This window comes from Geotrypetes seraphini, chromosome 3 (genome assembly GCF_902459505.1).
Source record: "Geotrypetes seraphini chromosome 3, aGeoSer1.1, whole genome shotgun sequence".
Lineage (NCBI taxonomy): Eukaryota > Metazoa > Chordata > Amphibia > Gymnophiona > Dermophiidae > Geotrypetes > Geotrypetes seraphini.
The window spans coordinates 114,412,255-114,556,433 of record NC_047086.1 but is presented as its reverse complement, the minus strand read 5'-3'; positions in this window follow the sequence as shown (position 1 = coordinate 114,556,433).

Below are 144,179 nucleotides of genomic sequence, written 5' to 3'. Positions count from 1 at the left end.
AGAAGTATAGTGAGCTCACTCACACTGTATTGTTTCCACTTATCTTCCACTGATCGGTACACCGATCAGCAGAAGATAAGTGGAAAAGTTTTTCTTCTATCTTTTGTTTTCGCTAGCAAAGCACAGCATAAAGCTTTTATTTCATAGAAGGTTTTTTTTGCCAATGAGGCAACCGCTCAACCACCTTTAGCAAACCACTTCGGTGGAGGTGGGAGGGCCTTTGTCTGAGGCTTTTTCATAGTTAATAGCCTATGCTGTTCTTATATCATATCATTGGACATTTCAGCATCAATTGAAACTGAAAGTGTTTTTGTTTTTTCATGATATCTGAGTTATCTCTGTGTTTGTATCATTTATACATTCAAATTGTAACACTATATTGTCTTCTCTCTTAGCCCCCCTATTTCATCTGACAAAACAGATGATGTTTCAACAAACGTTTAAATGAAGTGAGGTTCCCTTGCTGCCGTATGTAACCCGGGAGTTTATTCCACTCTACCGGGCGCCGCGCATGAAAATGTCACAGCCCTCATGGTTTGCAACCGCAACTCCTTTCTAGATGGTATCGCCAAATCACCGTTTCCAGCAGAACGAAACTTTAAGAGCGAAGTCGGGTATGCGATTCCCTCTGACAGGCACCGCGGTGATAATCTTTGTATTGCTAAATAGGTTAGCAACAACAATTTATACCTCGCTCTGGGGTCCTTTTACTAAGGTGCGCTAGCCCTTTTAGCGTGTGCTAAATATTAGCACGCGCTAAACGCTAACACATCCATTATAGTCTATGGACGTGTTAACATTTTGTGCGCGCTAAAATGACTAGCGCACCTTAGTAAAAGGACCCCACGGTGCTCTACCTTAAGCCAGTACAGCTTAATGTAAAACTCTGATACGTGATAACCTAAATAATGTGCGGATGACAGACTTCTGTGCAATCTGTAGTGCTGTTAATACAAATGATAATGACGGTGAAGAGCAGCATTCTCTGCTATATGGAGGACCAGTGATTCCCTTGATCAGCACCTGCAAGCAGTGGCGTAACGAGGGAGGTTGGCACCCAGGGCGGTGGCACCTGGCGTTGCTGTTCTGTGTTCCCCTACTACCACTCATCATAAGGCGTATGGGGACAGACTTAAAGATCTCAATCTGTAAACTTTGGAGGAAAGGCTGGAGAGGGGAGATATGACAGAGACGTTTAAATACCTATGTAATGTAAATGCGCATGAGTCAAGCCTCTTTCATTTGAAAGGAAACTTTGCAATGAGAAGGGCATAGGATGATGTTAAGAGGTGATAGGCTCCGGAGTAATCTAAGGAAATACTTTTTTACAGAAAGGGTGGTAGATGCATGGAACAGTCTCCCAGAAGAGGTGGTGGAGACAGAGACTGTTTCTGAATTCAAAAGGGCCTGGAATAGGCATGTGGGATCTCTCAGAGAGAGAAAGAGATAATGGTTACTGTGGATGGGCAGGCTAGATGGGCCATTTGGCCTTTATCTCCCATCAAGTTTCTATGTTTCAAGTTTCACTTTTCCCGTGTTTCGACATGAAAGTCTTCCTCAGGGGTCCCTGCTAGTCCTAGGGTGGAAGATGCGTGGTAAAGCTAAACAATCTAAAAGTACTGATGTGTAGACACGCTGCAAAAAGCAAGTCAGTATTGTCTTTCTAGAAATGTGAGATGATGCAGACTATAAAATTTTAAATAAAATAAGCAAATCATAAAAATATTGTGAGACAATTGATTTACTAAAAGCAAGTGGGAAAATGGGCACAAATAGGAATGAAAAGATCACATACCTGCATGTTGGAACACCTGCAAAAGAAATACTGTATCTTAAATTGGACCCTAGATGCCACTAGAAAGCAATGAGGGTTTTTTAAAACTGGAATAACGTGATCATAAATACCTATGAGTGTTAAAATTTATGCTGCAGTGTTCTGCACAAGCTGTAATTTATGAACTAAGGCATAGGTCAGGCAATAATACAAGGAACTATAATAATCAACATGACTCAGAATGAATACAAATGCCAAAATTTAAGGTCATCACACAGAACACAAATGTCGAATCACAAAATAAGATTTAACCACTGCAGAAATCTGTGAAGCAAAAGTTAAGAAAGAATCAAATTTGCAGCCCAAAATGGTAACAACAGTCAGGAACACTGAGGATGCGTGGAAGATGTCACGCGACCCACGTTGCCCTGGACTTAGTGTCTTGAAGAGCAAGCCAAGAGGCAATGGAATCAAGGACTTTGTTCAAACCTGTAAGATCAGGAGTCAAAAAAATTGAAATAATAAATAATTTGAACATCATCCACACAAATATAGCAACTTATATCACAATTGGTGACCCGTCAAATGCGCGCAGGACATTGGCGCGCCGACAATTCCACCCTGACATTTACGTGCAGGACAAATGCACACGCTGCCCTATGCCTTCCCATTTGTACTCTGAGAGGAGGTGTGTGTGTGTGGGGAACACCCCCACTACACTCATGTTCTCATTCAGAGGGGAACCCCCACCACTACACTTACAACTCGCGCTCTGACCACTTACAACTCGCTCCGGGGGGGGGGGGGGAGGAGACTCCACCTCAACAATTCCCCTCCCTTCATGCATGCACTTGTCGCTGCACACATTTGACAGAGCGGAATTGTTGGCGCACCAATGTCCTGCACGTTATTGACGTTGTACCACCACACTTATATACCAGTGTAGGCAAAGCTGTCAAAGAGAACATGGAAAAGAGTCAGAGCCAGTATTTTACCTTAAGGACCTCAATTAGCAATAAACAAGATTAATATGTTAAAGAAGAAATACAAACAAAATAAAAATGATTCTGAATGTAGGAAGAGAACCACTGCAGGACCATACACAGTGGTGCAGTAAGGGGGGGAGGGCGCCATCTTGGTGAGGGCACCAGCACCCCTCCTCCTCTCCGACCTCACTCCTCCCCCAGACATGTGCATGTGTGTGTCTTCACTTCCCCCTACCCCACTGTACTTCTATCTCATTGCCAGAGCAAGCAGCAACTCCAACCTGCTGCTTATGCCAGCATCAACTCTTCCTCTGAGGTCACTTCTGGTTCTGGGTCCTGCGCCTAGGAAGTGACATCAGAGGGGGAGCTGAACCGATGTAGGCTGCAGGTTGGTGATGCTGCTTGCGCTGGAGAAGTTAAAGAGGTTAGAGATAAGGAAAGGGTGTGCGCGTACGACAGGGGAGGCGGGAAACGGGTGGGGTGGAGGTGATGAGGGTGGGGGAGAGGTACCACTCACCCTCGCTATGCCACTGACCAAACCTGTCATACCCAAATGATCTAAGACCATCTGAAGGCCAACTAAATCAAAAGCCATACTAAGGGCTCCTTTTACTAAGGTGCGCTAGTGGTTTTAGCGCGCGCTTAGCGTGCACTACAATGCCATATACGCTAAATGCTAATGCCTTCAAAGAGCTTACGTTAATATTTTTCATTTAGCGCGTGGTTAGCATGCACTAAAAATGCTAGCGCACCTTAGTAAAAAGAGCACTAAGATCTGAAGAAATAATGGGGTGCTTTTACTAAGGCACACTAATCGTTTTAGCGCACGCTAAATATTAGCGAGCGCTAAACGCTAACGCATCCATAGACTATAATGGACGCGTTAGCATTTAGCGCACACTAAAATGACTAGTGCACCTTTGTAAAAGGACCCCTATATTGGCTGCTTTGTGATGCTGTATTCCACATATCAAATCATTATGAAAATGCAATAAAAATGAATCTGTAGATGTTTCCATAAGATTTCTAATCAAGATCTGTTATAACCATATTGCCCTCCTGGCAGCTTCTCAAAACTCTAACAGTTCTTTACATCCTTATTAAAATCTGTAGCAGCATTGTTTTTATTAAGCTCTTACTTCAATTAAGAGTCTAACCACTGAGTTTAAATATCCACATAAGAACATAAGATTTGCCGCTGCTGGGTCAGACCAATGGTCCATCGTGCCCAGCAGTCCGCTCATGCAGCGGCCCTTAGGTCAAAGACCAGTGCCCTATTTGAGTCTAGCCTTACCTGCGTATGTTCTGTTCCAGCAGGAATTTATCCAACCTTTTCTTGAACCCCTGAAGGGTGCTTTTCCCCTATAACAGCCTCTGGAAGAGCGTTCCAGATTTCTTCCACTCTCTGGGTGAAGAAGAACTTCTTTATGTTTGTACGGAATCTCTCCCCTTTCAACTTTAGCGAGTGCCCTATCGTTCTCTTCACCTTGGAGAGGGTGAACAATCTCTCTTTCTCTACTAAGTCTATTCCCTTCAGTATCTTGAATGTCTTGATCAAGTTCTCTCTCAGTCTCATCTTTTCAAGGGAGAAGAGGCCCAGTTTCTCTAGCCAGTCCCTTAACCATTTTTGTCGCTCTTCTCTGGACCCTTTCGAGTAGTACTATGTCCTTTTTCATATTCCTCTGTGTTCCGCCTGTCCATCCTTCTACTACAAAGTATGGCTTTTTAGGAGTTTTCCAGATTAACTCCAGGTACTCAACTACCTTCAGTTGTGTTCTGAACCTTAATCACTTCCTCTCTACAGTACATCACCCAGACTGCTTTTCTTTACTTCCTGTTTGATCAGAACTCTTGTGAGCCATGTCTCACCGAACTACCATGAGCTTATTTCCTTTCAGAGCTTTCATATGCTCTCTTTACTTCCTTCTGGTAGTAAACTGCTATATACTACTACTACTGATCATTTCTATAGCACTACCAGGTTTGTCGCTGTCCCTGCTGCATTCCTGTAAGCTCTGTCTTAACCGCACAAGCCTTGAACACTTAAACTGTTTGAGGCTTGTGCAGATGAGGACAGAGCTTGCAGGAATGGGACAGGGGCAAGAAAAGAACTCACTGGGACAGGAAAATTAGTTCCTGCGAGGATGGGAAAAAATTTGTCCTCATGTCATTCTCTATTTTCATGTTTTATTCCTTCTATCTCTCTTTTGTCTTTTTTTGTATCACAGTCTTACCCCATCTATCATACAGCTCGTTCTTAGAGCCACATGATTTCCATTTTTTCCCATCAACTTGAATGAAGAGGCAGAATATCCTTTTTCCCAGAAAATAAGCCCTATCCCAAAAATAAGCCCTAGCATAATTTTTAAAGATGGTCTGTATATAAGCCCAACCCCAAAAATAAGCGCTAGTTAAGATAGACCCCTGAAGCCTCCCCTCCCCCCACCCAAATGTCCCCAACTCCATCCCTGACACTAGTGCTGCCTGATATGCTGAAAAAATTGGACTCATCCATTCAGCAACCTGCTGCTGCTTTAGGAGGCCTCGGAGCAGAGGTATGTCAGTCTCACGGTGGGAAGTTTGATGGGGTTCTGCTGCACAGGGGGATGGGAGGGAGGGAAAGAAAAATGCTGCACAAGGGGATGGGTGAGAGAGGAGGAAAGATGCTGCACATGGGGGGTGGGGAGAGAAAGGAAAGAGGAAGAAATGGGGTGGAGGAGAGGAAGGGAGAGATGATTGTTGTACATGAAAAAAATAAGACATCCCTCGAAAATAAGCCCCCAAAAATATGATCACGTTACGCCCCTAATGATTGATTCCCACTGGCTGTCAATCAGCCACCGCATCACCTTTAAGTTACTACTTTTAGTTTATAAAATGTTAATTTTTAACGAACCCCAATTCTTATCCAGAATGCTCACTCCTCATAATACTTCACGGTCTTTGCGATCCACTTCTCAAAATCTCCTAACTATTCCATCCCTGAAAATTGTAGGCACTAGAAGACACAATATGTTTTCTGTAATGGCTTCTCAATTGTGGAACTCATTACCTCAATATATTAGAGAAGAAAAGGATCTTACTTTTTTTAATAAATCCTTATCTTTTTAAAGACGCTTTTAACAGTTAAACTTTAGTTATACAACATAACATTTTAACCCTTTAACTCTTTACCCTCCCTTTTGTTTTTCCCCTTTGTATTTATTCTCTCTATGAAATAATTGTAACTTTTCCCTTCTCTCCTCCCTGACTCATGTTGGTTTAACCTGTAAGTCTTTTGTTATTTTATTGGATGTTATAACTTTGTTTTTTTAGAAAATTGTACATCGCTTAGCAAATTGAATAAGCGATTCATCAAATACCAATAAAAACTTGAAACTTGAAAAACTTTTTTGACCCCATATTAATACAGTGGTACCTCAGTTTACGAGTGCACCGGTTTACAAGTGTTTTGCAAGACGAGCAAAACATTCGCAAAATCAGTGCCTCGGAAACCGAGCTTGCCTCGATTTGCGAGCGGCGCCCCCCGCGATCCGGCACCCTCCCCCCCACGATCCGGCACCCCCTCACTCACGTCGCACCCCTCCCCTGCCGCAATCTGAAATCCCTTACATGCTTCTTACTTCCATCTGGCCACCGGCACCGGCATCGGCATGTCCTGTACGTTGGTGCTGGTGCCCGAAGATCTGCCTCCTCTTCTTTGCTGGGCCTTGAGCATCTGCGCAAGCTCAAGGCCTGCGAGTTCACGCTCTCTCCGAGATTCTCGGAAATCTTCAGATGGAAGTAAGAGGTGCATTCGGATGGGTAGGGGGGATTTCAGATCGCAGCGGAGTGGGTGCCAGATCGCGGTGGAGGTGCCGGATCGTGGGGGGGGGGGGCCTTAGGGGGGAACAATGCCGATTCTCGGGGGGGGGGGTACAGCAACGCCGCTGGCCTCGGGGGATGGGGTGGGTGGGAATGTATCAAGCAAGTTTCCCTTAGTTCCTATGGGGAAACTCGCTTTGATATACGAGCATGCTTCTGGAACGAATTATGCTTGTAAACTAAGGTACCACTGTATATGACACTGTCTTATTTTCAGGGGGAAACACAGTAGTTGGTAAGAGACAATGGTGGTGACTATGTAGAAAAATAAATACATTTAATAAAAGAGCAAGTTTCAAACATTATTTTCATTTTTTATTCATTACAATATCTTCATTTAAATGAAAGCTATGGAGGTGGAAGCATAACTTTTCATGTAACCCTCATAGAAACACATAAGCCCCTTTTATTTAAATTCAGCTTTAGATACTTCCTCCCTAACTAATCTACAACCTTAGATAAGCATTTATTTATCTTGTCTATGGCAGTGGGCTGCTCAGAGGTCATAGAAATGAGGGAAAGACTCAGAGGTCATAGAAATGATAGGTACCTATTGTATTAGAGAGAGCCAGGGAGGATATTGGAGGGTGGGGGTGGGGTGGGGTGGGAGAAAGAAGAGAATAGCATGCAAGGGATTGGCTAGAAATGATAGAATAATTGTGGAGCATGATGGGACAATTGTAGGGGGGCGGACATCAGAATGGTGGGAGCGATTCAGATTGGAAGTTAGGGGAGACATGCGAGGGAGGCTAGACCAGCTGACATTCTAAAGCACTAATGTACCAATAAGTGAACTGATACAGTGCTTCAAATACCTTCCCTAAGTGAACGGTTTTCATAGTGTTATATATTGGTGCCATAGATTAATTGCAAAGCTGTCACAGTATATTTGTAATGAGACTGCTGTAGCATAACATGATCTGACATGTTCAGAAGTCCTAGTTCTGTACAAAAGCCATTCTTATTTTTTTAAATTCAATTTAACATTATGTTATAGAACATTAGACAGGATGCTACATTAACCCTGTTGCCACTGGACTGTAGCACTGTATTGTCTGAAGAACAGTATATACAGAGTGAGGCATAAAAAGTAACCTTCTAGAGTTTTGTTTGCTTTTTCAAGTTCAACGTGAAATTTTACAGTTTTGTATGTTGTTAATATCTACATTTATGAGCCAAGTGAAATGAATTTATCTTTAAATAGGGCAAAGTTATAGACTTTACCGTGACTACCCACGGATTTTCATGCGTTAGAAAAATTGGGGTACCAGCCTACTGTTAATGATGCCACCGTGATGTAAATTTTGGTAAACAATAATTTGCGTTTAAATAATATGTATTTGATAATATGATCATTTACTGATAATTTTTTTTTTTTAAAGGATTGTGGGTCAGCAGACGATCTGGGACAGCTGCCACAGGGCCTGATCGACAAGGCTGTTAAGAATTTCCCAAAACAACAAAAGGCCTGGGAATGGACATTTTGCTGATTCTATAAAGGGCACCATAATGAGGTGCCTCTTAGGCACCTCATTTACCGCCCCCAGCCCTCTCCTTTTACAAAGCCACATTAGGCTTTTTTTATCACCAGCATTGACACTGACCAAGTCAATGAATATTACTGGCTGCAGATATAAGATCTTTTTGGACAGGGCTCCTGCATTTCAAGCAAGTAAGCAGCAGCCCTGGTGGGGTAATTATATTGGTGGAGTTGTGTTGTCTTATGATGCATTTCGAAAAGTAATCAAGTCAAAGTTGTTTGACAAATTTATTACCTAGATGAGGACATTACTCTTAACTAAAATTTTATACTGAATTTTTTTGGGAAAATTGCTGTATTTCAACTAATTGTATTTCGCTGATTGTCCAGCCCTCTTCTGTGTAAACCACCTAAAAATTGTTTGATTATGGCGGTATAGAAGAATAAAGTTATGTTATGCTATGTTATGTTATATTAATCAGGGCAAAAATGTTGAATGAGACACATGAAATGTCAGTAATACATGAAAAATAGCATGTGCTCTAATAGTTCTCCTATAGGGCTTGAAGAAGGACACGGTACTACTCGAAAGGGTCCAGAGAAGAGCGACTAAGATGGTTAAAGGGTTGGAGGAGTTACCGTACAACGAAAGATTAGAGAAACTGGGCCTCTTCTCCCTCAAACAGAGGAGATTGAGAGGGGACATGATCGAAACATTCAAGATAATGAAGGGAATAGACTTAGTAGATAAAGACAGGTTGTTCACCCTCTCCAAGGCAGGGAGAACGAGAGGGCACTCGCTAAAGTTAAAAGGGGATAGATTCCGTACAAACGTAAGAAAGTTCTTCTTCACCCAGAGAGTGGTAGAGAACTGGAATGCTCTTCCAGAGTCTGTTATAGGGGAAAACACCCTCCAGAGATTCAAGACAAAGTTAGACAAGTTCTTACTGAACCGGAACGTACGCAGGTAGGGCTAGTGTCAGTTAGGGCACTGGTCTTAGGCCAGAGGGCCGCCACATGAGCGGACTGCTGGGCACGATGGACCACTGGTCTGACCCAGCAGTGACAATTCTTATGTTCATATGTCCCTGGGAGGGCTACACTCTTCTCAGCATATGTAAGATTGAAAACCGTTTTTGGTGTAATTAATAGTCACGTTGAACTATTAGAGCACATGCTATTATTCATGTATGTCTGTGATTTAAAAAAAAAAAAAAAAAAAAAGCCTAATGCGGCTTTGTAAAAGGGGGGTTAAGTGGCAAAATACCCTTAACAGCCTCAATAATTGTGAAAAAATAATAATTGGATGATAGGTGCCTATCTGATTCTATAAAAGATGGGTACCTATTGTATAGTGCTTAGTGGCGCCTAATGCCTAAATGAGCATTTCTATGGGCAGATTATGACGTAGGCACTGCTTGGAAAAGAGACGGCTGAGGGGAGATATGATTGAAGTCTACAAAATCCTGAGTGGAGTAGAACAGGTACAAATGGATCGATTTTTCACTCCGTCAAAAATGACAAAGACTAGGGGACATTCGATGACGTTACAGAGAAATACTTTTAAAACCAAATGGAGGAAATTTTTTTTCACTCAGAGAATAGTTAAGCTCTGGAACGCGTTGCCAGAGGATGTGGTAAGAGCGGATAGCGTAGCTAGTTTTAAGAAAGGTTTGGGCAAGTTCCTGGAGGAAAAGTCCATAGTTTGTTATTGAGAAAGACATGGGGGAAGCCACTGCTTGCCCTGTATCGGTAACATGTTATGGCCAGGTACTGGTGACCTGGATTGGCCACTGTGAGAACGGTCTACTGGACTTGATGGACCATTGGTCTGACCCAGTAAACAATGTTCTCTCTAAGCTGTGCGCTTGTGCGTGCGCACACAACTTGCCGAACCCGCGCACACAAATTAAAATAGCATGCACAAAAAAATAAATTTTTGCCTAAAATGATTTTCACTGCTAAAATGAAATGTTGCAGAAGACCAGCTGTTCCAATTTCCCATTTATCACATTTATTGAAGCGCTATAATATAAATTTTAAGTCATTCACGTGATTCCGTTATCTTTGGCAGTTGAATTTGACACGTCACGTGCCCCATAGGGCCATAGCCTATGGTCCATAGGATTTGAAAAACTTACGATTCTTTGACTTCCTGAAGTTCCACCATATTGTTTATTTCGTGGAATCGTAGTGTGCAGTGTGGTACTGCAGTTCTATAACTGTATTCGTTTATTAAATTGCAACCAGATATAACTCTTAAAATGTCTAAACTGCGAATGATGAAAAGTGTAAAACGCAAGAGAGCTGCAACAGCTTTTAGGTCTGATTGGCTTGAAGAAATTGTTGAAACGGAGACACTGGAATCTCGAAATACAATGCGTGTTCGACTGTGTGAAATATTTACCTATGACGAAGACCATGGAGTTGTGTGTTGTTATTGTCAAGATGCCAAAACAATTGGAAAATTCTCTACTGGAAAAATATGGGATGATGTTTGGAAACTGGACTTTCTGAAACGCCATCTATCAAGTAAATCTCATACCGACAGTATTAGGAAACTCAGAAGTAAAAATCTGAATTTAAGAGGGGGACTGGTTAATATGTTGTTTGAAAGCCCAGCCAAAAAAAGAAAACAGGCAAATTAGTAATGAACGGAAGCGTTCCAGTCCTGATGATATTAAGGTTCTTGTCGACAGTGTTGTGCTGGCCATTAAGATGAATATCTCAATGCTCTCTGTTCAAGATATCAATGAGCATATGGCGAAGTATGTTAGTATATCTGATAGCTGGAGAAGTAAAAACTATGCGTTTGAATTTCTTGGAATTATCAATGGCATCGTGCAAGATGATCGTATTGCAGACATTAAATTAGCAACGTATCATAAGTTAACTGTTGATGAAAGCACAGACATTTCTGTCAACAAGTACTTAATACTCTACTTTAAGTATCGGCCAGTCAATTCAAATGAGTATAGGACATCATTTGGTGGGATGCTACAGTTGGAAGCATGTGATGCTACATCAATAGTAACAGCAATTAGGGAATTCTATAGGAAACATGAACTTGACCTGAATAAAATGGTTATGTTCACCTCTGATGGTGCCTCTGTTATGTTGGGCAAATAGATGGTGTTGCAGCACAGCTGAGAAAAGACATTCCACATTTAGTGCAGCAACATTGTGTTGCACATTGGGAGGATTTGGGACTTTTTGATCCATGGAAAGAAGTAAAATTAATGAAAGAAGTAGAAACTGTAATGAGAACTGTGTACACGCTGTTCTGTCGGTCTTTTACTAAACGATGCAAATTTCAAGAAATAGCAGATTGCTTTCAGACCTCTGAATGAAGTGCGCTGGTTATCTAGACACTTTGCACTTAAAGCAATTATTCAAAATTATGATCCCCTGTTAAAATATTTTGAAGAAGACAAAGATAGAAACATAGAAACATAGAAAATGACGGCCCATCTAGTCTGCCCACACTAATGGGCCACCCCCTAACTACCTCCATGAAGAGATCCCACATGCCAATCCCATCTTTTCTTAAAATCTGGCACGCTGCTGGCCTCAATTACCTGTTGTGGAAGATTATTCCAGTGGTCAACCACCCTTTCGGTGAAGAAATATTTTCTGGTGTCGCCATGAAATTTCCCACCCCTGATTTTCAACGGATGCCCTCTTGTTGCCATGGGTCCTTTAAGGAAAAAGAGATCCTCTTCCACCTCGATACGGCCCGTGACATATTTGAACGTCTCGATCATGTCTCCCCTCTCTCTGCGTTCCTCAAGTGAGTACAGCTGCAACTTACCCAGTCGTTCCTCATACGTGAGATCCTTGAGTCCTGAGACCATCCTGGTGGCCATTCGCCGAACCGACTCAACTCTCCGCACATCTTTTTGATAATGTGGCCTCCAGAATTGTACACAGTATTCCAGATGGGGGTCTCATCATGGATCTGTACAACGGTATTATGACCTCGGGCTTACGGCTAACGAAACTTCTACGGATACAGCCCATGATTTGTCTAGCCCTGGATGAAGCTTTCTCCGCTTGATTGGCAGTCTTCATGTCTTCGCTAATAATCACCCCCAAGTCACGTTCTGCTACAGTCCTTGCTAGGATCTCACCATTTAGGGTGTAAGTCCTGCATGGATTTTTGCCGCCAAGGTGCATGACCTTGTATTTTTTGGCATTGAAACTTAGTTGCCAAGTCTTTGACCAATGCTCCAGCAGGAGTAGGTCCTGCGTCATACTGTCAGGCATTGAGCTTTTGTCGGGCACTGTGCTTTCATCTGTTGTGCGGTTGCCTACTATGTTGCATAGTTTGGCATCATCGGCGAATAATGTAATTTTACCTCGAAGCCCCTCAGCCAAGTCTCTTACGAAGATGTTAAATAGGATCGGGCCCAAGACCAAGCCCTGCGGCACTCCGCTGATCACCTCCGTCGTATCAGAGAGGGTACCGTTTACCACTACCCTCTGAAGTCTATCTCTAAGCCAGTCCCTAACCCATGCGGTTAATGTTTCACCCAGTCCCATCAAACCCATCTTGCTCAATAACCTGCGGTGTGGAACGCTATCAAATGCTTTGCTAAAGTCCAAGTACACGACATCCAGGGACTCCCCTATATCCAACTTTCTTGTTACCCAGTCAAAGAAGCTGATCAGATTTGACTGGCAGGACCTTCCCTTTGTAAAACCATGTTGATGGGGATCTCGTAGATTCTCCTCGTTCAGGATCGTATCCAATTGGCGTTTGATTAGTGTTTCCATAAGTTTACTCACTATCGATGTGAGACTCACCGGTCTATAATTCTCAGCCTCCGTCCTGCATCCCTTTTTGTGGAGTGGAATGACGTTAGCCATTTTCCAATCCAACAGGACTCTTCCTGTACTTAGGGAAAGATTGAAGAGCGGGGATAAAGGTTCCGCCAGGACGTCACTCAACTCCCTGAGCACCCTGAAGTGACGTCCTGGCGGAACCGTTATCCGCGCTCTTCAATCTTTCCCTAAGTACAGGAAGAGTCCTGTTGGATTGGAAAATGGCTAACATCATTCCACTCCACAATGACTGCAAAGTTCTGACAAATTGGGTTCCTTTTATTAAGGCACACTAACCGTTTTAGTGTACGCTAAACGCTAATGCGTCCATTATAGTCTATGGACGCATTAGCGTTTAGCGTGCACTAAAATGGCTAGCGTGCCTTAGTAAAAGGACCCTATTGTTAATTGTATCATTTGAATAATGTTATTTTATGATGTTTTAGCTTGAACATTTTTAACATACAAAAATCGCTAGGTAGTAACGCTAAAATGTCAGTAACATCAACATAGCTTAAGATAATTAAATGTTGTTTAATAATAATATGTACATATGATGATTAAATAAGTACAGGCAGCTCCCGGTTTATGAACATCTGACTTATGTCAGACTTGTACTTATGTACTCTCCCTCCCTCCCAAGTCCCAATGTGCCCTTCTCCCTCCACACCCCAACATACCCCTCTCTCTCCCTCTGTCCCTCCCTCTGTTCTGCGCCCCAAGTACGCGTCTCCTTATGGCTGGTGTTTACCTTCTTCTGGCCATCTCCTTTCTCCTTCCAACCGCAGTCATTTCTCTGCACAAAGCCATGGGCAGCAGCTCCTATGCGTGTCCCACGGCTAAGCCGGAAGCCTTCCCTCTGATGTCAGAGGAGCTTCCTCTGATGTCTGATGAAAGGCTTCTGACTCAGCCCCTGGATGCTTCCTCCGACATCATAAGGAAGGCTTCCAGATCAGCCACGGGACATGCATAGGAGCCGCTGCCCACGGCTTTGTGCAGAATAATGACTGCGGCTGGAAAGAGGAGGGAGCTGGCCAGAAGCCTCCTTGCTTCTCTGGATCTCACGGAAGCCTACTTGCACATTCCGATTTTTCCAGCCCACCACAAATTCTTGTGGTTTCATGTCCTGGAACAGCATTACCAGTTCTTGGCTCTGCCCTTTGGGCTGGCAATGGCTCCCTGTACCTTCACCAAGATGATTGTGGTTGTAGCAGCTTGCATGGTCTAAGATCAAAACAGCAAAAACAATTACATTAAAGAACATCCACTTAACATCCCCCATAGTGACTTATGATCTTAAAGCAGCTTTTCCCCTATACAGCTAAGCGGTGTTGAACTAGCCTTATTTAATAAACGTATCTCTTCTTCTCAACATCAGGATCAGGGTGACCCGTAAGACTGCAAGGTCCAGCAGCATCCTATTTGAATCGGTGATATGTATATATGAGTTCACAGATATTATTGCTCTCAAAATCCCCTTATTCCCTATATCTAAGTGCATGTCTAGGATCCCCACACTCCAAGTTTCTGCCCCCCAACAAAGCTGCAACTGACACAATCCCAAACCATCCTACTATAGAAGAAGAATAAAAACTCTTGTCTACCATAAAACCCAACCAAAGAACAAAGCCATTTTCCCCAACCCCTGCAACACCAATACAGCACACCAACCCTAGGGAGAGGAAGGGTGTGAAACTTTCACTGGTGCCTCCTCCCTGCCAGCCTCCTGCCCATCGAGAATGACAAAAAAGAACTAAGCTCCATTTCCTCAAACCCTCCCACCCTCCAATCCTGATTTGCCTATTCCAATCAATCCACTGCCTCTTCCACTGACTGACATGCCTCACTATTTTTGCATACCTTATAAGAACATAGCCCTATTGGGTCAGACCAATGGCTCATCTAGCCCAGTGTCCTGTTTCCACAGTGGCTGATCCAGGTGACAAGTACCTGGCATAAACCCAACTAGTAGCAACATTCCATGCTACCGAACCCAGGGCAACAGTGGCTTCCCCCATGTCTGTCCCATATCCTGACATCCATCCCCACCCATACTCCCCTTCCATGCATTCCTTCCTGCCTTGTTTTCTCTCTGACACTGTTAAAACTAAGGGCACCCATTTGTGTAGAAGATGCCTATTTGAATCTGTGCATCTTGCAGCATTTACATGTGTACATAGGGGCATTGTAAAAACTAGCATTTACATGTGTGTGTCATCTACATGAATAAATACCACTATTTACATACAGTATGCAGATGCCATACAAAGCTTCTAAAATGTCTTCCAAACAATATTGTTAGTGCAATGAAAAACTATCTCATTCGTGGGTTTAAAAAAAAAAAATTTATTAACCTTTATTTGTATTGAAACAAAACTGAATGAAGACAGTATTCTTCAACTGTACTGAGCTCTTCATTTGATGTTTCATTTAAGATACATCAACATCAGCTTATAGAACTAAAAATATTTACAGAATCCTTCAAAAGAATAATAAGGTGATATAGTGTGACCAGTAGAAAATAGGGCTTAGTTTTGATTTTGACGTTAACTTAGCTTGATCTACAATAATATTTTCACACTGATTAAGCAAACAAATCCTTCTATGTGTGCCTTTCGAACTAATATTCAAGGATCATAAATCACAAATGTTACACCCCCTCCAGCTGAAGGTCACATAATTTAAGGATGGAATGTGTAAACATTTGGTGAAGATACAGAAAACACAAACAAAGTGCCTGTTTGTTTGTCTAGCTGCCTACTTGTTGGAGAGGGACAGGGAAACATGGAAAGCCCTGTGAGAGCTTTTTGGAGTTCATGTTTGCAATTAAGATCCAGAGGACATAGAACAAAGGCTTTTCTATTTATAGCTAAAACTAGAAATATATTTTATCATGAACTTTTTAAATAATAATATCAGTGCCTAGCTTGTCCCCATTTCTTTCTGGAAGGTAAAATAAAAATGTCCTATTCTTCCATCCCTCAAAAGCAAGAATAACAGGCCTTTACCCTGAGAGGAGACTAGGGGCACACACCAGGAGCTTCAACTCATTCAGCACTGGAGCCCACAGCCACTGGGTATCAGCTAGCTACCTTTCGGAGGCTATTGGCCTAGAGACCACTCACTCTCCCTAGTCTCCATTCTATTGGAGTGGAGAGTAGGGAGAGTGAATGGTCTCTAGGCCAATAGCCTCCGAAAGGTAGCTAGCTGATACACAAAGAACTGTGATGCCCAGTGGCTGTGGGCTCCAATGTTGAATGAGTTGAAGCCCCTGGTGTGTGCCCCTAGTCTCCTCTCAGGGTAAAGGCCTGTTATTCTTGCTTTTGAGGGATGTTCTAAACCATATGTATTTACTGAAAGCTTATTAAATAATTGGACAGGGTTCAAAAGTAGTACAAGATACACAGTACAGATTATTACATGCCACTATCTCTATTACTAAGGCAAAGATGTGGAATATTTAGGAGCAACAAAAAAAGAAAAAAGTTAAAATAAACCCCACGTTAAAGAACCAGGAGTAATGGAGTGGGGCTGGACCAACACATTTCCTGTATGTAATGACTAAAATACTTTTCTTAGGATAACCAAACACCCCTCAATAATTGTTGAGCAATATGGGGCAGATTCTATAAACGACACCTAGTGGCACCTACACTGTAAGTGCTGTTTACAGAATCACACCTAACGACACATAAGCAAACTTAGGCATTGCTAGGCATTCTAGACATAGACATTGCTTCATTAGACCAGGTCTTCATTTTCCTAATTTGATGGAGCCTGTCAGATGCATAATGACGCCCAACTCAACCATGCCCGTTGTCTGCCCATAAACATGTCTACTGTTTAAGACAAGTGTCAGTGGTAGGGTACCTTCACTTAGGCGTTGCTAGGCATCCTAAGAGTTCAACGCTGACCTTTTAAATTAATTAATGTTTTTATATTGATTGGCTGAAAACCAGGGTGGTCAATTACCACACCATTTAAGCCAATTAAAAAAATAAAATTTAGGCGCGGATCCCAAACTTAGGTGTCACTAGGCGGCTGCAACTAGGGCACCTAGCAGCGCCTAATGTAGGTGCTGTTTATAGAATATGGCCCTAACTGTCCAAAGATACCAATATTCTTTGACTTACTTGATAGAATAATTTTGATCCCTGAGGCAGGCATTTTCTTCTGCTGAAACTCAGCCCCGTTTGGGCTTTTGGACAGTTATTCCTTGATTATTAAAGTCGGTGTTTGTTTATCCTAAGAAGAGTCTTTTAATCTTTACATACTGGATATTCATTGGTTATTCCTCATTCCGTTGTTCCTGAACATCCAGGGGTCCCAGCCTTCTCCAGATTTCAAAAGGAGGCTTTCTAACTACTCTGAACATTCCCAAGGGTTTTCCCCAGAACTCTTTCCAATCAATCTTTCCAATCAATTTTCAAAAATCTGGGAAATGACTAATTATTTTGGCAAAAAAAAGTTGCAAAAATAAGCTGGTATTTTTAGTATGTCCTTTCCTGCTTGATTCACATCTCTTTCCTTTGGCCTCTTGCTGAATATTCTTCCTTTTCTGAAATCACAGTAGAGGAAATTGCCCATCATCTCTCCTTCTAAAAAATTATTGTTATTCCTTTCACCCTATTTCCACCCAGCTCTTTAGATCCCTGCAATTATCTCTTTCATCTTTTGCATCCTTAACTGATCATTTGCCACTATCATTGTTCTCGTCATACTTATTCTGATGACACAACTCCTCCACAAATCTTCACCAGTCCTTGTATGCCAGTGGTCTCAAACTTGCGGCCCGGGGGCCACATGCGGCCCGCCAAGTACTCTTTTGAGGCCCTCGGTACGTTTATCATAATCACAAAAATATAATAAAAGTTTTTGGATCATATATCTCTTTAGCTATAAATGACAATATTATTAAGACTTAGCCAAAAAGAAAGATTTATAAACTATAAAGAGTTTTACCTCATGCAAAATTGTCATTGCTTTAATAAGATATTAACTATTTTTTCTGAGGCACTCCAAGTACCTACAAATCCCAAATGTGGCCCTGCAAAGGGTTTGAGATCACTGTTGTATGCCCTATTTACCATTGTCATATCCCCTCTTCCCTTTTGTATTCATACTGCTGGAACACACCATTCATGTCTACTGTCCTGATTTTCATTCATCTCCACCTTAGATTTGCTTCAGTTTGGCTTCTACACTCTATATTCCACAGAACTTCTCTTGCCAAAGTCTCTAGTGGCCTCTTCATTGCCTAGACCAAATGACTTAACTCAATCCTCAACTTCCTTGATCTATCCTTTGTGTTTGTGTCAGGTTGGAGACTTCTGCTTTAATCAACCACTCAAGAGTTATATTTAAATCTTGGTTCATTCATGGAGAAGCTGGACATAAATGGAATAAGAGGAACCTGATTTACAATTACTGCTGGTAAAAGTGACTAGTCAACTTAGAACAAGACCACAAACATTTACAGTTGAGGCAAGGCTTAAATTCAGTTCATTTATTCAGCCCATGGTCCATATTACCAGTGAATAGACAAGTAGACAGTACTTCATAACAAGATTTCAATAACAACTCACATTTAATTCAACTTCAAGCTAACTTATCAATATAAGATTTTTATTTATTTATTTTAGTTGTTTATATAGCATTTATTAATTGTCTAAGTAGTTTACGTTCAGGAGTCACAAAGAGCAGCACAGGGCTTGAACCCAGAACCTCAGGGTGTTGAGGCTTTAGCTCTAATAATAGGTATGCACAAAGATTCATTCAACTGTATGATCTCATAGCCATGTAAATGCTGGGAACACCTTCTTAATATTTATTTTTAGTATTTATATACCACTTATATCCTAAGGGGAACATTCTGTATAGGATGCCAGTTTCTGCAGCCACCTAAGAGGCAGCTGATAATCGCATACCAGTGTCCTATACAGAATCGCGTCTGCCTCAAAGGACAGACGCCTCACCCCCACCTAACTACCGTATTTTCTCGCATATAACGCGCGCGTTATATGTGGTTTTTACGTACCGCGCATACCCTTGCACGTTATACGCGTGAGCGCGTTGTACAAAATTTTTTTTACATAGTTCCCCCCCGACATCCGATTCACCCCCCGCAGGACCGCTCGCACCCCCACCCCGAAGGACCGCTCGCACGCACTCCTACACGCACCCGCACCCCCACAGCCTCCCGACCCCCCCCATCATGTAGAAGCTCCTACCGGTGTCCTGCTGCTTCCTCTTGGCGGTCCCGACACCCGACACGATCGGGGCAAGAGGGAACTCAAGCCCTCTTGCCCCAGCCAACCGCGGCACCCCTGACACGATCGGGGCAAGAGGGAGCTCAAGCCCTCTTGCCCCCCCGACTCCCCGACACGATCGGGGCAAAAGAGAGCCCAAGCCCTCTTGCCCCGCCGACTCCCCAACTCCCCGACAATATCGGGCCAGGAGGGAGCCCAAGTCCTCCTGGCCCTGGCAACCCCCCCCCCGCTAGTTGTTCGGGCCAGGAGGGAGCCCAAACCCTCCTGGCCACGGCGACCCCCTACCCCCACCCCGCACTACATTACGGGCAGGAGGGATCCCAGGCCCTCCTGCCCTCGATGCAAACCCCCTCCCCCCAACGACCGCCCCCCCAAGAACCTCCAACCGCCCCCCCCAGCTGACCCGCGACCCCCCTGGCCGACCCCCACGAAACCCCCACCCCCCTTCCCCGTACCTTTGTGTAGTTGGCCGGACAGACGGGAGTCAAACTCGCCTGTCCGGCAGGCAGCCAACGACGGAATGAGGCCGGATTGGCCCATCCGTCCCAAAGCTCCACCTACAGGTGGGACCTAAGGCGCCTGGGCCAATCAGAATTGGCCCGGGAGCCTTAGGTCCCACCTGGGGGCGGGTCCTGAGGCACTTGGGCCCAACCCGACCATGTGCCCAAGGCCCCGCCCCCAGGAGGGACCTAAGGCTCCCGGGCCTATTCTGATTGGCCCAGGCGCCTTAGGCCCCACCAGTAGGCGGAGCTTTGGGACGGATGGGCCAATCCGGCCTCATTCCGTCGTTGGCTGCCTGCAGGACAGGCGGGTTTGGCTCCCGTCTGTCCGGCCAACTACACAAAGGTACGGGGAAGGGGGGTGGGGGTGTCGTGGGGGTCGGCTGGGGGGGCGGTTGGAGGTTCTTGGGGGGGCGGTCGTTGGTAGGGGGGTTTGCGTTGAGGGCAGGAGGGCCTGGGATCCCTCCTGCCCGTAATGTAGTGCGGGGTGGGAGTAGGGGGTCGCATGGCCAGGAGGGTTTGGGCTCCCTCCTGTCCCGAACAACTAGCGGGGGGGGTCGCCAGGGCCAGGAGGACTTGGGCTCCCTCCTGGCCCGATATTGTCGGGGAGTTGGGGAGTCGGCGGGGCAAGAGGGCTTGGGCTCCCTTTTGCCCCGATCGTGTCGGGGAGTCGGGGGGGGGCAAGAGGGCTTGAGCTCCCTTTTGCCCCGATCGTGTTGGGGAGTCGGGACCGCCAAGAGGAAGCAGCAGGACACCGGTAGGAGCTTCTACATGATGGGGGGGGGGTCGAGAGCCTGTGGGGGTGCGAGCGGTCCTTCAGGGTGGGGGTGCGGGTGCGGGTGGGAGTGCGTGCGAGCGGTCCTTCGGGGTGTGGGTGTGTGTGAACGGTCCTTCGCGGTGGGGGTGTGAACGGTCCTGCGGGGGGGGGTGAATTGGACATTGGGGGGGCATCAGGCTTTCAGGGTGGGGACAGGACTTCAAGGGGGAGAGGAGAGTCGGGGCGGGCGAAAGGAGAGTCGGGGTGGCCAGAGGAGAGTCGGGGCGGGCGAAAGGAGAGTCGGGCGGTGACCGGAGAGTCGGGCAGCATGCGCGGTATACGGGTGTGCGCGGTATATAAAAATATCTGTACATAGATTTGTGTTTTTCATGCGCTATACCCGTGTGCACGTTTTACACGGGTGCGCGTTATCTACGTGAAAATACAGTACTCTGATTTTCTAACTGGTACCCATGTCACAGGTGCTGCTTAAAGAATTGCATTGCCACTGAGCTGATCATGGCAAGGAATCTCCCTCCAGTAATCAACTCAGTGGCAGTGGCAACCCCCCCCCCCCCGACACTGTCCGCAGCAGGAAGGATGCCGAATTCCTCCTGCCACCACCCCTAAACCCCTACCCAACACTTTCCACTGCAGGAGGGATGCCCAATTACTCCTGCCACCACCCCTAAACCCCCACCCAACACTTTCCACTGCAGGAGGGATGCCCAATTACTCCTGCTGCTACCCCTAAACCCCCTTCGAAGTCCCCTAACAGGAGGGACGCCCACTCCCTCCTGCTGGAACCCCCAAAACAACCTCCCTAACCACAATAGGCAGGAGGGATACCCACTCCCTCCTGCCAGCAGACCCTCCCTGAACCCATGATTCCCCTAATCTATGACCCCCCCTACTTGAACCCCCCACCCTGGCACCCCAGAACCCACCCACCCCCTGTATCTTTTGTAGTATGGCAGACTGAAGTCTTCATAATGGCCCGTGTCTTCACAATGGCAGACATCCTTCCTGCCTATTGCAGTTGGGGAGGTTGTTTCGGGAGTTCCTGCAGGAGGAATTGGTCATCCTTTCTGCCACAGACCATGTTGGGTGGGTGTTTTGGGGTAGCAGCAGGAGGAAGTGGGCATCCCTCCTGCCAGTTGACTTGCATTGGGATTCAGGGGTTCCCTGCCACGGCCAATCAGCTGATCACTGAAGCGATCAGCTCAGCAGCAGCATCTATTTGAAATGTAGGCCAGCATTTTAAAGGCCTACATTTCAGATGTCTGTCGCAGCTCTAGGGAGATGCCTAATGCTGCTTAAACTCATGCAAGGTCACTTCAGGGTGAAACCATGCCCATGTCCAGCCTCGGGCGAGCTTAGATATTCTTATGCATCTCCCTAGACCCGCAAAAATGCCTACAGTATAGGCCGACTGCCTTGTGTAGGTGTTTTCTAAAAACATGCATCCTGATTGGCTGGTTAGACAGTGGTAGGATGCCTTTTATAGAATTTGCCCCAAACTGGTTTACATTCAGATACTCAATCATTTTTCTCTATCTATCCCGGTGGGTTCACACTCTACCTCATGTACTTAGGGCAATGTGGGATTAAGTGAATTGCCCAGGATCACAAGGAACAGCATGGGATGTGAACCCACAACCTCAGGATGTAGAGGCTGTAATGTAATGTAATGTAATTTATTTCTTATATACCGCTACATCCGTTAGGTTCTAAGCGGTAGTTCAAACCACTGCACCATACTCCCCAAATATCAAAAATAGTTCAATAGTTTTGAAAGGATTATCAGGTAATATTAGATCCAATCATAATAGCTTCTGGATCTTACACACATTGTCATTTGTCCCAATTAACTTTCCTACATATAATGATTAAATACTAGTGATGTCACTGCTATGTTTAAACATATATTTTAACAAATATAAGTCCACATATTCATTAACGCTTCACTTAATATAGTTCTTATCTTATTTCCGATGAAGATGTTAGTGTATTGAAGACAGGCAATAAGCCAACATTGGTAAATTCATATTCAGAAGGCACCCTTTTGATTTGTTGATTTGTTTTTTGGTTTTTTTAATCACCCAATGACCAATCCTCAGAGGCAGAGCTTATGCTAGGTTTTAACTTTTTTTTTCTGAGTATAAATTTCCAGGCTTAAATATCTGTAGTGCTGAACTGAATATAGCACTTTTATCCTTATATTTTCACAATGTTGATCACCATCTACCCTTTGATACACTTCACTCAGTTGGATTTCAGGACTTTGTATTATTGTGGTTTCCTTTTTACCTCTCCTCGAATAGTCTTAATTGTATATTCTGCTAATTATTCCACTATATTCTTCTACTTACTATTGAAGAAGGTATGGCTCTGACCTCAGTATTCTTCCTTTTTCTCTGGACACTTGTTCTTTTGGCATGCTGAACTCCTCCCAAGGCTTTCAGTACTATATGTGTGCTGATAACTGTACCTCATCCTGAAATTCTATCAAAATTCCATTCCCAAAACTCAGAAATGCCTTGCAAAGCGGGTGCAGGAACATAGAAAGCGTACCCTGGAGGTGAGTCAAGGGTAAGCTTTGGTGAACCTTGCAGGATGGGGGAGGGTATGTGTGAAAGGGTAACCAAAGCAGAGAGTATAAACCCTCCTTTTTAAAGCTTCCTAAGGACGCACCCAGACTGCTTTGAGAAGCATTATGAGGTACTGTTATATTCCTTCCAGATTCATAAAACTTCAGTTCTTTTATTCTCTCAAAATCTTTCCGGGATATTCTATCCCAACACTTGGTTGCTGCATACTTCAGCAAACTCTTTGTTAAACTGAAATTAAAAAGATTGAAAACAAATTTTCAGACATAATTTACTGTCTTCAAAACATTTTGTTGTTTATAGTTTTATTTCTATAGTGGCATGTTTATGATGGCCTGGACATTTCTATTTTCCAGTTATGCAATTTTTAGACTAACTTTTCTTCATGGAATCTAAAATTTTGCACACAATAAGCCAGCATTTTCTTCAATTTATTTTGACTCATCTTTACCTAATTCCCTGTTACTAGTTGTACTGCATCACACTTTTCTAAATTAGTACCACAAAAATTTCCTGAACAGTCCTGTGAAATGATTCTGTTCCTGAAAGAAGTTCAAATGGGAATCAATGACAAAAATGTCACTCAAATGGAGCATGAGAGGTACAAAGTCTAGCATTCTGTTTGTTTAACACTATCTGCCAAAAAAACCCTGCTGATAAATCCACCTTTCAAAAGTATTTGACTTCAATCATTTCAAAAAGTTTCCACTCCTATTGAGACTGGGTCATGTTCTGCCTTTCTATTTACAGGACAGTATTCAAATGTCATCATCAGTTTTTTTTAATGATATATAATTAGTATATTCAGGGCCAATATCTGCATAGTGGGTGTGACTGAATATATATGTGTGTGTATACAATATATATAACATATAGATAGATATATAGATATTTATTTATTTATTTTTGAGAGTAGTAGCCATGCTGGTGCTCCAGATAGGGGTGATATTCAGCTTTTTTGTGCTGTTCTATATTAAACCCCATAGCTACTGTATATGGATAGCAGCTCGATATCAATGATATTCATAAAATTAGATTGACTCATAGGTGCCAATATTGGGGGACGCCAAACGCAATACAATTTACCCCTTCAGTTTCTTAAAATTTTGTTATACTGCCAAATAAGATTTCAAGGCAGTGTACATCAAAAAATTAAAAAGTACATATATATATTTTTTTTTTTTTTTTAAATTCTTTATTCATTTTCAAACTTACAATAAGTGTGATAAAATGTCCAAACAAATTAACAATATCTATATCACTTAATAATCATCAATGGTAACAGTGATAAATACTTAACCCCCACCCTTTCCCCCTTACCTATCAAATAATCAATACTTATATGACCAATTATCATGCCACCAATAACCAGCATGGAGCAGATTCAGAAAATGGGGATCTGAATTCAAGTGTTGGGAGCAGTGATGGTTCTTGGGATAAAGAAAAACATTAGTCTACCCCCACCCAAGGATCACAGGCCTCAATTAACCATCCCAGCTTATCTAGACAGCATAACCTACCAGTTAGTCATCCTCTCAACCCTCTTCAACAGAACCATCTTCTACCAAATGGATTGGAACTTCCGTTTATGATGATGCCCCATCCTCTTATTCCTGTCAGCCTACCTCCATCATCTGTTACCATGGCAATGAACCAGATGAACCACCTCACTACCATTGCAAACATGGCAGCAGCAGCACAAGTACAAAGTCCTCCATCCCGAGTGGAAACATCTGTTATTAAAAATACAAAATACAAGTGAAGGTTTGTCATACATAGACTTGTCAAAACAAACAGACAAACTGGAACAAGAGGGAAATTTGCTGAACTACATTATTTAAAATGGAAAGCACAAGTGGAAAGAACACTAGGAGAGGGAGCTGGTGACAGGCAATTCAATAAAGTTCAAAAAGATCACGTTCTTAGCAGGACGGTTAAACATTAAGGGCTCCTTTTACTAAGCTGCGTTAGGGCATTAACGCGCAGAATAGTGCACAATGAATTGCCGCGCATGCTAGACCTTAATGCCAGCATTGAGCTGGCATTAGTTCTAGCCATGTAGCGCGCGGTGTAGCACGCGGTAATATCCTGCGTGCACTAAAAATGCTAGCGCACCTTAGTAAAAGCGCACGCAGCAGATTAGCGCGTGCTAACCCCGTGCTACGTGGCTAGAACTAGCGCCAGCATTGTAGCGCACGCTATTCACGCAGCTTAGTAAAAGGAACCTTAAAAGCGTCTTTAAACGGGTAAGTTTTTAATTTGGTCTTAAGGTCAGATACTGACATGTCTTCTCTTAGGTAATTCGGAGTGGCGTACCTGGATACAGGGAAGGAGTTTGCTGAATATGGGGAATTCTCTGCACCCATCAGCACCAAATAGATGACTCCAAAGGGTGCAATTTAGATAATGTTGGGATGGTCTGCAAAAATTTTCAGTGGGCTCTGCATAATTGGTAGTGCTATACTTCTTTATACATTGCCTGTTAATCTCGTGTTAGGTTATATTTTGGATCTCAGTGAGGACTTGAGCTGAAATTTAAGCATATTTGTTTTTTGGTTATATGTTTCTTAAATTGATACAATAAGTTTTTGGCTTGGATTTTGCTTTTTGTACAAGTTTATGCTTGATATGTATTTTAAAATGATAAATAAATAATAATAAAAAAAATTTTCAGTGGCTCCATATGGATAGCGTTGTCGAAAATTGACTTATCAGTATAGTAGCTGCTGCCCTACTGACAAGTACTTTTGACCAGAATCATTGAACAATTAGAGCATTTCGTATGAAGAAATTTGAATCTGTATGAAGTTCAATCTAGGGTGTTTCGCATAATTAGATCTCAATCAGGACAGGTTGAGAAACAAATCTCAGAAACCTGAGAAAGTCACAGCTCAGCTAGGATAAATATGATTACTTAGCAGTTATTCAGTTCTTGACTGTATCTTTTTGACCAATTCACATAAGAATGTTCAAAAATGTTTACTTATTCTGACAAATATAATATTTATATTAACTGTGACCATCTGTATAATGACAGGATTTAAAATATTCCATCAAGATTTGAATTGAGGTAAGAATGGGCTGTATTTATTCAATCACATTTGTGTCAGATATTTTCAGTTCTGAATGTAGATTATAACTAGTTCAGAAGTTCATCCATCCCCAGTCATAGTATAGTTTCCTATTATGACTAAATTGCAATCCAATTTTGCCACGTTAACCTATCTTTCCAAATCACTAGAAGTTCTCTTATAGGGGGTAATGTCTGTAAAGGGGTTAGTTTTTTTTCATTCCATGACAGGAATGAACCTGCCTTCTAGGCCAGGGTATATGAGTATGATTTCAGTTTCTCAAAGTTACTGCTAGTGTTCATCATAGAACTTGTATCATACCAGAAAGTTCTTCCCTCTTGAGTTTGTAAGATATAAAGGGCTCCTTTTACAAAGCTGCGCTAGCGGTTTTAGCGCGCGCTTAGTGCACGCTAAATTGCCGTGCGTGGCTAGACGCTAACGCCAGCATTGAACTGGCGTTAGTTCTAGCTGCGTAGCATGGGTTTAGCGTGCGCTAAAATTCTGCGTGCGCTTAAAACGCTATCACAGCTTTGTAAAAGGAGCCCAAAATGTATAGGCAGCCTATCAAGGTGGGTTTGGAAATTCTATTTGATCAAGACTGTGGCACCCAAAATAATGGGAAATGTTTCAGAGTCTTTATTTTTGGTCTCAGACTGCATTTCTTTCATAACTGAGGATCTTCTCTCTCTTCGTGCAATTCATATAGTAATCACTTGGGACTGAAACTTCTAAAATGAATGCAGTTTTGTGATTTTCTCTTATTTTCTCTTACTGCAGGTCCCACAGCATGTTGTGTATAAGATTCTATATTGCATCCAAGGTAATTTCCTCATCCAAAATACAGCATAATATTATTGTTTTGTTTGTGCAATTTCCATATTTATCAGGTAGGATAAGGGACATGAGTCAAGAAACCTCTTGACTGATACCACTTCACAAACTCCTCTGTGATGTAGGTAGAATGGAAAGTCCCACAGAATCATCTGCTGGAGATGGAAATCCAGTGAAAAAGAGATCTGTTTTGCAAGATGAAGTATGATAGTTGATGTTTTTTTAAATGGTCTGGCAATTTTGATGTTTTTTGACATGTTTGTTTAAAAATGATCCCTTTTCGTTTGAAATTGTATCTTAATTTCAGTATTGTAAACCAACAGATACTTGCTGATGGTTGGCATATCAAATATAGAATAAACTTGGAAACTTGAAAATTTATTATTTTAATTGAGACTGTTTGGATGTAATCTACCTTGTTTAAAGATAGAATAGAAATAATAAACTATAAACTCCTTTCTGGTCAGGGAGTCTATCTTTATAAGAGTAGATTTAGGAGTTGGACTAGAGAGCAATAAGACAATTCAGTTTCTACCCAGATCCACAACTGAAAGAGAAACAATGTACTGTATATTAGGACTATGGAACCATAAAGAGAAAAATTTCCCGGCCCATTGAGGACAAACAACTTGACTAGAAAGAATAATACAAGAGACAGCTGCCTTTTTTTTCTGAATGGCATAGGGCAGGGGTAGGCAATTCCGGTCTTCGAGAGCCGGAGCCAGGTCAGGTTAAGAAAGACACAGGGGCAGGGAGAGGGACAGAAAGACAGACAGAGAAAGGGGGCCAGAGAGAGAGTCAGTGGGAGAGGGAAAGGGGGCTGCTTTGGGGGGAGGGGTGTGCTTGGGGCAAACAGCTTTGCTCTGGGGAGGAAGACAGAAGGGGCCATGGAGAGACAGGGAGAGGGATAGGGGGCTGCTTTGGGGGGAGGGGTGTGCTGGGGGAGACAGAAGGGGCCATGGAGAGATAGGGAAAGGAGGCTGCTTTGGGGGGAGGTGTGCTGGGGATAGACAGCTTTGCTCTGGGGGGAAGACAGAAGAGGGCCATGGAGAGACATTTGGGGGGGAGGTGGGCGCTGGGGGCAGACAGCTTTGCTCGGGGGGGGGGAGGGGGAGACAGAAGGATACAAACAGCGGCCAAGGACAGAGATAAAGAAACACAGACAGACAGACACATGGTACCTGGAGGACAAAGGGATTCAGATAGGAGTAGAGGTAGGTTATAGGGATAGGATTAGAGGTAATTTATAAAATTAGTCAGAGACCACTGTTCAGGCAATAGGCCTGATGGGCTACCGCGGGAGCGGACCGCTGGGCAAAATGGACCTCTGGTCTGCCTCAGCGGAGGCAACTTCTTATGTTCTTATGAGATAGATTTGCATGCACTGCCTCCTTGAGATGAAAATCTATCTCATGCATATTTCATGTGGATATCCTGAAAACCTGACCTGGCTCCGGCTCTATCCCTGGCATAGGGGAAATGGGTCATGCAAGGAACTTCAGTGCATGACTAAACAGCTAAAGAAGAGTGTTAAGGATTTCTTTGGGACCAAGTTTCGAGTTAGAAGAGGAAAAAGACAACAGCTTTTCTCTAGAAGAACCATAAACTAAACTAAACTAAACTAAGCCTTAAGTTTATATACCGCATCATCTCCACGGAAGCGGAGCTCGACACGGTTTACAAAGCTTAAAAATACAAGAAGAGGGGAGAGAGAGTTTACAAGGGCATATGAAAAGGGGGAAGTAGGAAGGAGATGTTATATATTAGAGAAAAGCCAGGTTTTCAGTTGTTTCCGGAACAGCTGGAGGGAGCCCAGGTTTCGCAGCGGGATAGTGAGATCGTTCCAAAGGCCCGTGATTTTGGAGAGGAGGGATCTTCCCAGTTTGCCTGCGTGGGGGATGCCACGTAGAGAGGGGAAGGATAGTTTATGTCTGTGGGCGGATCTGGTGGTAGCAGGCGTTTGGGCGAGGAAGGATAGAGGGATTAGTGGCGGAAGGATGCCATGAATTATCTTGAAAGCTAGACAGGAGCATTTGAAGTGAATTCTGGAAAGTACAGGGAGCCAGTGAAGCTTGGTAAGTAAGGGGGAGACGTGATCAAATTTGCGTTTAGCAAAAATCAATTTGGCCGCAGTATTCTGGATGAGCTGGAGTCTGTGAAGACTTTTTTTTGTTAGGCACAGGTAAATGGCATTACAGTAATCGAGTTTGGATAAGATGATGGATTGTACCAGGACGGTAAAGTGTTTTTGGTGGAAATAGGATCTAACTTTCCTAAGCATGTGGAGGCTGAAAAAACATGATTTTGCCAAGGAGTTCAGGTGATCGTTTAGGGAGAGGGAAGAATCGATAATGATGCCAAGGACCTTGCTTGAGAACTCAAGGCGAAGAGCGGGACCTGTGGGTAGAGTGAAGAGGGTGGGCAGGTGTGCTAACTTTGGGCCGAGCCAGAGTAGTTTTGTCTTTGATTCATTTAATTTCATCTGAACAGAGAGGGACCAGGCATGAAGTCTCATTATGCATGAGGTGATGTTCTCTTGGAGGTTTGTAAGGTTCTGGTCTGTTTCGAGGAGGATAAGGATATCGTCTGCATATGTGTAAATTGTTTCAAGGGGGGATAGTTTGAGAAGCTTCAGGGAGGTCATATACATGTTGAAGAGGATAGGGGATAGGGGAGAGCCCTGTGGGACCCCGCAGGATGGTGTCCACGAGGTGGATTTGGAGCCGTTTGTGTTGACAGTGTAGGAGCGTGCGCGAAGGAAGTTTGAGAACCACTTTAGGACAAAGGAGTCTATTCCTATCTCGGAAAGTTGGTAGATTAGTATGTCGTGGTGCACGACGTCGAAAGCTGCGGAGAGATCGAACTGTAGGAGAACAGCAAATTTGTTTCGGGCGTGTAGTTGTTGCACCTTTGAGATTAGGGAAACTAGGAGGGACTCGGTGCTGAAGTTGGGCCTAAATCCGAATTGGTAGTGTTGGAGGATGGAGAATCTCTCTAGGTAGGAGGAGAACTGGGTAGCGACTATGGTCTCCAGAAGTTTTGTTAAAAGAGGGATGTTGGCTATGGGGCGGTAGTTCGATGGTAAGGAAGGGTCAAGATCGGCTTTTTTCAGAAGAGGGGACAAGGCAATGTGGCCCATTTCTGAGGAGAACAGGCCCGATAGTAAAGCTTTGTTTATAAGGTTTGTAAGGGAAGAGATGGCCTGCGCTGGGATGTTTTCGTAGAGGTAGGATGGGAAAGGATCTAGGATGCACTTGCAGGATTTAAGTTTCAGGCAGAGTTTAGAGATCTGGGGCTCGGATACAGGTTCGAAAGTAGTCCATGATCTGTCAGCAGGGATAGGGTCGGAGTCTTTCAGAGGAAGAGAGTTGTAAGAGATAGCTGGGGGGAACGAACTCTTTATGGTAGAGATCTTCTCGTTGAAAAAATTGGCTAAGTCATTTGGAGATGGGAGGGTGGGGGAGGGGGAGGAGTCGTTTTTAGAAGTTAGGTTTCGCCAGATGTGGAAGAGTGTACTGTTTTGGTTTTTTGATCTGGAGATTTTATCTCCATAGAAGATCTTCCTAGCTTTTTTTAGTATGGAGTTGTAGGATTTGATGTTTTCTCTCCAGGATTGCCTATCTGAAGGGGATTTCGATTTTTTCCATCTTCGCTCGAGGGCTCGGCATTTCTGTTTTAATTCCCTGTGGTATGGGAGATACCAGGGGGCCTTGTGAGAGTAGGAGATGGATTTAGTGGCTAGAGGGGCAAGAGCACGGTACGTGGTTTCCGAAAGAGTCACCCAGTTGTGCCAGAATGCGTCTGGGTCCATGAGAGTGGGAAGAGGAGGGAATTTGTTGAGGAACTGGGACCAGAATAGTTCACTAGTGATTTTTTTTGCGGTAGGTGATGGAGTTTGAGGCTCGGGTAGGGGTACCAAGGACTGACATGAAGACAGGGAGGCAAAAATGGCCTAGGAGGTGATCAGACCAGGGAACAGATTCCCAACGGGTCTCAACAGTGGAGGTTTTGTGCTCAGTCAGGTCAAGAAAGCTGATGATGTCGATGGAGTGCCCCTTTTCGTGGGTAGGGGTGGGTGGTGGGGCGGTGAAGCCTAAAGAAATGAGGAAGTCTTTGAAATCAGTTGTGTCCTTGTTGGTGTTGTCCTCTAGGTGAAGGTTTATGTCGCCAATGATCAGTAGTCTTTGGAATTTTAGATAGGCCCTTGTTATGGTCTCAAGAACAATTTCAGAGGATTTGTTCCAGGGGGTAGGAGGGCGGTAAAGTAACAGGATGCCTAATGGGTGGGGATGAAGTTCGTCATTTATTGAAGCTAACATGAATTCTAAGGAGGGATGGCTGCCCTTTTCAAGAAGTTCAACAATTAAAGAATGATTTGTAGAGAAGGGCAAGACCTCCTCCTTTCCGGTTTATTCTAGGGGAGAAAAGACCATGGTAGCCTGGGGGACAGAGTTCATTTTGAGTGAGTAAGTCGTCTTTTTCGATCCATGATTCAGAGATGCACAGAAAACCCGGATCACGATCCTCGAGTAAATCTCTTATTATTTGGGTCTTATTTCTGACGGATCTGGCGTTACAATAGAGGGTAGGGACTGGGGTGAGAGAGTCTGAGGTAAGGTTGGGTAGGTTTGCTGGGGGAACAGGTTTCAAGGAGGTGAGGTTAACTCCTCGGTATTTTTTGAAGTGATGGGGTCTGGTGGGTATTAGCGTGGGGATTCTGAGGCCAGGACAGGTGTTGTTGATGAATGTGGTGTCGGGAGAGTTTGGGGGGAGAGGTTTTTGAGAGTGGGAAGTGTTTGTGAGGGAGAGAAGAAGGAGGATAAGGGGCCAGAGTGAAGGCTTCATGGTTGGGGTCAGGTGGGCCAATATGAAGGGGTTAGATAGAAAATTTGCCAGGAGGAGGGGAAGGGGAAGAGAGAGTTGAAAGAAACAGGCAGTGCAATTAAAGATAAGACAAGGAGTATATCCAGGGGTCGGTTATAAATAGTTTGTGGGTTTTTTTTTGTTGTTGTTGTTTTTGTTTATTTTTTTTTTTTTTGTATATAATTTATTTTTTGTATTTTTTGTATAATTTTTTTTTTTTTTTTGTTTATTTTTTTGGGGAGGGATTTGCCGACCAGGGGGTCAGGTTAAATGTACACGTTGCCAGTTAGAAAGTTGGGTACGGGCAGCTGCCTGAAGTTGCCTGGCTGGGAAGTGAGGAGCAGCACCCGATGGCAGAGGGCTGCTCCTGAAGAAATCCGGTGAAGTCAGCAGGAGATTCGGGGGCGGAGCAGGGCTCCCACGCGGCCCGAGTCTCAGGTTGAAGTGAGGAGCAGCACCCGATGGCAGAGGGCTGCTCCTGAAGAGAAAAAACGATGAAATTCGCAGGAGATTCGGGGGCGGAGCAGGGCTCCCACGCGGCCCGGAGTTGCTGGGCTGAGAGTGAGGAGCAGCACCCGAAGGCAGGGGAGCTGCTCCCGAGGAGGTCAGGTGAAACTGTAGGGTTTCGGGGGCGGAGCAGGGCTCCCACGCGGCCCGAGTCTCAGGTTGAAGTGAGGAGCAGCACCCGATGGCAGAGGGCTGCTCCTGAAGAGAAAAAAACGATGAAATTCGCAGGAGATTCGGGGGCGGAGCAGGGCTCCCACGCGGCCCGGAGTTGCTGGGCTGAGAGTGAGGAGCAGCACCCGAAGGCAGGGGAGCTGCTCCCGAGGAGGTCAGGCGAAACTGTAGGGTTTCGGGGGCGGAGCAGGGCTCCCACGCGGCCCGAGTCTCAGGTTGAAGTGAGGAGCAGCACCCGATGGCAGAGGGCTGCTCCTGAAGAGAAAAAAACGATGAAATTCGCAGGAGATTCGGGGGCGGAGCAGGGCTCCCACGCGGCCCGGAGTTGCTGGGCTGAGAGTGAGGAGCAGCACCCGAAGTGTATAGGCAAAGGTATTTCCAGCATAAAGAAACAGAATTAAGGACAGTTGTTTAGGATGGACTGAAGAGGGCTTTGAGAGCAACTCTAGTAGTTGGAATGTGAGGACAGTGCTGGGTGGACTTCTACAATCTGTATCCCTTATAAGACAAGACAGATCGGGATAGGCTGGAGGGGACTTTGACAGCAACCCCAGTAGTTGGAATATAAGAACTTCTATGGTCTATGAACTAGAAATCTAATCTAATCTAATCTAATCTAATCCTTAGGTTTGTATACCGCATCATCTCCACATTCGTAGAGCTCGACGTGGTTTACAGTAGGAGAAATAGGAAGGAACTACAACAGAGGGTTAGAGGTAGAAGTGTGAAGAAAATTTACAGGACTTGGGATGCCAAGATATAAGAGTTTCCTTGATTCCTAAATTGGAGGGAGACTTACATTTTTTGAGAAAAGCCAGGTTTTCAGATGTTTGCGGAAAACTTGGAGAGAGCTCAAGTTCCGAAGAGGGGAGGTAAGGTTGTTCCAGAGCTCAGTGATTTTGAAGTGGAGGGAGGTCCCTAGCTTTCCTGTGTGGGAAATGCCTTTTAGCGAGAGGAAGGATAGTTTTAATTTGTGGGAGGATCTGGTGGTATTAGGGTTTGAGGAATTCCAAGAAAGAGGGATAAAGGGAGGGAGGATACCATATAGGATTTTGAAAGTTAAATAGGCGCATTTATAGTGGACCCTGGCGATTATCGGAAGCCGGTGGAGCTTGGCCAGGAGCGGGGAGACATGGTCAAATTTACTTTTAGCGAAGATGAGCTTGGCCGCGGCATTCTGAATCTGTTGGAGTCTGTGGAGGTTTTTTTTAGTTAGGCTTAAGTAGATAGAGTTGCAATAGTCCAATCTGGAGAGGATGATGAATTGGACAAGGAGGGTAAAATGTTTTTGATGGAAGCAGGATCTAACTTTCCTCAGCATGTGAAGGCTGAAAAAGCATTTTTTTTACCAAGGATTGGAGGTGGTCATTGAAGGACAATGTGGAATCAATGATGATGCCCAAGACCTTGCTCGAGAACTCAAGCTGCAGAGAAATGGCAAAGAAAGATGAGGATCAAGTATTTTATACCACATTCATTGTTGGTTTAATCATGTATTGATACTGGATAGACTGTTCAGGTCTTTATCAGTCATCATCTACTATGTTACTAAGGTGCTCATATTTACAGCAAATTTGAAAATGCCTTAAAAATCTCCATCTGCTAAAAACATTCAAATCCTGTTTTTGGAAAGTCAGAATTTGGACATTTCACACTATAGTTTGTCCACATATCAAGGAGGAGTATTTTGGGAAGGACTAGAGAGGGCCCAAAAGAAGACATCCGACTGGAATTTTCTGAATGGAAAGAAATCCCCGTGTCTAAAAAGAAGGACATTTTTATCTTGACATGTTTCAATTATTTCCAAGTTACAAAACATTGATCTAATTCAGCAGCTGACCACTGGAGGGATTAAAGTTTTGATCTCATTTCCCTTTTTATTTGGTCTTGGGTCCACTTCTCAGAGGCAGTTGGGTTATAGCACAATAAGACTACAGACAGGTGTGACATGGGAAAAGAAATTTTATATAGAAATATGTTTATTACAAATGTACAGCACTTAGAACAGAAATCTGTTACAAGAGTTGATTCTGAATGTAAGAACATAAGAATTTGCCTCCGCTGGGTCAGACCAGAGGGCCATCGCGCCCAGCAGTCCGCACCCGCGGCGGTCCATCAGGTCCATGACCTGTCATGTTTATTTGATTTAGCCCTATAGCCCCTTGTTTTTATCTTTACTCTTTCCATACTCTTATCTACCCTTATCTGTATCCCTCAATCCCCCTATCCTTCAGGAATCCATCCAATCCCTCTTTGAATCCCCGTAGCGTACTCTGCCCGACCACTTCCTCCGGGAGCGCGTTCCATGTGTCCACAACCCTCTGTGTGAAGAAGAACCTCCTTGCATTGGTTCTAAACTTGTCCCCTTCCAGTTTCTCCGAGTGCCCTCTTGTGCCTGTGGTTCCCCGTAGTTTGAAGAATCTATCCCTGTCTACGTTCTGTATATGTGTGTGTGTGTGTCACAGTGTCTTTCTATTCTGTTTTTTGACCCAAGTAACTGCTAGAGACTATATTGGTAGCTCTGGAGAACCAGACTGGAGACGAGTACAGTGTACTGCCATGCTGAGAGACAGTAATGTGCACTGTAGTCCACCGGAGAACCTTGTTGCATCAAAGAACATTCTTATTTTTATTTTTTTCTCCCCCACCTGTGAATGGAATTGGATTCCTACCCAATACTGTACTTATAGTAAATAGCATTTTTCTTCACCTGCACCCTTTGGGTGGTTCCCGTTTGTTCTGCTTCCAGGCCCACCCTTGCTCATATAACCAGAGAAGGGTAATATACCAAAGTAATGTAATGTAATTTATTTCTTATATACCGCTAATCCGTTAGGTTCTAAGCGGTTTACAGAAAATATACATTAGGGTGCATTAAAATTATAAGTAAGATAGGTACTTAGAAATTCCCTTACTGTCCCGAAGGCTCACAATCTAACTAAAGTACCTTGAGAGTAATAAAGAAGTGAAAAATAGAGATAGAGGAAAAGATAAGAAAATAAACATTCTGACAAGACTACGATCTAAAGGACTTTGGAAGGTTGAAGAGAGGAGAGATAGGAATAGATGCAGAAGGGAGGAACCGTTGAACAATAGAATTCTGGGGAAAATTTAAATGATAAAGATAAAACAAAACAAGTGGCAAAACAATAAATGAGATTAAAATAATTCATAAACTGGAAAGAAAAATAAAAATAAAATCAAAACATAGTCTTCAATCCATGGTTTCAGCGTCAGTGATGGAGTGGAGCAAGTAAGTTTTTGGAGGAGCGATGACGTTCCCAGAAAAAGGGCTTCTTCAGGGGAGAGATTTGGTTGATAGTCCCAGGGATGTCCATGTTTCCTGCTATGCAATGGTCTCTTCCATGCATTCCTCCCCACGACATATTGCCTGTGCTCCAGCCGCTACCCTGATGGCTGCTCCAAGGAGACTGCTTCAGAAGAGGTTGATGGTGATTGTAGGAATTTCTCTGCTGCGGAAAAGCCGCCTGGTGCTGGTGTTGGTGCTGTTGGGGGCTGACAGGGGACCCCTGTTTTGCTGCTGCTGCTGAGGTAACGAGATCTGAGTCGAAAAGGGGCTACTGAAGCCGGGCATAATACCCAAGAAGCAAACATTTTTCAATTGAGTGGATGTTATATAATAGGAGTTAGATGAAAATATTTCTTCACAGAAAGAATAGTAGATGCACTCTTCCCAGAAACTGTAGATGCAAAACAGTAACAGAATTCAAGAAATCCAGGGATTAGCCTTAGATTCAAGGATGTCAGGTTAAAGCCTGAGATCAGGTATAGACTGGCATCAGGAATGTGCAAGCTTGTGGTCCTTATCTGCTGTCATTGTCTTTGTTTCTTTTCCTTTATGTATCTACAATTTCCCCTGCGCTTTGCATATTTCCATATTCTCCTTTTTTTTTCTTTAGATTTTATGTCTGAAAATTCTTTTTCTGAATGGCAATAAGTAGTCATGGTCTTTTATCTTGCTTCATGGACTTTATCTGTGCCTAAGTAGTGTCAGCTGGCTGGTGAATTTGAATAGCTTTCTCTCGCATGGGTTTCATTTCCCACCCCCAAAGTCATTTTCTAAACATATGAGCTCTGATCTCAATCAGTTATCTGTCTCTAATTATATAGTCAGCCGTTCCTACACAGTTTCACAGCTTGTTCTTTAAGTATAAAATCTGCATAAACATTTCTATTGATTCTCCTTTAGGTTCCACTCAAAGATCTAATATTTATTTGAAAAAAAGATTCTCATTTCAGAGCTGGAAACTTACCCTCTTTCAAGAGAGAAGGGGGTATATTAGGTTACAACTATATTTCAGGTAATCCAGTCCTGATATGTTATTTATAAAGCTTAAATGTACACTTCTCCCTCCGTATTCACTTGTGATAGGGGATTAACAGACCCGCAAATAACTTTTTCATATGTTATTTGCTGTTTTCTATTAAAAACCATCGTGAATATGGTAAAACCGCAAATAACATGATGGGAGACCTGGCCTCTTCCTGAAGGAGAGGCAAAACACGATGAAGAAAGTGCTGGGAATCAGCAATTTCTCTGTGTAAGCTGATGTAATATGGGGGGAGGAGCAAAAAAGCTAAAAATCACAAATAATCGAAACTGCAATTGCTGAAACCGCGAATACGGAGGGAGAAGTGTACCACCAAATTTGGCCACAGCATTCAAGGAGATCTACAATAAAATACATTTAGCCTGGGATCCTACATATGGCACTTTGAGTTGCATGCTCAAATTAAAGTACAAATTAAAGTCATGAACCTAGATGACAATATTTCAATTTCCAAGTTCAAAAGGGGTGCAATATAGAACAGTGTTGGTTCCTTACCAACAAAATATTAGAATACTTTGCTGGAAGAGATTAACACCCTCACTTTCGAAACTGTGATAGCAGTTTCTAGTGCGGGGAGCCATGCTGAATGGCCTGCGCTGCTCCTGATGCTCATAGGAACTCAATGAGCATCGGGAGCAGCACGGGCCATTCAGCACAGCTCCCCGCGCTAGACACTGCTATCGCAGTTTCGTAAAAGGAGGCCTAAATGTATAAATAACTGCAAAATATTTTGGAAGTCTTTAAAACCTATTTTTAGAGAAGCTGGTTCTTTGTAAGCACTGAATATTGTGTTGAAAAATCACCCGGATGCAGTGGCATAGTAAGGAAGGGGGTGGTCTGCCCGGGCATCATCTTGGATGAGGGCACAGGCACCCGTCCTCCTCTCTGTCTCCCACTCCTTCCCTGACCCCCCACTGCTGCATGTGTGCATCACTTCCCTTCCCCTGTGCCTCTGCAACGTTGATGCGAGCAGCAACCCCCAACCTGCTGTCACGCCAGCGCTGGCTCTTCCTCTGATGTCACTTCCTGGACCTGCGCCTAGGAAGTGACATCAGAGAAAGAGCCGATGCTGGTGCGACAGCAGTTTAGGGGTTGCTACTCGCACCAGGAATGCTACAGAGGTACGGGGGAAGGGAAGTGGTGTGCACACGCGGTAGGAGGGGTTGGGGAAGGAGTGTGTAGAAGTGGAGGTGGGCAGAGAAGAGGGCAGGGGAGGGGCGTTACAGCCCCGGGTGCCTCTCACTCTTGCTACGCCACTGCAAGGATGTACTAATTCTTAGGTATACCTCGTTAGTAATATTGTAAAACCACATTGAACTGTTAAAGGTTTATGCAGTATATACTTCAAGTAATGTCATGCAGGGCAATGTAATGTAATAGTAACAATAATCAGAGGGATTGTAAACACCACCATAATACAAATAATATATCCAGAGTGCTTGAAAAAGGCAGAGCTCTTCTCAAAACCCTGGCATTTGATTTTGCAATGTTAAACAACTATCGGCTAGTCTTCAGTCCACCTATTTTATTTTTAGGTAAATCTTAGTTGTAAGACATTTGGAGATGAATAGAGTGCTACAGACATATCAGTCTGGTTTTTGGAAAAATTGCAGTACTGAAACACTGTTAATCTCCCTTTGGATGAGATTTATAGCAAAGCAGGTAAAGGACTGAATGTAGGTCTGGTTTGTTTGAAACTGACAACGACATTTGACCTGTACATCATTACTTGTCAAAATCCTTTCTTGAGGCCACATTGTTTAAGCAGAGTGAAGGAATATCCTTGTGGCTGAAGGAGCAGACTTAGAACCAGGGAAGCCAGGGATCAAATCCTACTTCTCCCCCTAATATGTCCTTGGGCAAGTCAATTCACTCTACTCTCTATCACTTCAGGAACATTTTAGGATTGTAAGAGACAGGGAAATAACTTGTACACCTGTTAAGAAATCACCCTGAACTTGGGTTTAGAAAAGGCAAGTAATCAAAACTAAAATCCAATTAATTTGTGGGCCAGTAGGTAAGGGGGAGCCAAATTCTGATTAATGGTCTATGTAATTATTGGAAGCAGAAGGAGTTATGAATCTGGTAGTTTGCACAGATTTTTCTCTATAGTTTGATATGGCACCTTATTTGAACCAGATTAGAAACTGTAGTTCAAGGGGGTAGTCAGGTGACCTGTTACCAGATGGATGCCTGAACAAGTTTATTTCATTGGCCTTTGTAGCTATAGTTTCTTTTCGCAGCCTAAATTTGGTGTTTACCATATGTTTTCTCAGTCTGAAGATCTCCACTTGAAATGGCTTCAAAACCTTCAAAAGCCAACTTAGCTTTCTTGATTCATTCAGCGTCAAAACATTCTAAACAGCTGACACCTGAAAAGACTGTTTCTCCTGTGAACAAAGACCACACCATTTCTGATGATCTGTAGGCTTTCCGCAAATTGATGCAGCAGAATTTAGCTGCCACAGCCGATATTAATATGACGATCCAGTTAAGTCAGTATAATACTTGACTGGAACTACTCGAATAACAGATTTCAGCACATGATGATCAGTTTATATAGAAACATAGAAACATGATGGCAGATAAAGGCCAAATGGTCCATCTAGTCTGCCTTTCCGCAGTAACCATTATCTCGTTCTCTCTCCAAGAGATCCCACATGCCTATCCTAGGCCCTTTTGAATTCAGACACAGTCTGAATGGTTCAATATCAATTAAACAAAATTGATATTTTACAGAGAGATTTGGAAGACATCTCAAATAGAATGAGGAGAACAATGTTAGGATCATTGGATTGCCTGAAAATTATGAAAGAGCTAACATAACATTATTACAATCTTTCATACCGAGCATTCTGAAAATCCAATTTGTGCAGGTGCTAGAAATTGAGAGAGCTTAAATAGTCCCATTGGGAGCTCCGACTAAAAGCTAACAATTTCCCAGACCAATTGTGCATAAGCTTTTTCAATATTCCCATACTTTGCAAATTTTGCAGTCAGCTAAACGGAAATCACTAAAAGTCAGTGGGAAGAAAAATTTTTAGTACCTGATTTGTCAAAGACAACTGTGCAAAATAGGAAACTCTTTTTATCTATGTCACCAATTACAAAACATTGGTGCAAAGTACTATGCATGTTAGTTACTGTAACACTACAAAAAACTTTAACAACCCTGCTGAGCTGCAAAAATTTCTTGGTGAAAACACCTGTGAGATGGCATAAAACCAGGCTGTCACAATACTTAATTGTGAAGTTTTATGGCTGATGTGCTCGTTTTTATTGATCTTGTTATCATGTAACTGTATTTGAGTCTTTTTATATTTTGTTCATTCATGGTACTATGGAATCCTTCCTAGATTTTCAGTATATCTCTCATTTAATGGATAAGATGCACTTCATAATTGCTTATGTACTGGTATATGCATTGGAGAACTTTAATGTTATCTTCATATTTCTATAATGTCAAAACTGACTTTGATCTCTTTAAGGGCTCCTTTTACAAAGGCACACTAGGGTCTTAATGGGTAGAATAGCGCACGCTAAATTGCTATGTGCGCTAGCCGCTACCGCCTCCTTTTGAGCAGACAGTAGATTTTTGGCTAGTGCGCACTAATCCGGTGCATGCGTTAAAAACGCTAGCACACCTTTGTAAAAGGAGCCCTAAATGTCAAAGATATAATGAACCCTATTAAGAGGAAAAAAATTCCTAATATATTTTAAACATCTAAAAGCTGACATTTGCTTCATTCAGGAATCACATCTTAATAGTACTGAAGCACAGAAATTTTATGGTGGGTGGATTGCCCATTGCTTTGCTGTACCAGCAGATGGAAAAAAATGGAGTGATTACTCTAATTAGTAAGTTTCTTCATGTTCAACTATCTCATAAATTTGATTCTCCAAGGCTTATTATGTCTTATTATGTTGATGGTGAAATTGAAAGCAAATCAATCACTCTAATCAATATTTATGTTCCAAATTCGGATGATCCATTATTTTTTGGTAATCTTCATTTAATTGGATCTCATACACTTTCTACTCCTACAATTATTGCAGGAGATCTTAATTTTCCTATTGATCCATATATGGATAAAATGTCATCCTGCAGACCGGTAAAATTAAGGGTTAGAGCCACACTCACTGCTATGATGTTTTCACAAGGATGGGCTGACATATGGAGAATATTGCATCTTAATGCAAAAGATTATACATTTTAATCATCTACTCATAAGACGTATTCAAGAGTAGACTATTTTCTTGGAAATATAGATATTCTGGAGAATGTGTCATCAGCAAAGATACATGATATATTGATATTGGCTCATGCTGTTATATCCTGTTCTTTGATATGGAATTCAAAAAAATCTTATACTAACTTGTGGAGATTAACTACGCATCTACTCCAAGATGAGAAGTTTACAGCTCATATTATACAGGAATCTGAATCCATTTTCTCTGCAATCATACTATAGAAATTCCCTTTACAGTTATTTGAGAGTCTTATAAGGCATGGTTGAGGGGTGAAGTTATTAGCTTTTCTGCTTTTCAACGTAAGGAGAAATGACAACAGTTGGAACAATTGGAAAATGAGATTCATGTTTTAGAATCGCAACTTTATATCTTCCGGAGATTATAGCGATTGAAAATTCAGTATAATGAGATCTTCAGATCTTGTGTATGTTGACCTGTAATCCATCCTGGGCTCTTTGAGGAGGACAGGCTAGAAAATGAATTAAATAAATAAATAAATAAATAAAGTGTCAATGTGTTTTTTTCCTAACATGCTACTTACTATGCTGATTCTAATAAGGCAGGACGTCTCTTGGCTTCTTATTTAAAAGAACGAAGATCAAAGCAAAGGGTAGCATGTATAAAATCCTCGTCTAATGTAATTCATACAACCACAAGAGATTTTATCAGATTTCTGTTCATTTTACATGTCTTTATATACCTCTGAAAGTAACTGTACTGAACAGGATATAATAAATTTTTTGCGTTCAATTACCACATACTTCAGAGTAACATGTTTTCGACTTGAAAAAAAAAACATTTCTCTAAATTAAATACTTTCTGCCATACAATACATGGCTTCTGCAAAGACGCTACTTTTTTATCACCAAAACTTCTCTCATATTATAAACATCATATTGCTTCTCCTTATAACATGGGAAGATTTCTTGAAGCAAATGTAATTGTATTACTGAAACCAAACAGAGATCCTCAATTGGTATAGAATTACCACCCCATATCCTTGTTAAATTTGAATTACAAAACTTATGCCAAAATACTATTTGGTTGGAGCATCTACTATAATAAAACCCTTAGTGCGCATGCACACTTGAAACTCTGTGCATCTGTGCCTCCATGCTTCATGCTTCCGTGCTTCTGCATGCGCAGTACAGTAGAACCGCCCAGCAGGGAAGTGGGGCCGCAATGGAAAGAATATGCAGGGACAGGAAAGGGAAAGATGGCAAAAGAGGTGAAACAGGGTCAGAGAGAAATGGAGGGTGTGAAAGTAACCGCCAAGCAGGGAAGCACCCACTGAGGTGGGCCGCAATGGAGAGAAGATGCAGGGACCAGTGGCAGGGAATCGCTATTGCCACCCGGCAACCTTTACAGAAAACTCTACATAGATGCGGGGGGAGGGGGAGGGGGGCATGGGGGGGGAGTTTTGAATGGGAAAAGTACTGATTGTGGGGAGAAGGGTGAAAGCATTATATGCCAGGAAGGGGAGTGGCAGACAGGGCCGGAAGCAAAATCTCATTCCCTCGATGAAGGGGACAGGAAGGGAAAGATGTAAAAGGGGTGAAACAGGGTCAGAGAGAGATGGTAGAGGGTGTGAAAGGGAGAGATGGAAATGGTAGAGAGAGAAAATGGTAGAGAGAGAGTGCAGATGTGCTGCTGATTCCCTGCAGGATCGAGGGTCTGTCTTACGGCCACCTTTCCGCCCCGCCTGTGTCTCCAATGAGCTTCTGATGGCTGAAGCTTGGCTGGAGGAGGACGAGGAGGATCTGCGAGAGCTCTACAGAGACAGGAGGTACTGGATTTGGGTAGGGAGTGGGAGAAGGGAGAGATGTTGGACTCAAGTGAGGAAAGGAGAGAGAAACTCATGGATGGTGTAAGGGAGGGAGGGAGAGATGTCAGTTTTGGGAGATGGCTGGGAAGGACAGAGGGGCTACAACGGGAGCAGGGAGAGATGATAGGGGATAGGGAGAGACTTCAGGGAAGTTGGAGGGAGTAGGAGAGAGAGATATAGCCTTGGGGAAGGACAGAGGGGACAGAAAAGGGAAAGATGGCAAAAGGGGTAAAACAGGGTCAGAGAGAGATGGTAGAGGGTGTGAAAGGGGGAAAGGGAGAGATGGAAATGGTAGTACTGCTGCTGCTTTGGGGCACTGAGGAAGGAGAGGTTGGTACATCAGGACCACTGCTGCCACCTTGGGTAAGTAATGGGGGTCCAGGAGGCCAGACCCACATGGAGGGAAAGGCCCTGTTTGGTGGTAAATGCAATGGAGGATCTATGAGGGCCAAAAGGGTACAGAGGACTAAGGAAATGGTAAAAAGTGAGGTGGTGGGACTGGGATCAGTGGGAGGCAGGGTCCGGGCATGGTAGAGGCGGGGCATGGTTGGGGTCAGGGTATAGGTGGGGCTATTCTAGCACCCATTACTGTAACAAATGTAACGGGCTAAAACACTAGTACAGTATAATGCAGTATATAATTCATAAAGCTCAATCTGGTTTCTTAAGAGGTAGCTCTGGGGCAGGTAATACAAGACCTTTTTTTTTGTCATATTTTTGCACTGCCTTATCAGAAACTCATCCGCTTCTAGCAATGTTATTAGATGCTGAAAAAGTTTTCGATAGAGTGAAGTGGAACTATTTAATTTTTATACTGGAACAATTTGGATTTCCAGAAGAATTTATTACTATAATAATAATAATAATAATAATAATAACTTTATTCTTATATACCGCCAACAATCTTGCGACTTCTAGGCGGTTTACAATGAAGATAAATTGCACAGACATCGAATTACAGAGTGTAGCGGTGAATATCTGATAGTAGCAACAATAAAAATAATAACAACAGTTTATATATTGCAGGACCGTGAAGTTCCATGCGGTTTACAATGAATTAGAAAAATTCCATAAATTGTGAGGAACATTCATAGTTAGAGATTAGAGGTTAACAGTTTACAAGATCTCAATTGGGGAGGGATTGCGATAGGGGCTATTGTTCTGATTCGTTACCTAGGTATTTCGAGAACAGGTATGTTTTTAGGTGTTTCCTAAATTCACCATAATTGTTTGAGTGTGTAATTAGTTTTTCCAAGTCTTTGCCCCATAAGGCTGCTTGGTATGATAGAAGTTGTTGATGGTGTCTCTTATATTTGCATCCTCTGGCTGGTGGGGAAACAAATTTCTGGTGTGCTCTTCTACTATGGTACGTCTTATGTACACTTTGCCTCTGACAAGGATTCTATCTAATAAAGAATTGTCTCAGTCATTTGCATTGTATAAAGGCACCCAACAATAATAATAATAATTTTATTTTTTATATACCGCCTAACCAAAAATTGTTCTAGGCGGTTTACAACAAATAAGCACTAGTCATACAGTGAAGAGTATAATTTAAAAGGAAAGTACAATTCTAAACAATGTACAATAAATAAGAACTATTCCTACAGAGAAGAATATAATTTTTTTTTAAAAGTGCAGTTTAAAAGAATGTCACCTTTTTTGTTTAACTTGGCATTAGAATCTTTACTTGTTGCAATTTGGCAAAATAATTCCATCACAGGCATTTCGATAGATAACTTAGACTTTAAGTTGTCAGCCTATGCTAATGATATTTAATTGTATGTGTTGGCTCCACATTTATTTCTTATAAATCTGGCAAATTTAGTATCTCAGTTCTCCTCCTTATTGGAATAAAATAAACTGGGACACAACTTCTTTTCTCATACCTAGTTGTCTGTTTAAATGGAATACATCAGGAATAAAATACTGTATTTAGGGATCACATTTGATAGAGAATTATCTACTACAATAAAATTAAACATAGATAGAATTACTAAATTAGTACAAGACACGATATCTTTCTGGTCTCCATTACATCTTTCATGGTGGGGAAAGTTAGAATCTATAAAGATGATAGTAGTTCCGAAAATAATATATGCACTCAGGCGCCAATGTCAGTGGCTGCTTTAAAAGCCACGACACACGACAGTGTCTGTTATAGAATTGTGCCTAAATTCAGCCAAGATAGATGGCTGAAATATAAGCCTGGAAAACCCAGGCCTACATTTCAGCCTCCATCTATGCTGCCACAGGATCCTAAAGTCAGGCCACATCAGCCATAAACTGATCATGGCAGAGGAAGTTATCCTTGATCAGCTATGCCAGCAGTGCTCTCCAAAGCCGTGGCTTCGGGGAGTCCTGTCAGCTCAGCTGATCGGGTGGGGGTGGGGGGGGGGGGAATACACCTGCCACATTCAACTGAGCGATTGCGGCAGGGGACCCCGACATCAGCAAGAGGGATGCCCACTCTCTCCTGCTGGATCCTCTGAAGCACCCAACAGTAATAGGCAGGAGGGATGCCCACTCTTTCCTGCCTGCAGGCCCCCCCGAACCTGTGACCTGCCCCAACCGCCGATATTCCCAAATCCCCAGCCTGAATTCCAAAATCCCAACCTCCCGAACCCATGATTCCCCAAATACCAATACCCCCAAACCCCCACCCTGACATACCCCAAATACCAATCCCCGAACCCATGACCCTCCAAACACTGATACTACCAACACCCCCTTCAACCCCAAGTCCCCCTACCCCACCGTACGTTTTTGCTGTAAGGCCGGCAGGCCCTTCCCCTTCCCAGTGCATCCTCCCATTGGAGGATCTTTAGACACCTGGGCCAACCGGAGTCTTAGGCCTCCTTACCAGTGTATTCTGGGATGCACTGGGAGTAGCCTAAGACTCCAATTGGCCAGATACCTAAGGCCCCTCATCTGATCATAGTAGGGGTATTCCATTCCTTCCCCCCCAGATCAACTGAGCTGACAGGACTCTCTGAAGCTAAGGCTTTGGGGAGCACTTCCTGCTCAGCTGATTGGGGATTACTTCCTTTGCCGCGATTAGTTTGTGACTGCTGTGGCCTGAATTTAGGATTCCATAGTGGCATAGATAGGCAGCCGAAATGTAGGCCTGGGTTTTCCGGGCCTACATTTCAGCTGCCTATCTTGCAGTGAATTGCGGCTAGGTAGCTGCTTTAGCCTGCCTAACACTACTTCCAGTGTTGGCCATGCCTACTTTAGCGTTCCGTGAGCTAAAGCAGTTTCCTAGCCGCAGTGCCAGCTGCCTTTTATTTAGGCATTAGTAGGCGCTTCAAAACTGCTGTTTTTTGCCATTTCTGACGGTGCTTTTCAATTAACTTAGACATTGGCAGGTCACCTACCGAGACCCAGGTTTAGGCACTGGTTTTAGAATGTCTCTATCAGTATGTTTCCATTGCTTTTTCCCCTTACCTTTTACAGGGCAATGGAAAAAATGTTAACAAAATTTTTATGGGTTGATAAAACACCTAGGATATCCCTTGGTAAACTTAAAGCTACTAAGGAGAATGGAGGAGTTAACTTCCCTGATATCCAACTTTATTTTATGTAATGCCTCAATTTTAAAATTCTGTATACCGCTTAGAATTTCTGATAAGCGGATTAACAAATTTTAAATAAACTTGGAAACTTGGACTTTAATACTTTGCTTCGATGGTTACAGCTTGAGTCAGCTATAGTAACTCCTTTCTCTTTAGACTTCTGGGTACATCTTATTTAAAGCAGATTTCTTACAACCCTATTATATATATCTCTTTTAAATTGCTTCAGGTCTTAGATAAAAATCTGGAACTTCCGTGGGTGGCTTCTTGCTATATGCCAATTAGGTATAATTCTAGTATAATGGCATGAAACTGGTAAATTGGCAAAGTTGGCAAAGTAAAAATATATGTGATGTAGGTTCACTTTGTAATAATGAAAATAAATAGCTCACTTTTAGTGAACTTCAAGCTAAATTTCACTTGTCAGACTCCAAATTTTATAAATGGTTACAATTAAAGTCTGCTCTAGCTAAAGCTAAAATCAATCTGAACCCACACTTTTACTTTGTTGTAGGCAGTTTACAGCTATGGTATATGTACAGTAGTTTCTAAATTTTATAGCTTACTAAAAAATCCCTTATACCCAACAAATTATTAGGATTAAAAAAAAATTGGGAAGAAGAAATTGATTCTACAATATCAGAACATACTTGGTCTTATCTCTGGCGCACGGTATTTTGCATATCTTGCTCTACATTTAATATGCAAAGTTTATTTTTTATAGCACATATTATAAATTCATCATACATCCAAATATTTTGGTCCTGCAACTCCAAAATTGATTTATTTAAACACATTCTTTTTCGATGTAAATGTGTTAGATCATTTTGGTCCTCCATAGTCCATATGGAATACTTTAGGTACAATATTTCAGATTAATGTCCCACTTACCTATAAAGTCATTATTTTGAAATCTTCATTACTTACTACCATTTTAAATACTGAAGATTGTTTTCTGTTAGATATCTTACTAGCTGTGGCTATTAAACATATTTTGAAATTTTGAAAAGATCTTACCCAAGTTTCATATTTACTGTAAAATGGTAGGATATGGTAGGTCTGACCTATAGGTATGAGGCTTACATTGCGGAAAAAAAATACCATCAATTCCAGTCTAAATGGATTTCTCTAAAGGTGTACTTATCCAATACTTATATTTAAATACTTTCATGTTTATTGTTATAGGAATCTTTGCTACAATATGGCTTTATTTTACTTGTTATTTGATATTGCATCGTATTGTGTAATGAATATAATTATTTCTTGTAATTGTTTTAAATACACAAATAAACAAAGACTATAAAAAAAAAGAAACTAGCTTAAGATATCAAGGATTTACTATTGTAATGCAGTATACTATGGGGCTCATAATAATAATAAAAAAAAACGTTCAAAACCCCCCGTGACCACCTGCTCGACCCCCCTGAACCCCCGATCACCCCAAACCCCTGAATGGCCCACCTAACCCCGCAATGCTCCCAACACCACACCAACCCCCGACACCCCATAGGAGAAGCCTAAGGTAACTGGGCCAATTCCGGTTGGCCCAGGTGCCTAAGGCCCCTCCTATGGGCGGGGCATTAGGCACCTGGCCCAATCAGTCCTTAGGCCCACTATTCGGAGGATGGCGGGCCTGCTGGCCGGACTTGGGACCTGTCCAGCTGGCCAACATAAAGTAAGTTGAGGGGAGGTGTTGGGGTTTGGGAGAGGGTCAGAGGGTGACACAGGATTAGGGGTGCCATTCAGGGGTTCAAGGGGCTTGAGCAGGGGAGTCACAGGGGGGTTGCGTTGGGGTTCATGGGGGGTGCACTGTAGGCAGGAGGGCCTGGGATCCTTCCTGTCCGTATTTGAGGGGAGTGGGGGCTTACCTTCTGGCAAGAGGAGTTGGGCTCCCTCCTGCTGGTATTGTCTTGGGGGGGAGTTGCAGGGGGTGCACCTTGGGCAGGAGGACTTGGGATCCCTCCTGCCCATATTTGAGGGATTTGGTTGGGGTTTGGGGGCTCGTGCCTCGGCAGGAGGGATTGGGCTCCCTCCTGCCAGTATTGTTGGGGTTCGGGGGTGGGGGTGGATTGTGATCGCAGCAGGAAGATTGGGCATCTCTCCTGCTGCAATCGCGATCTCCCCTGGAACAGCCGCAAATCGTGGCAGGAGAGATTAGACACCTCTCCTGCCGCTATCGTTACGGAAGGGGGGAATCTGTAACCGGTGTTGTTTTTGACAGACGCCGGTTACAGAATCCAGCTTTTAGGTGAAGGACTGGTCTGTCCTTCGCCTAAATGGTCTTGTTTTGGGCGTTTGGGACTTGGGCAATTTTTTGGTTGATAATGTGTTTTAAGGTTAGATGTAGTGATAGTCTGGGCGATTAAACTGCTGAACGTACAGATAGAATTGGAAGATTGGCTTAAATTCTTCAACTTTGTATAAGGTGAAGTCACAGAATTTTCTTAACTTAAGGTGGTGTTGTAAATCACCTTAATTGCCTTATACCGACACTGCTTTCACTCTCTCAGCCCTCAGAGATGCCACCAGGGGATCAAATGATCATATCCTCTGGCTTTATGCACCTAATCTTCATAGGGTTGATATTATATTTTTAGGTATGTTTTTAATTTTATAATTTTATAATTTTATTATTTACTCTTATTGATAATTTTTTAAAACAATAAATATACTAAAGAGTATTGATACTTAGCTTTATACGGAGTGGTTGCTGGAAAGGGATAGACAAGCCAACATGTTTCACCCGTAAAGGGGGTTTCCTCAGGGCTATTACCCCTGTAACAAAAAAGGCTGGCTTCAGTAAAAAACTAAGTCAAATAACATACACTTATAAATATAACAATTGTATCTGTACCTTGTTTATTCGTTGTTCACGACGTGACCACCCGATCTAAGTTTTAAAGATGGCCGCGGCGTGGTCAATAACATCCTTAAATAACCCACAACCCGGATGTGGGCGGAGAAAGGGGAGGGATGAATATCCCAGCCGATGCTGGACTCAATGGTGTGACCCACAAACGGGGAAAATTATCCAAGCCCGTACACATACTAACTGTAAGTCATCTTGGGTCATATACATTATCATCTGTCCATGCCCTATGGTATATGTAGGACGTACCCGACGTGCTATCCAAGTGAGGCTTAATGAGCACAAATCTAGAATTGCTACGGGTAATTTGACAGCTCCCCTAGTTCATCACTGGCAGTCTAAACAACATCAGTTAGACCACATTAGGTGGAGAATCATTGACAATTTAAGTACAGTAGATATGGAGGGTAATCTAGAAGCCAGGTTGAATTACCTGGAGCAAAGATGGATATACCGTTTGAATACGGTTGTTCCCCACGGTTTGAATTTAGAACTGGAATGGCCATCCCTACTATGATGTTTCCTGGGAGTTTATCTACCCCTCTTTTTAATCAATATAGGAGGTAAAGAAATATGAGCTGATACAGTATAAACAATCCCCTTCCCGGGTTTTGGGTGCAGCATCGGCTGGGATATTCATCCCTCCCCTTTCTCCGCCCACATCCGGGTTGTGGGTTATTTAAGGATGTTATTGACCACGCCGCGGCCATCTTTAAAACTTAGATCGGGTGGTCACGTCGTGAACAACGAATAAACAAGGTACAGATACAATTGTTATATTTATAAGTGTATGTTATTTGACTTAGTTTTTTACTGAAGCCAGCCTTTTTTGTTACAGGGGTAATAGCCCTGAGGAAACCCCCTTTACGGGTGAAACATGTTGGCTTGTCTATCCCTTTCCAGCAACCACTCCGTATAAAGCTAAGTATCAATACTCTTTAGTATATTTATTGTTTTAAAAAATTATCAATAAGAGTAAATAATAAAATAATAAAATTATAAAATTAAAAACATACCTAAAAATATAATATCAACCCTATGAAGATTAGGTGCATAAAGCCAGAGGATATGATCATTTGATCCCCTGGTGGCATCTCTGAGGGCTGAGAGAGTGAAAGCAGTGTCGGTATAAGGCAATTAAGGTGATTTACAACACCACCTTAAGTTAAGAACGTACAGATAGGCCATTCTCAAAAAAAACCTCATTTTGGATGTTTTTTTTGAGAATGGACATTTTCCCTGCTGCTACTTTCAGCGTTTAGGGCCTTAGGCCAAAAGGGGACTTGAACGTTTTTTTTAAAATTATGCCTCTCCATATGTCTATATTAACCCCTTCTTTTACTAAAGTGCACTAACCGATTAGCGTGCGCTAATCGAATTTGCGTGCACTAAATGCTAACACGTCCATAGACTAACATGCACGCTTTAGCGTTTAGCACGTACTAATTGGTTAGCGCACCTTAGTAAAAGAGGGCCTAAGAAGTGGCAGTGATGTAGTTAGGAGGGTCAGGGGCTCGGTCTGTCCTGGGTGCCATCTTGGTGGGGTGCTGGCACCCATCCTCCTCTCCACCTCACCTCTCCTTCCCCGCTCCCCACTACCATGTGTGCATACCTCTTCCCTGGTACCTCTTTAACGTTCACGGCGTGAGCAGCAACCCAAACCTGCTGCTCACTCCAGGGTCGGATCTTCCTCTGACATCGTTGCCTGGACCTGTGCCTAGGAAGTGACATCAGAGGAAGAGGTGATGCTGCCGCGAGCAGCAGGTTGGGTGTTGCTGCTCATGCAGGGGACGTTAAAAAAGGTACGGGGGAAGGGAAGGGGCATGCGCACGTGCCAGGAGGGGGTGGAGAGTAGGGGCGTCACCATCCCAGGCATCTCGCTCCCTCTCTATGCTACTGAGAAGCGGCTATTCACTATCTGCAACTTTTGTGGAATATGGCAGTGAGGATGATAATGGAGGATGATTGGAGAAACTGGGCCTCTTCTCCCTTGAAAAGAGGAGACTAAGAGGGGACTTGATCGAAACATTCAAAATACTGAAGGGAATAGATTTAGCAGATAAAGACAGGTTGTTCACCCTCTCCAAGGTAGGGAGAATGAGAGGGCACTCTCTAAAGTTGAAAGGGGATAGATTCCGTACAAACGTAAGGAAGTTCTTCTTCACCCAGAGAGTGGTGGAAAACTGGAACGCTCTTCCGGAGGCTGTTACAGGGGAAAACACCCTCCAGGGTTTCAATACAAAGTTGGACAAGTTCCTGCTAAACTGAAATGTACGCAGGTGAGGCTGGACTCATTTAGAGCACTGGTCCACTGGTCTTTGTCCTGAGGGCTGCCGTGTGAGCGGACTGCTGGGCAGGATGGACCACTGGTCTGACCCAGCAGTGGCAGTTCTTATGTTCTTATGGGTTAGGAACATAGCGACTATGCATTTCCGGTTTTGAAAAAAAACTTTGCCGGTGCAGCTCAAGGGAACTTTTAAGTTTCTTGTATTGTCTTCCAATATAAGACAAGGAATGTGCCTGCAATATTTGAAGATTTGGGCAAACCCTATACTCCATTCACCTATAAAAGAGATGGTGATTGTTCCCTCTTTGAAAGACACCTTCGCTGCAGCTCTGGAATGCTTTTCCATCAGAGAACAAAGGGCTTACTAATAATCTATGTTTTTGCAAGGAGATGAAGGTCTGCATTTTCCGTTAAATGGTATGGAAAGAGATGGAAAGTTCTAGGATATTGCTTGGAGGCTAATGTTTTTTAAAAATATATGGTAGGGTTAGGTTTTAGGGTGGTGGATTGGTTTATAATTTGTATATGGTATTTTATGCATTATGGATTACTTTGAGTGGATTTGTAGAGATGATAAAGAAGTATGAATGATGTGAATTGCACAGAGCTGCTCATATTCTATCACTCTCTTCCTTCTTATATTCAGTCATCTTCCCCTTTGCTCGCTCCAACTTTATTACTTCGTCACTTTCCTTTGCTCCCCTCTCCAGAACCCCTGACTGACAAGGAGACGGAGGCATGCCCCAATGGATACCTGAGCTGGTCTGATTCATTCCCCCTCAAAACACTACTAACTACATGCATGGTGATAAGATCACTCCTATTATGACCAATGCTTATTTTTCCTAAAGTTACCGTGCATCCTCTTTTCAGCCAAGAGCTCTTTGTCCAAGCTCAAAATGCACAAACATTAATCTGGCCATGCCACTATTATTTTAAGTCTTGGATGTAAATTTTTAATGTAGTGGAGTAAAACACCAGTCAGATCTCAGAATGCTTAGCCAAGGCACAATGGCCCAGATTCTATAAAAGACGTCTAAAGTTAAGTGCCTAAATTGGCATGCCTAGCTAACTTAGGCACCCAACTTAATTATTAATTAGCTTAATCAGTGCTGATAAGAAGCTTAATTGGCTTTTATTAAAATGAATTTCTAGTTAGGCATCTAAATCAGTAGGTGCCTACCATAATGTGGCCAGTGTTATAGGCAGATTTCGGGTGTGCATTCTATGTAGGTGCCTAAAATGGACTTAGGCGCAGATATGCACCTAACTTAGGCACCAGTATTTAGGCCAAGAAAACCCTGCCATAAATAGGAGGCGCCTATGATTTTGATGCCTACCAGTGCCTAATCCAGTCACTAGGTACGAATCTATAAACAGCACCTAACTGAAAAATGACAGTTGCTATATGTTCCTCAGCACCTATTTTTTAGGCACTGCTTACAGAATCAGGGCCAATCTGCATTTTTGGGTATGTAGCTTTCAGTTTTCTGGCTTGTACTGCTACTTAAAGCAGCTGATTCGGAACACCTGCTAAACTGGCATTCTAAATCATCCCCAGCTGCAGAGGGGAAAACCAACTAGTTACAAGACAGATACCACCTACCCATCTGTCTCTCTCTATCATGTTTTGTGCAATGTCAGAAAGTCTGAGCTGGAAGCAATTTCATTCCTTGCACACTAAAATACACCTGCTGGGGGTTTTTTGTGGTTTTTTTTTTACATGGAATATACTTACCTTCTTTATAAAGACACTTTTTTTCAAGGAAAGGGTATTTGACATTTAAATGATTATGAGCTAAATATACAACTTTTTCCCATAGGTATATGGGGCTCATAATCGAAACAGAAATACGTCTAAAAACCGGCCTAAATCAGCACTTGGACGATCAGTAAGACAAGTCATCCAACTGCCGATAATCAAACCAGGTTTTAGACGTATCTAAAAATGACTTAAGCCTTTTCAGTGCTGCTGTATGACCAGAGCTAAAAGGGGCATTTTAGGAGGAGTGCTGAGGGCAGGATTTGGGCGGGACGTGGGCTGATCTAAACTTAGTCGTACTGCAAGTATAACCAAAAGTTTAATGAGGCTGCCTAGATGGAACTTGTACGTTGTGACTTAGGCCATGTAAAAACAGGTCTAAGTGCAGGGCTGGATTAACCAATAGGCCCAGTAGGCACGTGCCTAGGGCTCAAAATGGTCAGGGGGGCCCGATGAAGGAGGGCAAACAGATGACTCACCTTGCTCGGGTGGCATAGATTCCGGAGGGCTCGAGCGTTTCTTTGGGGTGGTGTTCGCCGCCTGCTCTCCGTTCAAGTCCGAGCCTTCCTGTATTTTTTTGCTTGCTCTCCTCCTCCATGCAGCCAGGGTGAGACCCCAGCTTGCTCTTCATCAACGCCGGCATGAATCAGGTACTGGGGAGAAGGGGAGGCGCTGGCTCAGTCACTGTGATTCAGGCCTCTTTAAGTGGTGGGTTAAGACGAGCTATGCTCTTGTATTGAGAGTACGCTTATCCGATAGGCTGTAATCCAGTCCTAGGTTTATCCCAGTGCATGCAGGGACTTGTAGTTTTGAAGTCTCAAGTCTGTTCGCTCCCAGATAAACAAGATCAGAAATACCTGCGTGCAAAGTCTGGGCTGGCTATACCTTGTCAGGCAATTGGGAGTCAGTTTGTAATATTATAAACACGAACATTGGGAGATGTTGGAAGGAGCATTGGCCCAAAGATAGAAGTGGAGGAGGTGGGGGACTCTTTGAGTAGAGAATGACATGGGGACAAATTTGTCCCCATCCCCCATGGCTTCTATCCCTGTCCCTTCCCCATCCCTGCAAGCTCTGTCCTCATCTACACAAGCTTTGAGCACTTGTGCAGATAAAAACACAGCTTGCAGGGATGGAGCTGGATCCCACAGGGACCAATTTGTCCCCATGTCATTCTTTACTCTTGAGGCTCAGGAGGGGAAAGTAGGATCAAAGTGGCAGATGAATGCAGAAATTCTGTTACGTTAGTTACTGGTGGTCTTATATCCTACCAAATCCTCCAAGGTGGAGCTCGAGGTGAATTACAGCATCTATTCATGCATCACAAACATTACATCTGTTATGACAGCATGATCTCAAACATCTTTACAACATCAATTATTACATACAAGTACAATAGCAGTTATACCGTGTTTCCCTGAAAATAAGACAGTGTCATATTAATTTTAGGCCCAAGAAACGCACATGGTCTTATTCTCGGGGAAACACGGTAGTTGCATAATATGCATATACAGGGCAGGAAAAAGTTTAATTGTACTTTTAACTTAGGTTACTGATATAATGAAATTTGTAAATTTGTGTATTTAATTTATAGTCAAATTTAGGTCAAATTGGGCTATTGATATCGTGAAGTTAGTATTTTTGATACACAATCAAGATTTAGGTCAAGCTAGGCTCCTAACCAGTATTTTTGGAAGTAAATAAGTAAATAAGAAAACAGGTAAATGAATGGGGGCGGGCCAGGGCTAGGGGGCCTAGCATACGTCTGTGCCTAGGGGCCCTCAAAGAATTAATCCTGCCCTGTCTAAGTGACAAAAAGTTATCCAAAGTGACCAGATAAGCATTGCAGACACAAAGTACAGACCCCCACACACTGTTCCAATGATCACTGACACCCCCTCAAAAAAAAACACCATAAAAATCGGAATAAAACGTATATACCTGCCTCCAGAACATCAGCACCTGGCATAGCAAAGCCTAGTAGAGCAGCACAGAGGTGGCTTAAGTAGTGTGGAGGCTGGGCTAGTGAACCATAGAGAGGAGGACCCAGGCCCATAAGCTACTCTAGCCATTGCTTTTATGGTGGAACATGTGTACCCCCCAAACCCTACTGTACTGCCATATAGGTGCCATCTGCAGTCGTGAGGACTATTGGGGTGGTAGACTGGTGAGTCTCTATAAGGGAGTTATGGTGAGATGTTTATGTGGCACCCTTTTTGTGAAGTTCACAGCAGTGCCCTGTAAGGTGACCCACTACTCTGTTGCCATGTCTAGTCCATTACTTTGCTGGCCCCTCCCACATCCAAAAGGTCCTTTTCTAGGCATTTTTGACTTGGATGAATTTTTGGACAAGAATGGGGTATAAAGATAGACGACTTAGCGGTCTGGGCAATCAAACAGCTGGACATGCAGTTAGACGATTCTCGAAAAAACAAAATATTTTGGACGTATTTTCGAGACTGGACTTTAGACACTGCTGACTTTGGGCAACTAGCGACTTAGGCCCAAAACGGACTTAGAAGTTTCTTTTGATTATGCCCCTCTATGTATTAAGCCACAATAGGATTTAGACATTAACATGCATTAAGAAATATTTTTAACACACATCAGCAGCAAAATCTCCATGATAAAGTTTTTCAGGTAAAGGGAGCATGCCCGACATACAAAGGTAACCAGCCATGACATTAACACCTATTACTGCATGTTGATGAAGGAGCAGCTAACCTAGAAGCAATTAACTACACTTTTGAAGATGTAGTTTTAAGTTTCAAGTTTATTATAAAATTTGATTAATCGCTTATTCCAAATTCTAAGCGATGAACAAATCAATAAAATTACAAAATTGGGGGACAAACATAACTAACAAAAAACTAAATCATACAAAACATAATAAAGACTATTTTTTAAAAACATAATAAAACATAAGGAAAGACTGGGAAAAGAAATACAATCTAATTAATAGAAAAAAAGACAAGTAAGGTTAAAAACAATAGGAAGGGAAAGAACAAAGAATCTCAAAAGATATGAAGATAAAATGAAACTCCTAGACAATTCTTTTAGTCATTAAATGCATCTTTAAAAAGAAAGCTTTTCAGTTTGCTCTTAAATTTCTCCAAGTAGTTAGCTATTAACTTCCTACCTTACCATTAAAGAGTATTAACATCAGCAAAACACTCCCTCCTTCCCCTCCCCTTCCCTCCCCTCAAGTACATAAAATTTCTTATTAGGTGTTTAATGTAGAACTTAGTCTGTGGTATCAACTTATGCTGCATCAAAGATTTTTAAATTATGAATTAAAACTTTTGTTAAACCATATATAGACCACGAAGAAACAGGAGATACTACCTTCTCAAGGAAGAAAGGCAAGAAAATCAGTGAAGGCCACCTTAGGTGCTCAATTTCTTTATTATATCTATTTAGACTCGACACGTACGTGTTTCGGCTGTGTCAGTCTGGCGGTGGCTGAGGTGTAGATAGAAAGGGGGAGGGATCAGACACACTGGATGAAAAGGGAAAGATAATAGACAAGCTAATAGAAAGATAAAGATGTAAAGAAAAGGAGAGGGGATGAAGACATTGAATGGAACAGAGGAGAGGGGGAAGATGTGGATGGAAGGGAGGAAAGAGAAAGATGGGGCAGACACTGAATAGAAGGGAAAGAAAGAGAAATTAAGCAGATGCTGGGCTGAAAGGAGGGAGAGAAAGATGGGCAGATGCTGGATGGAAAGGGGAGAGAGAAAGGTGGATGATGGATGGGGTGACAGAGGGGCAGATGCTGGGCAGAAAGGAGGAAGAGAGGAGACAGATGCTGGGCAGAAGCAGGAGAGAGAGAGGCAGATGCTGGATGTAAAGAGGGGGAGGGGCAGATGCTGGATGGAAGGGAGAAAGAGAGAGAGATGGCAGATACTGGATGGAAATGGAGGAGAGAGAAGATGCTGGAGAGGAGAGAGAAAGGACAAATACTGGATAGAAGGGGAGCAGAGAGAGAGGAGGGTACACACTAGATGGAAGTGGGAGAGAGAGGGGGAAATGCTGAATGATGGGAGAGAAAGATGATAGAATTAGTGACAGACTAAGAAATAAGAAGAAGTGGAATAAGAGAGCCAGAGTGAGGGAAATAAATGGCAAGCTATAGGTAGACAGAGCAGACCATCGAAGCTCATGGGGCTTCAGAAAGCTGGATCATTTTAGTAGTGGCAGAACAACTTTCATCCTCGCTTGCTGCAGTCCAAGATCCCAGGTCGCAGCTCCTCACTCGGTTGTCGCAGCTTCAGCTCAGCAGCCCTCGGCATCCACCGATCCCCGCTCAGCTCTGAGCCACAGATCGCGGCTCGTGCAGCAGAACTGGGCCCAGCACGCTGCACGTGACCAGCGAAGTTAACACTATTACAGCTCATTTTGGGTTTGTCCCGGGGGGGAGGAGGAGGACTCTGTTCACCCGCTCTAGCCTGCACCTGACATCTCCCGACGAATCAGCAGCAACAGTCTCTGTCACGTAGGCATGGAACTCAGCATGTAGGCACACAGAGTCTGTGTGCCTATGTGCTGAGCTCACTGCCTACGTGACAGAGACTGTTGCTGCTGATTCATTGGGAGCTCAGCGCGGCGCTGGACCTGGACCGGAAATTAGGTAGGCCTCAGGATAGGAACCCTGGGTCCATTCCCGTGGGAGTCCTGTCAGCCTTGGAGGGGTCCCCGTGGGAGTCCCGTGGGATCTCCGCAGGATTCCAGCAATCCCCGTTCCTGTGCAGACCTCTACTCTGATGGTCATAGAGTTCCTATGAGTGTCGGAGCTGTTACCACTGCAGAGAGCAGAGAGGCTCTTTTTAAGAAGTGCTGTAGTGAATTTCTCATTACATGATCCAGGTACAGATGTTACCATATCTTACTTATATTGTATGGTGAGCCCTCAAAAACCTACTGTACCTATATTAAGATGACACCTACAGGCATAAGGGATATTGTGGTGTTCAGGTGGGTACAGTAAGTTTTGGGTGGGTTTTTGAGGGCTCACCGTACAATATAAGCTAGATATAGTGACATCTATACCTGGTACTTTTAATGTGAAATTCACTTCAGTACTTCTTAGAAGAGCTCCTCTGCTATGCTCAGTTGTCTGAACAGTTTGCTAAGAATGCCTAGATGAAAATTTTTTTTGTACATTTCTCATGTGGATGTAATTTTTTATTCAGGAATGGCCAAAAAAGATAGATGTACTAAGGACCAAAACGTCTACATAGGTCATTTAAAAAAGAAAAAAAAAGACATCTTGCTGTTTTAAGAATGGACATTTTCTCTACAGATTTCTGGACGTCTTTCCCAAAACATCCAAACTCAGACTTAGACATCCAATTGAAAATGCCCCTCCACGTATCTTAAAGATTCCATTAATTTCATCTGTTACTATTAGGGGCATTTTCAAAGGACAAAAAATATCCAAAAATTGGCACTTGAACATTTTTATTTGCAAAACGTCCAAGTGCTGAAAATCAAAACAAAGAATTTAGATGTTTTGCAGAACGTTTGCACTCCAAAACATCAAACTCAGAAAGAGGCTTGTTAGAGGCGTGTTTTGGATGGGATTTGGGTAGGCTATAGGCCTGGCTAGACTTGGACATTTTGTGGCAATAATTGAACCTTTTGCAGGACATCCTAAACGGAACTTAGGCGTTCCAAGCTAGACCTGTTTTTGAAGCATCTAAGTACTAAACAAGGTACCCAAACTTACCAGATGACCACTAGAGGGACTAAATAATGATCCCTCAACACACTCTCCCACTGGTCACTAATTCTCTCTTACCCCCCCCCCCAAAAAAAAAAAATGAATATAACAGTACATACCTGTCTCTAGAACAGCATCTGGTATGGGAAAGGTTAGTAAAGCTTAATTTAGGCTTAGTTCCCAGTTGGTCTCCAGGTCTCTGAGCATATATATTTCTGATAGAAGTTACAGTGAAGAGTATATTTATTTGAATTTACATACTTATTCAGAGTGAAAGGGAGCATATCTAACTACTATTTTAAGTTCTTGTAAACCGTGCCGAGCTCCACATCTGTGGAGATGATGCGGTATATAAACTTAAGGTTTAGTTTAGTTTACTGTCAGGCACAGAAATGGAAGAATTCTAAAAATCTGAGACTAAATCCTGGGTAGTCCCATGATCCTCTCACATTAAATATTCCACCTGAGAAAAACAGCTGTAATAAAACATGAGCAGCTCATGTATACGAGAGACCGCTGAAAAGTTCTCAGCCCAACCAACACAGTTGGGACATTCTCCATCAAGGGCTCTATATTTAGTCCAGTATGTAAATCATGAATAAGGCTTCTAAAGTAAGAGCCATGAGCTCCAAACTGCATTCTTAGCTTTGAGTGTGCACTAACAGAATTCTACATGACTCCCCTCATTTTTCATATGAACACATGCCTGGGCTTGGAGACAAACGTTTGGCACTGAGCACTCATGTTTAACTTTTGGTCCTCTATTACACCCAGAGCTTTTCCACGATTTGCTTTGGCAACCACTGAACCCACTCAAGTAAATAAGTTGTTTGTCTTTCATTGTAGCCTACATGAATTACAATTTGTGCTTTTATCCACATCCAACCTCATCAGTCAGTGATCTGCCCAGTTTCCAAAGGTGCCAGATCCTTTTGCAGTGCTAGTACGCACTCTGCTTCATTTACAAACAACAGGGCTTTTAAAGTTGGTAAACACTATTTGCTATCCTCTACTAAAGATTTGCAGTTACCATGTGGCAATTGCCAAATTAACACATGATAACTACACAAGACCTGTTCAATTAATGCAGAATTTTTTTATAACATAGAAACATAAAAAATGACCTCAAATGATCTTTATTATCCCTTCCTTTCTCTTAGATATTCTCCATTCTTGCCCCTGCTTTCTTGAATTCAGTTACAGCCTTGGTCTCTACCACCTCCACTGGAACGCCATTCCACATATCTAGCACCCTTTCCCTATAGAAGTATTTCCTTATTTTACTCCTCAGTCTATCCACTTTTACTTTCATCCTGAGACCCCTCATTCCAGAGCTTCCTTTCAATTGATAGAGACTTGTCTCCTGTGCATTTATGCCACAGAGGTATTTAATTGTCTCCACCAGTTCTCCCCTCTTCCATCCTTTTTCCAAAGAATACATATCAAGATCTTTAAGTCTGTCCTCCTATACTTTATGATGAATACTACTGACCATTTTAGTAGCTGCCCTTTGGACCTTCTCTATCTTGTTTATATCTTTTTGAAGATGTGATCTCCAGAATTGTACACAGTACTCTAAATCAGGTCTCACCAGACTTATTATACAGGGGCATTATCACCTCAGTTTTCTTGCTGGCCATTCCTCTCCCTATGAGTGTACTCATGCATCCTTCTGACTTTTGCTGTTGCTTTTTCTACTGTTACCTGTTTGGCCACCTTAAGATTATCAGATGCAATGACGCCCATGTCCTGGTCTTCTGTTATGTACAGCAGTTCATCTCCTATACTGTACTGCTCCCTTGGATTTTACAGCCTAAACATATGGCCCTGCATTTTTTAGCATTCAATTTTAGGTACCACGTTTTTTGACTATGCTTCAGGCTTCAATAGATACCTTCTCATATTATTCATAGCAATCAGGGGTGTCTACACTATTGGCAAACCTTACCAAACAGCCATTCTACAATATTGCTTACAAAAATATTAAAAAGAAATAGACCAAGAGCTGATCCTTTCAACATACTACTGATAATGAACCCTTCTTCGGAGTGAACTCCATTTACCACTATCATTTGTTACCTTCCACTCAACTAGCTTCTAAGCCCATACTAAGGGCTCTCAGTTTATTTATATTGTACGTTGCCTATGTGGATTTGTATCAAAGGCTGTGCGAAAATCTGAAGGCCTGATTCTATATAGGTCGCCTAAAAATTGGCACCAACTAGTACGGCATTAAGCGTGATTCTATAAAAGTTAGGCGCACTGTATAGAAACACGCTTAGCACCTGTGACCAGGAAGTGATGTCAGATGGCAGCCGAGGCTGGCGCAAGCAGCAGGTGGGAGATTCTACTCATGTTGGTGAACATTTAAAGAGGTATGTGGGGAGCGGAGAGGAGGAGAGGCACCGATGACTGATGAAAACGGCGGTCCAAGGTGGTCCACCCCCTTTTACTATGTTACTCTCAACATGTAAATTAAAATTACCTAATAATAAAAATGTAACGCAAGAAATGCATGTGTGAAGTACTTTTCTGCGATGTACCTGTATAGGAATATACTGGAATTGCCTCAGCAGTTATAAAACAGACTTTGCATCTACCACATGGTAATTTAGTCAGTTTTGTACAGTATGTCAAAATTTGACCATGCTTTTGAAAATGTATCCTTTGTTTTTTTAATGTAGTTTCTACCATTTTTCCTGGCATTGGTCTACAGTTTTCTGGATTTGATCTAGAACCCTCTTTAAAGATTGGCATCCCCCTCCAGTCCTCAAATACCATATTTGATTTTAATGATAGATTACACTATGCAACACAATTTTTGATCCTGTGCAGTAAGGATAATTTTCTAATTTCTCATGCCTAAAAGGCATTAAAAATATCTTTATTTCCATAAAACTTTGCTTTTGTGACCAGGATAGTGAAATTTTATAATTTACCTATTTTATTTTTTTTTGTTCAAAGTTTTTTATTTAATTTTTTGAAAAAGGCAACAACAAGAAAGTGATACCTATTTAAAACATGAAAATGCCAATTTTTCATCTTTTCATTCTTATAAAATCATAAAACGCAACATGAATCACAATTAACATGTATTTATATTGAAGTTATACAAAGATGACCACAGAAGATTTAGAAGTGAGTAGTTTTTCAAGATTTGTGATTATATTGTAAGTCACTTTCATGAATCAGCTCCCAGAGATGTAGTCTCCCAACAAGTACTCTTTATATTGTCTTTGTAGTGATGTTTAAAGTCAAGTATATCCTTGTGGAAGTGCTCACTTTGCTCTTGAATATCTCTAGATGAGCAGCAAACACATGGACTTTGAAAAACATCCCACAGCCCATTTTAGTATAATTCTTCATCAGATTCTCAACCAACTCCACGTAGTTTTTGGCCTTGTGATTGCCCAGGAAACCCTGAACCACTGCAAAAATGCTGTTCCAAGCCACTTTCTTTTTCCTAGTTAGCTTCTTGAGAAATTCCTTGTACTCCATGCAGTGGCGTACCTAGGGTATGTGGCACCCGGGGCCCATAATTTTTTGACACCCCCCACCCCCATGTAAAAAAATATTTTTTGTAATAACCATGAAACTGAATAAATGGTCATAATAGAAACAGGCAATGAAAATTTTCTTTTATTGAACCTCATATATGTAACCATTATTCCAAACATACCATAACATAACATAAATTATGTCTGAATTGTCATGACATCAGAAGTACATATGGAGTAGTTGCAGGTGATGCTTGGGACAGTTCTGATTGTGTTAGTTCGGTTTTATGTGTTTTTGAATAGAAGGGTTTTTATTTCTTTTTTGAAGGTTTTGAAGTTTCTGGTCGAGGTCAATAGGTTGTAGAGTTGGGGGTCGAGTGTTGCAGCTCGAATGGCTAGGAGGTTGTCGAACTGTTTTTTTCTTTTGATGTTTTTGGTTGGAGGGTGTGTGAATGGTGCGTGAGTTCTCCTATGTCTGGTTGAGGTGGATTGAATTATTTAGCTGAAGAAATTAGTTACCCCCCACCCATTCCACACACATTAATTCTCTTCCATTTTTGTTCCCATTCTAAAAAACACTGATAAGTTCCCAGAAAAAAAATACATTAAAATAAGAAGTGAAAACAAAGGCCCCTACAGATGAGAACATAACATAAGAATAGCCTAACTGGGTCAGACCAATGGTCCATCATGCCCAGAGCCCATTCTCATGGAAGCCAATCCAGGTCACTAGTACCTGGTCAAAACCCAAAGAGTAGCAACATTCCATGCTACCGATCCAGGGCAAGCAGATGTTTCCCCCATGTCTTAATAACAGACTATGGACTTTTCCTCCAGGAATTTGTCCAAACCTTTCTTAAAACCAGCTACGCTATCTGCTTTTACCATAACTTCTGGCCACTTCATTTTTAAGCTGAGATCTTTCCTTCCAAACAGAGACTTTGCTAGATGTCAAATACAGCACAAGGTAACTTCACACGGACTTAGCTGTGCAGGAAATGTGAATCTCCTCATACACCCACCATATAGTGCAAAAATGTGCAAAGGTCTGGTTTTTTCTTTCGATCACTACATAGACTAATGGCACACAAGCAGCGCCGTTACAAACATATTCTGTAGGTCAGTGCTAAGGTTAACAAAGTTTCCTTCCTTGGACCAGAAGGAGATACTGAAAAACCACTGGAAGAGATCCCAAAACAACTACCCAGGAACAACACCCAAAGACCCACTCAGTGTGTGAACCAGTTGAATGGAGTGGACTAACTGGGGGGTGGAAATGGGCCTGGAGTTTGGTCAGCAGAATTTCCCAGATCACCTCTTCCTCTCAACACATTGACACGCTGCCACCACCACCACTAGGAACACCTCACCGGGTAGGCCAGCAATGTTATAAACTTTATAAAACACATTATTATATTTTCTTATAAAGCACATATTTTAACTGAACTCTCTGACATCCTCAGCCTTGCCATTCACAAAAATAGAAGGAAGAAAAGTTCCCATTTCCTGCTGTCTCATGTCCCCGGCCTATATAATATTTTTCTTCTGCAGAGTGCAGACCCTTCAAAAATCTGACCAAATCTTCATTTCACTTGCATTATAAAGTACTGAGGATGCCATCTCTCCCCAATCCCAGGTCCTAAAGTCTAAGACAGTAGCGCAAACTAGTGCTGCCAGATTCAGGAAAAAAAATTTCGATTCGATTCAGCCTATTGAATTGGTTTATCGATTCGATTTTCCTGCCCAATTGGGTGTTTTTTACAAACATCCTGGTGGGTTTATTTTATAGATTTTTCACCCCCCTTTGGCTTCTCCTAACCACACTGGCGCTGTGGTGTAAATAAAATAAAAAAACAAAAAGGACTTTTCCTCTCTCTGTTAAATCCTAGCTCACGTTTGCGGTCTAACACCAGCTCTGGCAGGATACACATTTCAAATCTGACATATTGTAATCACAAAACAGAAAATAAAATTAGTTTTTCTACTTTTTTGTTGTCTGGTTATTTTTCAAATCTTGTTGGTCTAAGGCTCTGGTTGTCTTCTGATAACTTGCTTGCAAGGGTCTCCTTCTTTCTTCTTTCTCCGTGCTAACCATCCATCTGCCATCTCTGTCCTCCCCTTCCATTTCCCTTCCCTCCCCAGGATGTCTGGCATCTTTCCTTTTTTTGTCTCCCTCCACATATCCACCTTTTCTTAACTACCCTTTCATCCAGCAGCTCTCCCTCCTTCCCCACCACCCCAGAGTCCACCATCTCTCCCTTTCTTTTCCCAACTACCCTCCTAACCAGTATCTCTATCCCCCCCTCCACACCATCCCTTGTGTCCAACTTCTCTCCCTTTCTGTTCTTCCCTCCCTAAAACCCATGTCCATCACCTCTCTCTCTCTCCTCTATTTTCAGACCCATTATTTCTTCCAACCCAAAGTCCGGCATATGCACGTCTCTTTGAACCCCTCCCCCTTCCCTCCGTGTACTTCTACACCAGGGCCCCCCACCCCTGAAGGCCTGTCCCCCCCTTGAAAGCCTGCCTGCCTGCTCCCCTTGAAGGCCTGCCCCCCCTAAAGGCCTGTCCCCCCCGAAGGCCTGCCCCCCCTGAAGGCCTGTCCCCCCTTGAAGGCCTGCCTGCCTGTTCCCCTTGAAGGCCTGCCCCCCCTGAAGGCCTGTCCCCCCCCTTGAAGGCCTGCACCCCCCGAAGGCCTGAACCCCCCACGAAGGCCTGCATCCCCCCGAAGGCTTACACCCCCCTCGAAGGCCTGTCCCCCCTTGAAGGCCTGCCTGCCTGTTCCCCTTGAAGGCCTGCCCCCCTGAAGGCCTTTCACCCCTTGAAGGCCTCCACCCCCCCAAGGCCTGCACCCCCCCAAAGGCCTATACCCCCCTCGAAGGCCTGCCCCCTGAAGGGCTGGCCCCCCATTGAAGGCCTGCCTGCCTGTTCCCCTTGAAGGCCTGCCCCCCTGAAGGCCTTCCCCCCGAAGGCCTGCACCCCCCCAAAGGCCTACACCCCCCTCGAAGGCCTGCCCCCCTTTAAGGCCTGCACCCCCCTGAAGACCTACACCCCCTCGAAGGCCTGTCCCCCCCTTGAAGGCCTGCCTGCCTGTCCCCCCCTTGAAGGCCTTTACCCCCCGAAGGCTTGCACCCCCCCCAACGGCTTGTCACTCCCCCCGAAGGCCTGCCTGTCCCCCTTGAAGGCCTGTCCCCCTGAAGGCCTGTCTCCCCCCCTCCACAAGGTCTGCCTGCCCCCCCCTACACACACTACCTCGAAGGACCGCTCGGCCCCACCACCACCACCACGAAGCACTGCTCATTCCCCCGGCCTCCCCGCTTCATTTCCCTGGGGAAACAACCTGCAGCAAGATCGCGCGATGCCAGCGATCTTTGCTTGCTTCGGCTGTTTCCTCCGCCGCGGTCCCGCCCCTCCTCTGACGTCAGAGGAGGGGCGGGACCGTGGCGGAGGAAACAGCCGAAGCAGGCAAAGATCGCTGACATCGCGATCTTGCTGCAGGCTGTTTCCAGACGCGACACCCGGCGCAGGGGGGTGTGTGTGTGTGGAACGGAACGGACCGGGAGCACCCCCTCAGGGCTTGGCACCCGGGGCGGATCGCCCCCCACGCCCCCCCCTTGATACGCCACTGACTCCAGGATCTTCTTTATCTGTGGCCTGCCAAAGACACCAGCTTTGACTTTTGGCTCAGACAGATTAGGGAAGATGTCTTGAAGGTATTTGAAGACTACCAATTACTAATCTAGAACTCTGACAAATTGTTTCATTAGGCTTAATTTGATGTGCAGTGGTGGCATCAACACTTTCTGGTGATCTGCCAGTAGTTTCCTTTTGATATTGTTTTTCCCCACCAAGAACTTGGCCCACTGTGACCAGTCCTGCCTTTGGGAGTGCATATTTGTGTCCCTGCTGTCCTAAAGGCAAAGATAGCAGGGAAACTTGGTAAAACAGCCATGGAGACCCATTAGAGATGCCACCATTTTGAAATCTTTGATGACCTCCCAGCCATGCTCATCATATTTCAAGGTGCCTAGTAAGGTCTTGATGCTGTTGTAAGTCTCTTTGAGTTGCACTGAGTGAGCAAATGGAAGAGACAGGTATTTGTTCCCATTAAGGAACAGCACAGCTTTGATGTTTCTGGATGAGTTGTCAATGAAGAGATATCACTCTTTCATGTTACAGGTGATTCCAGTTGCCTCAAACTGACATGTTATATTGTGCCAGAAGTGGAGCCCATTTTGATGGTTGAAGAAGGTGGAAAAAGCTTGGTGATTCTTCCTCTGACCTGTGACTTGCACACTCTCATCCAATAAGTTCCACTGCTTGAGCCTAGATATCAAAAACTCAGCACTGGACTTGGTGAGCCCAAGATCTCTGATCAAGTTGTTGAGGTCTTTTTGGTTTAGATCAGGGGTGTCCAACCTGCGGCCCAAGGGCCGCATGTGGCCCCGTGAAGTATTTTGTGCGGCCCCAGTCGAGGGTAATTCAGTGTTTTCCTCTGCTACCCCCGGGTGTTTACCGTCTTGCCGGCTCCCTCCTCTGTCTTGTTGCAGCGTTTGCGCATTTGTGCGGCCCGGGAAACATTTTTTTCGGCCAATGCAGCCCAGGGAAGCCAAAAGGTTGGATACCCTGGTTTAGATAGTTTGGGTTTCTCTCATCAGCTGCACCATTGATTTTGCACATTTGATCTACAAGATCTCCCTCGCGCTCTGACTTGCTGCTGTCTTCTGAAGACATGTGCTCTTTCTCTGGGGAAGTAGGTATAGGGAGCTCAAGACAATGTGGCACCGGGTCAATGGATGAAAGAATGACTGGATATGTAATTGCAGATGTATGCTTGCCAGTTTGACATTTGGAAGGGTCCATAATGCAAAAGTAGCAGTTACTTGAGTGGTCAGTGGGTTCCCACCAAATTCTTGAGATAGCAAACTTCATGGCTGCCTTTTCCCCTCTGTATCATCCTTTAGAAAAACAAAATGAGATTGTGGTAATGAAAACAATAAATTTATTTTATCTTTGACTAATGTCTATGAGATTCTCACAATATATTTCATATATGATATATTTTCAAACATTGAAAATGTTACAATTTAAATATTTTTTTAAAATTAAACATTCTATGAAATTTTATACCAGAAAATTCCACCATCCTAATGAGAAACAAAATTGTCTTACCTTCCAGAATTTTTTGGCAGTGTTCACATATGAAGTAAGCTGCCCAAAATTTGTCTTGATCCCCAACAGGCATGCCGAAATATGCCTTGTAGGCATCTCATATCTTAGCAGATGCTTCTATGGAGTACTTTTCCTCTTGTCTTGATGAATTGGCCGCATACATCGCAAAATGCATCTACTGGATGTTTGCAGCCTCTGGATGCCATCTAAAACAATAGAATATTATGCAAAACACTGTAAATTTCAAAATGTCATTGTCCTGATCACAAAAAGCAAAGTTTTTTTTTTTTTGGGGGGGGGGGAATGATAGCCATTTTCTATGCTTTTGTGGCATAGGCAATTAAGAAAAAACACGTGATTACTCATGAACAAAAAAAATTGTTATATAGTGTTATAGGTTACTGGTAAAGGTTTGAACTTTCATTTTTGAATTCTTTCACTTGATCTTGGTAATTTGTTATTCATTAGTTTTTCAATTTACTCCATTTCATTTTCCAGGTTCTCTTTGATGTTTCAGTTTTCTGGGTCAGCACAATCAGAGCGTTTCAGGCATGTGTATTTCCCTGACCTTCTCTTCAGTAAAGACTGTAGCAAATTAATTTACTTTTCTGCTATAGCCTTCTCTTCACTGAGTATCTCTCAGTCATCTAAAGGTCCAACCAACGTCTTTACAGACCTTTTGCTTCAAATGTACTTGAATGTAACTACTTTTAGCTTTGTCATAATGGTTGCTTCTTTTTAAATTTTCTTTTGGTTTGTCTTATTAAATCTTTATTTCTAACTTGCCATTCTGCTCTTTCTAATTTTCTTCATCTGGATTCGCTTTACATTTTTGGAAAGATTTGGCTGTAATGGCCTCTTTATCCTCACCCTTTAACCATGCTGGCAGGTCTTAATAACATAAGAAAATAAGAAAGCCATGATAGGTCAGATCAATATCCACTGAGCCAAGCATCTTGTCTTTCATAGTGGTTTATTTAGATCAGTGTTTCTCAACTTCTTCAAGCCAAGTACCCCCTAAGTCTAATAAATATCAACTGAGTACCCCCGCCCAAGCTCCACCTGAGACCCACCCAAGCTCTGCCCCTGATCCCACCTCCATAATGGAATATGAGATCCCCGGCGGCGGCTACCACTGCCTCTACAGACGGGAGGGAATTGGCGGACAGGGTGCATACCCCTAATAAGCCGCCCGTGTAACCCCAAGTGTACACGTACCGCGTGTTGAGAAACACTGATCTAGATCACAAGTACCTGGCAGATGCCAAAAAGTAGAACTATTTCTCCTAGCTTATTTCTAGAGCTGAGCAATGGCTCTCCCAAGTCTACCTGGCTAATAATATTTTATTGACTTTATATTGTGAGCCCACTACCTACATTTGTACCACAGAAAGGTGATATATCAAATCCATGACTTTTTCCCTCAGAGAGTTAAGGAGTTCGATTTTTGTATTGATTTCTTAAAGATTGGTTAGAAGCAATCAATCAAAACAACACCAGAAACTTACAGAAAAAAAAGAACTTCTAGTGCAATAGAAACATCAGTCTTGAGCCTGAGTGTTGTGTCCCTCTGATCGCGAGATCTGGTGTAGAGCCTCATTTACATTTTTATGTTCCACTTCACATCATTCTGAGCTGTCCAGTAATTCCTCAGTTTTTTCTCTACTTGCGAGATTGTAGGCACCTGTTTGTTCTGCTTGCATTTATTTTTCCTCTAATTTCATTTTTTAATCTGGTCGTGAGGCTTTCGGTGCGGAGGATCCCGGTTATGGGACATCGCTGGCTGTGAGAGGACACAGACTCTGAAGGCAGATGTCTGTAGCTAAGAAGCAGCCTGTTTTGCAGTGCACCTTCTTAGCCAGCCTGCATTAACAGTCCAGGAGCTCAGGGACAGTTCTCTTGGGAGTAAGGCTCGCTCCAGGGTTTGTCCACAGAGAGCCTGAGCGCAGGCTGAGTGGCCCTGTGGCAGTTTTTCACCAGGATCAGGTGCTGACTGCGTTTCCTCCCCCCAACTTCATGCGTGTGTTCCAATGGGGGTTTTCCTACCAGCTAATTAATTTTTTAAAAATAGCTTTTAAATTGCTATTTAATAGCGCTTTTCAATTAATGGTGCCGATTAAGCCTAATTGAATAATTAACCCTCTTTTTCATCATGCTGTGCTAGAGGTTTTTTAGCATGGGCTGGCCAGCTAAATGCTTTGACACACATAGGAATTCTATGAGCATTTACCGCACCGGCCCATGCTAAAAAGCTCTAACGCAGCATGATATAAGGGGCCATAAATTAGATGCTTAGATTGGCTAGGCGCACTGAATTAGACACCTAACTTCAGGCGCTATTTATAAAATCTGGGCCAGAGCACTCATGTCAGAGTGCCCTTTATAGAAAACTGCTTTGCACCAATTTTTCTTTCGGTACTTATTTTGAGAGCCATTTATAGAATTCCCTCTCCCTCTCCCTCTCCCAACCCCGAACCCCCACCAATAGTGGCTGCTGCCGAAATTACATCTTAGCAGGCATTTAAGAGAAAGACTGATTGTGAAGTTTAAATATTAGGGGGAAATATTCTCTTCACCCTAACACTGAGTTTACTGATTATGACTTGTGTACTTTTAGAGTGAACCTTTTCACATAAGTAAATGCAGAGTGTTTTCATCTTATTCGGTATATCCTAGGGATGCAGTTCATATGTCATATCCTAGGGATGTAGTGCCATAGAATTTCAGAGTAATACATTGAAGGCAGGCTGTATGGATGTGGCCATGGTTCATTTGGTTCAACAGTCAGAGTCAGTACCCATAGAGCAAGAGCAATTAAATGTAATAGCGTGTAAAAATGTTAGAAGTCAATAACTACGCTCAGGTTTTAGAAGAATTTTTGTCTTCTGTTACCTAATGATTTTTACATAAGCCATTCATCTACAATGCTTGATGAAACTCAAGAACAGTGTCACATTGCCTCTAAGAAGAGACATTTTTCATTCTTAAGACTGGTTCAGATCTCTTCTAACAAGTTACATTCTGTATTTTATCCTTCACATCTGGCTGCTTTCCAGCAGCAGTCCTTGAAATTCCTTTATGCTTTACAGGAAAATGCAAGCTCTCGTTTACTGCTGGATCCAATCTTTAAAATAATAATAAAAAAAATCCCTAATGCCTTTACAGGCCTGAATAGTTTTTGGGGGTCCTAAGCCTGATTTATGGCAGTAGCCGGCAAACTAGGCTGGTGAAATATTTGCTGCCGCTTACACTGATCTGGAAAAATGAAGTGCGAAGTTCTAAGGAGAGCAGGCAGTGGCCCTCTAGTCACTAAACACTTCCAAGGAGTTGGCAAGGGAACAGAGCAGTGGTTTGAAAGATGAACCTCAAAGAAGCAGCGGAGGATAGCAGTGCAGTGTACGGCATCAAAGTATAGGCTTGCTTCAAGCTTCCTCATAGCACATTGCCTGCAGACAGCAGCTTTTTCTTAATCATGCATTCTCTCTTTTTCTCTTCAGGCTGCTTCCGGTAGCACCAACCAAATGTGAGAAAAAAATACAAACAGGAGCAGGCACATAAGAAGCCATAAAAGATAAATGCTGCAGTTGAAACATATGATTCAGTTTGGTGAAGCGTTGCTGTTCGCCGCTGCCATGAGGCGACTGGTGCAAGTTGGCAGTGGGTTTTCTAAAACATCAAAGTGGCCAGTCTGCCTAAAACTGTGTGTCTGGAATCTGTGACTTTCATGCCAATGGAAAGGGAATTTCCTTGAAGAAAAACAAAGATGAGGTGGGGAGTTTTCAGAATATTTCTGAAATGAAGCAATGGGTATATGTGTCAGGTAAAATTACTTTGAAATCCTTTGTCAAAAAATTGGGGGGGGGGGGATATCTAGAGAAAATCAGAAGAATAGTAATAAATTGGTGATTTTATTTATTTATTTCAGACTGGCAAAGCAGGACATAGCCATCTACATTCTTATAAAATCCATAATAAAAAGGAACTACAAAATTAATGGGAAAAAAAGAGGTTTCAACAAGAGAAACCTCTTTTTTTTTAGGTCTGCTTGATTTGACCATGCAAGGAGTTATACAGGCAAGCATTTTTTTTTTTAACAGAGTAAATAAACCTGAACCAGAGAGACTTTCAAAAATAAACTGCATAATATTTACATGGCCTAGTAGTTCCATCTTTCACCATCTTGGAACCAATACTGAGATCTTGACATCATGATGTTTCTTTTGCAACCATCTGTTGCTGGGGCTTTCCCCCTTCTTTTGACTCTAAATTCAACCAGCCTAAGCTTTGCCTTGGTTGATGTCCATGATCCACCATCCTTCATTACCTTTGCTGTATCCACAGCTTTAGCCAGTCTGGGGTACAGAAGAGATGATTTGGGAATTCATCCAGGGATTTTCTTATGGAAATGCACAGTACTTGCCACTGAACCACTGGACTGTCTCCAATTAGACATATATTTAAACTGCAAAAGAGTATACAGACATGTATGCAACAGAATCAATAGTAGGTATCTAAAATTTGAAAGTAAAATACATGTTGCTTTTTTTAATTCTCACAATAAGGACAATTTTCTACACTAAAGTTAGAAAGAAGGCTATATTGAACTACTCTCTTGCAAGATAAGAAAATAACTACATGCCAACCTCAAAAAGTTTATTTTATAATTCCATGACTAACATTTTTATATCTTGAAGCAGCTTCTAGGAAGGTGGGTGAGGAGATGTGTGTGCTTGTGTGAGTATGTTTGTATAAGTGTGGAGAACTGTAAGGGGTTGTTTGGAAGGGGGGGGGGGAGCAGGAGAAAGATGGTGCAGAGAAAGGGTAGATTGATTTTTTACTGCATCAAGATTTATAAAAACTAGGTGATACTCGATTAAGTTACAGAGTAATGCTTTTAAAACCAATAGGAGGAAATATTTTTTCACTCAGAGAATAGCTAAGCTAAGGAGGTGGTAGGGCAGAGTACGATTATGGGTTCCAAAATGGGATTAGATGATTTCCTGAAGGAAAAGGGGATTGAAGGGTATAGTTAGAGGGTTACTATACAGGATATTTAACGGTTAGGAAATAACATGTTTTAAGTAAAAGATCACTTACAGGTCATGGACCTGGGGGGGGGGGGTGCCATGGGAGCAGACTGCTGGGCATGATAGACCCATGGTCTGACCCGGCAGAGGCAATGCTTATGTTCTTATGTTCTTAACGCATTGCCAGAGGATGTGGAAAGAGCGGTTAATGTAGCTGGTTTTTAAAAAGGTTTGGACAAGTTCCTGGAGGAAAAGTCCATAAACTGCTGTTGAGACAGACATGGGAGAAGCCTCTACTTGCTCTGGATCAGTGGCATGGAATGCTGCTACTATTTGGATTTTTGCCAGGAACATGTGACTTGGATTGGTCTCCATGAAGATGGGATACTGGGCTACATGGATCTTTGGTCTGATCCAGTAAGGCTATTCTTATGTTCTTATGAGGATGGTAAGAGGTATTCAAATGTGTAGGATGTATGAGTGGTTTACACCAGTGGTTTTCAACCTAGTCCTTAGGGACCACCTGGTCAGTGTAGTTTTCAGGATACCCATAATGGATATGCATGCGAAATATTTCCATGCAATGGAGGAAGTGCATGTAAATATATATCATGTATATTCATTGTGGGTATCCTGAAAATCCAACTGGCCAGGTGGTCCTTGAACTGGCTGAGCAGCTTATAGTGGTGTTACAAATTTGTAATAGTCACTATACAAGTGTACCAATAGCCTACTTTTAAATAAAGGGAGATAAAGAGGATTTTGAGGATAGGAGTGAGTATGTGTAACAATTATTTCTGTCTTTTTAAATAGTTCCATGTGCAAGGTTGTACCATTGGCAGTCACTAATTGCTGACTTGTGGTTGTCACAACAACCAAGTAAGTGTTCCTAACCTGAGACCAATGGAATGGATGGGAAGAGGAAGCATTTAAGAGGTGGTAGAGTTCCTTGGTTTTTGATGCCCTTTGTAGTTACACACTGAATGTGAAAGGAGCAGATGACTCTCAGGAGGAAAGGGGTGGCAGTGTTAGAGTTATTTGTAATCCATTATTGTGGTCTTCTGGGACATTTTCTGTGAGAATAGGAGAATGTGATCATATTTTTAGTGCATGCATTTGCTTCGGCAGGAGAGTCAATATGTTCATCTTCTAATCCTTGAGTTGTCCTCTATCCATACCTTCCCCTTCCACTATTTCTTCAACTTTGCGGCATCAAACATAGGATTCATAATATGAGGAGATGCTGTGAGGGAGGTATAATTCTATAGCATTCATTGGGCAATACCAGGAGCTCACCGCTTTTCTCGTTTCTCAAGTTGGTCATCACTCAGAAGGATCATAGCACATCTGATCCACATCGCAACTTCATATCTTTGACTAGCTGGTAAAAAATCTGACACTTATCACCATTGGTACATCTGCACTAAGCCTCTATTAGTGAATGAGTTCATTCATGCAGAAAGTACTGTCTTATATTATGTACCCCAAGAAATGTATGCACAAGAGTTCAAATGCGTCAGGAAGGGTATGAACCTTCCAAAAGATAGCCCATTTCTGAAGCTGAATCCCTTCATCGACATAGAGAGCCTCCTGAGAGTCAGAGGTCCTCACTCAAGCAGAACTGGAAAGGGGTGAGAAGAATCTACTTATTGTTCAATGTCGACACCATATTGCAACTTTGCTTGTGTAACACTATCTCTTTACTGGCTCCCTTTCCACCTTTGCATACAGTTCAAACCCTATTACTAACCTACAAGTGTGTTCGTTCTGCAGCCCCTCAGTATCTCTCTTCTCTTCTTATACACCTCCCTGAGAACTCCATTCCTCAGACAAGTTGCTTTTATCTGTACTCTTCTCCTCCTCTTCCAATTCCAGACTTCATTCCTTTCAGCTCACCACCCTAGCCAGCAATTTAATCATCCCCTCTAACTGTAACCCCTACCCTGGCATCCTGTTTGTCTGTCTTAAATGTTTAGATTGTAAGCTCACTCGAGCAGGGACTGTCTCCTTTGTGACTCTGTACAGTATTGTGTATGTCTGGTAATACTCTAGAAATAATTAATAGTAGTAGTAGTAATGAGAAGAAACTGCAATTTGAGTGGTCATAACAGCAGAGTAAAATAAAGGCAAAAATTAGAAAATGCTGCTTACACTTCACTCATAGCCATGTAGCATTAAAAAAAAAAATCCTGGCTCTATAGCAAAGCTTTCCAAACCTACTATCCTGTTGACTCCTCAGTGAATGGGCATGCTATCAATTTGCATGCACGTGAACCTCCAATGTATGCAAATTGATCTCATGCATATCTCTTGACCAAGCTCCCTACAAATCGGAAAAGTGACACCCATACCAGAACCCATAATATCAAGACAAGGGTTACCATATGGCTCCAGAAAAGAAACGTCCAAAGTCGGACCTAGACGTCCTATCAAAAATGGCCCTCCACATGCTTAAACAATTGTAAAGAATTTTTAAACTATGAAAGGGGTTCCATTTCTTCTGAACTCTGGATAGCGTAGCTGGTTTTAAGAAAGGTTTGGACAAGTTCCTGGAGGAAAAGTCCATAGTCTGTTATTGAGAAAGACACGGGGAAAGCCACTATTTGCCCTGTATCGGTAGCATGGAATATTGCTACTCCTTGGGTTTTGGCCAGGTATTAGTGACCTGGATTGGCCACCATGAGAACGGGCTACTGGGCTTGATGGACCATTGGTCTGACCCAGTAAGGCTATTCTTATGTTCTTATGTCTATCTGCTTTCAGCACTATATAGCTTGCCAGGAAAGGCTCCTGGATGGCTAAATAGTGCTAAGCCAGCTAACCACTAATATTCAGCAGGAGAAATCCGGCCATCTCATGCTGAATATCCTGGTCAGCGACAAAATCAGTCACTGACAATATTCATTGGCTTACTGGCTAAGTTTATTGGTCTAAATAGCAGGTCTATCTTTGACCTCTATGACTTAGCTGGCTCTATTAAGTATAGTGGGGCCTAGAACTAAGCAAATTTCACATTCTAACTGCTGAGGAACCATAATTGTCTCTGCTAGGTAAGCACCAAATTGGAGACTCTTTCCTTCTTTCACCTTTCTGCCATGTTGACTGAGGACAAATGAAGTAACTGAAAAAGTTGACTCAGGGCAAATGAAGTAAATGAAAAGATTCCACAAACCTCAGAACAAAAATCAAACTGCATATTTCCAAATCCAAATGCTTACAGGGACTTCCTTATTTTAGACAAGTCCCTTTAGAAACTGAGGCCTTCTTAGAGTAGGTTATCAGATGCTCATATTTTTGAGGATAGCTCCTGCTTTCGGAGCATTGTCCCTGGTTCCATAGTTAACAACTACCTCCTTTCCCTGATTCCAGCAAAAAAGGACGACATGAGACTTCTCTTAGAGCTCCCTGCCCTTTCAGAAAGGTTGCCAACTTCCACTTCCTGGACCATACCATCAGACTGGAACAGAGCATATGCAAGTAAGGCTAGACTCAAATAGGGCACTGGTCTTTGACCTAAGGGCCGCCGCATGAGCAGACTTCTGGGCCCGATGGACCACTGGTCTGACCCAGCAGCGGCAAATCTTATGTTCTTTTGACAAACAGAGGAATGCAGGAACACATCTTGATGATGTCATCAATGGAGCCAGAGCACTCTTCCTGCTCACAGAAGTCTACTTTTAAGACTTATCTGATTACTGTCTTACTAAGCAGCTAGTTGGGAGTTTCACAGACTATTCTCTCTGTTATTAAGATATGGGAGAAGCCTCTGCTTGCCCTGGATCGGTAGCATGGAATGTTGCTACTCTCTTGGTTTTGGCCAGGTACCAGTGACCTGGATTGGCCACTGTGAGAACGGGCTACTGAGCTTGATGGACCATTGGTCTGCCCAGTAAGGCTATTCTTATATGCTCTTATATCCATTTTAGAAAATAGCTTATTTGCAAAATTCCTGGAGATTGTTCAGTCTTCTTAGTTTGTTAAACTGCAGAGCACTGCAAGGTTTTGCGATATACAAATGTGATTTAATGTTATTCCTGCTCTTTCCTTAGTGCCCACCCTCCATTATCTTTTCATCCACCAACAGGTGTAGATGAGATTTTCCTCCTCTCCTCTCACCGTAAGCAGACAGTGAATTCTATTTAAATAATTACACAGTAGTTTTGGTTGCATAACAACAACAAAAAAAAAGGGGGGGGGGTCACATACAACATGTGTCTGCTGTCTTCATTCTCCTCACTGTGGGCCATTCAATTGGTGGTTGGAACAAATCAGTTCTTACAGTTCTCGTCTAGTTGCTTACCTAGAAGTGAGGTGAATATTTGAAAAGGTTTTTGTCAAATGTTCCTCCTCTGCCTCAGGCAATCCCTTCACCACAGATGGATGCCTCCTCTCTTTTTTGCCCTCAGGCTTATATTAACATAACCATAATGCATCCAAAGTAAATACAAACCTCTAAAGAGTGACTTAATGACAGGGGATAGAAAAAAACACCCACAACCCATCCCCCACCTCAAGGAAAAAAAACCCAAAGCCTAATGACGTGACCACAATAAAGGCCATACATCGTTTTTTCTTTATCTGGGAAATAAGCACAACCAAAATATAAATACAGTAATTGAAGTGGAAAGACAAGCCAGGGATTAAAATAGTAGAACAGGAGAAAGAGATAGGCGAATGCTGACTTTTTCAAATGTACAATTTTCCCAGGCTGCTAATTTGGTATACGCTGAAGAAAAAAATAACGTTTGATGTACTAATAATCAATGGAAATTTTTTTTTTTTTTTAAGTTCAATAAGTTTTATTAATTTTCATTACAAAACAATACAAACAGAAAAATAAGGATTATCAACAGGATAATTACAAAACCAATGACCAATGTCCATTTAACAGAGAGGAGAGTAAGAGACAGAATGCAGTTACAGGGTGAACTATACATCCGATGAACAATCATAAAAAACAAAATGTGAAAATAACAGGAGTAATTGCACATATGTATTCCAATCAATCTAGAAAAATATCACAATTAATGAAAACAGTCAGTGAAGTCATGTAGTCAATAATAAAACAGATGAGAGAGTGTGGTTCAGTTGACTTTACGATGATTCTCGGGAACAATATTGTAGTATCGGGTCCCATATACTGTGAAAGCGTTTTAGTGAGCCAACCTTCTGAGCATAAAGGGACTCATACTTAACAATGGTATGCAGATGAGACCACCATTCAGCATAAGATACATTAGCTAAGTTCTTCCATTTGGTAAATAATGTCTTAAGTGCTATTAATAATAAAGCTCGTAAAGCCAGACTCCCAGGGTCAGTGGGAGAAAATCGAGCAGAAGTAGAACCGGTAATAAGTAGAGTATAAGAAAATTGTTCCTTAATGTGAAGCATTCCAGCAATGTCTGCCCAAACCAATTTCCAGAAATTATGTATCATGGGACAGTCAAAAATCATGTGCCGTAAAGTACCATCCTGCAGTTTACAGGACCAGCACAATTTAGATATAGAGACATCCATTTTGGCCAATCTGCAAGGAGTCCAGTATACCCTATCTAAGAGAAAGTATGCCGATTGAAGCAGAGAGGCAGAGTGCAATGCTTTACTTGCAGAGAGCCAGATATTCGACCATTCATCATCCAGCAAAGTAATGGAGAGGTCTGTATGCCAGCTGTTCCTAGTAGTATCGGGTGGGGAGTCTATAAGTAAGCGGATCGACCTATACCACCTAGAGGCCTCTTTACCAGAAGCTGATATTAAAGCACAGGTCGTCATATAAGAAGGTAAGTCTGGGTCATATGCTGTGAGAGAAAATATCTTTTTGATGCAATGGGTCAATTGTAGCCATCTAAAGAACTGAGAAGGTGGCAAATTATGGGTTCTGCAAATAGTTTCAAAGGGGAACCAATTCTTTCCGTCATAAATGTGCGATATACTCCATAGCCCATGGGCCTGCCAAAGTTTCCAAGAAATTATTTTGTTCTGAATTTTAATAGCAGGGTTATTCCAAAGTGGTGCCGCTAATGAAGTGGCCCATTTATTTACAGTATGAGAGTCATAGTATCTAATTGCAGTAAGAGTGGAATGGATCACTGGATGATGTTCTAATGAGGTAAGACCATGCATGGCAGGGGCATACTTTAGAAGTAAAGTTTCAGTAGGTACCTCTAGATGAACTCACAAGGGATCATTAAGTGATAAAGGTAATTCCATCCATCTCTTACTTTGTCTTTGCAAAAAAGCCAGGTGATATTCGTAGATATTAGGGAAGTTAACTCCGCCTTGTTGCTTGGAAAATTTGAGTTTGCAACTACTAATTCTAGGGGTTTTGTCGTTCCATAAAAAGGATAATAGCAAGCGTTCTAGTTTCTTGTAGTTTTGTATTGGCATTAAGCTGGGTAGTATGGATAATGTATAATTGATGATTGGTGTAAGCATCATCTTTATGGTATCCAAGCGACCCCACCAAGTAAGTTTTAGAGGTGACCAACGGGAAATAAGCAGTTTGAGTTTAGATACTAAGAATTCCATATTATATGCTAATGTGTCCTCAATAGTGGGCCCAAATAAAACACCCAAATATTTGAGTTTGGTAGGGGACCAAATAAAACCGTATTTGACAATGTCTGCTTTAACTTCAGGACAATTAATCGGCATGATTTCTGTTTTGGTTTGATTAAGTTTGTAGCCAGATATGGATGAGTATGAGGAGATCAGTGTGAGGATATATGGAATAGAGTCAGGAGATGAATACAGTAAAACGTCATCAGCATAAGCTGAGAGTTTGATATGTGCCGTTGGAGTAAGAAGGCCTCTGATATTAGGATCTATACGGATTGCTGTCAGCAAGGGCTCTAATGCAAGATTGAACAATAAAGGGGACAGCGGACAGCCCTGCCTAGTGCCCCTAGTTGGATGAAAAGGAGCAGAATAGCAGTCATTTATATACAACTTAGTAGTAGGTGCAGAGTATAGAATGTGAATTAAAGAGAGGAAATAGGGTGGAAAACCATACCATTCTAGAACTTGAAATATGTAATTCCATTCAATGCGATCAAACGCTTTTTCAGCGTCTAACCCCATAAGAATCAGTGGCTCAGATCTATCTTGAGCTGTGCAAAGGACGTCAGCTAGCAGTCTAGTGTTGTCGCTGGAAAGACGTCCTGGGAGAAACCCAGTTTGGTCAGGCGATATAATATTCCGAATGCTAGGAAGAAGCTTGTTTGCAATAATTTTGGCAAAAATCTTAGCGTCAGTGTTGATCAAGGATAAAGGTCTATAATTGGCCACCGACAGAGGAGATTTTCTGGGTTTGGGGAGTACTATTATGGTCGCCTCTGTAAAGGAGCCTGAAATTTTGCCTGATTGGATGACAGAGGTAAAGAAAGAAAAGATGGGATCAATCAATTGAGGAAGAAAGGTCTTGTAAAATTCTGCTGTGAGTCCATCAGGCCCTGGAGTTTTGCCTTTGGACAGTTGAGTGACAGCATATTCGATATCAGTTGGAGATATGGGAGAAGATAAATCTTGTTGATATATGGATGGTATCGGAGTGTGAGGTAGTGAGTCCAGAAATTTAATTATATTAGGTAAGTCACAAGCTTCGGAAGTGTAGAGAGAGGAATAGTATTCATGAAAGTGTGAGAGTATATCCTCTGATTTATTCAAGGTAATATTGTTATTACCTGTGACAGCAGCAACATAAGTTTTGGATCCTCTACCATTAAGATACATAGCTAATTGGTGCCCACTACGGTTATTTTCAGAGTAATAGGATGCATTTTTAAGTAATAATGTATGAGAAGCTGTTTTACTAAGGAGAAGATTGTATTCCACTTTCATAGCCCGTAGGCGGGACAGGGTTCCAAAGTCGTGTGGATTTTGTACATGACAGGCTTCAGTTGTTTTAATTTGTGTTTCTAAGTCTTCTATTGATTTTAGTTTCTTACGCCTTAAGTGTGCCGCCTTTGAGATTATAATCCCCCTGATAAACGCCTTAAATGTGTCCCATAGATTTATCCAATTAGTAGTGGAGGGGCTATTGAGAAGAAAGAAATCTGTGATAGCATGGGAAATAGTCTCCAAGAAGTCAGGTTCTTGAAGCAGTGAGTTATTAAATCTCCATTGCTTGCAAGTCATAGGCTTAGCAATGTTAGCAAAGTGTAGAAGAATTGCTGCATGATCTGAAACAGCAATCTCCCTAATATCAGCTAATTAGAAAGTAATCTATTCTTGAATAAGTTGAGTGAGGTGGTGAAAAAAATGTATACTTCCGATCATCCGGATGTAGTGTTCTCCATGAGTCAATTAGATTAAATTGTGATATCAGTCCCTGAAGTTTATACCAAGAGCGAGATGGTTTAAATTGAGCTTTGGACTGTCTCACATAAGGGGTCCAAAATAAGATTAAAATCACCTCCCATGATATAAGATTCATTAGAGGAGAGTGTAAATTGTTTTGCTATATCATCGAAAAAGGCAGGGGAATCCACATTTGGAGCATAAATATTGAAAAACATTAGAGGCATACCTTGAAATTCTAAATGAGCAACTATCCATCTACCTGCAGTATCAGTAGAATGTGATGACAACTGTAAATCCTGTCTACGCTTAATAATCATCATAACCCCATTTTTCTTATCAACAGCAGAGGAGTATAAAGGTGGTAAGGCCCAGGAAAAGTGGAATTTGGCAGAATCATTAGCATTTAAATGAGTTTCTTGTAGAAAAACTACATCAATCTTTAGTCTAGTAATATAGTCTCGTATCTTTTGTTGTTTTACAGGATTATTAAGTCCTTTCACATTCAATGCACAAAATTTAAGTGACATATCTATTCAGTAATAGTAATACACAAAGGATGTTACACATAACAGCACGGCTATCATGACCTAAAAATTCGGAATACAGATAGACCCACATGACAGTATGTATCAAGGCATTCAGAAATATATAGTTCAATTTTTCTTTCATTATCAGGAAAGTCTGGCCGGTTTTGACAAACCCAGTACAAATTATTAAAGTCCAAAACTGCACACTAAAAGTGGTGTAGTATATAGTGGATAACATATGTAAGGAACAATTGACCACATGACAATAGTATGGCAGATCCGTGCATAACGTGAGTACCTACCCAAGAGAGAGGCTATGCAATCTATGAGATAGTTTAGTGCAATCAAAATAGGGCAAAAAGTTAAAAAAAAAACACAGAGAATCTGGTTGTGACATCAGTGTAATAGCAAGTCATAAATATATCTGTCTCAAAAAAACCAAAATAAAAATCGGACATGGATACCTGAAAGAACACCGGTATAGTAAGGCCACATAGGCAGATAGCGGGAAGTTCAACGCAGAACAGATCATCTAAAGAAATACCCACGAAAGAACTGGAAGGCAATTTAAGCAAGAGAATAAGCTATCCAGAATTTAAACAGAATTCAAATCAGAACACAAAGGCATTCAGTCAATAACACAGCCACTCCAATAAGGCACTTGGAGCGCATCAGCAACTGGAAAGAGTAGAGGCACATACATCGCAGCGATATGAAAAGAGAAATTAGCCCCTGTGTGGCAAAGGGATCAGGTGGCATCAATAGTGCTTGGCGCTTGTAGCTCCAAAAAGTCTGCCAGTTCGTGAGGGTGTTGAAAATTTTTGGTAGAATTGTTAAGTGTGACTCGGAGCGTGGCTGGGTAGAACATGCCATATTTTGCACCCAGTTGTTTCAGTTTAGGTCTGTACTCTAGAAGCTGCTTTCTACGCTTGGCAGTTTGTTTGGAGAGGTCAGGCACTATAAGAATGGTGTGGCCCTCAAATTTAAGAGGGTGAAGAAGTTTAGCCTGATGCATAATTTCCATGACTTGGGAGTACCGCAGCAGTCGGGCGATGATGGGCCTCGGATATTTTGCATGTGCGTCAAGCACGTGCGTCGGTGAACGATGCGCTCTATCAATTTCCAGCTCAAATTTAAATTCGGCGTTCAACAGCTTAGGTAACATGGACTGAAGAAAGGCAATGGTATCCCTGCCCTCCCTTGCCTCCGGGACCCCCAGCACTCATAAGTTGTTTCTACGAGAGCGATTCTGTGAGTCCTCGAGTTCTTGTTCCAAGATGGCGACTCGTTTAAATTGTCATTGTAGCGTTTTTATATTGTTTTCAGATACCTCAATTTTTTGTTCAGCGGTATCGATTCTTGATTGGCAAACCGCCATTTCAGCTTTAAGGGAGGCAAGTTCCGTTTTAATTTCCTCCGTGTTCTGATTCGTGTTAGACAGCAGCTCTCTGATCGAGCGAAGTTCCGCCATGACACCCTGTAAGGACTCAGCTTCGTCTTTTGCCGGCGGGTTTTTCTGCGGCGATATGGGTTCCACACTCTTGCGCTTGCTTGTCTTTGTAGCTGACATCTTTAGCAAGCTGGTCAGTAGTTTTCCGCAAGAAAAATCTTCCGGTGGGTAGGAGAATAAATTCGGTAAAGTGATCTGAGCTGCGGAGCAAACCCACTACGCTGCCATTAACAGTGGTGCTCACTAGCGCCCCCATCAATGGAAATTTTGAATTACAACTTTGAGATGATGGGGTTGAAATAATTGGATCACTAGTGTACTCCACAGGAGAAAGCTCTGTGGATACCGCTGGGTGTTTAGCACACCCAGTATTGAACAATCCCCTCATTGTGTCCAGAAAGGAGCAATTAGTTTGGCACCCACAAAAAGATGAAATGGATTTGTGTAATTATATATACATATATAAATTGAAGAACTGTATTTGTCAGTAAGTACTGTACACACTGTAACATTTATTTATGGATGTTACATATACATATACAGTACATATATAGAGATAAAGCTGTTAAAACATAATTCTGCCAAGGGAAGCACTGCCCTGCTTTGTTGCATGACCTGGTTGCTGTAATTCTGCCGAAGAAAATAGCCAGAGAGGCCTCTACAACGGGGAGAGCAGTCCAAATACAAGAGTCGAGAGGAAAAGATGTCAAACATGTAGCAGTGGACAATCCAAAGCAAACTTTAGTCAGTAACATAGACTCAACACTGACAATGTTTCGGCAATTCTGCCTTTGTCACAAGTCTCTCAGCGCAATCAGGGCAGGATTAATTTGTCGAGGGCCCTTAGGCACACAAGTACACTGGGCCCCCCTGCCCCACCCTGCCCCCACCCCACCCTGCCTCGCCCCTGCTCCGCCACCATGTATTTACTCATTTTCTTATTTACTTCTTTATTTCCACTTTATTTCTTATATTTTAAAATTCAAAACAAACAACAAAAATTATGAAGGCCTAGGTCATTTAGAAATACGTCCAAAACCCGTTTTTATTATTGGCACTTGGACGTATTTAGACAATGTTCATCCAAGTGCCGACTTAGGCCAGTTTTTAGAATTTTTTCTCTTTTGATTATGAGCCTCATATTGTATATTGAGCCTCATATGTATATTGAGAGAACAAGACAAGAGGAGAGAGGAGAACTGAAAAAAAGAGACAACATTCACTGGAAACAGAAGACAGGAAAGCAGACAAGTAATGTTCATCCAAGTGCCGACTTAGGCCAGTTTTTGGAATTTTTTCTCTTCCTCCACCACCCTTCTATATCATCCTTCTCACATCATCCTTCTCACAATCATTCCATACCACCCATTGCAGCTTCCGGCTCTGCCCTCTGAGCTCCATTAGAACAACTGACTGCAACGGGTTAACCCTCCCCCCTGCATCAATGTCAACGGGCCCCACCCGCATCAATGGCAATGGCCCCCCCCGCATCAACTCTCCCCCCCACATCAACGCAATGGGCCTTCCCCCGCATCAACGGCAACGCAGTCAGATCTGTTACAGGAAGGTCCCGCGATGATTGCGTCTGCCAGTCCATCCCTCTCCGACGCCACTTACTCCGGAAGAAGTGACGTCGGAGGGGGATGGACCGGCAGACGCAGTCATCGCGGGACCTTCCTGTAACAGATCTGACTGCGTTGCCATTGATGCGGGGGAAGGCCCATTGCGTTGATGTGGGGGGGGCATTGCCATTGATGTGGGTGGGGCCCCTTGACATTGATGCGGGGGGGGGGTTAACCTGTTGCAGTCAGTTGTCCTAATGGAGCTCAGAGGGCAGAGCCGGAAGCTGAAATGGGTGGTATGGAATGACTGTGAGAAGGATGATGTAAGAAGGATGATATAGAAGGGTGGTGGAGGAAGAGAAAGGGGGCAGGTGGTATGGAAGGGTGGTGGAGGAAGAAAAAGGGGGCAGGGTGGTATAGAAGGGTTGTCAGAAGGATGGTATGGAAGGGTGGTGGAGGGAGAGAAAGGGGGCAGATGCTGATGGAATTGGTGTGCAAGGAAAGGGAAGAAAAACATAAGGGGGAAGGATGCTGGATGGAATTGAGTTGGAGGGAAAGAAAGGGGGTAGATGTTGTTGGAATTAGCGTTTAGGGAAAGGAGAGAGAGACATAAGGGAAAAGAATACTGGATACAATTGGGTTGGGACCTTCCTGTAACAGAGCCAGCTGCATTGCCTTCGATGGGGGGGGGGGGGGGGGCGTTACCGTTGATGCTGGGAGAGGGCCGTTGCTGTTTTAAAAAAATTGTAAGGTGAGTCATCCTCCTTCAGTGGGCCCCCCTCACAGTTTCGGGCCCTAGGTACGTGCCTACTGGGCCTATTAATTAATCTGGCCCTGAGCACAATAAATATGCATGGTTCTATGATTGCTATTCTCAATCATCGGTTTTGAAGGTATGGATGGTAGAAAATCCACAGGCAACAGTACAAACGACAGTCGCAATAAACAAAGATTGTAAATTGTAAAAAAAAAAAAGAAGAACATAAGAATAGACTTACTAGGCAGACCAATGGTCCATCAAGCCCAGTAGCCCGTTCTCATGGTGGCCAATCCAATCACTAGTACCTGGCCAAAACCCAGAGAGTAGCAACATTCCTTGCTACTGATACAGAAGAAAAGAGATGGACTGGTGGAATAACAAAACCTAATAATCAACTCTTCTATTCAAACACATATGTAGAATGTTGTGCTAATAATCAATATTAAGTTCTCAGTTTATAGCATATAGCACCACTATTCACAGGTAGTTGTAAGAAGCAGAAAAAAGCTTCAGAACCCCACCTATGCCATGTGTAAACTTAGCGATAGGATTCTTTAGGGTAAGGGAACCTCATCAATCTAATCACTGTTGAAAGCCTTGTGCAATGCACAAAGACTCAAGAACCATGTGAACCCCCCCCCCCCCCCCTCACCACCACCAAAGTACTTATTTGAACAGAGGAATTGCAAAACCTAACATTAGTTTGAATGTGCTGTTATGGTTAAAGAGGCCTCTGTTGACGGAGTATATTTCACCAGCCCACATTTTTTGTGCATGTAAAGGTACAAGTACTGTGAAAATCGTGCGTACTTCTACCCGCATAATGGCACAGTAATCATAATGCACTTTTATGGGGGTAAACACAGGACGTGTTTCATCTACCAACAGGTGTAGATATGGTTTTCCTCCTCTCCTCTCATCGTATGCATACAGTGAACTCTATTTAAATAATTACACAGTGGTTTTGGTTGCATAACAAAAAAAAAAAAAAAAGGGGTGGGTGGGGAGTCACATACAACAAGTGTCTGCCGTCTTCATTCTCCTCCCTGTGGGCCATTCAATTGGTGGTTGCAATTTACCATACCAAATTTTCCATTGCTGCTCTGTAACCTCCAAATCTGCAGACAGTAAATGTCTGTAGCTCCAAGGTAACAAATAGTGTGGTGACAGTTAAACTCAGGAAATGCGTCAGCGCCAGCATTACTGAGCTACTTTCGACACCATAAATTACTGTTTGACCAACACTGGGTTCTTGCTGGAGTTCAGCAATTCTTACTTCATGATCAAGTGTTTTAATCGTCTCTGCATTCTGATGACCAGATACTGCCTTTTCCATATCATTGGTGTACTTGTTTTTTTTCAACACTTACTGGAAATAAATTTGCACGTTTTCAGCGGATTCATCATGACATGCATCACAACATCAGCACCAGTTTCTGTGACCAGAGGTATTTGATCCCTTTTCTGCTCATATCATCACTGCCAGAATCCCTGGCAAGAACACTATGATGAAACTGCTGAGCAGTGATGCCCATATAGTGCCAATCTCTGCACAGTGGATTTTTTAAAAATAGAAAAACAGAGAAAAATGACGGCAAATGAAGACCATATGGCCTATCTAGTCTTGAATTCACATACCATCCCCATCTCCATCACCTCCATTGGGAGGGAGGCTGTTCCCCACATCTACTATCATTTCCATAAAGACCTAGGGCTCCTTTTATGAAGCTGCGTTAGCGGTTTAACGTGCGTAATAGCGCACGCTAATTTGCCGGCCGCACTAGTTGCTACTGCCTCCTCTTGAGCAGGTGGTAATTTTTCGGCTAGCACAGAGGTTAGCGCGTGCTAAAAAGGTGTGTGCGATAAAGTCGCTAACGTGGCTTCATAAAAGGTGCCCCTATTTTCTTAGATTACTTCCTGAGCCCAATGGCCCTTTATTCCAGAGCACCATTTCAACTGAAAGAGGTCCACACCCTGTGCTTTTGTTATTTATTATTTGTTGTTTGAGGTCTTATATCCCGCCAAAGCCTCCAAAGTTGATTTTGAAGTGGATTAAAACAGCAATTGCAACACAAACATAAATATTCAGTGCAAGATAAAGGCCGGCACCCTATCCGTTTTCATATACACTTCTTCTTACTGACTTACAAGTGTATTCGCTCCTCAGTTTCTCTCATCTCTTTCCCCCTCCCCCTCCCCTCAGGCACTCCACTCATTAGGTAAGTCTCTCTTATCTGTACCCTTCTCCTCTACAGCCAACTGCAGGCTCCATCCTTTCTACTTTGCTGCACCATTAGCCTGGAACAAACTGCCTAACTCAGTACGTCAAGCTCCATCTCTAGCCAAATTCAAATCCAGGCTCAAAGCCCACTTCTTTGAAGCTGTTTTCAATTCCAAACTCCAACCCTCTTGCTAAGCACCAATAGCTGCCTTTTCATTGCCTCTGTAATTTCCACACCTGAGCAGTGTGCATTGATGCATCTTCTTGTCCAGTTTGTCTGTCTTGACTAGATTGTAAGCTCTTTTGAGCAGGGACTGTCTCTTCAGTGTTTTTATGTACAGTGCTGTGTATGTCTAGTAGCGCTGTACAAATGATTAGTAGTAGTAGTATTCCTAATAGACTTCTGATACAGTGAGTTATATTCGTTTCATGAGCTCAGTGCAAAATCAGGGTCAAGCTAGGCTCCTAGCCATGACTTTTGGAAGAGCCAGGTTTTCAGGTTTTTGCAAAATAGAGCATACGTAGTGAGATTGCAAACCTCTACGGTTAGTGAACTCCACACTTTTGTAGTTTGATAGTTAAATGAGTTGCAGTGAATCCAGGGGCGAATCAAGGCAATCTGCTGCCTGAGGCAAGGGATTAGCTGGCGACCACCCCCCTGAGCATCCAAAGTGGAGGTGGAGCAAGGGCTGCCCAACTATTAGGCAAGACTGGCCAGCTGCCTATGGCAGCAGTTTCTTAGAGGGTAGTAGCTTCAGTAACACAGTAAATGACAGCAGAGCCTCACACACTTTTAGGTCCAGGTCCCCCAAGTTTAAAGCAAACGATAAAGCCTGCTAGACAAACTTTAAGAACCATGTTTCTCACCACACATATTTTAACCTGCTTTTTGGCAATAACACAAAGGAGATATATGAAGCTCAAATAACAAGGAGCAAAATAAGAAAGAAAGCAAAAGAAAAACTCAGTTTATTTTTATTTATTTATTTTTAAAATTTATAAACCACTTAGGTCTAAGCGGGGTACATATCAAACATACACAATTGAAAAAACAAACAATATAGTAGCAAAAAATACAAGAATACTAAAATAACAAATATAAAAATAATAAAATTAGTAGTCAATGAAGCATAATAAAATGAGTTATATGGGAGCTGATATTCTACCTCCCCACAACATGCAGATCAGAACTAGAACATTTGTCCATGGAAATCACCATGCAAAAAAAAAAAAAAATTCCTGTATTTTCATGTTATCTGAGCAAAAACAACACAAAGCTCTCCACTACCAGGCACATTGTGAAATACAAAACCTGAAAAGGGGCTCCATATTTTATACTGAATACAGTACAAAGACTTTTGCAATTAATATTTTCCAAAGCTAACACATTTCAATTAATACATTCCAAATAAAACACTTTATTCTACCTTTGTTTTCTGGACAGTTTCAAGTTCTATTATGCTGGTTCCAGTTACTTCTCTGCTTTCCTGTCTTCTGTTTCCAGTGAATGTTGTCTCTTTTTTTCAGTTCTCCTCTCTCCTCTTGTCTTGTTCTCTCAATATACAGTATGGGGCTCATAATCGAAAGAGAAAAACGTCCAAAAACTGGCCTAAGTCGGCACTTGGATGAACATTGTCCAAATACGTCCAAGTGCCAATAATAAAAACGGGTTTTGGACGTATTTCTAAATGACCTAGGCCTTCATAGTGCCCCTGAACGACCAAAGCTAAACGGGGTGTTTCAGGAGGAGTGTCGAGGGCAGGAGTTGGGCGGGACATGGGTCGGCTTAGACTTAATCGTACAGCATATATAACCGAAAGTTATACAGCCCAGGATCGACGGAACTTTGATGTTGTGACTTAGACCATGTAAAACATGGTCTAAGACACAAAAACCCGGTCGTCAGTGCAGCCAGCACTCCTTCAACATCGGGACAGGCAGTCCCGCTGCTGTCCGCTCCAGCCAGCTGAGAGGGTCCTTCGGAGGAGCCTTAATTGCCGGTTCAGCCGGGAGGGAGCCTGTCGTCAGTGCAGCCAGCACTCCTTCAACATCGGGACAGGCAGTCCCGCTGCTGTCCGCTCCAGCCAGCTGAGAGGGTCCTTCGGAGGAGCCTTAATTGCCGGTTCAGCCGGGAGGGAGCCTGTCGTCAGTGCAGCCAGCACTCCTTCAACATCGGGACAGGCAGTCCCGCTGCTGTCCGCTCCAGCCAGCTGAGAGGGTCCTTCGGAGGAGCCTTAATTGCCGGTTCAGCCGGGAGGGAGCCTGTCGTCAGTGCAGCCAGCACTCCTTCAACATCGGGACAGGCAGTCCCGCTGCTGTCCGCTCCAGCCAGCTGAGAGGGTCCTTCGGAGGAGCCTTAATTGCCGGTTCAGCCGCGGTACGCGGCCCGCGGTCGCGAGCCTTGGGTCGCGAGCCGAAGGGGCGTGGCTAAAGGGGCTTGCCCCTTTTGAGCCCCTTCGGAGTCCAGAGGACCAGGGAGCAGAGGTATCTAATTCCTTAATATGGGCAAGAGGAAGGTTAAAGCAAATCAATCTGCTACAATGACGGGCCCGATGGATCGTCATCTTATGCTTCCTGGTTTGTCACATGTTGAAGAGCAGGTAACATTAGATACTCAAGCTGTCTCCCTATCCTCAGGGGAACCATCACCACCTCCTCAACCATCTTATTCCTTAGGGTTAGAAGTATCTCCTCTCCCTTTTAAAGAGGGAGTAACTTCTTCCCCACAATTATCTTTATTATCTGAACTGGAGGTTTCAGGACAATCCTTGGGGCAAGCTAAAGAACTAATTCCAGTACAGATGAGTACTGGGCAAGGCTCAGTTGTTATCCCTAAGGATAAAGTGATCACTCTAAATGATATTTGGCTTAGCATTAATAGAATAGAGACATCATTGCAAAAAACTGTTTCGGATTTGTGTCAATTTTCATCTGATATAACAATGAAAATTAAAGAGCAAGAAGGTAAAATTGGTGAAACAGCTGTTAAGTTTGAAAAATTGGATCAAGTAGTAAGTACTTTACAAGCTAGTGCTGTTTCTAATATTAAGGATAGTATGGTGATGCATTCTAAATTAGAAAAAATGGAAAATTCTATCAAGGTTAAAAATCTTCGTATTTTAAATTTTCCAATCACACATTATCTGTCTCCGATGGAACTCTTGAGAATGTATTTGAAAGAGATATTACAATATAATAATGTGGAAGCTTTTGAAGTTGATAATATGTACTACATCTCGAGAGATTCCAAGGTTATGGCAAATGAAGGTGAAATGGATAAAATGGTGTCACCTGATAGTTTGAATGTTTCGCAGTTTCTAGAATCATCTAAAGATACAATAGATAAACGTGCAACTCTTCTTGTGACTTTTAAGACAGAGTTGGAAAAACAAGCTATTTTAAAATTGTATTTTGCGAAAAAACAGGAAATGTTTTGTGGCCAACGGGTGATAATTTTTCCTGACGTCGCTAGACAAACTCAGTTTAAAAGGAAGCAGTTCCTTCAGCTAAAGCCTAAGGTTTTGGCAGTTGGAGCTACTTTCTTTTTGAAATTTCCATGCAAATGCCTTATATCGTATGGAAGTGATAAATATGTGTTTTATGATCCAGTCCAGTTAGAAGACTTTGTTAAACAGAAACCTTTGTTGAAAGTTTAGTTGCTATTACTGATTTTATTTTTGGAGGACGATGTATATAAATATAAATGCCATTTTGCCTGTCTTTAGATGGTAGATTGATGGATTTGATTTTTTTTTTCTTTCCTTTTTTTAAAAAAAGGTACTGGCGACCATGATAATGTGGACTAAGACACGGTTGATAATTGCCTAAGTTTTTATGTTCTCTATATTGAGTTTGTTGTGGTCATTCATGAATATTTGTTATTAATGTATTGTAACAAATAACCAAATAAAGAATTAAAAAAAAAAAAAAAAAAAAAGACACAAAAACCCACTATAACCGAATGTTATACAGACCAGGATCGACGGAACTTTGATGTTGTGACTTAGAACATGTAAAACATGGACTAAGACCATGACTTAGCCCATGTAAAATATGGTCTAAGACACAAAAACCCACTTAAAGTCACCAGATAAGCACTGCAAACACATAAAACAGACCCCCACACACTACCCCAGTAATCACCGAACCCCCCCCATAAAAATATTAATCACACCTTTAAAATTCAGCCTCCAGACCATCATCACCTGGCAGCCTGGCATAGGAAAGCCTAGTCGTCCAGCACAGAGGTGGCTTAAGCCTTCTTTAGGGTGGGTTAGAGACTCATGGAGAGGAGGACCCATGCCCATAAGCTCCTGTAATCACTGCATTGATACTTACACATGTGCACTCCCCTATATACCCCCAAAACCCTTTTTTACTGGCATATAAGTGGCTCCTGCAGCCATAAGGGCTATTAGGGTGGTAGATAAGTGTGTCTAGGGGATTCTGGAGGTGGTTTGAGGGGGCTCACCATGACCTATAAGGGAGCTGTAGTGAGGAGAAGACATGGCACCCTTTTTGTGAAGTTCACAGCAGTGCCCTGTAAGGTACCCCACTATTTAGGTGCCATGTCTGGGTGTTCAGTCCCAGGGCTGTGGAGTCGGTAGCTAAATGTTCCGACTCCGACTCCTCAGTTTTTTGTACTTCAGACTCCGACTCCAGATATCCGAAATTTCCTCCGACTCCGACTCCGACTCCACAGCACTGGTTGCAACATTGGGTGGCTGATTCAATGGCTTCTTTTCCACAGTGGATTGCTCATTTAGCTGAGGTGGGGCGGTATGAAATACAGCGTACCCCCCAGTCTGGGAACCTCAATCATAGATGTTATCTATCTCTCTGGCGTCGTGCCTTAACTCTCTGTTCTAATTCAGGACAGGAGACTGAGGACCCACCTCTCTGATTCCTCTGGGACTGGTAGCCGTTTCTTTTCTCTCGGCTCCCTTGAATGGCTGCACTGGTGTGAGTGTTTGGATGGTTGGGGGGTATGATTGTAGGATGTTTGGAGCATGCTTGTTGGGATTGGTGGCTGGGTGTATGGGATATGTGTGTGTTTGTTGGGGATTTTCTGATACTTCAAAATGACAATTGTGTTGGGCATCTAACTATAGGGTTTCTGTAATATGCCTCCTTTGTTATCATGATTTTCACGTGTTGTTTCTCTGGCTGTTCAGCTTTTCTCTGTTTTCCCCCTATTGGTTGTATGTTCCCTTTGCAATTGCTAATAAAGATATTAAAAAAAAAAAAAAGAAATTTGGTTCTTAGCTCTCATTGATGTACTGAATAATACCGTATCATACGATAATGCCACCGGATTCTCCAGTAAATTATTCATTTGACCCCCAAATGGAGTTCCAAAAGCGAAGTATCAATGGACAATAGAATAGTAAATGATCTAATGTCCCAGCTTCGAGATGACAGTGCCAGCATCTATTAGACTTAGAGCTGTCTAATTTCTATAAATGAACTGGGGTCCAAAATGTTCCATATAAGAAGAAAAACCAAGTTTGTAGATCTGTTTTAATTTGTACAAGAGGATTGTATTTCAGAATTATAATGAGTGTCCATTACTTTTTGCATATAAAAAGGAGTGTTTTTTAAAAGTTTAATAATACTTTGTGTATATGTCATATATGTATGAGACAATCAAATCTCGATAAATAAAGTGCATTATATTCATTGCAATCAAATTTTTGTGTTTATGTGAATATTTCTGGGGAAGGGGGTCCGTAGCGTTCATCAGATTCTTAAAGGGGTCCATGACTCAAAAAAGGTTAAGAATCACTGAACTAAAGCATCTATCTACTAGTGTTTGGATTTCTCCAAATCCCCACAGGCTGACCGAATCAGTCGCAATGAAAGAAGATTTAACAACTGAAAAGATCTGTTTGCCAAAATGTAAATCGGTGTCTAGATACACAGCATCCATAATAGAAATGATAGTACCCATAAGACAGAGGGAAGGGAAGAAAGTAAAGTACATCCTGCAAAGTAAGTAATGACTCAGATTTACTAATATTATGTTTCAACATAAACTTTGTGAGCCAAACAACTACCACCTCCAGTTGTTCAGATTAACATTATTAAGATTATGGTTTGATTCTGAATTTCAGAATCAGCATAGACAAACCTGCTGACAATGAAATCCGGAATGAAAGTGGGGAGTGAGGCATAAGCAAATGAAATAAAACCAAAGCCAAACTAGATCCCCGAGGAAGCTACAAGAAAAAACAACTGCAGATGGAGAACCTGAGTCCCATCCAACTCTAAAACTACAATTGCTCAGATAAGACCTGAACCATTCTAGCACAGTTTGTTTGTGAGGAGGGCTGTGTGGTTTGAAGTTATGATTTGTTGGATGCCTCCTCTTTGGCAGCCTTCTGTAAGATTAGGAATAGTCAGTGGTGCAACAAGGGCAGGGCGTGTGGGGGGGTGGGGAGGGTGCAGACCACCCCGGGTGCCAGCCCTAAGGGGGGGTGCACAGCCAGTCGGGTTCAGAACCTCCCATGCTGCTCTAAACAGCACCTGCACCTCAGCGCGGCTGCTGTACTTATTCCGAAGCAGAGTTGGCAGCTGCGCTCAAGTCCAGGAAGGTCCTGCGAGGACTGCATCTGCCGCCTCTGCTTCAGAAGACATAAGTGACGGAGGGGGTGGACCAGCAGCTGCAGTCATCACAGGACCTTGCATCAACTCCCTGCATCTGCCGGTCCACCCCCTCCAACATCACTTACGTATTCCGGAGCAGAGGCAGCAGAAGCAGTCATCACGGGACCTTGCTGGTTTGGAGGGAGAGAGGAGATAGAAGGGTGGTGGAGGGAGAGAAAAGGGGACAGGGTGGTATGGAAGGGTGGTGGAGGGAGTGAAAGGGGCAGGGTGGTAAGGAAGGGTGGAGGAAGGAGAGAAAGGGGGTAGATGCTGATGGAATTGGTGTGCAGGGAAAGGAGAGAGAGACATAAGGGGGAAGGATACTGGAATTGGGTTGGAGGGAAAGAAAGGGGGCAGATGCTGATGGAAGTGGGGGGAAGGGAGTGTAGAGAGTGATATGCCAGACCATGGGGGTGGGGGAGAGGTAAGGGAAGAAGAGGAGAGGAGAGAGATGCCAGACAATTGGAGGAGGGAAGGGAAGAAGATGGGTGCTAGACCAATGGGAGTGAAGGGAGCGATGGAAGGGGGAAGCATAAAGTTTCTGGAAGGGGAATAGAAGGAAAGAAGATGCCATATAGAAGGGGCAGAGGGTAGACAATGGATGAAAGTAAGAGAGTGACAAGAAGCTGAGGAAAGCAGGAACCAGAGAAGGCAAGATAGAAAAAAAATTATATTTATTTATTTTTTTGCTTTAGGGAAGATGCATCACTGTTTCACAGAAGAAGGAGGACAGGTCTTACATCATGGATACGGATTTACGACCCACAAGGAATCCCCTAATAAGGAAGGTAGGGATCATTGTTGGAGATTCCATCATACGCAATGTGGACAGCCACATCGCAGGAGGTAGAGAGGATAGACTGGTTACCTGCCTGCCTGGTGCAAGAGTGAAGGATGTGGCCAGCAGGATCACCAGGATCATAGATGGTGCAGGAGGAGAGGACACTGCTGTGCTTATCCACGTGGGAACAAACGATGTTAGCGGACGGAAGTACGACAGGGAGGGAATGAAGGACCAACTCTGCTCACTCGGAAGGAAACTGAAGGTCAGGGAGGTGAAAGTGGCCTTCTCCGAGATCCTCCCAGTACCGAGAGCGGATGGAAAGAGACAGGATGAGCTAAGAGCAATCAATGCCTGGATGAGACGATGGTGCGGTGAAGAGGGTTTCGAATTCTTTCGCAACTGGACAACATTCTGGAGATTAAGCAGATACTATAGAAAGGACAGCCTGCACCTCACCAAGCAAGGAGCGAGAGTCTTGGCTGAGAATATGAAGAAGACCATTGATAAGGTTTTAAACTAGACATCAGGGGAGAGACGACAGTCGACAACCAGTCGATGGTCCAGACGTCAGGAGACCCTGAAGAGGGAACTACAAGCAACTACTCAGATAAAAGGGAAGAACATGTTGAACTACAAGAGGCAATGAAAAAGCGCAAATGGATACAAAAAGGGATGTGAGGACTAAAAAGTCCAGGAAAGCAGCACAAAGGGAGCTCAAATGTATGTATGCGAATGCCAGAAGCTTAAGAAACAAAATGGGAGAACTGGAAGCACTAGTAAAAAGAGAAAAAATAGATATTATTGGAATAACAGAAACATGGTGGAATGAAGAAAATGAATGGAACACAGTACTGCAGGGTTATAAACTATACAGAAGAGATTGAATAGGGCAAAAAGGGGGAGATATTGCCCTGTATGTCCAAGAAGAAATAGAGTCTATTAGAGAAGGTGGGACGGAAGGAAGAGATAAACTAGAGTCCCTCTGGATAAAGATTCCTAGACAAAACGAAGCAGACATAAAAATTGGCCTCTATTATCGACCCCCAGGACAAATGGAGGAAACAGACAAAGAAATGATAGAGGAAATCAATCATGGTTGTAAAACATGAAACATAACGATCATGGGGGATTTCAACTTTCGGGGAATAAACTGGAAGCTGGGAACGTCTAACTGCGGCAGGGAGATAAAGTTCCTGGAAATGATAGGAGACTGTTTCCTTGAACAGATGGTGGGAGAACCAACAAGAGGGACCACAACCCTGGACTTGGTCCTCAATGGCATAACTGGAAGGACAACTGAAGTAGAATTTACGGCCCCGCTGGGGACAAGCGATCACAGTATGATCAAATTTATAATTGGCATCGGAAAGGGGAGACCAATCAAGACTAAAAACGAAACCTTTAACTTCAAAAAAGGAAATTATGACAGCATGAGAGCTATGGTTAATAAACGGCTCAAGAAGAGAAAAGCCGAAATCCAAACGGTTGATCAAGCATGGTCCCTACTGAAAAACACCATCACCGAAGCACAGAATCTCTACATTCCGCTGATATCCAAAAGAAGGCGAAACAAGAACAAAGGTGAGCCAGCTTGGCTATCTAAAGAAGTGAAGGATGCAGTGAGGGAAAAGAGGAACTTGTTTAAAAAATGGAAACTTGAAAAAACAATGGAGGCCAGGAACTGTCACAAGGTAGACCAGAAAAAGTGTCATAAAGCGGTAAGAGACGCCAAAAAGGTCTATGAGGAGAAGATAGTGCAAGAAGCCAAAAACTTCAAGCCCTTTTTTAGATATATCAAAGGGAAGAAACCAGCAAGAGAGGCAGTAGGCCCTCTCGATGACCTAGGGAGAAAAGGATGCATTAAAGAAGACAAACAGATTGCAGATAGGCTAAATTCATTCTTTGCCTCTGTCTTCACCAGTGAGGACACTACAACAATGCCAGAAACAGGGAGGGTATTCAACGGAGTCATAGAGGAAAGCCTCACCACAGTGAATGTGGATTTGGAAAAGATATACTATCAGACTGACAAATTAAAAAGTGACAAATCTCCTGGACCGGATGGAATTCACCCGAGAGTATTGAAGGAGCTTAAGGTTGAAATTGGGGAACTATTACAAATCCTAGCTAACATGTCAATTAGAACCGGGCAAATACCAGACGACTGGAAGATAGCGAATGTCATCCCAATATTCAAAAAAGGATCGAGAGGAGAACCGGGCAACTATAGACCTGTGAGTCTTACGTCGGTTCCTGGGAAGATGGTTGAAGCGCTGATTAAGGATAGCATAGTGCAACACCTGGAAAAGCACGACCTAATGAGAACTAGTCAACACAGCTTCAGGAAGGGGAAGTCATGTTTGACGAATTTACTTCAATTTTTTGAGATAGTGAACAATCAAATCGATAGCGGAGACCCGGTGGATATAATTTACTTAGACTTTCAGAAAGTGTTCGACAAGGTTCCGCACGCAAGGCTCACGAAGAAACTAGTAAGTCATGGAATTGATGGAGACGTGCTCAGATGGATTGGCAAATGGCTTGCAAACAGAATGCAGAGGGTAAGCATAAATGGGAAATTCTTGGACTGGGAGATGGTGACTAGTGGCGTGCCCCAGGGCTCGGTTCTTGGGCCCATCTTGTTCAATATCTTTATAAATGACCTGGAAGAGGAAACAACAAGTAATATAATCAAGTTTGCAGATGACACAAACTATGTCGGGCAGTTGGCTCACTAAAGGACTGCGAGGATCTTCAGAAGGATCTGAACCAGCTGGAGAATGAGTAGTGGCTCGTGGCTGGTTATGGGACGGAAATGGGAATGGATGTTAGGACATGATAAGTGCAGTATTTTTTGTGGAGTTTTTTTTCTACAAAAGGCCAGTTTTTCGTATGATTCTGGGTAATTCTAGTTAGATACAAACATCTGTGTTAGTTAAGGACCACGCCCAAATAGAAGCGTACGGAAAAACAGGTGAATAAAAATTTAAATATAATGTAGCTAAGGCCAGAGAAAAACACACTAAGGATTAATATAAGGCAAAGCATAATAATATCTGTGTATGTACTTTGCTGTTGAGCCAAATCATGGTGGAAATCATGATTACATGGAATCCAGTTTGGGTTCTTTGTGTGTACTATATCTGTCCTGTCTTCGGCCACCATCTTGGGCCAGTGAATAATATTCTGTCTTTGTCCTCTCTGAGTTATCCCGCTCCCAGCAGCGTGGTGTTAAGTAATACCACATGTACTGTAGATTGGCTAGGAAGATCAAGTGTCCTAAACTAAGAGATAAAATGCATTAAGTATGAATGTGTGCAAGGGGCCCCGAATGAACGAAGGAATGATTGATATGAGAGATATATGAAAGAATGGTGTGTACTTAAATTCTAATATTTTATATATTTTAAACCTGAAGAAACACTAAGGAAAATCCTGAGGCAACATCTGGGAGTAATTAGAGTCAGAGACTGTTGCTTCAGTCTCCAGCATAGGAAGGGGGGCATTGGAAGCCCATGCTTATCACTGTGTGTAACATGAAGCTGTCAGCTTTCCTCTTCCAGACTAAAGTTACTGTCAATTTAGGCAGAGGTTGAGAATTTCTCAGCACCCTGTTAATAATTGTAGAATTCTTTTGAATATGTTAATGTTAATTCAGAAATCAAAAGTAATTTTCTGAAACTTTGTCTAACTTTTAAATGTGGAGGAATGTTTCTTTGTCCAACTTTAAGACCACCCAAAGGATTGTTATTGGTTGATTATGATGATGATGTCACGAAAAGCCAACAGCATATAATAGGAATTTTGGAGCTAGTAAAACGAGACCGTTAGGAGAAGGCCAGCATTTTGGCCACTATTAACGATCTCCCATTAGCGCAACGTTAAGCAATGATGCTGTTCTTTTGATCTAATAATGGAAAAATAGAAACAATAATTCAATAAATCTTGGTTATAATTTTAAAAACCTTGCGCTGGTGTCATTTTGCATGTATTATTGTTTTCAAACCTGAAGCTTTCACAAAGGCGTTGATGTCCCTTGCTCAAGAAATGGGCGGACAAATGGCAGATGAAGTTTAACATAGAAAAGTGCAGAGTGATGCACCTGGGCAGAAAAAACAAGGAACATGAATATAAAATGTTAGGCATAGCATTAGGCAAAAGCGAACAAGAAAGGGACTTGGAGGTTCTGATAGACAGGAACCTGAAGCCGTTGGCTCAATGTGCGGCGGCGGCAAAGAAAGCAAACAGGATGCTGGGCATGATAAAAAAGGGGATCACGAGCAGATCAGCGGACGTTATAATGACGCTTTACAGAGCAATGGTCAGACCACACTTGGAATACTGTGTCCAACACTGGTCTCCATACCTAAAGAAAGATATAACACTGCTGGAGAGGGTGAAGAAGCGAGCCACGAAACTAGTAAAAGGTATGGAAAATTTGAGCTACGAGGAACGCCTAGAAAAATTGGGACTGTTCACACTCGAAAAGAGGAGACTGCGAGGGGATATGATAGAGACTTTTAAAATATTAAAAGGATTCGACAAAATAGACCAAGAAACATCGTTATTCACTTTCTCAAATGTGACACGGACAAGAGGTCATGGACTGAAACTGAGGGGCAGCAGGCTCAGAACAAATGTCAGGAAGTTCTGTTTCGCACAGCGAGTGGTGGACGCTTGGAATGCTCTCCCGGAGGAGGTTGTGACGGAGACTACCATTCTAGGATTCAAGCGCAAGTTGGATTCACACCTTCTTGCAAATCACATTGAGGGATACGGGTAGTCAAGATCTCCATCAGGGAGCACCTAGCTTGGCCTCTGCGTGTGCGGGTCACCGGACTTGATGGACCTAGGGTCTGATCCAGTAAAGGCGTTTCTTATGTTTCTGTGGTGTTGCATTGTATGTAGAGTCCAGCTTCTTGGTGGTTGAATTTAACCTTTGTCTAATGAGGTAACACATGATGGGTGACCCTCTGATACACGTAGCCTAAGTGACCTCACTGGATTGAAGGCCTCAAAGTCTGCTTGTCAGTCTGCTCTCCACACTTTCCTTTGGCCAAATATTTTCTTAGGGTTTTTCTGCCTCTTGATTAAATATTTTTACTTACTAACTGGCTTTGCTGTGCTTTACAATAACTTCCTTATTTTATTGCAGACTTGCTGTGTTACCCTCCTCATTTTTCTTCCTCTTTCTATGCGGTTTCTTTCTTCATCTTCAAACCAGTAATGGAATATGGTCTGCCTTAAACACTGATTTCTTCTTCATTACTAATCCTTTTTATTTTTATCCCCCCTTTTACAAAACTGAAGAGCGCTTTTTAACACCGGCCGTGGTGGTAACAGCTCTGATGCTCAGAATTCTATGAGCGTCTGAGCTATAACCACCATGGCTAAAAACCACACTACAGTTTTGTAAAAGGAGGAGGGATTAGTTTGTGATTACATATTCCATACTAGGCGAAGGTGTTTTCTGTGTTCTGTGTGCTCGAAAGACATGGTTTTCTGTTAGGATTGACTGTACAGGATTGATCTGTACTAGTCTGGCTTGTTTAGTTTCAATGGGTATATTGAAATTGAACTGCTCACTGCAGTATGTAAGATGCTGAATTTTCCTAGGTACACTCTTGTTTGACATGTGGATTGTTACTAAAAATCATGTTTTTCATACAGGTGGGGGGGGTGTCAAAAAATAATGGGCCCTGGGTGTCACATATGCTAGATATGCCACTGGGAATAGTGCATGGTATCGCTTCAATGATTGAGGTTTATTCTGCTATGTCTGTTGGAGGTGTGGAGAATAGGAGGATTTAAAATTAACTAACTGGATATTACCTTGGTAATATCTTCACCTTGGATATGATCTTCACTGGCTATTAAATAGCATACTGTATGTATAGGAAGGTCCCACAGATAGTGGCGTAGTGAGGGTGAGAGGCACCCGGATTGGTGGTGCCCTTTCCTCGCCCTCTTCTCCGCCCCCACCCCCATCCGCTTCTTCCCCGCCCCCTCCTGTTGGCTCTTCCTCTGATGTCACTTCCTAGGTGCAGGTCCAGGAAGTGATGTCAGAGAACCACTTCCCAACAATTAGAATGGATATTCAGAGGTGGCGTAATGGTTAGAGCTACAGTTTCTGCACCCTGAGGTTATGGATTCAAACTCCGTGCTCCTCCTTGTGACCCTGGGAAAGTCTCTTAATCTTCCACTCAATGGCCCCAGGGCGGTGGCATCGCCCCTGCTCCTTCCCAACCCTCCCTGCTGCATATGCCCCTTCCCTCTTTAATTTTCCCATATACAACTATGAAGAAGCTGTTTTTCCTTTCAATTTAATTGCACAATCTGTTTTTAATACTATGAATATCTTATCTTAATATAAATGTCTTTTCAATTATCTGTCCAGTCACAATCTGTTATTCAGATGAACAGTTCATGTACTTCTGATCTTCTTCAATCAAATCCTTTTACTGAATCGCACCACTGTGCTTCGCATTATTTCGCGTCGCTGGACTCAGGAACGCAAACAGCCCAATTTTCCCGGCATGAGCAGTCGGTGTCGGCTCTCCATCTGACGTCACTTCCTAAATGCGGGACCCAGAAGTGACATCAGAGAGAGAAAGCCAACACCGACGCGGGCAGCAAATTTGTAATGCTGCTCATGCCAGGAAAATTAAAGAGGAATATGGGGGAAAGGGACGCACACATGCAGCAGGGGGGGGGGGGGTCGGGAAGGAGTGGGAGGGTGGAGAGGAGGACGGGTGCCAGTGCCCCTACCAAGACAGTGCCTGGGGTGGACTGCCCCCTCCGTGCCACCCCCCCTACTAAGCCACTGTCTCCACTGCCCCAGGTACTTTAGATATCTAAGTAAGCCCACCGGGACAGGGGGAAAATGCTTGAAGCACCTGCATGTAAACTGCTGAGTGTGGTTGTAAAACTACAAAACAGCAGTATACAAGTCCTAATCCCACTTAATTGGAGCGTGATGCTGAATAGCCCCCACAGACCACCTGACTAAAAAGTGGGCAAGTCAGGGCAGTGTTAGGGGCATCATTGAGGAAAAGTCTGGCTTTTTTTTTTTTTCCTACTCCCTTGCCTCCAGACAATAATGCTCCGAATCTCTCTACTTTCTCCCCGAACCTCTCCTCCTCCCATGTCTAGGTAGGCCCTCCCTGGGCCTAAAATCTGTCTTCCTGATAGTCCAGTGGAAAGTTGTTGGCAGCCCCCTTGCTCTTGTGGCTCTACTTGAAAATGGCTGCTATCACCTCTCACGGCAGCTCATGGCACATCATAAGTATAAGCTCTAGTGACCAGGAATACAGCATTAGCCCTAAATATCCAGGGCTAATCAAGCTGGTGACAGTTAGCATAAAAAAAATGCTGACTATCACCAACTGAATATCGGGAGGTATTTTTATAGAAGTGCCTAAGTGCAGCTAGATGCATAAATACAAATTAGCACCAAATAGCACTAATTAGCCCCACTTAAGGGCTATTATTCCCACTTAATGCTAGTTGGCACTTAATTTAACAATTAAATTATGCGCACAGCTGGCTCCATGCTATAACCTGCACTAATGGCAAATTTGGGCACCCAACGTTTTAGAGTCTGTGGGTAAATGCATGGAACACTTTAATAAACATGTCCCATAGTATGCTTTGTGTTAAGTCCAAGACAATATGGCTATGTTAAAGAAAAGACACGAGAGAAATAGAAATGCCTGCACTAAGAACACAAAGGACCCAAATGTCTTTTAGTGCAGTCCAGGGTTCATTCAATAAGATATTCAATGACACACTCAATTTGCTCTCACTAAGCATGTCCGAAGAGCCTCACCACAATAATTTCAAAATAATGTATATTTTTTCAGTGTTTCGTGCCAAGCTTCATACTCTTATTTGGGGAAGTGGGGAGGGGGGAGAAGAACATGGGATGCTAGTCAGACAAGGAAAATACCTCCAAGCAAAAAAGAAAGCAATCCAGTCTGCTTACCTTACAGTCATGTTACAGTCCCTCAGGAGCTAAAACTCACTTGAAAAATGAGATTCTTGGGCTGTATTAATAGCTCTGTACGGCATGTATATTTGCTTTTCTGCAGATGATACTAAGTTCTGCAACAGAATAGACATCCCTGAAGGAGTGAATGAGAAATGTAAGAAGACTGGAGGAGTCAAGAAAGTAAAGGGATTGCATTTCAGAATTGCAAATTATAGAATTGCCCCATAATTCTATCATAGTGCATGTATGCAGAAGCATAGTGGGGGGGGGGGGAGGGGCAGACTGCCCCAAGCGCTGTCTTAACAGCGGAGCCAGTGACACTGTGTTTGACCAACACACTGCTGCTTCTTATCCTGCTCCCCAAGGCCCCCCCTCTAAAAAAAACAGTAAACCAGCCATCATCATAAGGGCCATTATTAATGGCAATGCAGGGTGTGCTCCCTCCAACCTCAACTGCTGCTGCAGGGTGCATCTGGCCTCTCACAGACCTACAATCATCAGAAGGCAATATAAGACCACCTTCAGCTGTGTGTATGCCTGGGCCAACCCGTATTCTTCCCTCTGTAGCGTCCCGCCTCTCTGCCCCCAAAAACATGCCTCACGCACTAAAGAATAAGATGCATTTTTAGTGTGGGTGTGGCTCCTTAGCATGACCACTCCCAAATGTAACACTGATGAGTATAACTTATAGGCATAAGCGGGAGCTCTGCCTGTATCCCATTCATATTCTACCCCTCTTTATACCCCATTGCAAATAAACATTATTTAAGTGCATATTTAGAAAATAGTGTTTAGATTCATGCTAGCATTTGAATGCAGAAGTGCACACATATGTGTATAACTCTTACCCAAATATTTTTCTTATGCCCACAGACTAATCACATTGTTGTCCAGTGATTGGTGTAGTGGGGGGATTAAAATGCTGAGGTGCCATGCAGTGGCATACCTAGCATATGTGACACCCGGGGCCCATCATTTTATGACACCCCCCCCATCTATATCAAAAATATGATTTTTAGTAACAATCCACATATCGCACAACAAGAGTGTACCTAGGAAAAGGCAGCATCTTAAACACTGCAGTGAGCACTAGAACACCAACACATATATTGTAAAATTAAACAAGCCAGATCCTGCACAGTCAATTGATATTGTAGGCAATGCCAACTGAAAACTATGTCCTTTTCATACACACAGAACAGATACACCCTTGCCCAATATGGAATAATCACAAACTAAAAATAGAAATATGTAGACAAAAGTTAAACTGAACCGCCAAGAAACCATACTCTGCATACAATGCAACACCACACCACAAAACAGTGACATGTGTCCCCCTAATACTGTGCAAGATATAAAGACAGTAGATGTAAATTTGAAAAAACTGATACATAACAATCACCACTTTACAAATTAACAAATAAAAATAAAACAAATAATGAGAAATAAGAAAATACCATTTTATTGGACTAATCCATTTTTCAATTAGCTTTCAGAGGCCATATCTTTCTTCAGAACAGTACAGTATACTGCTGTTATGGTATCCTGTCCTGACCTGAGGAAAGGGGTTTAGTCCAAAAAATTGCCTTATTTCTATTTCCTATTTATAAACTTTTATCAATACAGTTACAATACTACTTGATTCTAAGTAAAGCAACAAAAAAAATCTTTCTACCTTTTGTCGTTTCTGCTTTAATCATTTTCTCTTTGCTCTCTTCTTTCTATACAGCGTTTGTCCTCTCTCCCTTCCATACAACATCTGCCCTCTCTTTGCCCCTTCCACCCAGCTTCTGCCCTCTAACTCTACCCCTTCCATCTACTGCCCACACTCTCTCTGCCCCTTCCATCTACTGTCCACCCTCTCTCTCTTCCATATGGCATCTTCCCTCTTTCTATGTCCCTTCAATAAAATGTATATCTGGGGTCCCTTCTCTTCTTTGCACATGATTCATTTCACCCCCTCTCCATTTTTGTCTCCACCCCCTCCCCTATGCTTTGGCATCTCTCTTTCTCTTCTCCTTTCCTTCCTTCCTTTCCCACTCCACACCATGGTGTGGTATCTCTATCTCCTTCCCTTCCCTCATGCCATGGCATCTCTTCCTCCCCCTCCTTGGTCTGGTATCTCCTTTCCTTTTTTCCTTTCCTTCCCTCCTTGGCATCTCTGGTTCCTCTCCCTTGTCTTCCTTCTCCCTCCTTCCCTCTCTCTCCCCAATTGGGTGCTGCAGCAGCAGCATTTCTCTCCCCCCTTCCTTGTGCAGCAGTAGCATTTCTCCCCCCTTCCCTGTGCAGCAGCATTTCTCTCCCCTTTTGCCTGTGCAGCATTTCTTCCCCCCACTTGCCTGTGCAGCAGTAGCATTTCTCCCCCTTGCCAGTGCAGTATTTCTACCCTCCCCCTGCCTTGTGCAGCATTTCTACCCTCTCCCTTTCCTGCACAGCATTTCTACCCTCCCCCCTTCCTGTCCAGCATTTATACCCTCCCCCCTTCCCTGTGCAGCAGCAGCAGCATGTCTCCCCCCTGCCTATGCAGCATTTTCCCCTCCCCCTTGTCTTTGCAGCATTTCTCCCTCCCCCTTGCCTGTGCAGTATTTCTACCCTCCCCCTTCCCTGTGCAGCATTTCTACCCTCCCCTTTCCCTGTGCAGTATTTTTATCCTCCCCCCTTCCCTGTGCAGAATTTCTACCCTCCCCCCTTCCCTGCGCAGCATGTCTGTTCCCCTGCTGAAAGCCGCGGGCGTCTACACCTCACCAATCCGCGGCTGCATCGGAAGCCTTCTCTCTGACGTCTTGACATCAGAGAGAACGCTTCCGACGCAGCCGCAGATCATGTAAGGAGCGGACGCCCGCAGCTTTCAGCAGGGAAACCGGCCAGAAGCTCAGCAATGCATGTGAGCACCCGCGGACACCCCTGTTTACTGCCGCTGCTGCTGGTTAAGGAAAGGCAGCAGCAGCAGAATAGGGAGAGTGGCTGACTTGGGACATGCACCCGGGGTGGACCGCCCCTCCTCCCCTTGGTATGCCACTGGTGCCATGTTTAGTTGGCTAAGTCGTGTGTAGAGGGAAGTAACATTTGCTCAGTGAGTTTTTTTTTAAATGCATACTTTGGAAGTTGTTTATTTTACTATGTGGGAAGATGGTGACATTTTGGGGTTTATTTGGGGGGGGGATCCAGATAGTCCCATTTTACCCTGAAGCAGTGGCCTGATATACCGAGAAACGCTGGTCATGCTGTCAGGGGACCGGATTTAGATCAAGGATTCAGCTTAAAGATAAGCGAAACAGGGTTTTATTCCCTTTACAGTTTTAAGAGGATGGTTAGTAATTAACATTATTTGTAAGAAATTAAGGTATTATGAAAGAAGGTGATGGTTTTGATTTAGTAGAAGCAACACCAAAAGAAATTCCAACAGAGTCTGCAGTACACCAAGCAACAAACAAAAAACAAACTACAGACTGGTATGTACTCCTGAAGAAGATGTGTTCCCCGAAACACAGACCGTGTCGGGCCCCTTGGTTTGTAATAAGGTGGTATTATCAACTGCATTAAATATTTGGTATAATAAACATTGCCTGCATCTTTGTACATACCAGTCTGCAGTTTGTTTTGTGATGCAGGTGCTTGTTTCATGCATCAGGACAAACCTGTAGGGCTCAATCAGAACACTGAGAGGGGCATAATCAAAAGGAACATCTAAGTCCGTTTTCGTCTAAGTCGCAAGTCGTCCAAAGTAAAAAACAGCTTAGGACACATTTTCGAAAAATACGTCCAAATTTTTTTTTCTTTTGAAAATCATCGAAGTATATGTCCTGCCGATCTGATCATCCAAATCGCTAAATTGTCCATCTTTATACCACATTTTTGTACAACTTTTCGTCCAAGTCAAAAACGTCTAGAACAAGCCCTATTGAACGTGGGAGGAGTCTGCAAAGTAATGAACACCCAGACTTAAATAGTGGGGTACCTTACAGGGCACTGCTGTGAACTTCACAAAAAGGGTGCCATTTCTTCATCTCACTCCAACTCCCTTATAGGTCATGATGAGCCCCCCAAACCACCTCTAGAATCCCCTAGACCCACTTATCTACCACTCCAATAGCCCTTATGGTTGCAGGAGCCACTTATATGCCAGTAAAAAAGGGTTTTGGGGGTGTATAGGGGAGTGCATATGTTTCAATATCAGTGCAGTGATTGCAGGGGTTTATGGGCATGGGTCCTCCTCTCCAAGGGTCCCTAACCCACCCCCAAGACAGTTTAAGCTGCCTCTGTGCAGCACAACTAGGCTTTCCTATGCCAGGTTGCCAGGTGATAATGTTCTGGAGGCACAATTTTCAAGTTGTGGTTAATATTTTTAGGGGGGGTCAGTGATCACTGGGGTAGTGTGTGGGGGTTTGTATTATGTGTTTGTAGTGCTTATCTGGTCACTTTTAGGTGGGTTTTGTGATTTAGACTATGTTTTAAATGGTCTAAGTCACCTTAGGGGTTAATTTATGGAATGACTTGGGAAGTTTCATGGCTCCCTTCTTGGTTGAGCTAAGAACTTTTTATCACCCCATTCTCACTGCCTCAACCAGACACTATAAAGGTGTGGTTGATATAAACCCTGTGACAGCTATACCTAAGGCAGTTTTTCTTTCATTGGATGCTGGCTCTAGCTCAGATACGATCATCAGCTCACGAAATTTCTATACTGTATTGGCTACATGGAGAATTGTTTCCAAGGCTGAAGAACTCTTGCAGGGAACAGTCACAATATTATGTACATTTTTCAAAGACACAGGTTAACCTGAGGATTTAGAAAATAGAATGAGGCCAGGTTGACTGCCTTGGAACTTAGGCCCAGATTCTATAAATGATGACTAACATTACTGAGTGGGCCACACTTGTGGCTTTGTTCATGAATGAAAAATGTAAATTGGTGATTTTAAAATCTCACTTTAGGAAGAAAGATCGTCTGTTCTGTGGTCACAGAATACAGATCTTTCCTGTTGTGGCCAGATTCACTAAGCATCATGAGCAAGACTTTTTATGGAGCTGAAGAGCCAAGTGTTAATCTGGAATTGGACACACATTTTGCTACACACTATTCTAGAGCAAATGTGCACCCATTACCTATAGCGTGCAACCCAAAGGGACCATGGGAGGTACATGAGTGGGTCAGGGGTATTCCTAAAATTTGCATGGTATTATAGATTACCGGAGATGTTCGTCTAAATTGGGTGCTGAAAATTACACCTAGTTTCAGCTTGCATAAGTCCTGGCGCCAAAACTGGGCAAAAACATTATTGCCTATGGAGATAAACCTTATATAATAAGTGGTTTACTAGATACTAGCCAATTGAAGGAGTAGATCTCCTGCCTCTAACAGGGGGACCAAAAAGGGCGTGGGAACTTGTATACTGCCTTTTTGTTGCTTTTGGAATTTCAAAGCTGGCATTCAAAATGGTGAGCACTAGAGGATTAAGCGACTTGCCCAGGGTCACAAGGAGCAACACCAGAATTTGATCTTACAACCTCTAGGTGCAGCGGCAACAGCTCAGCCAGTGAGCCACAGCCCTTCCTCCTTCACGTGCCACGAAGGGAAAGACCCCAGCCACGTGACATGGCAGAAAATATCGCACTTTGGGCTCATCTTTGAGTACTCATTTCAGAATAGCACGGAGCACAAATCTTTAAGTGCTGTTTAATAAATCTAGTCCAGACGGTCAGACCAGCACTGTGATACTGCTCCCGTGCACTAACAGTGTGCATGAATCCACACGCGAACTGCTTAATGCATTTTGTAACAGGGCTCCTTAAGTGTGATTTTAAAATGCATGTTAAACTGCTACTGATTCACATACCTGAGTTTTAGGGCTTCTTTTACAAAGGCGCGCTAGCGGTTTTAGCGTGCACGCTAGCCGCTACCGCCTCCTCATGAGCAGGCGGCAGTTTTTTGGGTAGCACATGCTAATCCGGTGCATGCGCTAAAAACGCTAGCACACCTTTGTAAAAGGAACTCTTAGTCTTATCATTTTTTTTTTCTTGGTATCGAATCAATAAACATAAGGAAAATGTACTGCAGTTGCTTTAAACTTATTATTTTTTTTATTAGCAGACATTTTGGCACTTGATTAATATGTAGTTTACTTGAAGCGCTGATGCTTAATATATTACAAATGAGTAATTTTGGCACAGCCTGTTCCCTTGAAACAGACACCATATACTTATGTTTTATGCACAGTATGTAAAGTTTCATGTGGTGCACTCAGAGACTCACTGGAGTCCATGTCGGGGGCCTTTTAGTCAGCCAGCGTTCTTTCATTTTTCATGCATGGGTGAAGGAGTTAGCATGCTTGGTGGCGTGCCTGATTTCGTCAGGAGAACTGTTCAGGGGCAACATACCTCAGAGGGCAGCAAAAGAGATATTAGGGTTCAAATTTTTGTATTCCGAAACCCCGACAATGCCTCTTCAATCTGAAGGAATCGAGTAGCAGAAGACGTGCAGGAGGGGGGGGGGTTGAGTTTATAGCCAGGTAATAAATTCAGTAAGCAGCAAGATATCTTCCTTTGTGAATTCATCTTCATGAACGTCTGTTTCCTTAAATCTTGTGGTATGCTTAGATTCTCAATATAATACAATCAAAAGTACAATTAGGAAGACAAATTTCCTCTTGAACATTTTTGTGCTCCTATGAGCATTTTCTTTCCCCCCATTTGACGCTCTAATGGAATGTTAACAACAGAATAATAAACCTGTATGATCTGTTTCCCATACGAGCTTCATATTCTGCTCTTTGCTATGTTATAATTAGAATGCCTTCATCTGACAGATTAATAAGCAGGAGCCAGGGAGCAGTAAATTAAACACCTCAGTACAGCAAACTTCACTTTATGTATCAAAGAAATAAGTATATGTTTATTTCTGCATGCCTTTCGCTAATGCAATCCCAATGGCTTACTGGTAAAAATATTAGTAAACTTATAGCTTGAGCCACCAGCAAATATGTTGCCTTCCATGCATCTAGACGACAGATTCAGAGATGAAATATGGAGCCCCACTGAATAGTTTGGCAATAATCATTTCCAGACTATGCTTCAGTTTTGTTGCTAAAAGTTTTGAAGGCCGATATAATAGGAATGAAGCCAAGACCAAGCCTCTCATGGTAGAAAAAAAAATGCATAGCAATTTTAAATATGCATAAAGAGAACGACACGGGGACACATTTGTCCCTGCGGGATCTCAACCTCCCTGCTGCGGCCGCTAAACAGATTGTGGCAGGGAGATTCCCTTGCCACGATCAGTTCAGCGGCTGCGCCTATTTGAAATGTAGGCCAGCATTTTGCTGGCCTACATTTCAGGCGACTATCACGGCCCTAGGGAGATGTCACTTATGGGCAAAACCACACCCACTCCTAGCCATGGGTGAGCGTAAGCGGCCCTACGGGCCTTCCTAGGTACAATGTAGGCAGCCTGCCTCAGGGTGGTTTTTTATTTTTATTTTTTTCAAAAAATGTGTCCTGATTGGCTGGTTAGACAGTGGTAGGATGTCCACCACTGCCTACAATTAGGACTCCGTTTATACAATTTATGACAATTAGGACTCCGTTTATACGTTTGTACTTATAATTCTATGGTTCTATAGCTGTTCATGCAACAGAGAGCAACAATTACTTATCTCTCAAATGTTCTTCAATGCTGCAAACTTCTAAGTAGATTGTAGATTTGAAAAGCTTCTGAACTGACTCCAAAAAGCTACTGATCCAGATAGTATATATCAACAGTCCACCACCGACGAAGGCAAGCCGGTGTGACGTCAACAATGATGTCTCAATGGTGTAAACTACTAATCAACTTACAGGTCACAAAAACATGCTGATGATTCGCGATCTCTCTCTTGTATAATAGATGATCTCTCAAAAATTGATGTATATCTTATTAAAGATGTTGAAAAAAAACAACCGATCGCTTTACTTTTTCAAGCTGTTAAAAAAAATTTATATACAAATCGTATTCACTTTTAAAATTGGCAAAAAAATAAATGCTACTCAATTTTAAGGTTAAGACCCAGTGATTCCTCAAAATTCAGATGGAAGATCCATTCCTGTTCTCTATGTAGTAGCCTTCTATCGCCTCCATTTTTAAACGGTGGCACATGGTCTATAACACAACATTTCAGCATAGACACCAGCGGTTCATCTGCTTTATTTCAAGATAAATTACTTCTGTGTTCTCCGAATCTCACTGGAAAAGGTCTAGTTGTTTGTCCTATATAGAGTTTATTACATAGACAGGCTATCGCATATCCCACGAAAGCTGTATCGCATATGGATTCATAGGAAAAAAAACATCTGCTAGACAAAGTATTTCTTTTAAATTTTGATTTCTTTTGTATGCAATTCTTAAATTTTTATCTTTAACAGGATGCAAATACTAGGACTAGGGGGATGCAATTGTGCTATTGACCAGTGTTTCCACAATGCTGCTACCACTCTCTCAATGCCCTTCCCCAACTTTAAAAGTGAATGTGATCTGTTTACATATTTAAAATAAAATAAAAAAACTTGAAAAGGTAAAGCGATCTGCTTTTTAACAACTTGATGTGAATGCTATTTGGTTGCTTTTTTTTTTTTTCCTGGGAACCTCTCTCCTTCTTCCTTAAAGCTGATTTCTTTTTTTTTTTTTTTTAACTTTATTGATTTTCAAATATTGACAGTGCAATACACATGTAACTGAACATATAACAATCAAGAAAAGCACTTTGAACTTACAAATATTCAAAAGCAATCATTCCCCCCCCTTTCATTAATCAAAAATACCAGTGCATATAATCTTCCAATAACCTAGTTATAATTAAAATAGTAGTGCATTCCCACCCTGTATGTGTATGGAAATCAAACAAAAATTAAAGAGAAATGAAAAGCTGATATTTTCTTTTGTCCTTTGTTGTTGCAACAAAGTGATAAAGAGGATGGGACAACTTCCCGATGAAGAAAGCCTAAAGCGGCTAGAGCGCTTCAGCATGGAGAAGAGATATCTAAGGGGAGATTATAATAGAGGTCTATAAAATGCTGAGTGGAGTAGAATGAGTAGATGTGAATCGCTTTTTTACTCTTTTAAAAAAAATACATGGACTAGGGGGGCATTCAATGAAGCTACTAAGTAGTTAATTTAAAACAAATTGAAGAAAATATTTCTTCACTCAACATCTAATTAACTCTGGCACGTGGGATCTCTTAGAGCAGGGGTGTCCAACCTGTGGCCCAAGGGCCGCATGCGGCCCCATGAAGTATTTTGTGTGGCCCGGTCGAGGGCGATGCACTGTTTTCCTCTGCTGCCCCCGGGTGTTTACATCTTGCTGGCTCCCTCCTCTGTCTTGCTGCAGCGTTTGCGCATTTGTGTGGCCCCAGAAACTTTTTTTTTCGGCCAATGCAGCCCAGGGAAGCCAAAAAGTTGGACATACCTGTCTTAGAGAGAGGACGAGTTAATGGTTACTGCAGATGGGCAGACTAGATGGGCCATTTGGCCTTTATCTGCCATTATGTTTCTATTACTACCCTTTCATGAGGGAAAACAAAGCAAATAATTGATCAGAAAGTTTTCTTACTTGGTGTTATACATGACATATCCCAAATGAGTTAAGTAATTAGGTGCTGCTCCAAGCTGTCATGTAATTGCAAAGGGGTTGTACACATGGATGGGGCATGGACAGAGCTTGAATAGGGTATGAGTAGGCCCGACAATTACATGCATAATTTACATAATACTTTAAGTTATAGGCTAAAGCTAGAAGGATGCTAGGGTGCATAGGAAGAGGTATGGCCAGTAGGAAAAAGGAGGTATTGATGCCCCTATATAAGACTCTGATGAGACCTCATTTATAATATAGTGTACAACTGAGTCCGTATCTTCAAAAAGATATAAAAAGGATGGACTTGGTCCAGAGGAAGGCTACTAAAATGGTGAGTGGTCTTCGTCATAAGGCGTATAGGGACAGACTTAAAGAAGATCTCAATATGTATACTTTGGAGGAAAAGCAGAAGAGGGGAGATATGATAGAGACATTTAAATTCCTACGTGGCCTAAATGCGCATGAGTCGACTCTCTTTCATTTGAAAGGAAGCTCTGGAATAAGAGGGCATAGGATGAAGTTAAGAGGTGATAGGTTCAGGAATAATCTAAGAACATAAGAATTGCCGCTGCTGGGTCAGACCAGTAGTCCATTGTGCCCAGCAGTCCATGGTAGATGTGTGGAACAGTCTCCCAGAAGAGGTGGTGGAGACAGAGACTGTGTCTGAATTCAAGAAAGCATTTGATATGTATGTGGGATCTCTTAGAAAGAGGAAGAGATAATGGTTACTACGGATGGGCAGACTGGATGGGCCATTTGGCCTTTATCTGCCATCATGTTTCTATGTTTCTGGAATTAATTGTCAGAGAATATATTAAAAACAGTTAGCATAGCAGGGTTTAACAAAAGTTTGGACAAGTTCCTAAAAGAAAAGTAATTATTAAGATAGCCTTGGGAAAATCCTTTGCTTATTTCTGGGTTAAAGCAACATAAAATCTGATTTACTCTTTGGTGATTTTGCCAGGTACTTGTCACCTATATTGGCCACTATTAGGAACTGAATAGTGAACTTGAAGAACCTTCAGTTTATCCCACTATGGCCATGCTTATGTTTTTATGTTCTCTAATGTTGTCTTTTCCTCTGGTTTTATATTTGCTGTTCTTTCTGTAGCCAACCTTTGTGTCACATCTTTATATTCACAAGAAATTGGCCTAATGAGATCTCAGACTGTCCCAAATGATGTATTGATGGAATTCGGGTTCTTTTTGCAGGGTCACTGTCTTTCTGCTCCTTGCCCAGGTCAGAGACAGGGCCAGGCCAAAAACTGAGCATTTCAGTTATCTGCTGTCACTTTCAGATAGCTGAAGATATTGTTGGACGACAATAACAGGCTGCATGTGAAATGTTATCTTTTAGATTAGCTTGACAATATATTGTGGTGTTTAGATATGATAGTGCTAGATGAAAAGATTAAAAATGACTTTCTAGTGAACTTCACATACAAGTTTTGTGGAAGGATATACGGTATGTGAGAACCTTTCATATATTGATAATAGATGCATACTTTGTATCACCAAGATTTTTTGATAATACAGTTTGTCCCTCACCATTTCTTAAAACTAATCTTGATTGGATTTTCCTGGTATTGTTTATATACAACATTTTTTTTTCCACGGCATCTACAATGGCTTATTCATTCAATGAGAACAGAACCTCTGTTGTGTTTCCCAGACATATGCTTAATGCCTTTTTTGTTTTACTTAAGCTTATACCTTTTTGTCAATCGTGTTGCAACTTGTTCCTAATTCATTTCATAGCCCTGGAAAGCCTCTATTGTGATTTGAATAGTTTTGTCTTTCTTTAAACAGTAAAATTATACTTACCGCTATCAGAACTGAGGTTGAACACTCAACTGGAAAACATTTTTTTATGTTGCTATTTTCTTTTTTCTACTTTACAGATAAAAGTCACTGTCTGGTATAATCTATCAGAAGAGGTGATAGTTACCAAAATATTCAGCAAAATAATTATTGCTTGGGACAGATACGGAGAGAGTACTGTAAGTACAAAGAAGGAAGAGAACAAAGCCTATAGAAATACATTAGTCAGGGACAACAGGACAAACTGGTTAACTCCTTAAGTAGACAACTACCATGGTATCTTATATATCTTTACCACTACATGAAACACAACTTGAAGTGAGTTCCAGGAAGAATTTCCTCAAACATACGACTTAGGTTTAGAACAATCTTCTCTGAAAAAGTCTATGGACTCTATTTACATAGGGATCCTTTTACAAAGCCACACTAGCGATTCCCGTGTGGCAAATGCGACGAAGCCCATCTTGGGCTTCGTTGCTTTTGCCGCGTGGGAATCGCTAGTGTGGCTTTCTAAAAGGATCCCCATGCTTACTAGCTGTTAATGCAGCAATTAATATACAACACATAACAACATGGGAGCCATGCTATTAACACAGTGCCTTAGCGGTTAACGGGCAGTAATTTCTGGGCTAACCACAAATATAGTACAGAGTACAGAATGTAACACAGGACAGTAGCACAGGACAGTTAAGGGCTGATTCTGTAAGTGGCTCCTGCTGGGACAGGTGCTTAGAAAATGGGTGTCTGCTGCATGTCAATCACGGTCAGAATTGGGGATACCGGCACCTAGAATGGACCCTAGGCACTGGAAACGTAGGCCTAGGGTACTTGCAGAATCATGGCTAGCATCGTCTAGTGATGCAAAAGTTTAGCGCTGCCCCTAAATATGTCCACTTCCGGACTTCGATGTCACTAGGCGACGCTAGGTGCCGGTCCCGGAGGCCACCTAGCGCTGCCTAATTTTTTTTTAGATGAAGTGTTAATTGGTTTTTAATGGTGAGACTAATTATTGCATCACTTAGAACCAATTAAAACCCTTAAGTTAGTCACCTATTTTTTATGTTAAGTTTTATTATAATCAGCTTTTAATGGTGTGTTCAATTATCGTGCCACATAAAGCCAGTTAAAATCAATAAAGGTAGGTGCCAGTAAGCGTGCTTTAGGAGGCCCTTGCAGAATTTCCCCCTTGGTGCTTTCAGCTAACTACTATGTCTAACTTTCATATCCAGAATGACACAATCCCCAGGATTTATCGACAGATTAATCACTCCTTATACCCCTATGAGATCACTATGTTCAAGTAATCAAAACTGTTACTTGGCACTGCTGCTCTGGTTCAACATCAAGTTATGTAAAGCAGCTGTTTCACCATCTGCCAGTTAAAAGGTTAAGAAATCTACCGGTCGATATTTAAAATGGGAACTTCCACCAACCGATTAACTTGCTTGTTCACAGCTATCCGGTAATTTTCAGCGGCACTTACCAGTTAGTGCAGCTGAAAATAACTGGTTGGCACAGAACTTCAAGCTAGCTGTGTTGGAGCATTCCAAGGATGGAGTCTGGTTACATCCTGATATTCAGACATAACCTGCCATGTTTAGCAGATAAATAAGACCACATAAATAACTGTCCCATATTTATTAGAGCTGTCCCAGCTTTAGAGAAAAAAAAAGGTATTCAATGCTGAAGCCCCGAGAGGGTCCAATATTCAGTTTTAGCGCTGGCAGTGGACAAAAAAAAAACCCTGTCTGGCTGGCTTAATAATAGGAGGCTAACTTCTGTATATCACCCCATCTTTTCCCCTTAGAAAATTCTCCTGTGACTTTGGCATCCTAAAAGTATAGACAAACAGCTATTTTTTGTGCATGAACCCTACTATTTACCCTTCTCCATTGAGAATATTGACCAGTTAAACCTGTCTTTCAACCAATTCTTAATCCATACTAGGACCATTACCTCCTATCTCATGACTTTCTAATTTCCTCAGAAGTCTTTCATGAAGCACAGTACTTTGTCAAATGCCTTTTGCAAGTTCAAATACACAATATCAACCAGCTCACCTTTATCCACATGTTCATTCATCCCTTCAAAGAAATGCAGTAGATTGGTGAGGCAAGATTTCCCTTGTCTAAAACCATGCTGGCTTTATCTCATTAATCCACGCTTACATGTTCTGTCATTTTGTTCTTTATAATAGTCTCTACCATTTTGCTCAGCACTGACATCAGACTCACCAGTCTATAATTTCCCAGATCACCTTTGGAACACTTTTTAAAAATTGGCGTCACGTTGGCCATCCTCCAGTCTTCTGGTACTATGCTGGATTTTAAAGAAAAATTACAAATTGTTAACAATAGTTCTTCTGTGATCTTGTCTCTGTCACACACTACCACAAAGCCCACAGCCTCAGAGGCAGAAAGGGGAGAGGGAGCCAAACATGTACAAGGGTGAACCAAAAATTAAAAGCAATTGTTAAATTATGCGATAACTGCAACAGAGCTAGTAAAATGCAACATAAGAACATAAGAGTTGCTGCTGCTGGGTCAGACCAGTGGTCCATCATGCCCAGCAGTCTGCTCACGCGGCGGCCTTCCAGTCAAAGACCAGCACCCTACTGAGACTAGCCCTACCAGCGTACGCCCTTATTTAGCAGAAACTTGTCTAACTTTACCTTAAATCCCTGGAGGGTGTTTTCCTCTATGACAGACTCCGGAAGAGCGTTCCAGTCTTCTACCACTCTCTGGGTGAAGAAGAACCTTCTTACATTTGTACGGAATCTACCCCCTTTCTACTTTAGAGAGTGCCCTCTCGTTCTCTTAACCTTGGAGAGGGTGAACAACCTGTCCTTATCTACTAAATCTATCCGCTTTAGTACCTTGAATGTTTCAATCATATCCTCTCTCACTCTCCTCTGTATGAGGGAGAAGAGGCCCAGTTTCTCTAATCTTTCACTGTATGGCAGCTCTTCCAACCCCTTAACTATCTTCGTTGCTCTTCTCTGGACCCTTTCGAGTAGTACTGTGTCCTTCTTCATGTACGGTGACCAGTGCTGTACGCAGTACTCCAGGTGAGGGCGCACCATGGCCCGGTACAGCAACATGATAACCTTCTCTGATCTGTTCATAATCCCTTCTTTATCATTCCTAGCATTTTGTTTGTCCTTTTCGCCACCGCCGCACATTGCACGGATGGCTTAATCGACTTGTCAATCAGAACTCCCAAGTCTCTTTCCTGGGAGGTATCTCCAAGTACCGCACCGGACATCCTGTATTCGTGCATGAGATTTTTGTAACTGACATGCATCACTTTACACTTGTCCACTTTGAACCTCATCTGCCATGTCGATGCCCATTCCTCAAGCTTGATTATGTCGCGTTGCAGATCTTCGCATTCCCCCTGCGTCTTCACTACTCTGAATAACTTCGTATCGTCCACAAATTTAATCACCTCTCTTGTCGTACCTATGTCCAGATCATTTATAAAGATGTTGAAGATCACGAGTCCAAGCACAGAGCCCTGCGGCACCCCACTGGTGACGCTCTTCCAGTCCAAGTATTGTCCATTTACCCTCACTCTCTGTTTCCTATGCTCCAGCCAGTTTTTAATCCACATGAGTATTTTACCCTCGATTCCATGGCTCGCAATTTTCTGAAGAAGTCGTTTATGCGGAACCTTGTCGAACGCCTTCTGAAAGTCCAGTTATACAATGTTGACCGAGTCGCCCTTGTCTATCTGCCTTGAAGAAGTACAGCAAGTTCATCAAACAAGATCTTCCTTTGCTGAAACCATGCTGGCTGGTCCTCATCAGACTGTGTCCGTCAAGGTGTTCAATGATGCGATCCTTTATCAGTGCCTCTACCATCTTTCCCGGTACCGAGATCAGACTCACCGGTCTGTAGTTTCCCAGGTCTCCCCTCGAACCTTTTTTGAAGATCGGCGTAACATTCGCCACTTTCCAGTCTTCTGGGATCTTTCCCGTTTTGATCGACAGATTGGCTATTAGTTAAAGCAGTTCAGCTATGGTCCCTTTTAGTTCCTTGATGACCCTCGGATGGATACCATCCGGTCCCGGGGATTAATCGCTCTCAAGCCTTTCAATTTGCCTGCATACCTCTTCTAGACTGACTGTTAACCCTGTCAGTTTCCCGTTTTCACTTCTAGCATATAGCCTGATTGGTTCCGGTATGCTGTGTATATCCTCTTTGGTAAATACAGACTCAAAAAATGTGTTTAGTCTGTCAGCGATTGCTTTGTCCTCCTTTAGTGTTCCCTTTATTCCTTGGTCATCCAACGGTCCCACCGCTTCCTTCATGGGTCATTTCTCCTTGATATATCGAAAGAACGGCTTGAAGTTTTTTGCCTCATTGGCTATTTTTTCCTCATAGTCTCTTTTGGCCCCTTTTACTGCCTTATGGCACCTGCGTTGATGTTGTTTGTGCTTATTCCAATTTTCGTCTCTTTTTGATCTTTTCCATTCTTTAAACAAGGTTTTTTTTTTGTCTCTGATCACTTCCTTAACCTCTACAATGAGCCACTCCGGTTCTTTATTCTTTTTCCTTTTTGATCCCTTGTTAATACGCAGTATATATAGATTTTGCGCCTTGGTGACTGTATCCTTGACAAGAGACCAAGCTTGCTCTAGAGTCTTTACAGTGCATATCCTCTTCTTAATCTTCTTCCCCATCATGCATCTTCTCCCATCGTAATTCTCTTTTCGTAAATTTAGCATCATGGCTGTCATTCTGGACCGATGTTTTGCCCCTATTTCCAGGTTGAAGTGGATCATATTGTGATCACTGTTTCCTAGGGTACCTTCTACTTCTACATCCTGTGCCGGTCCCCGCAGTTCATTTAGAATTAAGTCCAGAATTGCATTTCCTCTCGTGTTTTCCTTGACAAGTTGTTCTAGGAAGCAATCGCCTACAGTTTCCAGGAACCTGGTCTCTCTAGCACAGCTGGAGGTGCCTCTATCCCTTCTATCCCTGGATTGTTGAAGTCGCCCATAATAACTGTGTTGCCTCCCTTGCAGATGCGTTTAATCTCATCCATCATTTCTCCATCAATTTCTTCGGACAGCCCTGGATAGATGCCTATCCTCATTTCCGGTCAATTTGTTCCTGGAATTTTGACCCATAGAGACTCTAACTTATCCGTCTGTTGTGGCATGTTCTCTCCAGTAGATTCAATTTCCTCTTTGATGTATATGGCAATGCCTCCTACTTTTTGAGTCACTCTGTCTCTGCGGTATAGTTTGTATCCCGGTAGTACCATGTCCCAGACATTTTCATCAGTCCACCATGTTTCTGTGATGCCGATGATGTCAACGTTATCCTTTTGTGCCACAGCTTCTAATTCACCCATCTTATTCCTAAGGCTCCTTGCGTTCGTTTACATACACTTGAGTTTGCAGCCTGTTCCTTTCTTGCATTTCCTTCCCTTTTGTGTCCCTTTTGGTCTGTCTTGTCTGCAATCTGGTGAGTCTTCCCCACTATCTTCCTGCACGGTATCCTCTAGGTATACCGGTTCCCGAACCATCGACTCTCTCTCTCGATCGACTGACGGCTTTCCCCTTCTTCCTAGTTTAAAAACTTCTCAACTTCTCTCTTGATGTTGCTTGCAAGTAGCCTCATTCCGTCTCTGCTGAGGTGGAGTCCGTCCTTCCTGAATAGCTTGCTCTTCTCCCAGAATGTCATCCAGTTGCGCATGAAGTGGAATCCTTCTTCCTCACACCAGCCCCACATCCACTCGTACAATGCCTTTTGGATAGTTCGTCCATGCATAGTGCAGCACTTGGCCATTAGTCATGTGGCAGCCGCAAGGTTAGAAAAATGAATGCTCCATTGTAAGATTGCAGCTTTGAACAACAGCGTGCAGTAGTGTGTTTTCTATGGGCAGAGGAAGTAAAACCTGTGGAAATTCACCATCAGATATTGACTCAGTATGGGCATAACACCATGAATCAATGAAGGGTTTATGAGTATAACAAATATGTCATCTTGCATTCTTCTCTCCACTATGGCCTGCTTCAGCGGAAACAGAAAGTTGTCAGAGAGGGTGGAGAGAAGACACTGGGACCGAAAGCAGGAAATCACTACAGCTGCCCAGCAACCTTTACAGAAAATTAAAGGTAGATGGGGGGGGGGGGGGGGGGGGGAGAAGGGAGAAGGGGTAGAATGGGAAAAATGCTGACTAGGGGGAAAGAAGGGTGAAAGCACTAGATGCTGGGAAGGGGAGCGGTAGAAAGGGCTGGCAGCAAGATGCCGCTCCCTCAAGAGTGCAATGGTACAATGGTAGGGAGTTGGAGAATAGAGAATGTTAGACTCAAGTGAGGAAAGGAGGTTAAGATAGACACAGGGATGAGGTAAGGCAGGGAGGAAGGGAGAGATGTCAGATTTGGGAGATGGATGGGGAGGAAAGAGGGGTTAGAAGGGAGACAGGGAGAGATGGCAGAGGGGATACAAGGGAGATAGGGAGAGATGGACTTGGAGGATGGAGGGGGCAGGGGAGGGAGAGATGGCAAAAGGGGTGAAAGGAGGGTCAGAGAGAAATTGTAGAGCATGCGAAAAGGGGAAAGGGAGAGATGGACTTGGTGGAGGGGGGAAAATGGGGTGAGAGAGAGTTGGACTTGGTGGAGGGGGGAAATGGGGGAGAGAGAAAAAGATGAGAGTAGGAGGCTGGGGAAGGGGCAAGATGGGAAATAGGAGAGCTAGGGGATGAGAGAGGGAGATAAAGTTGATAGGTAGATAAAAAGTAGAAAGGAGTAATGTGAAATTTGAGTGGAAAGGGGCAAAAAATAAAAAGGGAAGGAAAGAGCTAAAAAGGAAAAGTCAATATGTTAGAGCAGGGGTGTCCAATGTCGGTCCTCGAGGGCCGCAATCCAGTCGGGTTTTCAGGATTTCCCCAATGAATATGCATGAGATCTATTAGCATACAATGAAAGCAGTGCATGCAAATAGATCTCATGAATATTCATTGGGGAAATCTTGAAAATCCGACTGGACTGCGGCCCTCGAGGACCGACATTGGACACCCCTGTGTTAGAGTCAGGTGGAGGGGCACAATTGAAAGGGACGTGTAAGTCCGTTTTCGTCTAAATCGCAAGTTGTCCAAAGTAAAAAAACAGCCTAGGACACATTTTCAAAAAATATGATCCAAATTTTTTTTGTTTCGAAAATCGTCTAACTATACGTCTTGCCGATCTGATCATCCAAGTCGCTAAATCATCCATCTTTATACCACATTTTCATCCAACTTTTTGTCCAATTCAAAAATGCCTAGAATAAGCCCTGTTGGACATGGGAGGGGTCTGCAAAGTGATGGACTGAACAGTGCTGTGGAGTCGGAGTCGGAGTTGTGGAGTCGGAGTCGGAGGAAATTTCGGGTACCTGGAGTCGGAGTCGGAGTCTGAAGTACAAAAAACTGAGGAGTCGGAGTCGGAACATTTATCTACCGACTCCACAGCCCTGGTTGCAACAAGAGCTTTTTTTTGCCACCAAGACAGCCATGTAAAGAACCCTGCTCTGGAGTATGGTAAGCCCTCCCTCTAGCAACTCGCATTGGTCACCCAATAGCAGAAAACCATAATTCCATGGCACAGCGCGTTGGACAAGGCGCTCCTAAAACGGGAGAACTCGCAGCCATAAAGCAGTAGCGGGGCATTCCAAGAAATGGTGAGTGAGGGTACCCAAGGATTGATTACATTTAGTGCAGACCCCGTCCTCCCAGAGCCCCATCCGCACCCCCTGTGCCCTGGAAATTTCTGACAATAATAATAAACTTTTGCTCATTATGACAGGGGTTGCCATACAAAAATTATGAAATATTAGAAAAATTGGGATCGGCTGAATTATAATTTTGGGTGGAATTCGTTATGCCATATCTTTAAAATGGAGCGGGTAATAGCCATACAGCAGGGGCATTTTAAGAAATGTAGGGATGTTTGGGAGCCATTAATAAAATATTGTACAGAATGAATATTATTTTTTCTCTTTGTTCATATGCGTCCAGGGTGAGGAGGGTGGGGTGGGGATATTTTATGTATTCTTATGCTTAAGAATAATTGTTGGGTATAAGGGGGGAGGGATATTTGATGTGAATTAGACTTTGATGGAATATTAAGGGCTCCTTTTACAAAGGCGCGCTAGGGCCTTAACTCGCGAAATAGCTCGTACTAAATTGCCGCATGCGCTAGCTGCTACCGCCTCCTTTTGAGCAGGCGGTAGATTTTTGGCTAGCAGGCACTATAGCACGTACTAATACGGTGCATGCATTAAAAACGCTAGTGCACCTTTGTAAAAGTTGGCCCAAGTGATGTTAAAGTGTAAAGTGATTGTATTTTATGTTGCACTTATTGAAAGTTTTAAAAATGAATAAAGAATATAAAAAAAACCCATAACAGATCTACTGCTACTCATTTTCTTCCATTATTACTATTACTACTACTATATCTACTCTTGTTATCCGCAAGAAAACTCAACAGTACCAGGCTGTATAGTGAATATAAATGTTAATTTTTATCTAGGGGTCCACGGATGCCAGGTCATGAACCCCTGCTCTAGCTCTTTGAAGATTAGATTTTTTAATTCTTTCTATAGTGGTCTTAGGTGGTAATTACATCTCATTTTACACTGCACCAAGGAGTGTGCTTAACACCAGTTCTATAGTAACGATCAAAATCCCCAGATAACAATCAAGAGAAGTGGCTAGCACTGTAATATACTAGAAATGATCAAACCATGAAAATTTAATAATAATATTATTTTATATATGTAGCCTCAGTGCAATAGTTAAAGCTAATGGTGCTCTGGCAAACCAGTGCTCCAGGCTTAGCCCGGCTTCAATAGGTTAAGCCAGGAACACTGGTTCGCCAGAGCACAGTTAGCTTTAACTATTGCACTGAGGTTATATACAGGTATATAAAATAACAATATTGTTAAATTTTCATGGTTTGATAATTTCTAGTATATTGCAGTGCTACCCACTTCTCTTGATTTTTATCTGTGGATTTTTGATCGTTACTATCTGAGATATTCCCCTTTGGGTTTTTGTAATTGTGTAGCACCAGTTCTATAACACCTTAAAGCAGTGGTCTCCAACACATGGCACTCAAGCAGTTGGATGAAATGATCTTCAAATCCTGTAAATGTGTTAATTTAAACCTTGGCCCTGTGGCTTAGTAAGGGGAGTGGGAGTGGGTGGGGGAATGGGTGGTCTTTCGAAGGCATGGCACCCCTCATCCTCTCCCCCCACCCCCCAGCTCCTCACCCCTTCCCTTTTTTTACTTCCCCAGTCTGAGGTTACTGCCTGCATCGGCATCGGTGCTCTCTCTGATGTCACTTCCAGGACCCGTGCCTAGAAAGTGACATCAAAGGGCCAGCTGATACCAACGAGGGCATGCTGCTCACGCTGGAGAAGTTAAAAAATACCTTTTTAACTTCTCCGGCAAGGGGGCATGCATACAGCAGGAGGAAATGGAGAAAAGGGCGGGGAGGGGGGCGCCGCTCACCCATACTACACCACTGCCTTGCCCCCTTAAATATAGTATCTACAAACAATCTCTTAAATATATTACTCAGGTGTCTCATTTATGGGATTTGCTACTGATAACAGTAGATCCTTGAAGTGCTGCAGAATCAATATTAGTATTAATTTGTATTTATTCAATTTTTTAACCTGTCCTCCCGAAAAAGTTCAGAATGGGTTACAAATCAGGTACTCAAGCATTTTCCCTATTTGTCCTGGCAGGCGCACACTCTATCTAATGTACCTGGAGCAATGGAGGATTGAATGACTTGCCTAGGGTCACAAAGAGCAGCCTGGGATTTAAACCCACAACCTCAGGGTGCTGAGGCTCTGCCTCTAATTACTACACCACACTATTTAATATCCAATCTGCACAAGCAGGTACTAGTACTACTATTACTTGAAAGCTTTTGGAGATCCTCAGAGCTTTCTCGTATTCATGCCGAGGTCCTTTACATGAAAAATGTTGGAGACTACTGGCTTAAGTGAAACATAGAAACATGATGGAAGATAAAGGCCAAATGGTCCATCTAGTCTGCCCATCCGCAGCAACCATTATCTCTTTCTCTCTCTGAGAGATCCCACGTGCCTATCCCAGGCCTTCTTGAATTCAGAAAGAGTCTGTCTCTACCACCTCTTCCGGGAGATTCACAAGAATTCGTGGGAGCCAGTCGTGAAGCCGCTCAGCGCCGAGCAGCAGCACCAAAGTGCGCTCCTGCTTGGTGCCGTTCAGCAGCTGAAGAAAGGAGAACTCGCAGCAGCCACTGACGACCGGGTTAGCAACGGGACAGGAGCACGGAAAGCTCACTCCTTCCCGCTGCACCTCTGGACCACCAGGGATTGGCAGAGGACGGACAGGATAGGACATGGTCGGGCAGGGAGCAGCCAGTGCCAATTTTGGGGGAGGCCACAGCCCCTGTGCCCCCCCTTCCAACGACTGTGGTCTTAGGTGACATAAATATTCTACTAGAGTCCCAAGACAATGCTTATGTCTCTAATTTCAAAAAATTCCCCCCTTGATAGTCAAGTAGACCTAAAACTATCAGGTTCTATGCATGAGAAAGGATATACTTTAGATAGTATAACATCCAACCTCCCACCTTGTCATGGATACAGAATGGACTACAGTTCCCAGGTCAGATCACTACCTACTGTCCTTCAATCTTACCCTGTAAATGGGAAGTAAATCTACTAAGAATACTAATAAACAAATTTTAAAAAAGCACTAACAAGAGGCAGGATAAACACAAACCAATTCTAGAATAAAGTCTCAGAATTATTAAATACATCTTCAAACAGTCCTACTACAATGCTTACTTATTGCAACAACACAGTTGAACAAATGCTGGATGGATTAGCCCCACTATGCCACCGCAACACAAGAACTTCCAAACCCTCACCTTGATTTACCAAAAACCTAATAGCTGAAAAACAATCTTGCCAAAGACTTGAGATGCAATGGCAAAAGAGCAACTTACCAGAACACCAACCATCCTGGAGGGTTGCATTCAATAAATACAAATTCAATATCACTGAAGCCAAAACCTCCCACTAAACTCACAAAGTGGAAACAAAAATTTTGACATAAAAATCTATTTTGCCAACACTTCCAAAATTAGGTCTATCTGACATTAATTCCCAGCCAAATGCCCAAATACTAGCTGACTTCTTAAACAAGATCAAAAAAGTAGAAAATAAGGTTGATAATCTTACTGTAACACCAGAACACAGACTACACTCAAGGCCAGACTACACTCAAGACCTCTGTATGGCTGACCGATTTTGGAATACCGTTAAGTCTCTAATACCTGACAAAGCCTCCCAGGTTAAAAAAAAAATCTATCCACTCACAGTAGCATCTTTGACAAATGTCCTACTCGTTTATTAGCAGACGCCCCAGATCACATCATATCTTGGCTGATCAAACTCCTAAATAACCTACTACAGCAAGGATCTCTTCTTAATACTATACAACCTCTTCATGAGTTCCTTGGATTATGTTAATTTCGAAAACAACGAATGCTTACTGTCTTATGCAGATGACATCCTCCTGCTCATCCTGATCAAACATAATACACATGATGTCTCTCAAAAAATATCCAGTGGCATATACTGTACAAAATACATACCTGGGCTAAATCAATAAACTCAAACAAAACAGAACAAAAACCAAAGTCCTATAGTTTCAAAACATCTCACAAACAGTCCCTACAACTGTTACACTACCCTCAGGAACCTCTCTAAATATGAACAAAACCTCTCAGGTTCTCAGAGCTATACTTGACTCTACCCTATCTTATGAACCTCAAATATCCAACATATGGGGCGGGGGAGGAGAAAAACCCTTATATAGCATGAAACAAGTAAGATTAATCAGATCCTTCTTCCATTATCATCACTTTGTCATACTGGCGCAGATGCTTGTGCTATCCCAACTAGACTACTGTAACTCTATGCTGGCATTAACTCTACCCTCTTACACAAACTACAACTGATAAAAAATATATCAATAAGGCTAATATTCAAACTGAAAAAAAATATGATTCCATCTCATCTTACTGCAGTAGACTGCACCGGCTACCTATTAACGCTCACTGCTTTATCTGCATGAGCTCTCCCTCTGATGTCACTTCCTAGGTGCGGGTCCAGGAAGTGACATCAGAATAACAGTCAATGCAGGCACGACAGCATGCTCACCACTAGGAAAGTTACAGAAGTATGGGGAAGGGAAGTAGCACATGCGCGTGGCAGTGGAGGGGGGGGAGGACTGGGCAGGGGGCAGAGAGGAGGACAGATGCTGCGCTCCTATCAATACAGTGCCCAGGGTGGACCACCCCCCTTAATACACCACTACAGATAAAGATCTGGTAGAAGGATTATACACATGCAATTTCATAGCTATGAGATTTATGTATGTAAACTAGCCATGCATTTACAGATACAAAAAGACACACAAGGAAAGAATAAATAGCGCCAATACTTCTCTGTAATGACTGATGATGGTTGAGCCATTGAGTTGAGTCTGACTTATAGCAATTCATTAGATGGTTCTCAGATAGAGTGTTCACTTTTCTGAGATGTGCTTGGTTTAGCTAAGATGGGGAGCACTGGGTAAATATGTTCTTGAGAAAAGCATCAAATTATTTAGAAGGGATCCTTCCTTTACAGTGTACATATTGGTATGCACAATTCTTTTTAGATCATTCTAGCAAGCATGCTAATCCACTAACACAGAGCCCCTTGCACGTACTAAATGCAAGGTTCTGGTACAACAGGCCCCTAAATTTTTAAGCTGACTAACCAAGCAGAACAATGAAGTCATTCTGGTTTCTACCCAGGAGAAAGACAGAGAGAAAGAGATGTGGATCCAATTATGCAAATGTTGTAAAGTCAAACTGCATTTATCTCTATATTTTGTTTGGAGCTTCGCAATATAGTTTAGCTTTCATTTAGAATAGATACATTGTACTTTCAGGGAGGCACTGCTTTTGCTTCATGTCAGGAAAGTGGTCTCTAATTACTCTGACACCATATTTATAATGAAGGGCAATTGAATAACTAGGCCAACAGCCAGTCTCACATTTTTGGTTGTTTCTAAAACACACCAGGGTCATTGGCATTACTACTTCATTCACTAAGTTAGAAACTTGAATGTATTTCTAGATTAAATTAAGACCAGGATCATAGGGTTATAGTACCAAATAGATCTATTGATATCTAACTTGAATTTCATTAAATTAAATTGTCTTTATTAATGATACAATGTGGAACATAAATAAAATAAGGATCAGTTTCTTTAGGACAGAGGCCAAAGAATACTTGAAATGATTCTTACAGAGGACTTGAATACAGTTTCTTTTTTGCATGATCTCAGATCTGCCAAATACTTGTGGTATGAAGAAAGTCATAAAGATTGTCGGTGGTCTCTGCCTCGAGGGTTCTCCTCACATTTCTGGGAGAATAGTACAAACTGTGTCAGAAATGTTTGATCTATAAAATAAGCATCCAAATTGTCTTTCAGAAATATATTAAATATGCTAAAGTGTATTTCTCTGATCTGAGGGAGTCCAAGAGCTTTCACCCTAGGCATTACTCATGTGTAATTTATGTTCCTTTAATCTGATTCTTCATCTGCTGGTTTTATGAAGATGCCTCAGTGTGTTTCATGAGATGACAAAGCATTTCTCCATTTGCTGCTGTGGAGCAATGCACTATATCAGCTGGTAAGGATGTGCATATCTATTTTGGCATTTTAAACAGCAACCCAACTGCGTATCACAGACTAGTTGACCCTGATGTTTCTGTCTGATCAAGTTTCAAGTTTAATGATTTTTTGATTAATCGCTTAATCATAATTCAAAGCGATGTACAATTTAAAATACATTCAGAGGGAAACAATACAATACAAACTTTAAAAAAGATTAAACATATAATACAAATCAAACTGATGTAAAGGTATGGATAATTTATTTAATTAAAAAATTTATATACCGCCTAAAGTCTAGGCAGTTTACAAAACAACATACAAAATAAATAAAAGCAATACAAGATATACTCATAGACTCTCCTACATCCTCCACTACAAACATACTCATTCCGTTCACATAAATGCATTGTCCTATTAAATCTTCATGAGTTTTTTAAAGTATCACAGAAATACTTACTGTAAACCACCTGGATCCATTCCGGTATAAGTGGGTAATAAATGTGGAACGTAATGTAATGATTTTGTGTCTGCTTTTTTTGGGGCATTCATATTTTGGGTGTTTCATTTTGGAAAATGGCTGTTCAATTTGCTTATATTTAGCACAAGAATGTCCTCACATATTTTCGAACAGGAAATCACAATGTTTTTTGGGGATGCTATGAGCAGGACTTCCCAATTCTGACTTGGACATTCTTTCGATAATGCTCCTACATGTTATTGTGTTACTATGTCACAGTGGTCTGTCTGGAGACAAAGACCCCGACAAAGATATTTTCTGATTTTCTGTCTATAGAAGAGGTCGAAAAGGGCACTGGCAGGAAACGCTAACATTCATGCAGTTGTTTTTCTGCTTCAAATTGGAGACTAAACTGAGGAAGATTACAAATTGTTTCATGCAGTTTCTCTGCCTTTTATACTCTTTACTTGTATCCTTTGATTGTGAACTTTAGTAAAATTATTTTCTGATTTTATGACATGATCCCCCGAAGCCTCACGGTTTGCATTGTTTCCCATCCCAGCAGCCAGACACTACAACAAATTTTGTAGTACTCTGCAGCTTTTGAAGGGATTTTCTTGGATTTATAAGTAGATGATTAAATAATGCAGATAACAGAAACTTATTCAAAGTTGTTAAAACACAAGCACATTGTGAAAACGTAAGCAGAAACTTGTGAGATTGGACATCCAGATTACAGATGAGATTTACCCCCAGATTCAATAGAGGTCACCCTAATTTGGGTGTCCAAAATTGGGCATGGATTCCAGATCGATTCTCAAAATAGTTTGTCAGTGGTCTCCAATGATTTAAATATTAGTTGGTGCTAATTATGATTTGAGTGCCATTCTGGCTTTACACTAGTCTATAACAATAGGCACCATAATTGATCACACGCAACTGCATGCAGGCATCTTATCAATTCAGGTACAGTAAGTACTTGAAAGGGAGTGTAGCCACAGGAGGGGCTTGGGTGGGTCGGGGCATTCAAAAAGATGTGCTCAGAGTTACAGAATAGCAGAGATCTGTGCCTTATTTTTTTGCACCAGAATCCGAACCAGGTGTCAGTGGGTGTAAGTCCTCATGCCCAAAGTTGAGTGCCAAATTCAGTGCATAATGCTATTCTGTAGAATGCTCATCTTGAAGTATAGCATAAGTGCTAAAAATGATTGGTTTTGCATTTTCAGTGTTGTTTGTATAATATGGCTTCTAATGTAGTCATGCAAAATGGTGCACATAGAGAAGAATAATACAAATTATACTCAAAGCAGTGTGGTTCCATAATAGAAATCACCGTACAAGAAAATAATCTAGGTATCATTGTGGACAATGTTTTTTTTTTTTTAAAAGCCTAAGAACATAAGACAGTGATCGCCAACACATGGACAAGGACTGCATGAGGCTGCTGAAGTCTTCCACTGCAGCCCTCAAAAGTTGACTGAAATGCTCTTTGAATCCTAGAAATGCATTCATTTCAATCTTGCACACTTGATTATAGTAACTGAAAACAATCTCTTAAGGGTGTTACTCAGGTGTCTCATTTATGGAATTTGCTAATGCTGATAATCCAAAATAAAGTAAGTTTTAAAAATATATCCTTGAAGTGTTATAGAATCATTGTTAGTATTAATATTTTATGTTTACTCCTGAGTCTGAACAAGCAGGTGAAGACAGTTTACAAAATTAATAGTATGTGTAAGCTTGAACTTTTTTGGTGGCCCTCAGAGTTTTCTTGTATTCATTCTGTGGTCCTTTACATGAAAAAGGTTGCAGACCACTGACATTAGAACATAAGTATAACTTTATTGGGTCAGACCAATGGTCCTTCTAGCCCATTATCCTGATTCAACAGTGGCTAATCCAAGTCACAATTACCTGACAGAAACCCAAATAGTGGCAACATCCCATATTACCGATCCCAAGGCAAGCAGTGGCTTCCCCCATGTCTATCTCAATAGCAGGAATGAAATAAAACTGAGAATATCATAATGACTCTGTATCACTTCAAGGGGTGATCATACTTTGAGTACTGTGTGCAATCCTGGCCATCCCATCCCAGAAAAAGATATAGCAAAATTAAAAAAGGTGTGTAGAAAGGCAACCAAACTTATTAAAGGGATAAAACAACTCTCATATGAAGAACGACTAAACATGTTAGAGTTCTACAGCTTGGGGAGAGATGGCTGAGCGGAGATATTGTATGATAGAGGTCTATAAAATCATTAGTAGAAAGGATATGCCATAAAGTTACTAAGTAGCACATTTAAAACAAATTGGAGAAATATTTTATACCCACCATATAATTAAACTCTGGAATTCATTGCTGGAGGATGTAGTAAAAGCATAGTTTGATTTAAAAAAAATGTTTGGACCAGTTCCTGAATGAAAAGTCCATAAACTGTTAACAAGGTAGATTCCTTGAGGGTAAGAAACATGGAATCTACCTACTTTTTGGAATCATGCTGGTTCTTATGACTTTGGCCACTGTTGGAAACAGCATAATAGACTTGATAGGCCTTTTGGTGTGACCTAAATAGGGAAGTTTTTATATTCTTATACCATGTATAAAGTGTGCAGTATCTAATAGAATCCTGGCACTGCCAGCAGGAAAACCATTATCTAAACTGATCATACAGTACCAAGTTTGAGATGGAATTTTGGTTGTTGGCAGCCCTTTTAATTATAATCAGAGATGGGAATAACTAATGAGATAATTAAATTTGCTGATGACACAAAGTGCTCCTTTTACTAAGCTGCAATAGCATTTTTTAGTGCGCACAGAATTGTAGCACGCGATAAACCCGCACTACGTGGCTAGAACTAATGCCAGCTCAATGCTGGCGTTAGCGTCTAGTGCGCACGGTAATTTAGCGCGCGCTAAGCACGCACTAAAACTGCTATCGCAGCTTAGTAAAAGGAGCCCAAAGTTGTTAAAAGAGGATTGTGAAAAATTGCAAGAAGACCTTGTGACACTGGAAGACTGGGCATCAAAATGGCAGATGGTGTTTAATGTGAGCAAGTACAAAGTGATGCATGTGAGAAAGAGGAACCCGAACAACTGTGTAGCTATATGATGCTGGGTTCCACGTTGGGGGTCACTGCCCAGGAAAAGGATCTAGGTGTCATCACTGAGGATATGTTGAAACCCTCAGTTCTGTGTGTGGTGGCGGCTAAGAAAGCAAATAGAATGTTAGGAATTATCAGGAAAGGAATAGAAAACAACGATGAAAACGTTCTTGTATCAATCTATGCTATGAAAACCAAAAACAATAGTTTGGAAGGGATATTCCTGAAGAATACACAGTCATCCACATTTTTTTTTTGTAAATCTTTATTAAATTTCCAAACTATCATAGTGCAAACAAACAATTTCAGTATACATAAGTTTACATGAAATGCACATTAAACTTATAGACATTAATGCACAACTATTTCACCCCCCCCCTACCAAATAATCAGAAAAAATTATATACCTACAGGAAACCATCCATACATTCCCTGAATGAAATTCCAATGCAAAACCCTCCCACCCACCCTGGAAGGGTCGATAAAATAAAATCAGTTATCATTCCTTACAGAACTTAGTCAATGGTTCCCAAACATCCATAAATTTTTTATACCGTCCCTGTTAAGAAATGATGGTGTGGACCCAACACGGTCCATGTTTCGGCTAAAACTGCCTTCCTCAGATGTCCTATAGACTTATAGAGTATATAAGTATATATCTGTAAACAATACATATTGTCATATTAAGTGTATGACAAGTAAAAAGTGAATATGGTAACATGTGAATGAATGAATAAATAAAACAGAGTGCAAGCAAAACATGGAAATGTGTGTGAAAAGTGAAAATATGTACCCAAACTTTGAGGATACAAGATTAGAAGGTGCAAATGTGGATGAGAACAATATCAGCAAACTAAGCCTAAAGGTAAAATAATATCAACACATAAAACCTTAGCCAGAGATTAATACTGATTAAAAACAACAATGAAAATAAAATTTAAAACAAAGGATGGAGTAAACTAGGAGGCAGGTTATTTCAATAAGTAATCATTACATTTGTATTATTTATTGAAATCCCCTACCTCCTAGTTTGTTTCATCTTATCTATTATTGTGTTCTTCAGGAACATTTTATTAGCATGATTTTTCTATGTAGAATTCTGTAGTAATTTGGCCTATTCAGTTTTCTCGATAGTGGAAGGGACATTTGTGAGAAGGAGAGGAGATAGGTGTTTTGTTGATCCTTGTTCTGTATTATATGTGATTTATAAAATGACAATTGTACAGAATATTGTTTCTTTTTATACTTTAATAAAATAAGTTCAATATAAAATCATAACTATTTGAGGCTTGTGCAGATGGGATCAAACGGTTTGCGGGGACGGGGCTGGACAGGGACTGAGCTCATGGGGACGGGGTGTGGATGGGGACCAAGCTCATGGGGACAGTGCAGGGATGGGGACAAATTTTTCCCTGTGTCATTCTCTAATTGTAACATATCTTGAACTCCTTTATAATATGGAGTAGGAGTGACCAGCAGGAGGCTGGTAGGAAGGCTTTGTACAGAAATAGTTCTTCCAGAGCCCAGCAGAGGAGAGGAAGCGTGGGAGCCCTGCTCCGCCCCCCTCCCCGACCAGCAAAAAACCCGATATCACCCCCTGCAGCAGCGGACTTTTGTCTCTTCCAGAGCCCAGCAGAGGAGAGGAAGCGTGGGAGCCCTGCTCCGCCCCTCCCCCGACCAGCAAAAGACCCGATTTCCCCTGCAGCAGCGGACTTTTGTTCCTTCCAAAGCCCAGCAGAGGAGAGGAAGCGTGGGAGCCCTGCTCCGCCCTCCCCCAGACCAGCGAGGGACCCGATTTCACCCCCTGCAGCAGCGGACTTTTGTCTCTTCCAGAGCCCAGCAGAGGAGAGGAAGCGTGGGAGCCCTGCTCCGCCCCTCCCCCGACCAGCAAAAGACCCGATTTCCCCTGCGCAGCGGACTTTTGTTCCTTCCAAAGCCCAGCAGAGGAGAGGAAGCGTGGGAGCCCTGCTCCGCCCTCCCCCAGACCAGCGAGGGACCCGATTTCACCCCCTGCAGCAGCGGACTTTTGTCTCTTCCAGAGCCCAGCAGAGGAGAGGAAGCGTGGGAGCCCTGCTCCGCCCCTCCCCCGACCAGCAAAAGACCCGATTTCCCCTGCAGCAGCGGACTTTTGTTCCTTCCAAAGCCCAGCAGAGGAGAGGAAGCGTGGGAGCCCTGCTCCGCCCCCCCCCCGACCAGCAAAAGACCCGATTTCACCCCCTGCAGCAGCGGACTTTTGTCTCTTCCAGAGCCCAGCAGAGGAGAGGAAGCGTGGGAGCCCTGCTCCGCCCCCCTCCCCGACCAGCAAAAAACCCGATATCACCCCCTGCAGCAGCGGACTTTTGTCTCTTCCAGAGCCCAGCAGAGGAGAGGAAGCGTGGGAGCCCTGCTCCGCCCCTCCCCCGACCAGCAAAAGACCCGATTTCCCCTGCAGCAGCGGACTTTTGTCTCTTCCAGAGCCCAGCAGAGGAGAGGAAGCGTGGGAGCCCTGCTCCGCCCCTCCCCCGACCAGCAAAAGACCCGATTTCCCCTGCAGCAGCGGACTTTTGTTCCTTCCAAAGCCCAGCAGAGGAGAGGAAGCGTGGGAGCCCTGCTCCGCCCCTCCCCCGACCAGCAAAAGACCCGATTTCACCCCCTGCAGCAGCGGACTTTTGTCTCTTCCAGAGCCCAGCAGAGGAGAGGAAGCGTGGGAGCCCTGCTCCGCCCCCCTCCCCGACCAGCAAAAAACCCGATATCACCCCCTGCAGCAGCGGACTTTTGCTTCTTCCAGAGCCCAGCAGAGGAGAGGAAGCGTGGGAGCCCTGCTCCGCCCCTCCCCCGACCAGCAAAAGACCCGATTTCCCCTGCAGCAGCGGACTTTTGTTCCTTCCAAAGCCCAGCAGAGGAGAGGAAGCGTGGGAGCCCTGCTCCGCCCCTCCCCCGACCAGCAAAAGACCCGATTTCCCCTGCAGCAGCGGACTTTTGTTGCTTCCAAAGCCCAGCAGAGGAGAGGAAGCGTGGGAGCCCTGCTCCGCCCCTCCCCCGACCAGCAAAAGACCCGATTTCACCCCCTGCAGCAGCGGACTTTTGTCCCTTCCAGAGCCCAGCAGAGGAGAGGAAGCGTGGGAGCCCTGCTCCGCCCCCCCTCCCCGACCAGCAAAAAACCCGATATCACCCCCTGCAGCAGCGGACTTTTGTCTCTTCCAGAGCCCAGCAGAGGAGAGGAAGCGTGGGAGCCCTGCTCCACCCCTCCCCTGACCAGCAAAAGACCCGATTTCCCCTGCAGCAGCGGACTTTTGTCTCTTCCAGAGCCCAGCAGAGGAGAGGAAGCGTGGGAGCCCTGCTCCGCCCCTCCCCCGACCAGCAAAAGACCCGATTTCCCCTGCAGCAGCGGACTTTTGTTCCTTCCAAAGCCCAGCAGAGGAGAGGAAGCGTGGGAGCCCTGCTCCGCCCCTCCCCCGACCAGCAAAAGACCCGATTTCACCCCCTGCAGCAGCGGACTTTTGTCTCTTCCAGAGCCCAGCAGAGGAGAGGAAGCGTGGGAGCCCTGCTCCGCCCCTCCCCTGACCAGCAAAAGACCCGATTTCACCCCCTGCAGCAGCGGACTTTTGTCTCTTCCAGAGCCCAGCAGAGGAGAGGAAGCGTGGGAGCCCTGCTCCGCCCCCCTCCCCGACCAGCAAAAAACCCGATATCACCCCCTGCAGCAGCGGACTTTTGCTTCTTCCAGAGCCCAGCAGAGGAGAGGAAGCGTGGGAGCCCTGCTCCGCCCCTCCCCCGACCAGCAAAAGACCCGATTTCCCCTGCAGCAGCAGACTTTTGTCTCTTCAGAGCCCAGCAGAGGAGAGGAAGCGTGGGAGCCCTGCTCCGCCCTCCCCCAGACCAGCGAGGGACCCGATTTCACCCCCTGCAGCAGCGGACTTTTGTCTCTTCCAGAGCCCAGCAGAGGAGAGGAAGCGTGGGAGCCCTGCTCCGCCCTCCCCCCGACCAGTGAGGGACCCAATTCCACCCCCGCAGCGCTGTCATTAGTTTTTAGAGTCCAGCCACGCCGCCCCTCTCCCCAATCTACGAGGGACCAGACTCATCATACGCCACCACAAGTTAGAGTCTAAACACATAGGCGATTACCTTCACCAGAGAGGAGAGCGATCAGAAACTCCCTCCTCTTCAGAAATCCCTCTCATAAACTCTAACACCATTGCCTCAACTCTATCCAAAGAGTTACTAGGTCCAAAGAATCTTCCACCACACAAACAAAATGGAAAATCACGCCTACAAAATCACACTTGCACTCCTAATACTCTCACTACTCACTTCAAACTGGCAAACCACAGGATATCACTTATCACCCATCCCAATTCTGACATCAACCTCCAGATAACCACATCCACCCAGAAAAATCCACACCACCAGAACCCTAACATCCTGCCCACTGACCAGCCTAGACCACATTCCCACGATCTGGGGAAAACGACCTCCACCAAAACATAAGACCACCACGCAAAAACAACAAGCACCAGCAAATAACATCCTCTACCTCAATCGCAACCTTAACTCCAACACAAAATACACCTCGCTAACCTGTGCCTACATGAACATAAGATCAATAAACCCAAAAGCAAATCTAATCAAAGACTGGATAATCAAAGACAACTAAACTGTCTCTTCCTAGCCGAAACCTGGCTAACATCCAACACGGACCCATGCATAACCGAATTCTGCCCCATAGGTTACAAAGTAGAAATGGTATGTCGAGAAAACAAACGAGGGGGTGGCCTAGCGATTCTAGTAAAAAACAATCTCAACATAAAAGTGCTACACAAACAATCGACCCCTCACTTAGACCTCCTTGCATGCCAACTATCCGACAACACACTCACAGGCACCTTGAACTGTCTACTATGCTACATCACTCCAGGAAAATGGAACACCTCAAAACATGATCTTGAAGAATTCATATTCCAGAACTCTCTATCCTCCTCATACAACTTGCTCCTAGGAGACATTAATCTCCACCTCGAAGACCACACATCCAAACAAGCAAACGAAATACTCTCATACCTCGACGCCCTATCCTACCAGGTCCTCAATCAGGAACCCACGCACAATAAAGGCCACCAACTTGACATTGCAGCATTCACACCTCATAACCTACACTCCCCAAATATTCACATCACCAATGGTACATGGCATCCCTCTCTTTGGTCAGACCACCACAAATACACCTTCACTATCAACTGGCTTCAAAATAACATAAAATCTATGCCCCAAAAAACAACCTTCAAATCTAGACAGAAAATTGAACCAGCCACATTCTGGGACAAAGTGGACCCTGCACTTGACCCCATAGACCCTTCAGACTTCACAAAACACTGGCGCACCCTAAGTGAAACAACCTTGAATGAGCTAGCCCCAGAAAAAACCAAACACAGAACCTGCAGACCATCAGACAAGTGGTTCGACTCAGAACTCCACCTACTAAAAAGGCATTGCAGACAACTTGAAAGATCTTGGAGAAAAAAGAGAAATGACCAAACCAAATCCGCTTGGAGAACCCAAATCAAACTATATAACAACAAACTTAAGGAAAAGCGCAAAACATACTACACTAAACTAATTGGCACAAACAACCCCGATACAAAAACACTCTTCAACTTAGTAAAAAAACTTACAGACACAAACCCATACCTTGCCACTCAAGGCAACAAAACTCCAACAGCTTCCCAACTAGCTGACCATTTCAAACTCAAGATCATCAAAATCAGAACTACCTTCAACAACTCAACTACCATACTCAACGAGTTAATAACTACCCCCACAACAGAAGAAGCCATAACAGCAGACAGAACATGGGCCACCTTCCCAACTCTACAATGGCCTGAACTGAACCGACTATATAAAAAATACAGCCACACCTCATGCGACTTAAACTACTGCCCATCGTATCTACTCACAAATGCCTCCCCTAAATTCAAAACTAGCCTCATGCAGTGGATACAAAGCACTCTCATAGAAGGCCAATTCCCACAAGATCTAGGAGAGATCATAATCACACCCATACTGAAAGACCAAAAAGGTCCTGTAGACACACCTACCAACTATAGACCGATCGCTTCGATCCCACTCTATGTCAAGCTGATTGAAGGACTTGTGGCTCAATACCTCTCTAACTACTTAGCTGACCACAATATACTTCACTCATCCCAATCAGGATTTAGATCTTACCACAGCACGGAAACACTACTAGCAACACTACTGGACATAGCCCGACAACACCTCAGTAAAGGTCACAGGATCCTAATTATCCAACTAGATCTCTCCGCAGCCTTTGACCTAGTTGATCATACCATACTACTCCAGATACTTGATGCAATAGGGATCTCAGGGGTGGTATACAACTGGTTCCAAGGATACCTTAAAACAAGAGCTTACAGAGTTAAGATAAACGATACGAAATCCAACACATGGTCTAATCCATGTGGAGTCCCTCAGGGATCTCCACTTTCACCCATTCTATTCAACCTCTACATCTCTTCCCTTGGCACCACTCTAGACAACCTAAATGTAACATCCTTCAGTTATGCAGACGACATAACTATCCTCCTCCCCTTCGAAACCCAAGACAACTCCGCAACTGGACACTTGGAAACAATACTGGACGAAGTAGAAAAATGGATGACAAACCACAAATTAAAACTAAACTCGGACAAAACCAAATTCTTAATGCTTGAAACGGACAAAATCCCATCCATAACAGACCTGGAAATTAAAACTATCAAATACCCAATCCAGACCTCCCTCAAAATCCTGGGAGTGATGATAGATAGATGCTGCACTATGCAGACTCAAATAAACAAAACTACCCAAAAAGCATTCTTTACAATGCGCAACTTAAGAAAAATAAGAAAATTCTTCGACAAAGAACACTACAGGATCATTGTTCAATCCCTGGTACTAGGACTTGTGGACTACTGCAATATCCTATATCTACCATGTCCTACAAAAATGATCAAAAAACTACAGACCATTCAGAACACAGCTCTCAGACTAATCTATTCCCTCGGAAAATATGACCACATAACTAACGCCTACCTAGACTCACATTGGCTACCGATTAGAGCCAGAATCCAATTCAAACTATACTGTCTAATCTTCAAAGTACTCAACGGTACAGCACCTGCCTATCTAATCGATCGTCTAAACCGTAACCTTCCACCCAGAATAAGAAGATCACTGACACCATTCTCATACCCACCACTCAACGGCACTCATCGCAAAAAGCTTTATGATAACCTCATAGCAACACATGCAGCAAAACTCGAACCCTCCATAACCAGATTGTTAACCTCAACATCCGACTTCAAAGCATTCCGTAAAGAAATCAAAACGCTACTTTTCAAAAAGCATATTCAAAACACCTAATCTCACTCTCCTCTTCCACGTACACCGACCAGGTTTACCCACTCCCTGGCACCATACCCTCAACCGACCAAAAAAAAAAAATAAAAAAATTAAAAATTAAACCCAATTCCTCCTACCGAATCATATTACCTACCAACGCCTGGAAAAGATTTGATATGTAATGTAATATAACTGCTTTCATCCAATGTTACTAAGACTATACTCATTCTGTTACTATGTCTTACCCTAAATGTCATGTACCCTCCTGGAAATGTCCAGCTTCTTCTTATGTAATCCGCTTTGAACCGCAAGGTACAAGCGGAATAGAAATCACTAATGTAATGTAATGTAATGTAATAAATGATTTTTCACTACAGCAAATACCTATTAGTTTAATGAGTGACAGGCCTATAATTAAATAAGAAATTACTGAGGTATTGTCTTAAGGGTTTTTTTTTCTCTTTTTTATATTTTGAAAAACAGCAGGAGACAAATAGATGATCGTCTCTGAGAATCTTTTGTTATAAGAATATATTGTTCACCATCATTTAAAGTTCACCTCTGGCTATGTTGCTAATGCCAGAAAAGAACTTCAATTGACAGACGTTCCTGAGGCTCTTTGTGCAGTAAGTTTTCCCATGCTCTTCTGCTGTTATAGGATGCCAGCACTGCTGAATGACTCAGGCTCTAACTTATTCACCTCATCTGGGAGAAAACGTCAATGATTCATCTACCCAGAGGCATTAGTCCCAAAAGCTGGTACATGCATTCTTAGCTTCACTCTAACCAGTTGTACCACCTCTTTGCATGGGTACAAGAAGTTAACTGGTGGAGGAAAGCAAAAAGGGGCAGTGCCAGGAACCGATAGTAATCTTGTGCTAAGTTCATGGAAGGGACAGAGGAAGAAGGACAGAAAAGACAAAAGAAAGAGAAATATTAGAGGAAGAAAGAAAGGAAGAGCTTTGGCCAACTTGGGAATTTCTGAACGCGTAGGAGGAAAGTGCTAGAAAATGATTTTGACTCGCAGAGTCCCAGTGCTTTTGTTTTACTAGCATAGCTCATCTCATTCTTGCCTTGAGGAAGGAAAGAGAGGAAGCTTTGCTCAAACTAAGGTTTATGTCAGTAAGAGAGTGCCAGAGAAAAGAGCAACGTGTCAAGTGTGGGAAACACTTTCGCTGGAAAATAAGACTCCTGTAGCTTAGTTGCAAAGCAGAGCTTGGTCCCAAATCTATAGAAGGGTGATTCTAGACCAATGTGAAATCAGTATCAAGAATCGTTTTGAAAATAACACTGGCCAACATTCATTTTGGTGCTTCAAATGTTAGACCTGTTTCTGGATCTATTTGGCCTGCTGATTCTGAAAATAGCACCAGTTTTCTCCTATCAGCTCTAGATTTTGAGATACAGAACATGTGCCGTATACCACTCTTCACTCTGCTCATCCATTAAAAAATCAGGATATTTTAATGTAGTGTTTAAATTAATATCTTTTAAGCATGAAGTAAACATATTAAAAGAAAAGTGTACAACATGAAAATGTACTTATTTCATACCAAAAGCACAAGTTTAAGATACAAATTTTCCAGTCATTCAACATACAAGAAGCTCCTTTTGTAAGACTTCTGAGAGTGGGACCCGCCAGGGCAATCCTGCATAAAATTCTAACAATAGTCTACCATCATGTGTGCATCCCATCTTCCTTGGCATCTGGCTTCCATTGTTTTTATGTCATGGTGAAATCTTTCACCTTGCTCTTCACTTAAGTCACCAAGGTTCTCTGGAAAGTGATCTAAGTGACTGTACAGATAATGAACTTTTAACACTCATGTTACAGCCAAGCCTGTTGAAATGAAAAAGCATATCCTCTACTAATTGTGTGTAGTTGTCTGCCTTCTTGTTGCCAAGAAAGTTTTTCACAACAAGAACAAGTGAAGACCAGGCACATGATTCAATTTCGTTCACTGATGCTATGATCTATGGACTGTTGAAAATTTCTGCTTTCAGTTTTTCCATGGGAGGTCCAGGTAACATATACACTACATATTCAATGCACAAAACCGTCTTTATTCAAAGCCTTTTCAAATTGTTTCATCAGGCCTAGCTTTATATGAAGTGGTGGCAGTATGTTTCTATCTCGTGCTACCAAAGGTTCATTGATTTCATTTTGTCCTCCAACCACCATATATTCCCTTGGAAGCCAATCTTTTTTCGCTGAATGTTCATGTTTGGCTCTACTATTCCAAAGGCATAAAAAGCAAGGATACTTTGTGCAGCCACTTGGTTGACCAAGAAGAAAATTAACCATCTTCAAGTCTACACAAATCACCTATTGATGCTCTTGGTAATTTATCTTTTCAAAGACTAAAGAGATGGTCTTGCACTCTTCTTTTATCCTGGTGGAGTGATCGATTGGAATAGAACCATATTTGTTGCCATTATTTAAAAGAACACATTTCAAACTATGTTTAGAACTGTCAATGAAAAGATGCCACTCACTTTGGTTATATTTTGAAAGACCCATTTTTTTTCAGAAGGTGTCCAATGTCATTGCAGAATACTAAGTTGTTGTCTTCGGTAAAGAACGGCAGCAAGCCCTTTTCTCTCCTTAGATAAAATGTAATTTTTGTTCCAGGCACACTCTTTTCCTTTAATCTGGAGGCGAGCAATTCAGAAGACTCCTTGGAAATATTTATGTCCCTGATCAGATCATTTAATTCATTCTGGTCAAAACGTTCACTATGTGGAGTTGTTTGGGAATCATTGTTACTGCCCCCACTTTCTTTACCTTGTGCGATATCAGCCATGCAAGACTCATCCTCTGAGAGCTGTAGTAGTTCACGGAATGGTGGAATGGGTACAAGATCCAAGTGTGGAACAGGTTTCCTTGCTGAAAGTAGATTAGGGTAAGAACACTTGTCACGATTATTTCAATTCATGCCTATGACATTAATAATAAAAAATAACAGCCATCGAAGTGGTTTTTTCAGTTCCCTCCAAACCATTGGTACTCCAAATTTCAGGCAGCTTCTTGGCAAATTTCAGGCAGCTTCTTGGCAAATGCTCCAAGTTTTGCATACAATTTGAGGAGTTCCAACTTGACACCAAAATAACCTACATATGCTCTTTTTACAAACTTAGAAATAGGTTTCCACTGTAAGCCTCCAGTGAACAGTCTATTACTTGTTGGTTCCTTCAAAACAGTTACACCGAAATACCGGAGGAATTAATCTTCAATCACCTGAATTGGATTTGAATAACATCTCAGCTATTCTTGAAGAATCTATAACAGACTCTTTGGTCTCCTTCATTTTCAAACAGGACTTAAATGCCCTAATGAAACTTTATTTTCATCATACAAAGGAATTATTTCATGGTAATAGGGTCTGGATTTATTTAGATGTGACAAGATCCACACAAGAGAGAAGGAGATCATTTCTATCAATGAGGCAAGAAACAAGAACTTGTCGATTGGAGTCATTACACCCTGAGGCAGTAGAAATGTGAAACGCTGGCCATCGTTGGTGTACTGGTCATCTTTATGAGATAAGTTGATTTTCTCATCTATCTTTAATGTTTCAACTTTATTTTGTACTGAACAGAGCCAGTTTTGAAATTCCAGGGATGTTTTTTTTAATGCCAATGAGGTTTAGCCTGAACACCTTAATCCCATTTGTGGATGATGGGAAGGTTTGTTGTCTGAGGCTTTTTCCTCCCCTGGTATTGTAGCTCTGGTCTATGTTTAAGAACTGTCTTTCTACCTTGCACTGTCCTTGTGAAAGAGTGACTGATTGTTAGTATTGGCTTTTCACTACATCTGTGTCATTTTGGCAGGAAAAGATTAAAGATATATCTCTTCCCCAGGTAGACTCAACTCTTCCCAGCCCTCTTCATCCCACAGACTGCCATCCTTAAACTAAACTAGCAATATTAAACTCGCTTATCAACAGCACTATACCACAAATATAATTCATTTTGCTGTAAGCCACAATGATTCCTTGTTGAAAATTGTGGGATATAAGAAGTTGTACTGTATTGTATTGTAGAACAAGAACTTGTTATAGAATTAAATGGCCAATTTTCCCAATGGAGGAAAGGCAGTGGCATAGCTTTGGGTGGGCCTGGGTGGGCACAGACCCACTCAATCTTAGCTCAGGCCCACCCAAATGTGTTGCCTCATTTCCCTTTCACCCTCTACTCTGCCAGCTTGACAACTACCCCTCCCCAGTGTTCCCCTAGAAACTCATTTATGCTGCCTTAATGGCCCCACAAGCTTTCCCTTTTCTGTATCCTACGAATGAGGAAACAGAAAGTGGTGTCAGTGATGGTGGAACACAGTGGAGGGAAAGCCTATGGGGCCATGCAGGCAGTTTAAAAGAGTTACTGCAGTTGCTAGGGAGGATGGGGATAGAAAGAGAGGCAGCTACTGGTCCATAGGTAGGGGGTGGAGGCTGATGGGAGGGTTAAAAAGCCTTGTATTTTATATATCTATGGGAGAGGGGAGGGGCCTACTCAAGTTAACACTGAACCCATCCAAAATACCAGGTCTTGATATGCCACTGTCCCAGGGATTTGTACTGGAGCTGGTACTTTTTAATGATCAGGAAATGGGAACAAGGACATTGACAGATGACACAAAATCATTCAAAGTTGCAAATGGGTTGTGAAAAATTGGAGGAGGACCTTATAAAACTGGAGAATTAGGCATCCATAGGACAGATGTAATTTAAAGTGGACAAGTGCAAAGTGATACACATTGGAAAGAATTACCCATAGCTACATGGTACAAGATTCCACATTAAGTTTCCCTAGCCAGGACAATATGTTGACATTGTTTGCTTAGTTTGTAGTGGTAGCCAAAAAGGAAAAAAAAAAAAAATTGGAAAATATTAGGAAAGGAATAGCGAATAAAACAAAATCATAATTCCTCTGTAAACACTTCCATGGTGTAAGTGCTCTTGAGATTTTTCTTTTGCTGCTTCTCAAAAAAAAAAATAAAAAATTTC